The following is a 143,133-nucleotide window of genomic DNA, read 5'->3' as shown; positions in this document are numbered from 1 at the left end:
AGACTTTTGACTTCCTGCTTCCTTTCAGATTAATTTCAAAGATATGGCCAGAATTTTAGTTTAAAACACAAAAAAAGACTTCTTTGCACCGTGGTGCAAAGTTGTCAACTGTCCTGTCTCATTATACTATTTTGTACTGCAAGAGGCGAAAGCTGGCAGTTCGCTACTTGATCGGGCTAAGAGGCTGTGTTTACACTCAGTCTAGGCTCCAGCTTGGTTCAATGAGTAGGCGGCCAAGGCCAGTTGACATCCTCCGAGGTTGCAGTGCAGTTCATGGGGCCAACAGCTCCACAGCTACCAGAACTACAGCCAAAGACAGCTATAACAAGAGTATATCCTGCAGCAGTGAGTGGATACACTGCTCCCTGTGATTTTGGAGTGATCTTCGAATTCTGTCTATTTCACGAAAACTGGCATAGTACGTTCCTGCAAAAACTGCAGACATGTTGAATATGTACGTTTCAGTTTCAAGTTGTGAGAAGGCTCTAGTTCAAGTCTGGCTATGCATCAGCACAAAATCCAATCAACTGGGTTGTTCTTTCTTCATATACCCAGTTCTGTAAATCGAAAGACGGCTGCAAAATGTACAGACGTCTCACTTAAAAAAACCCAGCGTTGTCGATTGCTCTGCTCCTAGACAGCCATCTTGCTAACTATCTCACCACAACCCAGACCTGGGCTTGGAGGAAAATGGTCTCATTGTGGCAGAAAATGTTGTGCAATTTCTAATTTGTCTTGAACTGAAATTTATAGATGCTGCAGGTATGGTGTACAATAGAAACTGTTAGCTGTCATTGGATGTTTCCACCACTGTAAGTCTATCAGTCATATCAGTCGTGCAGATATTATGAATGCTCAATGAGTACAAACAGCTTGTGCAATTTCTAATTTGCTCTATACATAATCCATCCTAGGTTGTACAAAACCGAAAAGGAATTGGATGCTGTCACAAGTGTGGGTAAGTGAGTATAATGACATCTTGTGTGAATAAGACCGAAGCGGGACACTGTCATCTCAGCTCACATGTTGCTTTAACCTCTTTCATGTCTCAAGTGCTCGGACACTGGCAAAATCTATTAGTGCCCTTTTCAGAATTACAATGCAATGAATATCATCCCATCTAGTGTTTTGTTCAGGTAATTCATAGAGCACTTCGAACAATACTGAAGCATCAAGATGAAAACCATTGTGCCTTGTGTACAAATGGACACTTGTTTATTTCATTGCACACTTTTCATCTATATGGAAATGAAATGATGCGCTCTCAAGCCTTGTTTGCTTGTTTGTCTTGTCCAGCAGGGACAATGAAAGGAAAATAAGAATTGCATGTGCGCTGGGAACTTTTGCAGGGGAAGCTCTCATGGCATTATTTCAGGGCAAGAGGAAGGAGGGCTGGATGAAAGAGATGTCCAGTGTCACGGGCAGCCTAAATTCTCATTTTGGTGAACAGTACACGGTTGTTTGAGAGCATGATTGCACTATTTGTGCTCATATGCACATGCTACCTTAAAGATAAAATAATAATGTGGCTGTACGACCTCCCACGGTTGTAACAATATTGATTTTGCTTGTGTAAATTCTCTTCAGGAGAAAATAAACTGATCTAATCAGTATTTCTACAAGGCAATAGAACATTTTAAAATGGGATTTGTTATAATTTTGTGTCCTAACATGGTGCAGACAAAAGACCTGCTGTTTAAGCCAGATATCTTTCAGATTCTTTTAGTATAGTATTGTGATTTCAGTACCAAGGAAACAAAAAAGCATATCAAAGGTCATTATCTTCATTCACGTGTATGTGTGGGATGAAATTGAGCATTGCACAATGACAACAGCAATGACTTGTAAAGGCAGCAGATGTAGAAAATAGCAAGAGGGGACCACATTTTATTGTTCAGAAAAACAGGCAGAGAGGATGGACGTTTGAGGACATGATTGAGATACAGTTATTACCAATAAAGAGCGGAGGTGATGAGTAATCACCAAAGGGAACATCAGAGTTACAACTTAAGTTGAAAAACAAGGTATTTTCAGAGATCATTTCTATATAAATCATCATTATTTAAATTATAGTGTTTTGGTGATTCACAGCAGGTTGAGATGGGCGCAGTAGACAACACGTCCCCTTACCTATTTGAGTCTGACCTAGTTGCCCACTGGGCATCTATTTCAAGCGACTTTCTCCTTCCTTCCATTATTTGTATGTTACTGTTTTTAAAATTCCCTCTGCAAAGAAAACAACAGACCTCAGACCTTTTCTTATGCAGGGATTTAGCCATTTCAAAGCCCGGGCTCACCATTCCACACGAAAAACAAGTTCCCTCCTACATTATTTTCCAGGGGCACTGTTGCTGTATCATGAGTTTAGCACCACCCAAGATGATTGCGGTTGGTTGAGAGAAAAATGAATAAGCCAGTGTGTTTATGTCCTTAATACCAGAATGTGAACTGGTATATGCAATGCACCTTTTACCAAACCGACAGAATATGTTGCTTGCTAATGACTCCCAAATCAACCTGACAATTGGAGCATCAGGAGTAATTTGGCTACATTGTGGTAACAATAATAAGCTCAGCTTGGTTGGTTTTAGGCACCAACACTGCTTGATTAGGTTAAGGAAAAGGGTTAGTGCTAGGGTAAAAGGTAAGGAGGGTGATTCTTGAGAAGGAAAGTTGAATGTTCAGTGTAATTTTCCAGGTCATCAAATACCTGATACTTAGAGTCCCAAAATTCTAACCCAGCGATCGATATTTGACGACCTGTGAATGAGACTCAACAATGAACTCTCCAGAATCACCTTCTCTGCCACACAAGTTCAAATACGTTAACGTTGACATTTGTTTTTGGGATAGTCCTGTGTTTGACTCATCTCTTCAACCCTGACCTACTGGCTATGCAGACCTCGTCACCCTTTATACTATGCCACCTGACTACCTCCCTTGCTCCCGTCATAATTACTACAGCCAGTAGAAGTCACTGCTGAATGATAAACACAAACATGGGTCATGGAAAAACTGCTAGAACATTGCTTTATTCGAAGGAAGGACGGTCTGCAGTAGACTTCATTAACAGAGGTTGTAGCACTTTAATCAAACACACAGTGACACGACAGGGAGACTGACACTTCATGTGGATTTTCAAAATGAAAATATACCATGACAGTCCTTTATGTGAAACATTCTAGGTTGTACTGCTGTATACTGCTGATAGAGGCAGAGAAGCATCTTCAGACCTTTCAGCTACATCTCTTCCATTTCCTGCCTCAAACTGGGGACAAAGACCTCCTTGTCTGCTGGTCATGCCCAGTGTCATTGGGAAGTTAAGGTGGGGAGAATTAGGAAGGGGCAGGAACAGGGCTCCCAACTACAAGGTAACAAGGGAAAACCAATCCCTCCTGGAATTATCCTGATACTGGAGACACAGGGCTCACCAGACAGCGGATCAATGGGTCTCTCTGGGGAGGAGGAGGAAGGAGGAGGGGTCCAGAGCAGGATATTGCACCAAAGAAAGTGTGCCACACCGTGTCCAAATTACCCCCAAAGTTGTGTGGGGATTCTGTTACCTGTTCAGATGTTTTAGTTTGAATGTTCACTTGCTGGTTTTGGCTGCACGCCCATGCCACACCTACCAAGGATTTGGCTTTGGAACTAGTATTACAGATTATAGTGCCACAGAATTATTCAGAAACTATGTTCCATTGAAGTCCTCCACATAACGTAAAGCACAAGCTGAGAACAAGAAATGCATGCATCTACCAGAGAATAGTCTGACATTTTAAACAGTTTGAGCATTGATAGAATAAGAACCCAAACCATGTTCAGGCTGGAATAAATTGCAGTGCACTCATTTATTTTAGTGATAAAGCACATGGTCACCAAACATTCAACCTTGCTCAACTTTTGCCACAATAAAATACATTGTCATCTGACAATCAAACATATGGAAGTGCACACTGATGCCACCTTACCACTGCACTTCACAACAGTCAAGATGGAGGTTAAAATAACCGTTTCTTTGCTGACTTAGCATCATAATTTGATGCTGAGTTAAGTCTGAAAACAGAGATCCAGCAATACTGCCATAAAGAAAACCTGTCATCGTGTCACGGTTTTGCTTTTTTTTACACTGTCCCAAACATCGGTGGTACAATGCTGCCCAAGTAAGTGATTCTGGATAGTATGCCAGCGCTCCGGACAGCGTGCCACAACAGTGCATGTAACAGCGAGTCTCCTGTAGTGGCATTTCACTTTTTCATTCTGCTCTTTTGCCATGTCTGTTGCCTGCTCAACGACGTAACAACCCACTCCCCATTCCGTGTTCATATTGTTTATACAGAACAGCAAGATGGTATAACGGCTGATCATTCGCAGCCATGAACAGGCTGTGTAAAAAAGGACTACTGATACCTGTTTTTTTATTTCTAAGGAGGCATTTTCTGTAGTCCATTAACAAGTATCTCCATACAGCATTTATGAATACGCTGCAGCTTATGAAAAAATGGTGAATCTGCTCCTAACCCTCGCTAACAAAGTTTACTTCAACAGTTTTTCCACCACTTTCCTCTCCAGAGACTACCTGTTAACCTTCCAGTACAACCAGTTTCAATAAGACCCAGACTCTCTTGTTTTCCTTTATTCACCAGCACACATTGCTCTTCCCCTCGCCTGTTGTCTGCCTTTATGAAAGCATTAGGTATCCTCTTTGAGCCAACGCGCATTGGAAATGAAAGAGCCGAACACTCTTGGTCCTCGCCCTCCCCTGCCTCTCCCCCACCCACCCAACACCATCCCACCCCCTACAATGCACTCTTGTCTAGTGCCATGTTTCGAGCGAATGTCATCATCCAACATCTATGAATGAGTGGAGCACGCCACGTCACATATTGATCCACTCCCTTTGTGAGGCCTTCCAAGCTTGCGATAATTAGCATCGTCCATTAGCGACTTTGCTGAGCTAACGCGCCCATTAAGAGTCAAAGCTTCTGTTCTTTTCTGTGAACATTCATTTGGCCCGGATTCTCGTCTTTAAAGAGCATAATAAGGGAATGGTAAAAATATGTTGTGGACAGATGAAAAGTGGAAAAATATAAAGTGGGTGTTTAAATGCATTAAAGGCATCTAGTTTTAATTAACACCGAAGATAGCTGGCAGCTTTGTTCGTGTGCTGTAAATGATCATCTTAAAAAAGGACAGTGCTATAATTTTGAGTATGTTTTTAAAAGGTACTTTGCAGAGGCCCTTTTTTCTTTTCACACCCCAACTTCTTTTCACCCTCTTTGATACCAAAAGTAACCTTTCTTTCCATCCTGTTCTCTTTTTTTGTAATTTGCCTTCATTTGTAGAATATGTGGTCATCTAGGGTTTGTTTGCAACAGGCACGCAACTTCCTGACTCCAGCTGAAGATATTTCACAAAGGTACAACAACAAATAGAACAGGAGATAGAAAAGTTTACCACTATGGCAGGACGAATGTGTTTGGACATCCGGCTATGCAGAATGTGGAAAAATGGGCGTCGAACTGAATATGTTGACACTTCATGGAATTGTTCCTTCGCCGGTCCAGACCTGAGTATTGATTGCAACACAAGAGGTTCACATCCACCTGTTTACTTTCTCTGTTTACTGTTTGCATTCCTCTGGCAGGCAAAGATATTATTTCTCCGTCGAGGACCCTAGAAAAGCAGCCACCCTGCGCTCAGTGTTCGACCCCGGCACCCGCTGCAGCACTACTGATATAATGAGAGACTGTGGAGAGAAACTAGCGGCGCCAGTAGAGGCTCTTGGTGCGGCGTGCGAACAGCGGCTTCCACTCTCGCCCCTTCTGTGGATGCCGTTTTGGGATGCATGCGTGTCACGTTGACCTCACTGACCATCGGCTGGCTAAGAGGGGAAATGAGCGCAGGGTATGAGAAGGAGGGAGCACCAAAGTAAAGTGCTCACCCCGAGCCATTATGATTAACCATCAGCAGTTTTTGTGTAATCATCGGCAACGCGCACACAGCAGCAGAGTCCCGTATGGAAAGGGCTGCAGAGAAAAATCAATCACATTATATTACTGTGGACATGCTTTATTGACCTCTGTTGGTGTTCACACATTTCATACTTGATTTGTATCTACTGGCGGGCGTTTAGAACAATGTGGGCAATTTGGGCAATGAGGAAAAACAGGGCAGCATTTTCGAGCCTGAAGCCCATGCTTATGGATTGAGTGCTACTTTACGAAAAAGAGCAACCTATTTAGATGCACTTCCTGCATACATTTTATGAAATACCCAGGAGCGTTGGATGGAGCTGTGCCCTCATTCAGGCCTATCAGAGAATATTTGTAGCTTGGACTGACTTGCAGTGTGTGTGTGTGTGTGTGCGTGTGTGTGCATATATATATATATATATATATATATATATATATATATATAGATATATAGATATAGATATAGATATAGATATATAGATATAGATATAGATAGATATATAGATATATAGATATATAGATATAGATATAGATATATATAGATATATAGATAGATAGATATAGATATAGATATATATATGGCTGCATAGGAGCCAGACTCACTGTGCAATGTTTGAAATCTCCTGTAACTCGGGCAGACAACAGTAAATAAGAGTTGGATGTCTCATTATCTGATCACCAAGCCGTGACAGCTGCATTCATCCAAAATGCATTGTATTTAAAGGTTAAGAGTAGTTATGAGAAAAAAGTAATGTATTATTAAAATACCTTTCGGAGTGAAGTACCTCCAGATATATTTTCCTTGGTAATGAAAGCAGGATTCGGTGGAAATGTAGTAATTTGGAGGCCCATTTCTTCGAGCCTTTATTCCCCCTCTCCCTCTTCAACGATTTATCTGGGGAGAGTGAAGAGCTCACAGCTAGCGAACAGACAGTAAACATTTTGTTATAGTCAGAACCATCTCTTATTACTGGTTTTTCATTAAAAAAGAAAGCCTTTCGAAGCATTCAAAGCATTTCGGCGGATGAAGATGCTTCACAATTTTCTCCCTCTCACCCTCTTTTCTCTCCTCACTATACCTGAATCCTTTCTCTTTTTGATGCTGTTAAGGGAGTAATTGAGTGCAGAAAATGGCTTGGCTTATTTGGACTGAGCCTGATCCTGAAATGATTAAAGCTAAAGGGGTTTGAGGTATTCAAAGAGAGAGAACGGCAGAAAGAATATGGTTAATGCCTTTTTTTTTTTTTTTCTTTTTCCATTTTGTGAGGCGAGAAGGAGACGGGAGGGGTGGTCAGGCTGAGCAGCCAGACGGGTTGGTGTTCGAGGGGACGGAGGAGGGGGGGGGGTGTGCGCACAGAATAGCCCCTACTCATACCCCTATTAAAAGCATCAGGATTGTCAGAGACGGTAAAAAGACAGGAAATCACTGTAAGAAATGAAGCTTCTTTTACCAATTACTGAATACCGAGTGCACACCTTGGAGCTCTTTGTCCTCTGTAGCACCAGTTCCCTCTCTCTCTCCCTTTTTCTTTTCCTTTTTCTTTCTTTCCGCCTTTCTCTCTCTCTCTCTCGCTGGCTTTACAGCCTTTGAGTCAGATGCATTAGCACCAAGGCCCGGAGAAGAGGCAGCGTTTTTCAAAGCCCCAGTTGGATTCACTTCTAGCCTGTCGTTGTGGCTCCTTTTCAGGCTTTTATTCGCAGACAGTAGGGGCAGGTCTGAAAAGAGACGCCCTCAACCTCTCCACTCAAACATTTATCTCTCCCTTTTTCCCTTGCTACAGCAGAGATGATTAGCAAAGGGAGCCATTTACTGATCCGCGGCGCCTTTCCGTGCAGCGCGTTGAAAAATAAAAAGGGAGCGCATTCAGCTTGTCTGATTAACACACACCTACACGGTTGCGCACATTCATGCGCGAACTCTCAAACAAACATGTGGCACAGTGTGAAACGGGCACAAATCTGTATCTCTCAAATTGTGCCGCGGCTCTATCTGTTGTATTTTACTTTTTTTGAATAAAGTCTCTTTTTTTTCCTTATCAATAATTGATACGAGTGTGAGCCTTCAGTGGGGAGGGTCTGTCAGGTCATTGAGGTTGGATAGATGAGCTCTGCCGTGCCTTCTTTCAGCAGCCATGACTCCCGGGACCTATAAACACCTCTCAGACTGGCTCTCCATCGCACCTATTGACCATGTCAGTTAATTACTTCCCAGTTAAAACAATACCAAATAGCTAATGTAGTCAGTGGAGACAATTTAATGCCTGTGGTTGTGTGGGTTAGTAGCCTGTTCATGTGTGTAACAGCACAGCAGCACTCCCATATGAGTCCACGGGAGCCCTCTCGATGTGGTTTCACATTATGGGTTTTGTGAGGATTGTTGCTGTGGATGCGGTTATGGTGATAGCCACTGGTAATGGTGTCGTTAAAGAAGATATAGCTGCCAAATTAGAGGTTCACAGAGCATATTTGCTGGGGCAATAGCTGCCTTCAGGATCCATAACGTTGTTAGTGAGTTTTCATAGACCGTGCTGACGGATGCTGTCGGCTTGTTCGGGGTTTGCTCTTATCAAGACACATGAGGATATTATTATGTAAGATTACTCATTTTCAAGGATTTAACTCGGGGTCTGTTCCTTCTGTTCCCCCCGTCTCTCTCTCCTCTCCCCCCCACCCAGCTCCACACCAATCCCTTTACATCGTCCTCACCTCATCTGTCTTCCCCACTCGCAGACAGCAGGGACACTTTTCAAATCACCCAGTATTTTGCCATGAGCGCTGTTGTGATGCTAATAAGATTTTCATTTATCTGGAAATATATGACTTCATTTTAGCTCCCTGCGTGAGTACAGGTATTTTTAATGGTTTGAGATTTTTGGCTTGGTGTTAATGTCAACCATCAGGAAGTTGCCAGAGTTGACAGCGACTGTGTGTGTCTGTGTATATGTGTGTGTGCGTGTGTGTGTGTGTGTGTGTGTGTGTGTGTGTGTGTGTGTGTGGCGTGAGGCGTCATTGCTCTCTGGCAGCCATTTGCAAGGTTAATGTTGTAGAAAACAACATCCATCTCTCCGCTCTCCCCCATCTCAAAACAGTTTCATTAGTCCTGGCGCTCTGACCCCTCTTCTTATAGTGTTGTCAAATGTGACACGCGTCATATTATCGGCGAGTGATGCAATCAATAAAGTTTTTTAAGTCCGCGCTGCTGCCATGCTAGCCGGCTTGGTGTTCGCAGCGTGCATATTTTAAAAACACGGGGTCAAATTGGCATCGTACGTGCCGTCTGGCCTTCTCCCATTCATCCCCAGCTGGCTAATAAATAAGACAGGCTGAAGGCACTGACTATCAATAATAATAACAGAGTGAGTTTAGTTTGGGACCCTATGATGAATGAAGCCTGCGCGCTTTTGTACAGCTTTGTTTGGCAATAATGCATTGGTGTTATGAGCAAGTGAGTCTCAGACAAACACTCTGATTCAGGGGATTACATTTGTTAAACAAATACACAACTGAATCATCGCTCTCTTACTCCATCTGTACTACTCAGTTTGTTGTTCGTATTAAAACCTTGTTAAAGTAATACGGACATACATCTTTAGCGCATGTATACCATTAGATTTCAAAACTGTATTCAGGCTGTATCTCCCCTGAACTGAAGGGAAATGACAGATATGTAATGGGTGTATTGCTGGCAGCGAGGGAAAACAGGCTCTGACCAAAAGATGGATTTTGGACCTCTGATAAATAATTGGATAGATGTGATAAAGGATATGTATATTATGGAGAAGGTCACTTTTTCCCTTTACTTGAATGGCCACTTTTCATAAAACACTGGGCACAGCTCGTCAGACCTTTGAGAACAGATTTTGTGAAGATAACACTTAGAAGAAACATCCGTTTATTATGGATTTCTTGCTCAGTGTTTCCTTTTGAGTTCCCAGTTATGTCATTATAAAACGTGTGCAACCAAATGAGGCCAAACTGCTGAGACATATCTGTTTATTTATTTTCATTTCTTTAATTTTCTCCTCTTCCTCTCTGGAGGTAGATAGTTCATGCTCTCTTAAATACCTTCTTTTTAATTTATACACCATTATTCTTTGCTTTGTAAAGTTTTTTTTTTTTTTTTTACAGTCCTATTCATCCACCCTTTGTGGAATAAAACAATCTCTCATTATGCATAGAAAATCCAAATTAAAAGGTTATAAACTCAAGGAAGAGCAAATGAAAATAGTCATCTGTGATCAGGACACTCTATTGTTTAACTACCTAAATAATGTTGTGGCACAATATTTAACGATATCTTGCACAAATGTATATCGATCACAGCAAAGATTTGGAAAAGACTGTTTATTTTCTCAACAATAATGAAAAAAAACGCTGAGCACCCATCATTTTATGTAATTAAATGTGTCACGATTTATTTTGTGAGTTAATATTAATAGAAATGCAAAAGCACATCAGAACAGATCAAAGAGCCCACAGCCACACAAACAGGCTCTGACAAACTTGCCTTGCGCCAACAGCAAACCAATGAAGTTATTAAGTCATAAAAATAAAATCTTAAATCGTTAAAAACACATTTTATCTTTTTTAAGAAACAGTGCAAACTGTGTCAGTGGTTGTCATAAATTCAAGGAAAGCAAGTAAGTATCTCGTTGTCATTATTAGAAAATGTAGATAAATGCACATTAATTCGTTAAACATACTCTAACCAGAGTTTTTTATAATATTAATCTCTTTAACTATTTGAGCAAGAATACTGCCACCTGGTCTCTGTTGTTTTCCTGCGTGGACGCTGTCAAAATATTGATGCTGCTGTTCTCCGTCTGTGTCAAATGTGGGTTTTTAGATGGACAAAACAATGTAGCGAAGGTCCCAACCAAAGTTACAGTCTGACACATTTACAAAATGACCCGCGGGTAATCAGTAAGTAAAATATGCTTAAGCCCCGAGACAACAGAAATGGACAAAAAAGCACTGATAGATTGCTGTGCTCATTGTGAATTCCATCCTCAATTGTGGCATTTTCCAGGGTAAATGGAATTGTACATTAAAGTCTGAATATGCCTGACTTTAGGGGAGTGATACATTTTATTTTCCCTCTTTCTCCCACAGATGTGGCCCGTGGAAGCCACAGTATTGCGGTGCTTTCAGGGAAAAGGCCATCTTTAGGACCTCTTGATCAATCTGTGACCTTTAAGTACATAGCCATCTCGTAAATAGGAGGGTGCGCTTACAGAGACTTCAAAAGCAAGGGGACCCGATAATTTCAAAATGGAGCGGTGTGGAGTGGCGCTGGTGGGGAGTCCATAAAAGCCTGCCTTGTTCTCTACACACCTCCTCTTTGCTCCACAACAGCCAGTTAGGGTAATAGCTCAAGGGAGAAAGGGGAAGAGAGAAAGAGAGGGAGAGAGGGAGGAGGAGGAGGGATGGATGGATGGATGGAGAGAAAAACAGGTAATTACTGGTAATCATTGGTCGAGGAAGAGCTGATGATCACTACAGTATAACAGATTGTACTGTTCCCTGTTGAAAAACACTGAGGAGACCGGATGTGGCGTTGTCGGCAGGTAACGACTGGGAAATTAGTCGGTAACCTTAAACCCCCCTCGCAATCATAGAGAAACTCTCTTTCCCTCTTTCTCTCCTTTTCTCTCTTTCTCTCTCATTGAGAGGAGTTACATAAATCTCAATGTCCCACTCAATAAGTACTGCATAAGTAGGGACTATGGGTCCTTTATTATATTACAATCTTTTTTATTTAGATTGGACATCAAGTAGAGGCAAGTAGCTGTGGTTCAACAAGGAGGCAGGGTGATACAAACAGAAATATTAGAGGGAGATACAGAAGCACTTGGAGTTGTACCTCAGTCTTGATTTAAAACCGAAATATATTCATGAAATACTCAGTGTCTAATGCCTGTCAAAACGTCTGTTAAGCTAAGATAATTCACAGCTCTGATTTAAACTAAAGTCAAATTCAAACTGTGTCCACCGGGCAATAAAAGCCCTGCAGCGAAATGTGAATTTTTTCACCCGTACGCTGCCATGAGCTTCTCCTGTAATTCCCCCGCAAATAGCTTCAGTTTTCTGAGCCCGGCTGTCCAGCCACATTATCAATTTTCTGCTAAAACCATGTACGTTAAACACAGACATACAACATTAATTAAATGAGAGTGCCCCTAGCCATTTGGTAGAATGTGCCTCAATCTTTTCCAGAAATTACAGTGCATTGATTGCAGGCATTATTACTTTTTTTTTTTTTTTTTTGTAAACCTGAACAGCAAATTTCAGCCCTTTACAATAATCGATGGGAGAATTCAGTGTAGGCCGAGCAGTAGACGTGTTTGTGATTAAGTGTGACCTTTGTTTGGTCACAAAAAGATAAATGTTTCATGCAAAGTCGTGAAAAAAAACAAGTATATATCCAGATCGTTTCCACAAGGTCAGAATAAATCCTGTTTGTATTTGCAGCAGTTAGGTTTCAAATCTCACAACTTATGCGATTAAAATCATCAATGCTGCTGTGTTGTTGCGCAGAGTATCACTGCTGTTTCAATGATTTCTCACGCTGCCTCCCACATTCACAGCGACGAGCTACCAGAAGTGTAGACTTCAGCGGAGCCAGTGTCACCGGGAGACTTATTGATTTTGAGCAGTGTCCTCCTCAGGCTCCGTATGACTAGACAGTGTCCTCATCACGGTGGGAGTCTTTAGTGGATCAATTGGGATCACTTGCGCCACTTGTACCTGTTTTGTAACTGATAAGACAACACTTCAGAGAACTGTTAGTGATTAGCCGAGGATAAACACCACTAATCAACATAGTGGGGCAGAGAAAAGGAAGAAAAATATGGAAACCCAATTGCCAGAGTGTTTTAGGTTAAATTTTCAATTTTATGCTTTGACAGCACAGTGCTTAGGGTCTGGTTAGTTTTAGGCACAAAAATTCACTTGTTAGGTTTAGGAGAAAGATCGTGTTTTGGCATACCTGGTTCTGTCGCCAAAAATACAGCTGGAAATTGTCACGTCGCCTCATCAAACATTTCCTGTGTTGTTGCCCCTGGCGCATCTTGAAAATGTCCCAGCGTTCTGTCAAAAATATGCAGTTTTGTTGTCATTAACATGGCTTGAAAATGTCTGAACATCTCACCAAGATTTTTGTTGTTACAAACACAGACAAAAAATCGTCCCGACATTTCACCAGAAATATCTGGTTTTGTTGCCACTAACACCGCTGGAAAATGTCCTCATGTGTTGTCAAAAATACAAGGTTTTGTTGCCATTAGCATGACTTGAAAATGTCCCAAGGTTCTGTCAAAAATATCCATTTTGGTTGCCTCCAACACCGCAGCGAAAATGTCCCGCCATTTTGAAAATATCCACTTGCGTTGTGCTTGCAGAAATGTGAAAAGCCAACATTTCATTCTTATGATTGGGCTGAAATACGGAAGAGAACTGGTCTGACACATCGATCAAACATAAAATTCACTATTTCACTGCTCTTCATAATTATTAATCCTATTAAATATTGATATATTTAACTAAAGAAAAATAATCACCAGCGAGAACCTTAATCCTGTCGCTAAAAACTGCACTGTGGGATTTTCTTGTGACTGCATGACAAAGTCCACTGAGAGGCCATGTTGTTGTGTCACTTAAGACTCATGAGATCATTGCCGTTTCATCTACAGGCCATAATGGTGACACGGTGAGCCCATATCCTGATCCTGCCTCGCATGAAAAGGGACTCATGAGATCATCCAGTCTTGACCTAGATGCTTAAGAACATGCCGGAGATGACCCTCCCAGACACAAAAGTTATACATAGAACGGATGCACAGAACATTTGAATGAGGACGAGCTTTTATTGGCTGTGGAGGAAGCGACCATGAAATATAAATGAAGTCAACGAGGGAGTGACATCTGAGGGCAGATGCCTCTCGTGTTGACGCGTGACAGCGCTGACTGGCGTCACTATCACTTAAAACGGGTCGGATCAAAATGTGCCGCTGGGACTTAAACCTTCTGTCAGCGCTCCCAAACAATACCACCGCCAATGGAGGCGTAATTCTCACTCTCAGTTTGTTTTCATAATTACAGTATCAGTAGCACAATATCCACACCCATGCAGTATCCTGTTTTTTTGAAGTCCACCTTAGCCAATGCGTAGTTTTTGTCATGGCCATTCAAAGGGAATTACCAATAACACTGCTCGTAATAAAAGGCTTGTAACAGATACATCGAGGGTTTGTCATCTCGCTACAGTTGAATCTGGCCTGCAGGTACTCCGGCACTGGAGGACAGGTAACGTGAGACTCAGAGATTCGCTGCATTAGTTCTGCTTAGCTAACCGTGAATGCTAATTGCAGGAAGCGCAAACTACTAGTCTCCCCTCCTTTTCCTCTCTCCTCCCCCTTGGCCGGCAGCAGAGCCGGCTGAGAAGCACAGAGAGTGTCATACAGCGCTGCTCAGAGCGCGAACAAAGGAGGTCGTTCTGCCAGCGAGATTCAATATGTAGAGGGAAAACACAGTCCAACATACAGCTGTTGATTTCCCCCCCGGCCATGTTGTCTCACAGCAGTCTAACGGTACACTTACACTTGATCAGCAGAAATCTTCCTTTTTTTTTACGCTAAGGCATCAGTTTAAACTCGACCATATCAGGTGAGATACTGGTAATGGTCCTTTCTGCAAACCACAAATACGGTAAATTTGCAAGTTTCACATATATCAGATCAACATTTCTACAATTTGGTCATATCACTGTCACACTGTGCTGACTTTCTCATTGGGAGATGTTAGCTTCCTGTTGTAACCAGTCATTTTAGCAACCATCGGGACATTTTGCAGCCGTCGTTGTGCCAACAAAGTCATGTACTTTAAGTGAAAACAAGACCTTTTCCCCACAGTTACCAGGTGGGTTCTGCGCCAACACTTAATTTTAAGAAACGTTGAAACATAAAGGAAAATAAAGTTTCAGTGGCTCTGCATTTATGAAAACATACAATGCAGACAAACATATTCTGGTGGTTTGATTGAAATACTGTATATTTATTTATGTTTGTTGTCATTTCACATTAAGTACTTATTTCTATGCAGATGAGATCGATGAAACTCAGAGGTAGTACTCTGTGATCAACTCTCACACACAAAAATCTCTTTGAAATAATCAAAGTATTGCATTATGACCAAAGAGATCAGTGGTCAAAACAATACCAGTCCACTAAATTTCATAAAAGAGAGGCTAAAATAACTATTTAAAGAGTGTGCTCCATTCAGAGGAACCCAACCGTGAAATGCCTATGCGAGAAAACAAGACAATGAAAGAAAGAGGGCGAACAATGGAGGAGTTAAAGCCAGTACTAATAGTGATATTGATACTAATCTGTGGGCAAGGTCAAAGACCCGGTTACAGACCAGAGGCTATGAAGGCTCAGAGGTGCTGGTCAGCCTCAGCCGCCAAAGCTGTGATCACTCTCTGAGGTTCTGACCTGGGCAAATGAGAGGCCACCACCCTAGTGGCAACCACTATCTCCTATCAGTCTTCTCTCCAGACATCTATAGGCTACCTGCAGGCCCTCGGGACAGAGCTATCATATAGCCACTGTACCCAGCTCTCCTGTCTTTACCTTGCAGTGGAGATTTATTGTAATTAGAAGATTCCTTTACAAAAGCATGGGATCAGCGTTTCTTCAAGGATCTCTGTGCGGTCCCATGGGGGACACCCTTTGATCCCGACCTTCGAACCCTAAGGGTTAAGCCTTCCCTTTGCAAATGAGTTTGACATGATGGACCACTTCCTAATTGGCCAATTGCTCAGTGCCTCATTTCTGGGTCCTGCTGGTTTAACAAGTGTATGTTTTCCTTCCCGCTCTCCAGTGTCTTACCACATCAGTACTGATGGCTTTGAAGTGACTCTTCCCCCCCTTCAATATAGACTCATACACGCTGCTGAGGAAGTCTACAAGGTCATCATGCATAGAAAAAGTTCTTTACAGGTTATAAGTAAAAGCTTCCCTGAAGTCTCAGGAACACGTCCAATCTTTGAAATCTGTTCAAATCAGTGTTGTTTGTGTATGCCGTTGGGATTCCCGCATGTTCTCTCTCTTTTCTCTCTTTCACTCTACCTCCCACTGTGTGTTAGCCTGATATTGCTGAAGGCTATAGTAGCTCTTAAACCATCAGAGACAGTGGAAGAGAGGGCTGGTGGTGTCGAGTCCCACCCTGCAGCATGTGGTTTGTAAGTTTCTGCCCCTCCCCACCTCCATCTTTTTCCCAATCAGATTAGTTTGTCTAATAGTGAGAGGAAAGGTTGTTGCCAGTGGGCCCTGCAGGCTTGGAAGAACAGGTGGCCGAGTGCTGAAATGGTTCCTCTGCATTGAGCTGCAAAAACAGTGTGGCGGTCTGCATCCGTGTTTGATCCTGGATTGCAAACATCCGAGGAAATATATGAGGACATAGTATTTCTAACTTTAAGGCAATTCTTTTCCTACAATACTTTTTCTTCTTTATTGAAACAGTCGTCACAGATGAATTGAGTTTGGTAACTGTAATTCTGCAACTGAATCCTGATGGCGTGATTACAGTTCTACCTGTATCTGAGACATTTTTCAAATCTACCTGCAGACCGTTACACAGATGGATTACCCAGTAACCTTTCCCGATGACCTCTGTAGGGTTTGTTCACCTGCAGGACCATGGGAATCTCCCCAGTGCAAATACCTCCTCCTCAGTACGCCGAGAACGTGCCTGACCAGCCGCCTCGCACCAAGACGGATTGTTTAGGGGTGCAGAATTAGTCAGGTCAGGGAATCCTCGGCCTCGGGCCGGGCTAATTACTTTCTAATGTGACGACAATTCTTTTGAAGAGCTGTTTTCTTGCTGACCAAATCCCTTTAAAAGCATCTTGGGGGTGCAAAGAGGGCCGAGAGGGAGTGCACTGTGGCAGGCCACACCAGGGCCAGAGGGGGGGCTCAGGTTACACCCTGCCTGCCGTGATGCATTGTTGGTGGGACGCCTAGGCTCCAGTGCTCTCCCCCCCGCCCCCCTCCTCCTCCTCCTCAACCACCGCCACCTCCATCCTCCTCCTCCTCCTGCTCTCAGCACTGTCCCTCCAAGAGAAGCTGCCGCAGAGCCTCGCAGAAACCCTGACACCAGTCCAGAGGATGCACTCTGCACATGAAACCTTACACTCAACTAATGGTTACAAATGTGTTTTCAAAGAAGTCCCAAGTCTCCCGTAAAAAAACATAGACTCACACTGCTGGACGAGCATATACTGTATGTGCACACACACACACACACACACAGCTGGGGAGAATTATTGTTGCTGAACTGGGAGATTTAAAAGGAGTGGATGAATATGAAGATATTCTTATTTTAGTCCGGTCCTGTGGGAGAAAAGACAGAAAGAGAAAAAACACTTTGTATTTGAAATGATGTCAAGTCATTAGAAACAACAGTATATTAACAATTTACTGCAATGATAATCTAACCTATCAGCAAGTCGACTCTTGGAGGAATCGCCTTTAGAAACTGCAGATGGCTTGTGGCTTTGACTGACACATCACACGGATTTCAGCGACCTCTTGCTTTCTTTCTCTCATTCCCTCAAAGAGAATGTATTCCCTTCCAGGGGAGTGATCCCTAATTAGCTGTCAGGTGATAGTGTGCTGCTTTCATTGTGCTCCCCGCTGCTGCGCTGCAGGCTATGTGGTCAGCAGTCAGTCTCAGACTGAAGTGACAGATCATCTCTCTATACAGCAGACCCCCGCAGCTGAAAGAGACCACTTGGTCCTTACAAAGAGATCCCAACGCTCCATATCAAGAAGAACTCGATATCAAATCTCATAACAAACAGATCGCTGACCCAGAAAAGACAAGAGGATCACTTGAGAGTCCGCCCGCGCTCTCACAAATAAAAACAACAGCCAGTGATACGTTTGTCTGCACCAATAGACGACTGATGACTGGATTTGGATGTGAATTATTTAGTGGCGCTTTGTGTTTGTCAGTTTGTTCAATGTTTGTGATTTTAATGGAGAAAAGATACTTCTTATATCATGTTCCAACATTCAGTGGGACTGACAAAAGCTTTTGGGAAAATCACAATCACATTTTGCCACTTAAATGCGAAAAATAACCATCCTTTCCTGTATTCCCCAATACAAGCCGTATCTTCTAGCTCCACAGGATATGGCAGACAGGTAATTCCTGATATAAAAGATATGATTTCTTCCTGTCTGTCTGTTGGGCTCACTGCAGGTCTCCTCCAGACAGTTCCAGTATCCACCCGGGCAGCAGAGGGACCTTGTTTGAAGGTCATGTCAGCACCGGGGCGTAAACGTTAGACCTTTTTGTGGTCAGGGTAAATGTACAAGGCCGCCCTGCGGGAGCACTCCTTCCCTCTCTTTAATCGGCGTATAACAGGCCCTTGTAGAGCCAAACTGTCTGCGACACATCAGCACTTAGAAATAAAAACCCCTCAGCCAACCCTGCAACGGCTGCGGTTGGAGTACGGCAGCTGGATCATTTCAGATGACACAGACAGCTCTGCCGGTAGACGGGAAACAGGGAAGGGAAAATCCATACGTACATCTGAGTTCTGTATTTGAATTTATTTATCAACTATACAATCAAAAAGAGAGTTTGCAAATCTCTCGATGATATCACAAAGATAAATATCATGGAACTGCTTCACTGACTTTGTTGACACAGCCGCAGTGCAGTTGCATTTTATGGCACTGCCCTGTTGTCTGTTAGGTTCATTTATTGCTGGGCTATGTTTTGTAAAGGATTTTAGATAACAGTTTAAGCTCTCTGCTTATGCACAATCGTGATTTATATAATGTAAGATTAAAGGTGGATTTTATGAGTAAAAACAATTAAAACTGCTCCCTCAACAAATCTCCCCAACACTCAGCTCTCTCTCACATCAACCGCACGCTGTAAATAAACAGCACAAAAGGTAAATAAGGCGAAACGCAGAACCACACGGCCATCTCTCTGTCAGCGAAGCCAATAATTTGAAGGAGCCGAGAAAGCAAACTTAACAGTTCTAATGCTCCAGCCGAGAAACTTAATTTACCAATTTGCAGGAAGACAAGATGGCAGGAAACAAGCCAATTTGCCACGTGTGCAGCGCACAACAAACCCCAGCCTCGGTCCCCCGGCCTCATGAGAGGTAATTATCCCTAAAAAAGAATGCCATGCTGTATTAAGATGTAGCCGCATCAAAACGAGGGAGGCAGCCTCATTACAAGTAATTATGAGGGAATTAGAAACATCATTTAACTAAACGAGCAAATAATGTCCAGGATATTGAAGAAGCTGCCTGCACTTCTGCCGACCGCTGCAAGTCCCATTACAAAAATTGTAGGTCTTTAATAGAATAATGACATGCTTTATCTTCTCTGAGAGGGTCTTGGAGCAGAGGGAGAGAGGAGGGGAGGATGTGAAAACAACTGTTGCAGAGCCCTCTGTCCTCAGTGTGGTCTCACTCTTGAGTGTGTAGCATAAGGCCTTCAAGATAATCCCCCTATTATCCCTACAAATACAAAACGGAGAGCAGAGAATTGTATCTCACATCCACTATTGTGTCAAAGGTAATGCTAATGGACTTATCTCGAGAGTAATAGCCGAGTTCTCTGCTGCAGCCTGTAATAGTTTTGATGCATATTGGACAGCGAATGGCACTTCAGAACAGGCAGTTCAAGAAATGGTCGGTAATTTAACAATGAAGCGTAATGCATTTTGCCATTAAAGCCCTAATCTGGATTTTTTGGTTAAATATTGTTCTCGGGGAGTTCAATTTGGAGATGGAAAGGCTTTTCATTGTGGTTCAAATAGCAGCGCTGTGTTGAGTTTGACCTTTGGTTAGAAACGTCTCAAAATATGTCACGTTGATTCTGTCAGTCACAGAATTACGAGTTAAAACAAATGGATTTTAAGACTAAGCCCATTCTTTGGTTTGGATTTAACCAAACATGAAAGCACTTCTTACCCAAAGCTTGGTGTTTTTATGCCTGTTTCATCACGCAGCTAACTTGGTTGAAATCCTGATGTGACTAAGTATATTTCTGCACAAACACGGATAAGTTCAGACGGATGACTTGTTTATGTTGTATTTTGTTTCCTCTCTTGTCAAAATGCTGTACTTATGCTCTACTTAGGTTTAGGGCCAGGAACACATTATGCTTTGGCTTTAAATACCTATTTTAGTCGGCTCGATCACAGATGGAGACGGTCCAGCTTCCCTTGAAAAATAGCTGCTTTATGTCAGGAAATGTCCCCAGGTGTCTCTCAAAGTATCCACTCGTGTGACTCAAACTGCTGTCGGCCGTTTGGCAGCATTGTTTGTAGCTTGTAGCAGCACCACCACATCCAATATTTTACATCACGACATTGTCCCGCCCAAGTATCGCGATACGCGATAGCATCATTTGTATTTTATCTTGATTAGCCATGTGAATAGTATGACTAAATAAGGGATAGAGAGGTTGATATGCTTTCTTGCTTTTCCCTTTGCAGCAACACACACATCGCTTTAAAATAACAAAATAAAGTTGAGGAAGAACTTTTTAAATTAGAGCTTTAGCGCCAAGAATGACCTGCAGGCATAACAGATCAGGTGCAGCTAGTTTGTCCCTGGTTTCCTTCCCTCTAAACCAGTCAGATTATAAATAACACTGTCATAAAATTCAAATCAAATGTTAAAATACAGTCAAAAGAGAATCACAAAAAAAAAGAATCACACGGCTGTGTGTGAAAAATATCTCACAAGTCACCAAATATTGCAATAACATTGGCCCCAGTGTAAAAACCTCCTCCACCTCCTTATGTGAACATCAGCTGATAAACATATAATGTAAAGGTGTTTTCTACATTTTCTACGGATGTCAACTCTTGGACAAATCTCTGCAGAAACTGCTAACATTATATCCCGGCAACTGGACTGAGTATTCATACAAGAACGCCAGATAATTTCCACATCTTTGACCTCACCGTATCTGACTTATTGTTCTTCATCCATATGTTGCGTTTCCCTTTCTGCAGAAGCATATTCCTCTACTGTTAAGGAGAATGGGTAGGGGGGTTAAGGAGGGTTGAGGAGGAGGAGGAGGAGGAGGAGGAGAAGGAGGAGAGGGACAAACACAATTTCCCTTCAGCTCCTTCATTTCCAGTTGATATAAAACAGAATCATGAAAAATCACTTCTGGTCCGAGCTCTCCTTTTTAACCATTAACCCATAAATACAGAGGCTGGTTAAAGCCGGCGGATGACAGGGCCTGCCTCAAAAACCTTGTTACGCTCCCCTCAAATTCATTTAGGGAGCAAACAGGTCTTGAGAGTTGTCTGGCTTAATGCATCGCGATCGCTTTTAAAACTCTTGTCTTGAGGCAGCAGAGCCCAGGGTCTGTGCATCTGCTCCTTTGCTGGTGTTATACTCCATAACCGTCCCCGCTCTAATACGAAGCCACACATACCCCCTCTTTAAATCAAATGGCTGTAAATATAATAGGAGGTAGTTTGGGGGGGGAAAAAAAGGCCAACATCCAAACACACGACGGAGGGATGGAACACGGGGAGTTCTTCAAATATTAGACGAGAGCGCCAATGTTGTTGCAGCCTGTTTAAATTTAATGGGGTCTCTATTAAGTTGGTTTTCATCTACATCTTTTTATCTGGCGACGTAAAACAGGTGATATCCGCAGGTTTTTTAGTATAATTCATTATGATCCTGTAAATATGCTCTAAAAACTATCCCGAGAATCAATTTGCCCGGCGCTCTCTGTCTTCGCCTCTCCCTCTCCGCACTGTGTGTAGCCCACAGTTTCCATTACTCCCGTCATAAATTATACCACGGAGTGAATTACACTTGCTTTTCACCTTACCAGGCAGGTTTGATGAATCCTAAGGCACAACACATCATCTCAACAAATCTTCATCACCATGCCAGTCGCTGTCTCTTTGCAGTTTAAACCACTTCAAATCATTTTCATTGCCCTGCTATTAAAATTTGTAATTCACACCTGCCATTGCAGTGATACATAGTTACATCCAACCACCCTCCTCTCCTGCCCCCCACCTATCCCTCTCTTTCACTTCCTCTCCTCCTCGCTTCTATCCCCCCCACCACCTCTGTCTTCCTGTAAATCAAACAAACCTCAGGTGACAGGTCATGCAGATTTCCCACAAGTCACTGGGGTGCAAACATCCATCGAAGAGAGCGGCGCGTTGCCGTCACACCTGATGACATAATGACCACTTGGAAACTAATAAACAGCTTCATTCAACCAAAGCTATTGCTCCTTTTCATAAGCGCTGCGCTCCCCCATCCCTCTCTCTATCTCTCTTTCCTCTCCCCTCTCCTATCTGTCACAAATTCATCCTCCCGCACCTCACCTCACCGCTGGTGCTGGTGCCGGAGTTACCCATAAATCACTGCTGTTGTCTGACGCTATCCATTTTCCCAGAAACACAGGGCGGCTGTTGCAGAAATTGGGTCAGGCATAATCTGCAGGGCAGCAGAGCCTGGCTAGTCATGATTCCGCTAGGTAATGTAGCCATTAGCACACAGGGAGAGATTGGTGGGATGGGTGGAAGGGGTTGGGTGGGTGGAGGTGGTGGTGGTGGGGTTTCCTTGTACATGATGTGACACCCAAGAAAAGCTGGCAAATGACACGGTTTTATTGCTTCCCATCAACAACAGGACATCTGTGTGTGTGTCTGTGTCTGTGTGTGTGTGTGTTAAGTGTTTACATGCACTGAATTGTTATGAAAGAGTCAATTCTGACAACGTGAGGTGACTTTCTGTGCTCGACACGCTTTTTGAAATAAAAATCTAAACGTGTGTGTGTGTGTGTGTGTGTGTGTGTGTGTGTGCGTGTGCGTGTGTGAGTGGAGTCCAGAACTCAAAGTGTAACTGATACAGTAATTAATTACGCAGATGGAGAACAGAGAGCGGCTTCGATTAATGAGAGTCTCCAACTTTGACAATATGCCTCTTTATTATGTTTCCCCTCACACGGCCTGATGCTGGGAGGCAGACTTCAGATGAGAGCGGATCCGACCCGGAGGCACGATTAGCTTCTGATAGTGTGCGTCTCTTTTACACCCTGCGATGTGCTTTATCTGCTTCTTAGTTACCTCTCTATGTGTTTCCTTAAAGGCCGCTTGCTCGTTCACCTCTCGAGTCCTAACAGCAGTGTGTTCAGAAATTAAAGGTGCAGTTTTGGAGAGGAAGTTCAGAGAAATTCAATATTTACAATATTAATGAGGGAATAATATAAACTCTAAAATATATATTTTTTTCAGCATAAACAAGCTGTTCTCAGAGGAAAAGGAAGTACACAGAACACTGTTTGAAGCTAGAAAGGTGGCAGGGTCTGCCACTTATAAACAAAGTAAGACGGCGTGAAATTGTCCTTTAAGGTCAGTTTGTTAATTCAGTTTATTCAGTCATGAAAACAAAGAGAGTTTGTTTATTTATTTAGTTTAGGCTTTAAAAAAAAAACTCTTCCACCTCCGATTGAAATATGTAGCGCACCTTTAATCTGAAAGTACAAATTAAAGCTCCTTTAATAATAAAACCAACCTACAGCTTCATATTAAATTCTGCGTGTGAGGGTAACAAATGTGAAAGAATGAGCCTGAGCATTTTTACACACTTGCATTCCTGCAAACGCTTTTTCCTTGCACAGATGTAATTCACCTGTCGAGAAGCTCTCACCCTCATATTTGATGTAATAATAGCAGATGTGGGAGCCAAAAGCAATGTAAGCTACAGTATAAACAGGAATGTCCTGTGTGTTAATCAACGCCAGAGACTTCCAGGTAATGTGTGGTTAAAGCTCAGGTGTTCTTAGTCTTAAAGAAAAGAACATTCAAATGAGAATCACTGCAGCTGTAGGACAAAAATAAAAAAACACTATTCGTTCTGACTTTATCATGAGCCTTGAACAAAACTGGATCATTGTTGCAGCAGCAGAATTTAAAACACGCTTGCAAAAAAAAGCCCCTCTGTGTTAAAATCTTCAAACTCGCAGTGCGTAGAAAATAAAAACCAAACAAGCCCAATTTTCACTGAAATAGAAAATTTATTGAATGAGAAGGTTATTATTGAAGGTCTAAATTACAATAGAAACAATGGTGTTTTCCCTTTTAAATGGAATAATTATGTTGTTGTTGTTGTTTTTCTTTTCCTGTCAGGTGAAATAAAAACGTGGATGCTTTAAATATTTCCAACAAAGCAATCATCAATAATAAAAAAAATAAAAATAAAACAAGGGTGGATGTGATATGAATGCTTGAACTCCATCGTTTCTCTTCAAGGAGGGAGGAAGGGGGAGGAAAATAATAAGTACAAAAAATTATTATAATTAATTATACACATGGTGTATTTTTATACATTTAAGGGAAGCTTGATTGCTTTTCTTGTGAGACGCACAGTTGCTGCATAATAAGAATTTCCTCAACAAATAAAGTGATACAATTAATATACAGCGGTTATGTGGAGACACTTATGAGCATGTTGTATTGTTTTTTTCTTTTCTTTTTTTTTTAAACGTGGACTGCAGGTTGTGGACATACAGCAGAGTCAATCAGTACTCGATCTTGTTGTACAGGTTGTATAAAGGTAACGCTGGCAGGTTGCTCCCGGGGTAATACAGCGGCGTCGGGAAGGCGATAGAGCGGGGCACCGGGACGCGCAGTAAGGAGTTATCTCTGAAAACCAGCGGCATCCCCACTAGAGTCTGTGCGGAGGCGTGAGCCATGTTGGCCGCCTCCAGCTCGGCCGATAGCTGCCGTTTCCATTTGTTCCTCCTGTTCTGAAACCACGTCTTGACCTGAGTCTCCGTCAGCTGCAGGCTGGAGGCTAAGCAGGCCCGCTCCGAGCTGCTCAGGTAGCGCTTCATGTCGAAGGTGGACTCCAGCTGGTACACCTGACTCCGGGAGAAAACCGTGCGCGTCTTCTTCTTGGCCGAGTTGCCCTGCTTGTCCGCACCGTCCGTCTGTCTCTCCTCGGACAGAGGCGACATTTGATGGCACGGTCTCTCCCGCTCCTCCTTGTAATCCTGCAGCAGAGGCTGCGGCAGGTGCGGCCGCCGCGCCAGCGCGTCGCTCCCTGACAGGAGTCCTTTAGCGGGACCTAAAGGCGAGCAGGAGGAGAAGGAAGCAAGCAGGTGAATGTCTGATCCGACACATGCATCTGTGTGTTTTTAGGCTTTCCATTCAAACAGCGCCTGAGAATTTAAATAAATAAATAAATAATAAAAATCCCTTCAGGTTTTCCACATACTCAGTTTGAGAGTTCGTCAAGTGTGAACTCTGACTCTCTAAATCGGCAGCTGAAAGCCGGCGACTTTTTAAATAAACAATTCAGCATGAGTACGCTCGGTGTACAGTAAGCTATTAATTAAATCCAGCTCTATTTAACGCTCAATTGACGACGTGTAGTGCAGCCATTTTAGAAACATGTTTCATCAATTAGCAGGCTCAATTAAATTTGAAACGAGAGGAAAAGACAGAGGGCTAATTATTCGACCTTCCACTCTTCCGCTGCTGCTGCTGCTGCTGCGGTGATGATGATGATGATGATGATGATGGTCTGCACATGACAAACAAGTGGAGCTGGAGGAGCCGCATGTGAGTGTTACAGTCACAAACACGAGCTAATGAAATGTGAGCTGAAGTGCAAACAAAAACAAAAAGCTGGAGGCCAGAAAACAGGAAGTGATCGCGCCAAACAATCCAGAGTAAATTAAAAAAATAAATAAATAAATAAAAATCTGTGTGATAAGATTAAAAAAAAAGATTTCGTCCCATTTTCTGTAACAATAATAATAATAATAATAATAATAATAATAATAATAATAATAATAATAATAATAATAATAATAGTCTTACCTAAACATGAGAAGTTCTGGTGCTGGCTGCACGGCTCGCTGTGACCCGTGTCGGAGCAGAAGCAGTCCGCCGAGTCCTCCCCGCCGCTGCACTCCTCCTCCGATGACACGGACAGTGAGCGCCTCCGCGGCGGCGGCGGCGGCCCCTTGGAGAGCTCTTTGGTCCCGGAGCGCGGCGCATCGGACGGCGTGCCTAGAATCGACTGGATGGTGAAGCTGGAAATCGGGCCCGACGAGCACTTGCTCCCGCTGTCTTCTGCGCTACTCATTCTCGCCTCATACCAGTATTGAAGTATTGACTGAATCTGTCTGCCTCCTTGTATTCCGTTATTGGTTTCTACACGATTGGTGCGTAAAAATTACGGAAGCGGCGGGTTTTTGTCTTCCCCGTGTGTGAGTTGTTGTTCGTTCTTTTCTTTTCTTTTTTTTCCCCCTCTCTCCTCTCGCCCCCTCTCTCTTCCCCCCTCGTGCCTGCTTAATTGTGGAGTTTTAACATTGAGGGAGTTGAAGGTGTTTTTTCTAGAGCTCGGGGAACATGAGTGTATTCCTGGTCCTCCTCCTCACGCTCTGGATCGGAGGCAGCAAGGTTGCGTTGCTTCATTTGCATGTAGGTAAGCCCCTCCTGGACCAATCGCTGCCTCCGACACCAGCCCGGAAATTTCAAACTCCTGTCAAGGTTTTTCTGAGATCAGATTAGAGAGAGAGACGAGGAAGAGGAGCAGGAGGGGTGACTTCTGCCTTTAGTTCCACCCAGGACACTTAAATAAATATGTTACAGGTATGTTATTAATAAGTGTATTAATATAGTCACATGTGGGAAACAGCAGCCTTTACTTTTTATTGTGAGGAGGAAAAAAAGGCAGTGTAGTTTTGAGTAAATTGAAGATAATGATAGATATAATATGCTTCATGTCACATCTTGAAAATTATATCTTTTCTAGTCTTTTTTTTCTATTTTTATTTTTTAAATTCCAAACCAAAAAAAAAAGAAAAAAAAAAGCCAACTTGTTTCTGATCCTTCACACAACCTGTAAGACTCAGTACACTGAGAATGACCTCATGCGAGAACTGTCATGTTCTTGTCATGTTCATCTTTTTTTTTTTCTATTATCCTCTACATGCTAAATCGTCGTCCGGGCTGACGGCAACACGCACGCACGCACGCACGCACGCAGCCTCGGAACTGATACAGAGGCCTCGCTCATTTTTCCTGAAAATAATAAACTCATTCCGCGTCCATTATCTGCGATTAAGAATTAATTTGATCATTACTGAGCTAATCTGCCTCGTGATGACCGCGCGTGGAGTGGAAGGCCGGCTAATTGATTGACTAATTGATTGGAGGTGGTGGGGGCTGCTGTGCGCGCGTGCTTGTGTGTGTGTGTGTGTGTGTGTGTGTGTGTGTGTGTGTGTGTGTGAGAGAGAGAGAGAGAGAGAGAGAGAGAGAGAGAGAGAGAGAGAGAGAGAGAGAGAGAGAGAGGGAGGGGGAGGAGGAGGAGTGGGTGCGCGCTTCCTCCTGCCTCCACCACCCCATGCTCTGTGTGTGTGTGTGTGTGTGTGTGTGTGTGTGTGTGTGTGTGTGTGTGTGTGTGTGTGGCTGCGGGACAGCTGCGGGGCTCGAGCTGGCGGTTCGGGCACATTACCCCTCGTTTTACTGCTTTGTAAGGGAGCCCCAGACACATTACAAATGGTCAGCTTTAATCATCATGTCACCGGTGGAGAGAAGAAGAAGAAGACGGCGGCTCCGGACTCTGCTGCTGCTGCTGATGATGATGATGATGATGGTGGTGGTGGTGATGATGGTGGGAGCTTCTGTCGTCATCGGCCAGACAGAAGCATCTGGATCCGCGCGTAAATATCGTCAACTTGGCAGCGGGGCCAGCAGCTGCTTAACGATCTTAACAAAACGCTTACGCAGGGGAGGCTTCACTGAAGGGGGGCGAATATATGAGGGCAGTCAGGGGCGGATGCTGGATTTATGGTGGTTACACATAAGGCGTGAAATCTGCAATGACAGTTAAATGGGTTTATTTTATACGCCGCTCTTTTCAAACAAAGACCTTTGTCAGTGCGGCCGCCTTCATCACTTTCAGACGACTTTTAGCAAAGTGAGATTAGTTCATCACGGAGATAGTGGACATAACGGGCTGCCATTGTGCCGCGGCCGGGTGAATTACGCATGCTGTTTCTTTTATGTCAGAGCCGGCGTTTATAGGCCAGCGCGCCGTATTAGCATTTGGAAATGTCCATCCCCTCCATGTTTTCTCCCTTGCTTCACCTTCATCCCCGCCGAGCCCCCCCACTCCCCCCAAAACAGCAGCAGCGGGGAGCGGAGGCCCCCCTAAGCCCCGTGCTCTATCACAGTGATAGGTGGCGTGCGCACGGCCGCCCTACCGCAATAACAGAACAAGATCTTTAGCGGCAGAGAAAGGTCTGAGAGAGACAGATGAAGTTATGAGGCGCTTTGATCCGGGAATCAAGCTTCGATAAATATTAAACAAAGACCCTTTACACGTGTGTATTATGATGTATGGCGTGTCCAACTCTAGAATAAGGAAATTACCAGAGAAAATGATATCAATAAATTTTCTAAGTATAAACGTTGATTATGTTTCGATTTTCATTCAGGAAAGAGGGGCCTGCTCTTTTTTCAGGAGGCGTGTGTGTGTGTGTGTGTGTGTGTGTGTGTGTGTGTGTGTGTGTGTGTGTGTGTGTGTGTGTGTGTGTGTGTGTGTGTGTGTGTGTGTGAGAGGGAGAGAGAGAGAGAGAGAGTTGTAAACGCAAGCAGAGCCCGAGCCCTGGAGGTGTACAATTTATGTAATCTGAGTGTGGAAATGAACTGGGTAATTTATTGGAAAACACAAAGTCAGGAAGATTGGATCAGTACAGCCTATCCACAGGCTCCTATCCATCAAGTTCCAATTAACAACCTAACCATTGAGTTTTAATGGCTTTCCAATCTACTGCCCTGATAGACTCATCAATTCCTCGGGGAGAAATTAAGAAAATCGACCGCCCCTCGGCGTTTCACTGTCATTCTTCACAGCAACTATATGTCAAATTAAAAACACAATTAAAATTTAAACTGTTCCAATCAGACGGTGCCCCGCAACCTATGTTTCACTTAATAGAACTTTGATGAAAATCTGATGCTCGCATTCAATCAGCAAAGCAAATGGGATGTGTTTAAAACAAGGCTTCCTCCTCGAGAAGTGTCAAAAAGAGTTGTTCGCACGCGCGCGCACACACACACACACACACACACACACACACACACACACACACACACAGACACAGGGAGGCGATCAGATCATATCCTCTGATCTGAGAGGGTTGGATGATCTGTGACAGGGTGCGTTCAGGGACTGGAGGTGGAAGGAGCTTTTGAGTGGATTTGCTTCAACTTCTATTTATTTATTTATTTATTTATTTTTACCCCGAGGGAAACATCAAGGAGGATGTTGGTTTCACAAGATTTGTAAAAGCTATGGAAAAAAAACTTAAAGGTGCACTTTGTAGTTTTCGGGCAGACATTTTTAACCACAGACTGACTTCTTTTTTTAATGCCCAAACAAACTAAATAAACACACTCTTTGCTGTATCTATGACTGAATAAGAAAAAAAAACTGACTTTAAAGATGTTATTTGCAAGAAAAGCTGATTTCATTCTCAAATTGTGCGGCTGACCTGCAACCAAAAAGTGTCAAAAATCAACATTTCAACAAATAGAACCTTTAAAGGGACGACCCTATTTCACAGGTTTTACTCTGTTTACATGTGGCGGACCCTGCCACCCTTCTAGCTCCAAACTGTGTTGCTGGGGCCTTATTTTCCTCCGAGAGCAGCTTCTTTATTCAGTTGTAGAAGAAATAAATACATGAGTTAGTGTTACTACCTCATTACTATTCTAAGTATTAAAATTCCGAGTTTGAATTTCTACACACTGCTCCTTTAATGCTTGTATTAGAATATCATGCTTCCGGTCCTTCTGCCAAAAACATCACAGAAAAACTCGTCCACCAAATCCCAGGAAGACAAAAAAAAAAAAAAAAAAAAGCTTCCTGTGCCACAACAGGAGCTGCTGCGGTTCTTTGAATAAATGCTTTAATCGCTCCAGCTTTAATCGTCAGACACACGTGTGAGCGGACCAGAGAGGAGGGCTGGCGTTACGCAAGGTGGTCGGGGGCCCACTTGTGTGTTTCCAAACTGGCACTAAAACCCATGATAGGGCTTAAAATTACCCATTCAGCTCTCCATTTTAATGTAATACACTGAGCGCGCTCCCCGGTCACGTCCGTTTGCCCCCGTTCCTGCAAATGTACTTTATCTGATTTTGGCCCCCGCTCGCTTCTCTCCTTTACATAAAGATGTCGCGCAAATGGAAATTATCGAGTGGTAATTTTTTCAATTTATGCGCGCAAATCAAGGTCACACACGCCGAGCCGAAGCGTGAAGTGAACGTTGCTCTTACTTGACGCGATATGATGCAGACGTTTGCGGATCGATATGCGCCAGAGGAATAATGCCATACTAATCTATTAATTTGCGGTAATGGGCCCGTGGTGAGTGTGCGTGGTAGGTGCGCGTCGATACTTCGGGCGATCTGACGATATTTGAATGAACCCTTTGTCTCTGGATGAGGTCATCATATGGAAGTTTATTGCTGACTGATTAATTCCCAATAACTGCAGCAGCCTGCAGATGAACACTGGGAATGACCTTTTAAGGCTGCGAGGCGCGTCATGGATGATTTTTACGCATATTGTCTTCTGTTAAAATCTTTAATTTCACCAACTTTCGAGTGCATTATTGTCTAGTTAGTAAACGCAGTAATGGAGGCAGAGATACTCCTAAAACTGTCCTCCAGCTGTGAAGCTATCGATAGCGTGTCCGTCTCTCTCTGGCTCTGTTGAGTGCAGCAGCAGGTTGGAGGATCTCTGAAGGTGTCCACGTGTCCACCTGGACTCTCTGTCACCTGATCACAGTCTGAAGGGGAATACACCGATTCCAAGGTGTAAAAATAAAATCAAAAATCAAAATAAATTGTCCTTGTGATCGATTATTACTGGTATTAATGACTAATTACTGATAACAGCTGTTTATTTCGCTTGTCACCACCTCAACAGAGGCTGAGAGGAGCGTCCTCCTCCTCCTCATCTGGGATCTGGACGGCACACCTGAACCTTTATGCATCCATTTTTTTTTATTTATTTTAAAAGTAAGATTAAATAAAAAAATAATAATAATAATAATAATACAATGCAGTAACAGTATATGTGGGACAGTAAAGTCAATGGCTCAGTCTTGGCATGATGTCTCATCTGGATCCTGGTATCGAATCTTGTTCTTTCCCTTTAAGTTTAAAAAAATCTTAAATTTTCTCCAGTTTCCTCAATCAAACAGGAAATCTAAATCTCACCACGTGCTTCCTTATTTTAGATAGATTTTAAATTGGCGTAAAAAGAAATGTGTTTCTCATATTATATTCTTTTTAAAATTAATATAGTTTTATACATTTAACTTTAATTTATACTGAACCTACAACAGACGTGTGCACGTTTTCACTGAGAGAGTCGCATCAGGTGTCCGGTGACACCTGTGGGCTCGCATGTGTTACAAAGTGGCAGCTTAATAATTTATCTGTAACTTCTTAAAAGCTCCTATTTTTGAGATGAGCCATTTAATTGGAGCACCGCGGATTAACACGGACTTTAAGTGTGGAGAGGTGTTATTGTAAAGATTTATATTTAAATTTTTTCTTAAAAAAAAAGTACTACATCACCACTTGAATGTAAAGTGACGCTTGTAAGATAAAAAATGCTTTTCCTCCTGAAGTCTTCAAAAACAAAATGAAATTTACGTTTAGAAATTCAAACAAAAATGTGTTGACGATACAAAAATATAATAGATAGAAGAGAAAGTAGAAAGTGAGGCGCTGACACACACACACACACACACACACACACACACACACACACACACACACACACACACACAAACACACACACCATGAGATAGAGATCCACAGAGAGATGTTCAAAGACAGCCGCTCATGCTCAGGGAGTAATGCCCGCCCCTGAATACATTACCCGTGATTTTGGCAAGATGGTGGCAATTACGCATCTAATTGACTGAGCCACTTTTTATGTAAAATAACGATTCTAAAGTGTGTAACACGAAGATGATTACAGAACCCACCTGCCACAGCTACAAGTGTGCATGTGTGTGTGTGTGTGTGTGTGTGTGTGTGTGTGTTGATGGAGAGTTAACGAGATTCATTTGCGTTTTCAACTATTTTTTCTGATTATTTTTCGTTTCTTGTTGCGTAAAATTTTTTTTAAATGCTTTAGTGAGAAAATAAACAATTAAACATGTTAATCCCACATCCTCCTCTGGGGTTTTGTTTTTCCAGTGCACACAGAAGCGATGGCAGGAAAAAAATAAATAAATAAAAAATCCTAAAATGTAAGGAATAGTCTCCATTTATTTCACAACATGGTTCCAGCAATACAATATCAAAACGTGTTTTTTTTTCACTGTACAAACGAGGAGCCGCAGGTGGCAGCTCCTCTCCCCGCGTCTCATTAAATATATACATTTACATAACGTTGTTTTTTTTTCTTGTTTGGGTTTTTTTGTTTGTTTGTTTTTTCATACACCAGTTTGTCGATATTTTCAGAAAAAAAAACACAAAAAGTCGATTCAGAGACGTTTGGAGCTCACACTTGTGCTTGAAGGACGCGTCAATGTGGAGAGCAACGAGATGCGGAGAGTCACTAAAAACTAAAACATACATGAGTTATTTTACAGGTGAGAGTGTCTTGATTGTCCCCCGTCAAAAACAACACAAAACAAAACAAAAACAAATAATAATAACAAAAAAAGTCAATTACAACAAAGCCTCATCCATGTTCCACCGTGAATAGATGACAACATGTTGTACACCGTCAGTGTATTGCACATTATCGTGTGATCGCTTCTGGAAATGTAAATTTAAAAAAAAAATCACATAAGTGGAGTTTTAATGATAACCAGGCCTGCCATCATTTGTTGTAAACAAGGTAGTTTCTTTGTGTTTTTTTTTCTCCTCACACTGTCCAGCAAACTGTCATGGTGTCGTAAGGAAAGAAATGAAAGACACTCATCAGGCAGTGTAAGCAGGCGGACTCCTGAGGTGATCATTACATATAATAATAATAATAATGATCATAATAATTAATAATAACAATATAAAACATGAGTGGAAAATGACACAATAAATAGGTCCATGTCGGCCTGACAGTGTGTCTCTTTTCTCTCTGTTTTCTTTGTTTCTTCATTCAGTCAGTTGTACAAAAATATTCAGTCTTTTTTTTCTTTTCTTTTCTTTTCTGATGAGCTGATTTTTTAAATTTTTTTTTTTTTTGAAAATAAAACAAACACACGCACACTTGCGCTCCGGCTGTGTTTTCTCAGACCGGTCTGAGCAGCGGCACGGACGTGACGATGGGGTGGGAGTAGTAGACGCCCGGGTGCGGGAAGGTGAGCAGCGGCTGGCTCGCCGGCACGTTGGCACCGGCGCCTCCGCCCTCCGAGGCCGAGTTCTCGTGGTAGAGGATGGGCACCCGGACTATCCTCTGCGCCGCGGCGTGGCTCAGGTTGGCGGCCTCCAGCTCCGCCGCCAGCTGCCTTTTCCACTTGTTCCTCCTGTTCTGGAACCAGATCTTCACCTGGGTCTCCGTCAGGTGGAGGGACGCGGCCAGGCCGGCCCGCTCCGAGCTGCTCAGGTAGCGCTTCATGTCGAAGGTGGACTCCAGCTGGAACACCTGGCTGCGGGAGAACACCGTGCGCGTCTTCTTCTTGCGGCACGGCTTCTTGTCGTCGTCCCGCTTCTTCCACTCGTCCAGCTCGTCTTTTTTGGCTTCCTCCGCGTCGCTCTCCTCCAGGATGATCTCGTCGCCGCTCTTGTTGTTGTGCTCATCGTCCTCCTCGTCGTCTTTGGCCCCCGGCTCGGATTTGAGCACCAGGTCCGGAGAGTCTCTGTCTGTGCCCGAGGTGGGAGAGGAGTCTCTGGCTTCTGGTTTCTCGGTGACTGGATGGGGGACAGAGGGAGGGTTTGGTCACAAACACCGCACGAGTTTATCTTTTTATTACAGCCTGTTGATACTGGAGAGTCTGGAACTAAAACGCGTATACAACAGTGCCAAATAACACGACTTGCGACATAAACATCAACCATGTCCTGAGCTCAAACATCAAACTATTATTTCTTATTAAAAAAAAAAAAAAGGAACACTTTTAACAGACTGGGGGGATTTAAAAAGAAGTAAACACAAGTAGTTTTATTCTATCAGCACATTCACTCTCCAAATCCCCCTTCTCGTCTTTGCATGAGCGCCTGATAGCGCCACTCGTATCAGCCTGTTTTGAATCCCACATGAATAAATCACAGGAGCAGGCAGGTGAGAGCCCCGCTGTCACTGCCCGAGCCTCTGGGGGTGAGACGTTCACAGCGAGCGCCGGCAGACAAATCAAAAGCACGCTGCGCATCGTCACCCTCATCCGACGATTTGATGATGTCTACTTCATTTTTATGCTCAGCGTGTCACTTTATTGATCTATTACGGCGCGTCGTGGCATAACAAAACAGGCCTTCGCGGAGGACAAGGCGTCCAAATGTTATTCTGCGTCACCAAAAACGCGTAAAATCTACTTTTTTTTAGCGAGAGACTGTTCTGAGAGGGGGAAGTGTCTGGGTGGTGGCACAATACGCACATGGGGACATGGAACTGAAATAGTGATGTTTTCCTCTCTAGAGGGGAACAACTCCAACAATACAACTGTTACAGTATCTCGTGAATGAGTGATTCATCACGTATCGCTGTTTTCTCGGTCTTACCTTCGGTTCTGTGCAGGTGGGCGGACGAGCTGAGGGCGTAGGGGTACCACCACGCCGAGGTGCGCTCCAGGTAGTGAGCCGGCAGACTGAACCTCTGTGTGGGCAGGTCGAAGCGCGGAAAGTTGAAGTCCCCGACCTGGGAGAGGGAAAATCCTCCCTCCAAGGCGGCCTTGGTGGCAGCCAGCACCGGCTTGGGTTTGGACGGTTTGCTATCACAGTTCAGCAGGTTCTTAATGAAGAAAGGAGAGTCCTTGGCCGGAGCGCACGTCTCTTGCGTTGTCTCTGGCATCGCTGTGGCTGCGGTGTGAACGCAGAGCGCCACGACAAAAAAAAACAACGGGGATCTCTCTCTTTCACACACACACACACACACACCAAAAAAAAAGAAAAAAGAAAAAGAAGAAAGGAAAAAAACGGCGAGAAGCGACGCTGACTTACACACCGTCGATATCCTGGCTGCGAGGACACTGGATTTCACACCCGGAGAGCGCGTCAGAACACACGTCCTTCTTGGCTACAGGAAAAATAATAAAGTAAAATGTTTGAAGGGGTGTGGAAAAACAAAAAAAACAAAACCCAAACATGCGTAAACATGGAGATGTCTCATTCCGGGTTCTTTCGTCAAAACGCAAAGTGTGTCCGTCGTGTCAGTCAGTCTGGCGTCTGATGCTAATGATGAAATAAAAATGTCATCCAAGTTAAATGCGGAAAGTATAGGCGATTGGGCATGTACAATGGCAAATGGGATTAAGGGAGAGACGGTGAGGAGGGAGAGAGAGCGAGAGAGAGAGAGAGGGAGAGGGAGAGGGAGGGAGAGAGAGAGAGCATCCTCCCCTCTCTGTGCGCTCTGGCTGCAGGCTGTGTGTGCTCGCCTGTTATTGGTCTCATATAGTCCAATTAGGCAGCAAATGAACACAGAGCTGTTAGCGCCAAAAAGGAAGCTTTGGGATAACTAACAGCGCAGATCGCCTGCACTGGTTACCCATAATTCAGTAAGGGTAATAAAACACACACACACACACACACACACACACACACACACACACACACACACACACATATATATATATATATATATATATATATATATATATATATATATATATATATATATATATATATATATATATATATATATATATATAGTGAAACATGGCTGCAGGTGTCAGGCAGAGCTGTTAAAATTCGCCTATTTGTGAATAGAGTTTGGTAGATGTTGCATTATATTTCCCCCTTGTGTATTTTAAATATTTCAAATTGTAAACAATGCATGTTTACCCTGCAGGGCATCTTAAAGCTTGTATTATTTACCAGGGCCTAAATGTGATGCTTTAATATCTGACTACACTGAACTTAAATATATATTTTTAAGAGATAAATCTCGAGATGAACAAGTCAGTTGATCCAACAGCTACCAGTGGTGGGAAGTAACTGAGTACATGTGCAAAGGTACTATTTTGAGGTACTACATGTCATGAAATATTGTACTTGTAACTACTACATTTACATAATACGTTTAGTTACTTTGCAGATTCATATTAATAATATAAAACATAATCAGTAAGACTTTATTGATCCCTGGGGGGATTTTAAAGCTACCTGGAAGTACATAAAGTATTTGTAACGTTTAAGAAACAGTTTTATTTTTTTCATCACCTGCAACTTTAAAGTGGTTAACACATTACTCAATTACCATGATCTAATAACAGAATGATAAAGCCGGCATCATGCACGATGAGTACTTTTATTAGTATCTATTTAATGCCAATACTTTTGTTATTTTACTCAGGTAACATTTTTAATGCAGGTAATGGAGTATTTCTCAATCTAAGTACTTGTTCCTCTCTCCCACTGTCAACTAAATTCATAAAACACCAGCAGGTTGATACCAAGTTAAATTTTTGTAGAGTCTCAGAATGAAAACATGGAATTTCCTTTTTATATTAGTGTCAGTAAACGCCTCTTTTCTGGAGGACGACCGTGAAAACGTTTAATTTAATGTAATGAAATAAAAAATAAAAATATGACTCCGGGTGTAAGTTCACTAAGTCCCGACATGTTTGCTCCTCTGTCCCTCTGATCTGAAACAGGCCTGGGATCAGTCTGCAGCTGCTCGACGTGTCACCGATTAGATTCATATTTCTAATTCATTGATTTCCAGCGAGCGCCACTTCCAGCATGTCTGCGGGTCGCACAGTCATTTATCCCTCCCTAATCGATTTGGTTAATTCATCCCTCAGATTGCGCTCTTTGTAAATGTGCTATGTATATTCACTCATTGATATTAATTGACTTGTTAAAAAGCAGTCCATTGGTCGGAGGCTGGTGGAGGAGAGGAAGAACGGGGAGGCAGCGCCCTCTGTGGGCCGTGATGGGGGAATGCAAGTGTGTGTGGAGAAAGATGTGTGTGGCACATTAACTATACTAATTAAAAAATTATATATATATATATATATATATATATATATATATATATATATTTGTACATATGTAGGCTTATGTTTGAATGCATGTAACATTTTTTATTTCACTTTCTATTTTATTCTGAACTTAGTTAGTTTTTCCATTTAGTTGGTATTTTTTGAGTTTCGTGTCACACGTCATGCCAAATGAAGCCTATAAATTTAAAATGGATATGTCCCTATCAGGCAAACCACTGACTTTCAGGATAAAGATGAGGGTTTTGGTGAAGGTTACAGATGCAAGTCAACATGCCGACCATAACAGTTTTCTAACAAGCACAGCATTTTTTAAATTTTTTTTTTTTTTTTGTCCCGTGAAACAGTTCCATTATTTCCTCATCATGTTTCCTGAAGACATCCATTGGCCCTGTGATGCAGCCATGATAAAGGGGGTCAGACATGAGGTACCATGGTGCTTCTTTCCCTCCATCATCTGTAGATTTCTAACATGCATCCAGAGGTGGAAGTCACTTATTACAAAAATACTAATTACTGTAATTAAGTCATTTCTGGGGTGGACTTGTGCTTGTACAAGTTTTTTTTTTTTTAAGTCTGTAATTTTACTTTGAATTAATATTAATATTCAAACCTTTCATCTGCAGTGTTGTAATAGGGCCGTCTCATCACAAATAATTAAAACATCGACATATAGATGAAAACAAAAGCTCTGATTTAGACGTTAGACTTGGAGAAAGATTTCCAGTACTCTTTCCACGTTGGCTTTTTCACGTAATTAACAACCATTATTCATTCAGCGAGCTGGTCAAGTGCAGATATCCTGTAGCTGTGATGTAATTACCACCTTTCCTCACATCATCACAGGTATTTAATGGCCTGACGGAGGTGTAAAATGTGTGTATGAGTAAAAAAGAATCCCAAGAATTCAAGATTAGCTCACGTGATGTTTATATATCTGATAATTTTTCACAGTTGGACACCAGGGCAACAGAGAAAGACAATCCCAGATTTATAGCCAGAATTATTGTTGCGTTTTAAAGATGTAGTATGTAATTTTTTTAGTCATGTTGTTGAATTTTATCACTTCTAGATGGGTGTAATAGAAAAAATGTCCTTTAATTAAGTACATCTAAAACTCATGTAAGCTTGCAGACATTTTTATTCCTCATATCGACACCTGTCTTTGTTTATAGGCCTGTAAAAAAAGAGTTGCATAGTGCACCTTTAAGGTGTAAAAAAAAAACAATATCACACATTTTGTCTATGATATGATAGCTGCCATGTTAAATGAGATATTCTTCTACAAATGATCGACCCACCTGGTACAAAAACAGAAAAAGTGCCATCTGTGTGGACTCCTATCATTTTTAAGCATTTACTATTACTTAATGTAAAAGAAAATAGTAGTATCTATACTAAACAGGGAGGAACATTTGTCAATAAAGCTGCACCACGACTCATCATTATGTGACATCGCATCCTCCATCTTCCTTGAACCCTTCCTGGACAAAACACGTAGTCTTGTTGTGAAAATGAAATACAGTCCTGTTGAAGACTATCATGAATAACTTCATTTAAGTGACTTTATGTTGAAAAACGGTAGAGACATAAGGTCTTCAGCATTTTCAGCGATGTAATGAGGGGATCAGTGTGAGGTCAGAGTAGATAACGTCAACCAGCCAAGTAGCAGTCATTCATATGCATCACATCCACAAATACAGCAGCAGATCGATAGATCAGTGGCCAAATTAAACCTTCTGTAAAAAGCACCAGAGCACATAAGTCAGCTGTTTATAAGTTTATAACATAAAGACTAAAAAAATGAATGTAAAAGAAAAGTGGTGGGGACTTGTTCCCAGTGTTCCCAGTGTTCCCAATGTCTGTTCTTATTTTAACTCAAGGACACAATATCTCTTGTAAGAGTGCATAATTGGTCTGGTTGGGTTTTTCAACAGCTGAATAGCAATTGTGAAAGAGCTCGGGAATATTTCCCCACAAATAATACCAAACTACTATAATGGCAGTTCAACATGCTCGACTTGGGATAAAAAGAACGCAACAGATGCAAACCCTGAAAACAAACAAAGATCCTGCAGTCTGTACTCTTAAAAAAATACAGTTCCCATTCTGCATTGATTAGAAACATGCAGTAGACACTGTCCTGAGGCCATATAGGCCTTCTGAATGCCCCATAAGTCTATTTTTGTTGCTCCTCGGGTAGGTTACTATGACTTTTATATTATTTATTTCTAAGCGCCCAGATATTGATTATTTCACAAGGAAAAATGACAAATGGCAGGAGGGAATGACACGGTCAGCAGGTTCTATTAGAGAAATGATAGTGTTGCTCGTGGTTTGTTAAAAGGCCCAGTTTAGATACTTTATAGGTTTACATCCATCATCGTCTAATGACCTATTTGATGAAAAACACGCGCTCTGGTGACAACGGCCCTGTGCAGCCAACTTCGCTTTGTAATTGCTCCCATATTAAATATAGATTTTTGTTTTGATATCTTGTGAGAATTCCTTTCTGTGGGTCAAAATTGTGATAAAAGACACGGATGCAACGGCAAAAGGCTCGCAGGGAGAAAACTGGAGGGAAAATGGGGGAAAAAAATGGGCGGGTGTGAAACGTTGACGAGGGAACTGCGAGTCTGTGATCTGGAGTTCTGAGCAGCAGTGAAGGAAGTATTCAGATCCTTTACTTAAAGACGCAATACTGTAATATGATACACCAGAGTACATGTATCAGTAAGTGACTGTTACTGAATAAATGTGTATAAGTAAGAAGCAAGGAAGAAAAAATGTTCCCTGTGAGTTACACTATGACAGTCCAGCATATTATGGGATTATTATTTTTATGCATTTGCGTGAAAGTAACATTTACAGTTGTAGGTGGTTGTGATGGACCTTATTTGTACATTATTTTAAATTGTTTAGCAGTGTGACCTCAAGAAATGAATCATGTTTTATAAACTGAGGAGAGATTTTCACTATATATGACAACTTGTACTGCTGCCTGTTAAATAGTGCTGACACCAGCACAAACAACCTTTTACTCTGACCCATGTTTACGCTTTATATTTTTGTACATTTTTTCAAATTTGGTATTTTTTTTAATCCGATATTTTGTTTACAGGTTTGCTTTTTAGAATTTACTGGCACTGTTCACTGAACAGAGTTTGACACAACAGCTGTTAATACTTGTATGTGACAAATGAAATATACTGAACATATTCTGTGAGTAGAAGTTTCACATATCACATCAGGTTCTATCTTATATGTAGCCGAGTTAAACATACAATATTCATCTCTGAAATGTAATGGAGTAGAAAGATAAATTAGCATGGAATGGAAATACTCCACATTGTACAAAGGTATTACACATTTGCAGTAAATGTCTAAAATCTGTCTGGATCCACAGATAAGTTAAGAACTCCAGCACCGTCCCCTCCACCCTCCATATGTTGTGTATACACGTCAATAGCCTGTGACGTGTACGTATGGACGTATCTGTAGTTTGCCGAAACGTTAGCTTGCATTTTATCCTGGTGACTGGGAAACATTCAGCCTCTGTTATGACAGACTCCACATGACAACACCATGGTTAATACAAACCCAGATGATGAAACACTATGTTGTTTTCATCTGGTATGAGGAACTGAAGCGGAGAGAAGCTTTGCACAGCATCCTGTTCGACAACAACAGACAGCAGCACTCATCACCGTGTCCTTCTTGCACTTTTAACTGGACACTTCTGCTGCAACGAGCCATTAAACCAACGAAGGCCACACAGAGATTGCCTGGATTTAAGTATTGCTTTTAACTTGAAAGGGAATTGGTGGCCCTCCACTGACCCGGCAAGCTTTAATTGGGATTGTGCAAGTATTGATTGTAAGTGGCCAGGCGAATCTTGAATTACAGCCTGATTAGCTTTTACTCGGCCCCTTGCACCAGCCAGTCGAAGGAGCTCAATGTCATCCAGGTTGGAACACTTCAGCGGCCACTTGACTAGAGGGGGAGTCTTGTTACTTCCTGTGTAAACAGGAAACAACATGTATTTAAGGAGGCGGATGACAGTTCTTCTGGCAAATGCACTTTAGTCACATGAGGACGTATTATTCCCTTCGTGTGTGATCACTTCCTCTCAGGAATACTCAGAAATATGTCTCCTAGCATGAACCTTATGAGCAGATAGCAGGCGTATTCTGCCTTTTATCTCCCCTGCTCTCATTTTATCCACATTTTATCACTTCTCCTCTTCCTTTATTGTTTCTCGGCAGCGATGATGACCTCTGTAAGGGCTGGATGGAAGCAGTCACAGGAGCGATGTAGCCCTTTTTCTCTATTACGAGCAGCTTCGCCCGAGCCCCTCCAGGCACCCGGCCTCAATATCCACCCCTCCGCACCTCCAAAAACTCTGCCCTCGGATCGTCAGCTTTTACCCGGCCTGCCTGTATGTGTCATTACAACTCGATAATCTGGAGAGGGCAACAGAAAAGTTCTCATCAGTGTCAGCCTGAGATATAGATATGGGCCGGGTAACAAATGGCCAAATGCACAGGCAGCAGAGCAGACCATCAATAAAGCAATTTCTTGTGTCATAACAGCCGCGCTTTTCTTAAAGCCAACCTTTCAAAACTTTTCCCTCTGCAAATCGCTGCAGCCCCACCATTAGAGTCCTGCCTTGTGAATTTAATGGATTCCGTACAAACAATATTCCACCATAATGGAAAAGGTTGAAGTCACTGAAGACAGATGAAGTCATAAACACGTATAATTGAGAATCAAAGACCGATAAATTTTAAACTGCTATCCATTTTCTCTTTTTAGATGATGATCTATGTCAGCGCGGCTGCAGGAAAATGGAGGAGATTATGGGGGAAAATTATAACAATAAATTTTCTAAACATACACCTTGATTATGCTTCGATTTTTTGGAGGGGTGGAGGGCGAGGGAGGGGTGGGGGGGTTAGAAAAGAGAGCTGGGATCGCTGAAAGCTTGCTGGCTAAATGGCACCATAAAATAGGTTCCCTGCTCTTTTGCCTGCAGAGCGTAGGCATGCCTGGAGGTGTGATTTCCCCCCCTCCTCTAAATGGGGGGAAATGAATTGTGTAATTTATTGCAAACGTGCACACAGTGAGATTAGATCAGCATATCCCATCAAAGGAACAACAATCAATCAGCCTCTAGTTAACAGCTTGAAACACATAAACCAGGGCACCTAATGGCTTTCCAATTTAACAGATTGATAGACTTATCCGGTCCTAAGGGATGAATTAAGAAAACCGGGTACTTTCACACAGGCACTGGCACTTTTGACAGGACCTTTTCCCCCCTCTAGCTTACTTACCATCTTTACTCCTGGATATAGAGATAAGGTTAACCTGAAAATAAAGAGAAAGTCAGTTTTTCCACTTTTCTTTCTTTCTTTTTTTTTTTTTTCCTTTTTTGCTCTCGGTTTGAGAAAGCACTCCAGAGCTGATTTGTTATTCAGATGAGGCGGGAGTGGAAGTGTGTCAGATGTGGAGAATGGGCTCATTTTAATGACCTGATTATCGTGGGTCATTTGGAGCTGTGAAATCAAGGGAGCTATTCAAAGCCACTTAACAATATCTAAATGTGACCCGGGCGACCCATTCAAGCAAGAATGTAGATTTTAAAAAAAAGGGACTTGTTTGTTTCATATCTTATTAACCACATCATTGATTCATGTAAACTCATCAGTGATAAAATACACCAAAGGAAAAATGTGACATTTAGGTACTGTTATTCTCATTTTTTCTGACAGTTAGATCAGAGGACTGATACCGCTCTTATATATTGTAAATGTGTGGGCAGCCAGTCTGTTAGCTTAGCTTAGCATAAAGACCGGGAAAAAAAGGATATAGCTAGCCAGATAACAAATCTGCACAAATTAACAGGTTCCATACTAGAAATAGTTTAAACTATACCCCCTTGTAAAATGGCAGCTTTTTCCTGTCTTTATGCTAACAAGCTAACTGGCTATTCACACAGCTGTTCTGAAACTTGGGGAAACAAATAAATAAGCAATTTCAGTTTTTTAAATGTAGTACTCAGACTGCTTACAACTTTATATCTACATGTGTCAGTGAAGCACAAGAAACAGTTCTGACACAGGCTAACTGTGGGTCAGAACAGAACGTACAATCAAACCATAGAATAAAGACTGAAGAGCATCTGAATGGTGAAACGATCCTGCGAGTGGAAGATTTAAACAGAAGGGTTTAGCACGTGATTGGCTGAACAACTATCTGGTACAAATTATGCACTTTACTTTTATGTACTCCCGAGAAAAATGCATCACTATCTCTATTGTTGTTTAGGAGAAAGCTGCAGTGATGTTTTGCCATCAAGGTTTGAAAGGTTTGGTGGCTTACACCCCCATGCAGATGGAAAGTAGAGTAGAGAGTGACTGAATTTTGGGTGAATTTATCCTTTAAATTAACAACTTTCAGTTAGTACAGCCTACTTCCAATTAAGAGCTGGATCCAAGTATGGACAAGGATAGAGATAATTTAGTCTTTGAACAAATGCCCTCACTGATGATCTTTGAACTGGAATAACAAGATTTTAATCAGCAAAGAGCCTCAAAGAAACACATTCAAACAGGGTTAACCGCCTGTTCTATCCTCTAAAGAGCTTGGCTTCAAACCCAGAGCCTTGACCCAGAGAAGTAGCGTAATGAACACTCGGTGTCACCATATTATCTTGTCCACATCCACAGAGACAGCTGATCTCTCTGTGTCACTGCATAATTGAGGAGCTGTTGCTATCAAGGATGTGGCCCTGAGAGGGATGAGAAAGTGTCACCCTAGACCCCTGCAAGCGGACCTGGGGAACCGAGTCGAGTGAGACCAGAACCACAGACAGTCTCCCCTCAGCTTCTGAAACCAGCCGCCCATAACATATAGACGTGACGCATGTGTGCGCTCCACTGTAATGTGACAGACCTCCACATTAGAGAGGAACCAGATCTTCTCCTCAAAATGAAGTATGTGAGGGGTCAGGGGTCAATTCTCTCTTGTCTCAGACACTTCAGGAAATGGATTGAGATTCAGCTCATGGGTTGATAATGAGCCAAAATTGATTACTGATGGATCAGTAGATCTAATGAATAAAAGCCCATTAGTAACCATTCAAAACTAATAGCACTCTAGCCGCCTCGTTGTTTCTTCTTTTTTAGAAAAACCTGCAGCGATCTTACACACAGGGGTAACAGATGCTGCTAAACCGAAGAGGACGGCAGAGGAAATACAAAACAGGAACAAGACTATCAAACTCCACGAGAGTCTCACTCTCCAGGTCAGAGAACAAAATCTGTTTTCCTACTTGACACTAATGCTCGTATCCTCCCTGTGGACACAACTCCGCTGACCCTCTTCTGCGCTCTGTGAGTACAGCAAGAAGCACATGATCACAAAGAGTGCCCAAACATGATTGCCTCCTCCTTCTCCTCCTGACGGACAGTAATTGGTGTTTGTTTGCTCTCTTTTTCTCCCTCTCTTGTGTCGCGGGGTGGTAAAGGGTGCTATTACTGTCAGCTGATTAGTATGGCTCCTCTGCCTCCTCCAGCAGCTGTCAGGACCGCCTAATAAGAGGAAACTTGAGTAGAGACGAGAGAGGCCTGCACACACACACACACACACACACACACACGTGTACATGAATTATAACATACAGAGTGAGCGTCAGATAGAAAGAGACGCCGCTGTCTTTTGGTACAAAACCAACTTTGTTACAGCAGTTTGAGGAAAGTCCTTTTCTCTCTCAACATGACAACAACGCCTGCGCAAAGCCAGTCGACCGGCACGATATGAGGAACATCTGGTGCGATAACACCGTTCAGTGTGACAATAAAAATGTGACTTACAAAAAAAAAAGCAAATACTGAAGTGGCACTAATTAATCTGATGGGTAGCTAGGGCATCATCTGATGGCAAACCGTGTGAATACATGGCCCGTGTATCCAGAGCTCCGTCTGATCATGCTGAGAGAGTACAAGAGCATGCAGCGTGTAAATACATGATTTGGATTATCACTTTTCACGTAGTCTTTTGTTTTTATTATGTTTATTCAGGTTGCAATATCAAAGAAATCCATCCAAAACCTTTGGGTTGAACAGAAACACCCACTGCAAGTGAGACCTTATCGGCAGATACCAGTGCCAGACCTCATTAATGATCTTTTTTAATGAATGGGATTAAAAAAAAACAAAAAAAAAAACCTGCAGAATTCTTGCGCAAAGCCTGGAGGCTGTAACTGTATAGACGCAGATGAATGGTTTCAGAATGAATTGTTAAGGAATCAGATATGATCAGATATGAGAGTCCAAACTGAAAAAAGCTCCCAAGAATTTCACTTAAGTTTGCCAACTTCGTAAGTAAAACGTATGAGGAAAAGACAAAGTTACTGAGCAACTTATTACAGAGAAGTCAGCCTGAACACCTCTTTGTCCTGTTGTTTGTTCTTGAAAATGATCCTTTCTGCTGCATTTTTGTCAGTGATACATTATTCCACAAAACATGAGTAAGACATGGCATTTCAGATGTCATTAAGGCATCAAATACACAATAACCCAATAGCCTTTGTTTATAAAAGAGATAAAGATGATAGGAAATAGGCCAGAATGGTGAAATGTAAAACTAGGAGAGTTAGAAAAACAAAAGAACAAGAATTGCTTATGCTGGTAGATGGGATCAATCACAGAAAACAATAGAATAATAAAAAATGTGTTAAAACTACCACGTGCTGAATGTATCACTCATCTTAACCGATGATGTGCACCCAGTCCAGAGCATGTCTCAGGATTTACTCTTAACCAACTTCATACACTGGAGCTTTTTAAAGTATCTTTATGTCATATGAATTTTGATCTTAGTAAAGTAAAGCAGTAAAGAAGTAAAGGACTCTTTTTTTTCCCAAAAAATGGGAATCATATAAGGGACCAATACCAATCGCTAATGGATCTTTGTAAACCGCTCTCCTAATATATCAAGCATTCGGGCCGACCCTTTGACAACTCCATCTTCCTCACATCTTAATGCGCCCCAAAGTCCTCAGGGCACCCAGGAAAATTAACCATTTAATAGCAATAAATAACAGATTCTGACTCAAGGGGCCCTCAAATCAGCCTCTCTCACTCACACTCACTCACACACACAAAGACTAGTCTCACCAGCTGGATTAATTCCAAAGAGCCCAATCAAAAGCTTTATGACTCAGATAGCTTGCCGTAACACCCTTTTTTTTTTTTTTTTCATTCACGTCCACAGCAGCTTTATAGGAACTGACAGCTTTATAGAAACTAACACAGTCTATGGTTGACAAAAGTAAAGTCGAAGTACATTCACTCTGTACTGGCACTCTGCTCAAGTATTCCAATTTCATGTCCACAACACAAAGAGTATATAAACCGTTTAAATCAGCCCCATCTCCACCACCTTACCCAGCAAAATACTTAGACATTGATGGATTAGTGATAATAATCACATGATATAATATGTGCAAGTATAACACTCACAGGAACTATTTATTTTACAAAAAGGCCCTTTACAATTTATTCCTTAAAACACATTTTTCTAATAATTAGGGCTAAAAAGATGATTTGATGAAACTGAAATATAATAAACATAAATAACTGTGGTGGTACAGAGATGCCCGAGCCTACAAATCTTATTAAACATGCTCGTTTGGTAAAGACACCAGCAAACATCACATCACCTTTTACATGTAATACATTTTTTCCACATGGAACAGAAGGTGGAGTGTTATCTGCTTCCTCATATTTACCTTTCCTGCAAAAAAGTTTATAAAACTTTACGTACAGTAGTAGTTAAGTTGTGGCCCCGCAAATCAGCCCGCTTCAGCTGCATGTTTCTGGCATAAAATCTGTGCCACTCGCTCATCGGTTAAAGTGAAAGATTTATTGATGGTGATTGACATGATATTATTGGTTGTAAATTAATGCAATAAGCACATGTGGAAATTTTGTTTCACTGGAAGAAGATATGACTGGATTTTGATATAAAAATTCAAAGACATCTTTTTTTTTTCTTTTTAATGTTGCCATATATTCTTAAAAAGCTGCACAACAAGACGTGGATGTGATGTAAAATGATGTGATGTCTCATATCACAATAGACGAAAAACATTCAACTCCTGCTAATTAGTCTGACGTGACATTTTACAGTCAGGATTCTTTTTTTCTTGTAACTTCCTCCACTGATAACAATTAAGGATTTGTAGTACAACTAAGATGATTGGGTTTCTCTTCGACTAAAAACCACACGGCACTGTTGTATCTCGGCATTTATCCTTTCTGTCAATAGCTTTCCCATTAATGACTTCTTTCCATGTTTCTCCCCTTTTCCCTCTTTGACGACGTTACGCCGTTAGAGGCCCTTTGTATTAGTCAAAATGGAGCATTGATTATTTGTAAAAACATAAGTGCAAATCAAATCAACACCGTGCGGGGACAGATGAGAGCTGCCTACCTGCGCACACGCAGGGAAAGAGGGCAGTTATTGACCAATTGATTTGATGTGAAGGAGGGGCATTCTTTTTCCCCGCAGTGGAAAGACCTCGACTGTACGGCTAGCAATCACTCCACCACCTCGCCCCCGACTACAACTGCCTCTAACGCCCAACTGTGTCCTCAATCTCCCACTCCAACGGGCCCAGGTATGCAACTTTTCCGTCAGCACCGTTGTGTATTTGGCTTTCTATTTCACTTTAATAGGGGAGAAATTGGCAACATATTCTTTTACAGCCCCCTGGCACCATTAGAAAGCCTGCTGTCATTTGGATTATTTATGAAAAACTATTTCATGCTTACTTACATTTGCCGCTTATTTTCCCCCAGTGTGACCTGCAGCAGATTTAGTTCCATTTCCAAAGCCTTAAAGCCAATTCTTTATGTGTGCAGGTCAGCCTTCTCGATTGAGTCGAGATTGAAATACCAGTGTGTAGTGGGAAAGGTATGGCAAGAGGAAACCAATGATCTTTTATTGTGTAGAGGGCCATAGTCAAGAGGAAAGGAAAGGGGGGGGATGCTGAATGAGGAGAGGCGACAGAAGGGTGACGGCGAGGGGAAAGGGGGTGATTTTAAGGTGGATGCAGAATGGGAGACACCCGCAGAAATAAGAGGCAATGCAAAGGCAGCGGCAGCGGAAGTTGAGGAATGAATGGGCCACAAACATCCAGCGAAGCCTACAAAGGCCGGCCAAGAACTGAGTCAGCACAGTGGCATAGAAAAGCAAGCACACAAACATAAAAGGAAACCGGTCTTAAATCTGCAAGATTCTTAAATTTCGTCCAAAAACATGTCAAATGCCATCGCCCGCGAGGTGTTTTACAAGGACTACAATGATAAACTCAGCTGAGGGGTTTTGTTTGTGATTTTTTTTCCCCACCCTGTGTTTGTGGAATCTATACTCATATTCTTGTCTGTACAAGAAAATTGGCAATCTTTGTCTTTCAACATATCAAATAAATCAAAATAAACCTCCCCACTGAGCAGCGCGACAGACCAGGACAAAGCAGTCACACTCATGCATCTATACTCATAATCCCATACTGTATGAGATGGGGTCTTTCACTCCCCATTGCACACACACACACACACACACACACACACACACACACACACAAACACACACTTTTGATCTGGGTTTGGCCTGGGCTTTATACAGTGACCCTAATAAACTGCGGCGTGGCCGGGCATGTTTGTCACTGTCACAGGTAAATGATGTAATTAATGACTGCGTAGCGGGGTGGATGGGAGCCGGGGTGTTAGCTTTTAAACACCTCTCCAGCTGACTGGGTTTGGGGAGGCCCAGCTGGACACAGCCAGCGGATCGATACGGGGTCAGGGGTCAGTCAACCCTCCCATTATGGCCGAGGTGGCTCCCATCATCGTCTGGCTAACGATGCCTGCAGGAGGGCCGGAGAGGGAGCCGCTGCTCCTGGGGCTCAGACTGGGGCTGAGATGGATTCAGAGACTGAAGCCTTAAACTAGTCTAGATATATGAGTATATCTGGACTATCCAACAGGCTTTAATATGGCTAGAGACTCTGCATATTCTGTAATTAAGAAATGTGTGTAACCCTGTCGGGTCACACATGGCTGATAATGTTCACAGTTCCAACACAGTGCAAAGGACGTCTTTATATTTTTACACATTGATTTCATCACAAAGTTCACACGACTTGAGAATGTTTTTGAAATAGATTTGGATTGAATATCTGAAATAATCTCAAACGAGTGGCAGATTATTTAACCCATTAGTAATTTGTCATTTTAGAGCCAAAGAACTAGGGGTTTCTTGTTGTGTACTAAAAAAAATAAAATAAACAGAGCTGTCGGCTGTCAAGATCCAGATAATAGACCAAAGATGTGTGTGTTGCCGTCAACAAACTAAAATAACCCATAACCCATACAACATAAAAACCCAGCAGCACCTGCAGTGACGGCCTCTGGCTAATCTATAGTCACTGACTAGAAAAGGACAACAGCAGGGGAGCATGAGAAATTATTCCTGGTCACAGTGGTTTAATCAATAACTTGTAGTCTATTTATAGACCGCTTTTTGTTTGGAAAAACAAAACTCATTATGTCACACATTTTGTGTGATAATGATGAATACTGTCAGATCTTGTGACCTTCACTTCCCTCAATCGAAACTTTAAAATAAACTGCCTGATTTGCTGTTGAACTATAGTATTTTTCGCCCAATGTGGTCGCAGTGAACTTTCATCCCTTCTAGTGTTTCCAAGTCGTATTATTGTCGGTGCTGCAGCAACAACACAGGACGAAACATGCGTTGATCCAATCATTTAGTTAAAAGAACAGAAATGTGCAACCAGACAGAGATGATGCCAGGCTGCCAACCTGACTGGATCACCACTGAATCTTTCTTTTTTCAAGGAGATTTTGCAAAACATTATTTGCAGAAAATAAGTTTGTCAAGAACTGTCGCTCTTACTTATGTTTTTATGCCGTTGGCTGCTGCTGTCATTTATTAAGCTGTTCTCTGGTGAGATTTCTTCAGATTTAGTGGGTGTAACTTTAAATGACTGTAGTACAATGATTTTCTATGTGAATCAAAACAAAAGAAAAATGTCATCATAGCAAACATTTTATCATCTTAGTAAACATTTATTGAACTTTTTAAATTGGATATAAGTGAGGAGCTTTTTTTCCTCCTGTATGAAGCAAAGTCTTTTTTTTTTTTTTACTCTGAATTGATGGTGTAACTGTATAATTTGTATAATTTTATTTACAGCAACAGGAATTAATATTTCAAAGAATTGCAGTGTGGCCTCTAAAGGGCCGAAGCCTCATTAATCTAAAACTTCCCTCACATTAGTGACCCTGTCCACTTCAGACCCCTCTTTACTCTGACTCAATAGCCATTCCAGTGGATCCATACAGAGATCAAAACTCACCAGCTAATTCTAAGTGTGCCTCACATTTCTTTCTTTTTTTTTTTATTCCTCTAGGCGCCCCAAGGAATACTGTGACCAGTTCTGTTCGTGATGTTGATACATTATTAATGTAACAGCAGAGGAGCAAGGGAAATCATTCCTGGCCAGATTGGGCGTGATCAATATCCTCAAAGGGCAGAACTCTAATCTAAAACTTCCTCCACATTAGCAGAACTGTCCAATTCGGACCCCTCTTTACTCAACAGCCACTTCAGCAGATCCATACAGAGATCAACACTCAACAGCTAATTTAGAGTGTGTTAGAGTTTTTTTTTTTTTTTAATGTTGTGAGCTCCCAGAGGAATACTGGGACCAGTTTTGCTCATGATGTTGATACATTATTAATATTACAGCAGTGGGGAGCAAATCGTTCGCGGCCAGATTGGGTTTGATCAATACCCTCAAAGGGCAGAAGCCTCATTAATCTAAAACTTCCTTCACATTAGCGGGACTGTCCAGTTCAGACCAGTCTTTACTCCAGCAGATCCATACACACCTCGAAACTCAACAGCTAATTTAGACTGTGCAAGAGTTTTAATGATGTCAACTCCCAAAGGAAGACAGTTTTGTTCATGATATTAATGTTGGTGCATTCTGATTGTTATAGGAATCTTAATTTGTATTTTAAAAAATGGTAGAACTTCCATGTGAACATGATTCACCTATCAGGAATCAACAGCATTAAGTTTCCTCAGTACTTTTAGAAAGATTTTCATGATCATTAAGAGAGGAGCATGTTTTATTACACTCAAAGCTCTTTTATGTATCCATTTAAATTAGTGAGAAAGCATTTTTAAAACTAGGTTTCTCCTCATTATCATTAATTAAAATGGAAATCAGGTTAAATTCACCCAAAAATAAAATTTTAGTCATTACCTACTCACCCCAATCATTTCTGGAGCTTCACAGGAAAACAACGTCCCAGCATTCTCCTAACCAACTGATGCAGAAAACATGAAAAACAACCAAGGAAAAAAATCATTAAAAGGCTCAGAGCAGCTCGTCCAGTGTAATCCAAGTCTCTGGAAGGCCTGAGATCCAACACTGATTCTAAAAGTTACTAAAGACCCTTTATAGAACCAAAATCTTCAATAGAGCGAAAAGCTATCGCGTACACCGTGTCTGAAGTGGGTGCGCGAGCTCGGCCAGGTATCATGAGTGTAAATAATGTCTTTTCAAATAAATTTAGGATTCTGTTGTTTTTCTACATTTATAAACAAGTCTCCATCCACTTCAGTTGTTTAGGAGAATGCTACAACACCGTTTTTACTGTGAAAAGAACTTCACCAGACTTTCCATCAGCATGTGAATGAGTAGATAACGACTGAACTTTCACTTTTTGGTACATTTATCCTTTAAGTGTATTTGTATATTGAAAAAATAAAATAGGTAAAACACAAAAGCCATTAAGCCAAAATACAATGAAAGTCAAGTCAATAAAAATGAACATAAATGGTTAAAAAATAAATGGGAAGATAAAAATAGCTAAAATAAAATAAAATAATTCAGGAATTTACTTGACATTGATCATATTTTAGGTGACCGTCTGCAGAATTAAAAGAGATGATTAAATAGAGTACAGCTGAAACCATCAGTCAATTAATGAATTAGCCGATCAACAGAAGATTAATCATATTTTATGCATAAATGGCAAACGTGAAGGATTTGCCCCCGTCTCAAGTTGAAAAAAAAAAGAAATGAAACAGAGGATAAAAATAGGCTTAAATGGAATCAGACATTACAAGTTTAACTTATTATCTTTTGTTGTGGATTGTTAGTCGATTTTAAATTTTTCTTTGGACTCTGAGATTTAAGGTCATGTTCAATGTTTTAGTTTTTGAACCAAAGAATTAATTGATGAACCAATTGATGAACCAATTAATGAAAAAAAAAATGAGTAGCAGACTGATCCCTACATATAACCATAAGACGTAGCCCTAAAAAATATATATATATATATTTGTTTTGTTTCGGTCGAAACTACAAAGACGACGGCTAAGATTTGTACTAAATGTGAGCAGAGACGTGCTGAGAGTTTATTCTCTACCTGTGACCCACTGGTGTTTAAAGATGTGCCTGTGGACGCACTATATTATCTTCCTATGGACAGGCTAATCCATTACCAGCCTCCTTGCGGTGCGAGTGAAATACTCGTATTAGGGCAACTGTGCGTTCAGAGGCATCATTCAGGACAATGAGCTATAGCCAGAGAGTGACAAGCTAGAAAAATGTCCCCACTTTTCAGGCTGTACAAATGACGTTTGGCCACGATAACTCACAACTGGACACTTCATTTCAAGTCAGGAGCTAGCTGGCCAGTCAAAAGCTATTATACCATCTTCTTTATTTGTGGCCCATGGTTTTGGTAGTGGGACCATCAAATAAATACTGCTAAAATGCCACTTCAGTCAAAAATATTGGCCAATTCTTTCTCTGTCGTGACTGGGTCCGGATGGCAACCTGTTTCTGATGGTATAAACCTTTTGAGAGTCAGGTGGTCGGAGCTGCCGGCATCCATCAGCTCCAGCAGCGCCCTGAGTTAGTGTTGGATATATATGCAAGTGAATAAGAGTGACCAATGCTGCTGATCCCTCGGAGCCATTCTCAAAGCATAATAGTCAAATGAATTGATTACCAATTTATCACTCAGGAATTGCTTGCTTAGAGGAATAATCATTCACCGATAAAGAAGAAATGGCTATGAATACATTTCAAGGATGACAATCTTTGAGGAGTAATAGTATAATCTGTCACTTGTGACAGTCTATTTGATTGTTCTCGATATTTCAGCCTGCTGGAATATTGGACAGAATCACGCCGGGTTGTCAGAGCCGGGCTGAGGTGTGTGTGAATTTGTCGAGTGGTGCTTTAATACGGTAATAAGGCAGTCAGAAGAACACTTAGACTTCCTAAGGTGACAGCAGCTTTATCGCGCATCGCCTCATAAAATCCCATCATATCTGTTTGCCACTATCATCAAATGCCTGTTTAGTGTGCGGCTGTGTGTGTGTGTGTGTGTATGTGAAGGAGACAGAAGGAGTGAACGCTCCGTGTTTTTGTGTGCATGAGAGCACAAAAAGATCAGCATGAAGAGTGAGTTGATCCCAGCTGAGGGCAGAAAAATACAGTCAGGGCCACAAAAGATTCTGAGCTTTTTATAAGAAAAATAAGCCCATCCTCTCACACTGAAGTGAAACATTTCTCTTTTTGCTCCTATTCCCTCCTGAAGCCCGGGCAGCTGTGGTCAAACCTGGGTCAATAAAATGTCTGTCTGTCCATTGAGTTGCCACATCTATCAAAAGATGAAAGTTTGTCTTTAAAGGAGAGATAGAATTCAGTGGAGAGAGAGTGGGCCCTTTCTGCGAGGCATGCAGGAAATTAATCAAGGAAATGGGGTTTTTGGTGTGCCTATATCACATCTAATCTATCCTTTGTCCACACGGAGCCGGCTCCAAGCCTCACCAATCAAGAGCGACACGCTGGCTTTATGAAAAGCCACTTGTTCCCTGCATAATTGGGGGGTCTCATTGCTGAGTTAAATGGGAGGTGGAGGCAGAGGGAGGGGCAGTCTTGTTTGCCCATGTAAAGTGTGATCCAGATAATAGCATTCTCATCAAAGGCGGCAATTACATTCATTACAACGGCGCAAGGCGCGCCTGCAAGGAAATTAAGTGGTGAGAGGAAAGAAAAGCTTAATATATACCTCCTTTATCCTTTCCCCCACCTCTCAGTTCTTTTTCAAATGCTCCTCGTGGAGCGGGGGACCTCAAGAAAGAAACAGTCTCAGTAAGAGAAGAATAAATCTTGTCAAAGTCCCCCTTCACCTTTCTGCCTCCAAGAGGCTCCCGTCTACCGTTACTATGGCTGCACTTGTCTAGGATTAAAAAGCTTTTCCAGGAGGGTAATCTCTAATGCAGCCCAACAAATGACACCAAGTCTTTAAAAACTGCTTAAGACCTTCTCTAAATTAAATTCCAATTTCTTTCAGGGAAGGAGGAGCGAATCAATTGTCTTGTGTGGCGTTAAACCACAAACAGCCTGTAAATCAAGCGCTTAAGAGGAGAAGGGAACCTTTTCATTCAGGCCTTTTAAATGTGAATCAGAGCAAGTGGATAACACTGCAACCTTCTCAAAGACAGGTGTTGTCGCAGAGCCCATTCTGCATGTGCCAGTGTGTATATTCAAGCGCGCTCGTGTAATTTTGATTAGTCTTGTAAAGGTTTCAAGTTCAAGTCAGGCCTTTACAAAATGTTAAGTATATGAGTCATTGTATCAGAATAGACGGACATTTTGGATCAGTATGTTTGATTTATACTATATCAGATATTAGCAACATCCAACACAGTTTGAACTCAAGCACACTGTAGGAAGTCATTTCTATGCAGGCTTCCACCAGCGTGACTACAGCATTATTGGGTGTAAATGCCAGCCCTAGTAAGCCCTATTAGAGTATTACCTGCTCTCAGTCTCATTAATACATGCTCGCTGCCCTTTAAAGGAACAGCTTAATATATTGTGCAGTGGGCATGTCATTAATGCAAAATTAAGTTTGACCAATTGTTCCCCCCTTCAGTATTTTTGGGCTTAATAAATCTGTCCTTCAACCCAAAGGCCGCGTAACAGCGGGAAATGCTCGGTTGAAAACACAACACAAGATTATTGTTTGAACGATTTATATCAAACATACCTATTGAAACAAATGAGAGCACAGAGAAGTGCGCACGACAAATCATCGTGGCTGTGTGTAAATTATTCAACAGGATCTGGCCCCGGTGGAAACCTGAGCATAATTAAATTGCAATAAAATAACATTAGTGTGGACAGGCTGTTAGAAGGTGATGTAATTGGCTGCTCCGGCGGTCATGGTTCAACTGGTGAGGTCGACTGTCACGTCTTCCACCGGTCCTGTGTGTACATGCTGTCCCCTGGGACTGGCAGCTGACAGGACTCGCTACCTGACTGTACACTGAGCTTACATGGTCTGTACAGCGATAGCCATGAGCTGTGCAATCTTGATGAGTCAGGCCTCTTATGTAAGGTTAGGACTTATAAACAATGCTAGCCTGCGTGTGCTAGCTTTGTATCTTGTGTCATGTGGAGGGCTTGTGTCTCAGAACAGTGTGTGGTCAGAAATGGGATTTCACCACTGAGGCTTGTGCGCCCTCTAGTGTCCAGATGCTGAACTGTACTCACATGTGGAGCAGCAAGGTGCACATGCAGGGCCAAATGCACCTGTCAAGAAATGTCAGAATATGTTGAAATCACACCTATAATTCAGTAAAGTGACACAAAAGTACATCATACACAAGCACAGTTACTATACAGAATAAAGCGTAGATACCTTGATGCATTTTAAAAGGGTGTTACTCACGTTACAAGGTAAAGAATTCACTGGCAGCAGGTTTACATTACTGCTGTAACTCTAATGCTTGACAGTTGCAGTTGTAATGTGGTAAAAGGATACAGCAGCCTCACTCGGCGTGGTCGTTTATCTTCTTACCCTCAGTGGTTTTCCTACAACTTTGACACAAATGGGGCAACGCGATCTTCGCCAAGCGCTTACTGGTAAATTATTGATTGTGATAAAACATGAATGAGACAATAGCTTTTGAAAGTAATGCAATTGTTGTGCCTCATTTGCCACTTGCTCATAATTGCACGCTGTACGGCCCAAAGTGTGTCACGTCATGGATGAGAGTGGATGCGCTATCAGTTAACTTCATTAGCTGGTGGCAACAGATGGGTGTTCTAAGTCCAAAAAGGCCACTGTGCCTGGGTGTCAAAGTGTATTGTTGGAGGTGTGTATGATGATCAGTTTCACTACTGATACAATCTTTTTTTTTATTATGAAATAATGACTTTGAGTCTAGAGGGTTTTTTTTAATAACAAAGATTGTTTCTAAAAAGAGTTGGCAGGCAACCAGCTCCTTCAAGTCCTCCTTCAACTGCACTAATCACAATTTAAAGGAGCATTATGTAGATTTAAAGAAGAAATTCAAACTCTCAATTTAATATAATTAAAATCTAATGTTTCAGATATATTTACCTTTTCCACAACTGAATAAACAAGCGGTTTTCAGAGGAAAATAAGGTCCCTAGAACACTGTGTGAAGCTTATAAAGAAAACCTTTGAGGTCAGTTTGTTTATTTAGTTTATGCTGTCTTGAAAACAAAGAGTTTGTTCATTGTTGTTTTTCTTGTTATCTTATGTTGGCTACTGCCGAAGATATAATTCTACTCTTAAAAACACTTTATAACATCATGTTTAAGGCTACTAAATCACCTCATCTGTCAGGTGTTTTTTAGCTAGCAGTCTTTTTAGATGTTAGCACTCCTTCACAAGTTTATTTTGAAAACAGGCATGTTAAATGAGACCTAACCCTCTCCTATGCCTAACGTCATATCAAAAACTGCAGTGAGCCAGTGTATTTGTGAATAATATATTATTTATGCTAAACTATATCTTACCCATCCCTCTGTAGCAAGCTCTTAGGTCGTTTAGTTAGCTAACTTCGGTCTTCAAGCACGGAAATATGGCACGCGGCTCTTTGTCGATTCATACTGTACTTCAGTAGTGATGGTTATATATTTTTTCATACTATATGAGACACTGTTTTGCTTTGTATTTGGCCAAAGTTACCGCTTGAGTGGAGGGAACCTTTCTTCGCGGGCGCAAAGAGCTAATGGCCGGACGGTTTTCACCGGTGCACACTCAGCGAACTTTCACCCCTCAACCGCTTTATTGTTTTGATTTAGCAGGTAGTCTTTTAGTGTGACTTGTAACAGGCGATTTGGCTGAAAGGCAATTTTTAAACTATCATTGCTGTTGCGGGTTTACTCAAGCGTGTACGGACGATGTGAATAATGACCGTGTCAGACAGATACACAACGTTTCTGTTGACAAAGATGTTTTCCCCGAGATAAGCTAACGTTAGCTGTCTGGCTAACGTAGCGTACGTAGCTTTGGTAACAACATGACGACGATGAGCGGTGTGTAGGAGCGACCGACCAGACATCGGATCGCGCCGATTTCCTGCTTGTCAATCACGGATCCAGGATTATCCTGTCTTTGTGTCTGGATAGCCTCGATCCGGTTTATACAACCAAACAAACAAAAACTGGCCACATTTAACCAACAACAACTTATATTCAAAGAGGTATGTGTGCGCCTGTAAAAATCAAATGAGCTAGCTAACGTAGATGACAGCGCTACTTTGAGTTTTTGATTTTGATTTTGTTGGTCGCATGTTTATTCCATTTAAGTGATGTGCTTAATTCCCTGACCTCACGCTGATCCACCTTTGCTCTTCAGTAATTGTGCTCGGCTGGACATTCGCATCTCTTTCTTTCAATGGGTGAGGAAAAACCAGACACGCTTGACTTTGTGAAGGATTTCCAAGAGTATCTGAGCCAGCAGACTCAACATGTGAATATGATATCAGGCTCCGTCAGCGGCGTCAAGGAGGCGGACGAGCTGCCTCCAGGTAACCAACTGTGGCATCTATTGTCTTCAATCCAACCTACTATGCATGTTCAGCAGTTTTTTTTGTTTTTTTTTAAGGCGTCTGGCTTTTTCTGCAGTTTGGGCAAACAGCTGACAATTTCACCTATAAACCTAGTCTGATGTTTGATTTCAGGTACTTTACACAGTTTGCAATTTCATGAATGTCATAGCTGCTCAAGTAATCAGACAGTCATCCTTGTCGATATACTTGAATAAGTGTGATTAAAGCTGTTGTAGTCACTTGAATCCGAATGTAGTGTTTGACTGCATGTTATTTTGTAATCAACTGTAGAAATGCGTGAAGAGCAGCTACAGTGTTTCCCTGAAGTATAATCAGTGTGTCATCCCAATTTTTGTGATGATTAAATGATAAGTTCTGCTGATGTTATTGTGCGCAGACTGCAGTCAGAATGGACTGGATCACCCCTCAGTGGACATGTCCCTGGAGGACAGCTCAGGGATCCTCGTCGATGGTTTTGAACGGACCTATGACGGGAAGCTCAAGTGCCGCTACTGCAACTACGCAACCAGAGGCACAGCGAGACTCATTGAGCACATCCGCATTCACACAGGTGAGTGCTGCTAGTTTAATTCAGGGGATAACATTCCCAAGATTTTGTTACTCAGCCTGTTTTCCACTTTTAAACAGGAGAGAAACCTCATCGCTGCCACCTGTGCCCGTTTGCTTCGGCCTATGAGCGTCACCTGGAGGCCCACATGCGATCGCACACTGGTGAGAAGCCTTATAAATGTGAGCTGTGCTCCTTCCGCTGCAGTGATCGCAGCAACTTGTCACACCATCGCCGCCGACGCCACAAACTCCTGCCGATGAAAGGTGCTCGCTCGCTTTCCCATAAGAAGATGCTGAGTGTTTTACAGAAGAAGGCCAGCTCATTAGGCTACGGCCGCCGACTCCTCATCAACTTCAGCCCCCCTTCAATGGTGGTGCACAAGGCTGATAATGTGAACGACTTCTCCCATGAGCTGCCCCACTTACGCCAGGAGACCTATGATGGTCAGAGTCGAGCAGTCGAGGACGGGCACTCGGCCAATCAAAATCACCATCACCACCATGACATGGTGATGGATAATCCCCTGAACCAGCTGTCCACCCTGGCGGGCCAGTTGGCCAGCCTCCCTTCAGAGTCTCAGGCACAGAGTCAACCTCCCATGTCTCCAGGAGCAGAGTCCATCGTTGATGAGAAGCCCTTCCTCATCCAGCAGCCCCACCCTGCCACAGCTCCTGTGGCTGTCACAGCCAGCATGGCCCATGCCTCCTCCTCTTCCCCAATCACCCCAGAGCCCCGGGCACCGCCCCACAGCAATTGCAGTCCTGGAGGGGGACCCTGCAGCGAGCACAGTGGGCGCACCAGTACCCCTAGTATCTCCAACAGCCAACCCAGCACGCCGGCCCCAGGCCTGTCTGCCCCACTCCAGGACCCCCATGTGCTGCATCACTGCCAGCACTGTGACATCTACTTCCCTGACAACATCCTTTACACCATCCACATGGGCTGCCATGGCTACGAGAACCCATTCCAGTGCAACATCTGTGGCCACAAGTGCAAAAGCAAGTATGACTTTGCCTGCCACTTTGCCCGGGGGCAGCACAAGTAATGGCTGAACGAGGAAGTCTTTGAAAGATCTTTTAACGGACAGCTTTGTTTTATTGATTCCATAGTAATTTTATTTATTGGTCTTTTACTTGGCCTTGATGTAGCCTAGCCTTTGAAGTTGTACTTATACAGGAAAATGTCAACATTCAGATGGTTTCATTTTGTATGGTGCCCATTCAAGTGTATTATAAAGGGATGATCAGTGTTTTTTCAACAGGTTGAGAATTCATTTGTGGGGGTGGAGTTGCACTAAACTGCTGTCATAAATCAGAAAACGGCTGCCCTACTAGCCAAACTGATGACTCTCGTTTAGCGTAGTAGCTTACCAGCTGCCTTGGGATTTACCTTAAGTACACAAACTTAACTGATTGGCAAGTGCATCAGATACTGTGACAGAAAAGGCTTTCAATGCACCTCTCTAAAGCAAATTAAGATGGGTGCCATTTTACACAAGTTGTATGGCACCCTGTCACACCAAGGTGAATGAAAATATCTGGTGGCTGGAAGGACTTTGTCCAGCATTCTGAACGCAACCTATAAATAAATACAGTTCTAACACTCTGATGCTTAGAGCAGAGTACACATTATCAGATCATATACGTGCAGTTGTCAAATGTACTGTTTTGTATTGTCTGTGGAACCTGCCAAGAGAGTTAAGGCAGGAGGACCTACTAACACAGCAAGTTGGCTCTCACTCTCAAAACATGGAAACAAAAAGAAGAAACTCTAAAGCAGTTTTCCCAAATAAATTCTCAACACTCCTGAAGGTATATCTAAAGATTGCTCTGATGATAGGAGCAAAACTGTTGGCCTGGAGAGATCTTAAGCCTTGTTGAAATTATTTCAGTGCTTGGTGCATTACTATTTCTTTGCAGTGCCTGACATAGTCACTTTCTTGTGTGTCGAAAATAGAGAGGACTGTTATTTTGAAGATTAATTATTATTATTGATTATTACAATAACTTACTGTAACAGATAGGCCCAAACCTTAAAAAAAAGTGGCCATTGTAGTTTTCTATGGTAGCAATTTCCTTTTTTTCTGCCAAAATTCTGCTCCATGAATGCTGCTAAGAAACTTTGGGATCAAAAATATATGGATGGCATCCACAGTAAAAACCTGACCAAACTTTGTATCAGTGGTTTCTGGTCAGCAAGTTGTTCGACTAGATTTTATAGGGAGTCGTGTTGTTTGGACACACAGTGCCCTTCTTTAACCAGCATCATGGTAATTTCACTCAGTTTGTTAAAAGGGTTTTACATATCCTTTTTGATTACATAATGTCACATTCTGATGTTTTGATATTGTATGTAGTCCCTTTGATATCCAGTGTCTACATGTTTAGGACAGGATCACCAAGTCTCGTGTCTCATAAGAACACTTTCAGAATTGCCACGTAGCACTGGGGATGCCACGTTTTAGCCTTTGTGATAACAAACACTGAGATTCCCCTTTTACCTTACGGATTCCAGTGCTTTTCTGAATATTTACTGAGTATTGTATTCTGAGTGGTTGGATAGATGTTCAGTGTCAAAAAAGCAAAATCATGTTGCAGTGAGACTGCTACTTTAGCAAGATTGTTGTTTGTCTTGGGTACTGTTGTCTGTTGCATAGCAACATGCGTGGAGAACATAGGCACTGTTTTTAGGACCACCTCTTTGTCACCATGCTTACCAGTAACTGGGGCATCCAGTAATGACTGCCTTGTGTTCTCGCAGTGTGTCGTAGGTTCATAGGTAACAGTGAATGTCAAAGCCTTTTGGCGATCACTCTCTCCCTCTGGGATGGCAAATCATTTTACTGTGACATGGATTAATCTAACTAATTTATAAGTAAAGTGTTTTCTAACTGAGCTGTGCTTTGTCTTTTCTTTTCCTCCACATCTTCTTTTCTATCACTAACAGTAGTGTTGTTTTTATTATTATGGGATGTTAACATTTGACGTTCATAATGAAATACACAAACACAGATTGTCTTTTGATGCTGTCTTTTTAATCAGGTAATGATGAAGAGAGAAGAGAGGTTTATTATAGTTAGGTGTGACAGTGAACAGAATGGTAGTGATGATTGGTAAATATGATGCAGCTCATTGCTGTGTCTGCTTAAGCCTCGTCCTGCTCCTTAGCCCCTTCTTCCTTTTTCTCAGAGGCTAGAGAAGAGAAGTGGTGAAATGTTTTTTTATTAGAATGTTTTCTTGAGATCATGAGAACACAGTTGCTTTTCTTACTGATATCATCCTTCAATTGATCCGTTAACGGTTTCAAAACTAGGCACAAGTGGATACAGACCTCTGAGTTGGATGGGACCCAGGACCAGAGTTTGGCTGTCGTGTTCTGTCCCCAGGTCTCTGGCCACACGCGTTCTGCAGTTAGGCGGATTGTGGCAGCGGGAATTGCTGTCAGAGGCTGGGCATATCAGGACCTTGCACTGGATGTACACCGACTCTGCGGCTCGCAGGAACTGGAAGGCCCTAAATGTGAAACGGGCATAGGGACGGAGGCCAGTGTAGTAGGGCCTGAAGGTGCTGTCCACGGGACATCTGGAGGTGAAACGAGAAACTGTTACTGGACAGTACTGATACTGTAAATATGCAAAGTTATCAGAAGAGTAAGGACGAGGTAAACTTCCTTTTCGGCGTGTCTGGTGGCAGACAAAATTGTGTAGATTTTGAGAGGTTTATAGGAAACCAACGTAAACACTTCTTTATTTGTTACATTGTGTATATCAGCATTTACAAAGCCATCCTGTTGAATTTGAAAACAAATAGAGGGCAGCACATCACCAGAACAACTGCTGCTACATAACTATAGTTACCGTTAGCTAACTAGCTCAGATAGCCATACAGCTAGCAGGCCAAGCTAAGGGCAGACTGAGTACTGGGGGTGTTTCCACCACTAGCACAGGAGCTTTGAACACAGTAGGCTGGGTCTAGTTGATTAGCATGCTTACTTCAGTTAGTATCTCCACCACACAAAACATCAACGTTATAATCTCCAAACTGTTATTTCTTCCTTCAGTTAAAATTCTGAGGTACATGAGGTACGTTCTCATCTTACCCGTTACGGACCAGGTAGTACGATCTGGTCTCGAAGTCATGGGGTGATGGTGATGTCACGCAGGTGTCAAGGAAGATGACCAGATTGCTCGATTGCCTGCTCAGATCCACTTGGACATACAAGTTCTGGTTGAGCGTCACCTTGTATGGCACTTGAGTCACCTAAGAATATAAATTCAAAGTGTCAGCGTGTATTCACCAATGGAAATTTCTGCACAGTCTCCCCTCTACCACCCGAATGCACCTGGTAGTAGAAGCTGCTGGATGTGTAGAAGTTCATGCTGGTGTTGAATTTGCCTGTGCCCACAATGCTGCTGTTACCAAGATGTTCAACAAGGTACATGATCTGGGACACTGAGTCCTGATCCATTTGACAGGCCACGTTCAGCTTCAAGTGAACCTGGCGTGTGATCTCTCCGTAGCTGGAGGTGTCGGCCCGGAGAGTGTTGGTGTACACGACTCTGCCATTCTCAATCTGTTCAACGTAGAAGATAGTGGAACATAGTAACACACAAGATCCCACCGACATGTAATTGTCCCATAATTTGTGGGAAGCGCTGTATATTGTTCATGTTTTCCAGCCGGTCATGGGTTTGCTACCTTTTTATCGTTGCCACAACTTTCGATCGGGAACCTGAAGACAACCTGAGAACTGGAAATCTGGGGTCTGCAGCGTTCGTCATTCAGGTAAAGATTGTCGCCGTCGTAGCCGAGAGAGTTCAGGTAAGACCTCTGAACCACAATGTTCATGTTGTCTGAGGAACAGCTAACCTGACCTGCCGAAGGACCGTGTTCACAAGACATTTTCAACAGCTGTAGTCACTTTAAAGATCTAACACCACAGACTCCAAACTACAAGTGTTTAGTGTCCAAATAACGTTCTAACCATTATAAAGTCAGGTCTTCTCAAAATGAATTCACTAGTAGTTCAACACTGATTAACCACCAAAATGAAACTTCAGTCATTTTCTGCACACTCCCATGCCAGTGGAGAGTCAGGTGACATTTCTGGAGCTTAACAGCAAAACAGCATTGTAAGCATTTGTAAGGTAAAAATACAAAAGACATATAGTTTGAAGAGTGTAATCCAAGTCTCCCAGTTGAAGCCCAGAGACAGAGTTATTTACACCCTTTTTTCAAGCTCAACAATGCACTGAGGGACTTTTTACACTGCAGCTGTGTTTTTCAGTGAAGCCCCGTAAATGTTTTGCAAACAGAGAAACTCCTTTTGATTTTTCATCAGCATGCGAGTGAGCAGATAATGACAGTATTTTCATTTTCTCATCTTCCTTTAGTGGCTTAGGAGTTGTAGAATATGTAGAACAAGGCATTTATAACTTTAAAATAGCTAATATGCATGCTAATAAGCAACTACCATTTAATGTGTTCCCTGATCTAAAGTGTTATCTGAGGTTGACATTTGGTTGATTGAATGAAATGACGTGGGTATGCTAATGCTACAATTAGAAAGGAGATTGTTTTACACTTGAGTAAAACTGGAGGAATCAAGAGACGGGTTTAAAAAGAAAAGCAGGAGAGGCCACTTTTAGTCCCCCCAAAAAGCATCTTTTATCAGACCATCCCTTTACAATTCCCATTGGACATCACAGAGTTCATCACATTTACTAACCAAATCAAAACTAGATACTCTTATACCTACAATTAGATATACAATGACTGTACCTGAGCTCGCTGGCAGAGAGCTTATGAACTCTGCTTTGAAGCCTCGGGCAACCACACCTCTATTACTCCGGAAGACCACATTCATGGAGTTGGAAGAAGAGTGGAAAGTAGCCAAGCTGTTGTTGCACACTGTCCCCATATACGACGATCCATCATAGACTTTAATGTAGTCACAATCACAGCAGTTCTCCAATCTGTTTTTTATGAGGATGATAAGAAATGATTGACTTACTCACTTTAGAGCCTAACTTGATTCTATTTGCAGGTTGTTGTTTTTTTACTTTTCAAGTTATGCTAATCTAGAGATCTGTATGTATTTCCATCATCACATCATTTCTCCATTTGTAGTTCACATAATAAAGCTGCTCATTTATATGATGATTATGATCCCCAGAAAGCAGTCCATTCTTCACTCACTGCATGTACGTGAATGCCAGGAAGATTCTTTGGTCACTTGAAGCTCTAAGACGCCAGATGCAGTAGGCGTTGTCTGGGTAGAAGGAGGGGTGGCTCGGGCTGGTGAAATTGCCAGAGCCAAACAGATCTCCTCCACAGGGGGGTGCTTAAAAGTGGACAAGATAACATGAGGGTCATTTCAGTGAAGTGTGTTTGCAGCAGGATCATTTTGCACACTGAAGATCCTGCAAAAATGTAATTGATATTTTTATTATTTCACAAATAGGTTGTTGGGAGGTTTTCATACCTGTGACAGGGCTTTCAGTGCTGAAGTAATCTTCATGACAGAGAAAAAAAAGGTGTTACTGTTATACTGTGTAACTAAACATTCAGATAAACCAGCAACTGTGACCAAAAAATATCATTACAGGAAACTTGAGCTGCAGAACAAAACATTTCCCATCACTGAAATCACTCTCTACACTCTCTGTATTGAGACTTCTTAGACTTTATGGATTTCATTACAGTTTAGATGCTGCATATTGTTTGAAATTAAACATTTTAATTAAATTTTTTTTTAATTAAATTAATAAACAACAGTAATCATTGTGACGTACCCACAACTTCGTAGAAAGCCCGAAATCCTGAGGAGCTAACACTATTGTCAGTCCTGAAATGCACAGTCAGGTAAGGACCGGTGGAGTAGAAAGTGGCAGTGTTCCTGCCACACACCTTCCCCAGAAGACTGCTGCTGATGCTGGAGCCATCGTAGATGGAAACCGAATCACAAACACAATTTGAACAAACCTCCATGCTGTGAAAGAAGAGCAGGTGTTTAAATTTAAAGCTAAAAAGAGAATTCAACACAATAGTTGTTAGTGTTCACAAATGGCCTCCTGTGAACTTACTTGACATAAGAGAACTGCAGCCGAATGACTGAGTATCCTGGTCTGATGTACCAGATACAGTCTGTATTGTGTGGGTATGCAGACGGATAGTTTGGGCTGGTAAAACTTCCACTGTAGCCATACAGGTAACCACCACATGATGTGCGATCTTAGGATCATGAAAATTAAGAAAATGAATCACTCATCAATGTGAATTTTCTTTTCTTAAACACCAGTGAGAGCACGGGAAACCACAGATAAAAACCCTATCATGAAGACTATAAAAACACAAAGATGATCTTTCCAACTACTGCTCAGTCTGATGTTGCTCAGACACAAAAGCCAGAGAGTATGTTATCAGAAGAATCAGAAATGTTTGGTCATGAAGACAGTTAAATACCTGTGGTGCTGGGTGTTTCCGTAGTCGTTGTGTAGTAACACTCATCTGAAGCAAATAAGCAAAAAGCAAACCAGACCATCAGCAAGAAGATCGGCTTTTTATGTACAATTAATATTCTAGTGCCTGTGACCAGGTTGAGTTCAGACCTGATAAGTCATAAAATTATAACTATTTTTATGATGGCAAGATTTGGATTGTGTTTAATTGGAAAAGATCAGAGCTTCTCTTGTGTTTGTTGAAACCAGGATGACTTGGCCTCAATTTGCGTTGTTTTGCCATGTTAAAAAATGTTCTTCCTTGCTGTTGCCGTCGAGAAGCAAATATTGCTTCAGGAAACACGGCCGTATCTGGTCAAAAGTCTCTTATTGTCAAGCTTGTCTGACCCTTTTGCTTCCTACAAAAAAGGATAAAACAAAGAAACTGGAGTGACATCTAAGACCCCATAACATGACTTCAAATGTAACTAACCGCCACGGTGTTTCCAGTCGCAACATCCTGTGTCAGCACTAAATACATCATATTAAGCAGAAAAGATGCCAGTTCATATCACTTTACAGTCAGTTTTCTGTGAAATCTTTGGATAATAATTCCTGAAATTGTCTTATGAGGAATGGTATTGAAGTAGTATATTTCAGTGTGATGCAAGATGCTTTTCAGTTAAAATCATGACCATAGTTTTAAGCGACATGATACCTACAGTAGTAATCAGGACAACAGTTTCCATAGTATTGACAGGAGCTTCTGCAGGAGCAGCTTCCCATGTGATTGCCACAGTTGTAACGACATGAGGGCTGTTCTGAGAGAGGACACAGTCTTAACCAAAGTATTCAGAGTTCTCTGTGAGGACAAATGAATATGATGGAGCTATGGCCTTAGGAATGTTTGGTCATGAAGACAGTTAAATACCTGTGGTGACTTCTGGTGTCATAGATGATGCCGGGCACTCATCTGAAGCAAATAAGCAAAAAGTCTGTAATCGGGCTGGATTCAGACTTGACAAGTAATAACATTATAACTATTTTAATGATGGCGTGCTGAGGATAAATTTGGTGAGACAGAATGACACTAAATCATAGTTCACTTTGTTTCACCCCCCTCATCTGCTGCCTCCAGGGTCAACCAAAAGGGAAAATTAAAGATACTACGTCTTCATAGTCCTAGTAAAGTAATAGTACTCTAAGTTTTCAGAGTAAATTTACTCATTCCACAGAAAACTGGACAGTACATCGGCACATATGACATTATTGTTAACACTAAATAGATCAGCACTGTTTCACTGTTGTACTAGGTCCAGATGGAGCTAGTGTTAACCAGTTTATTTACAGTTGTGTAATTTAGTCTGTTGGTTTCCAACCTAGAGGTCGGGCTCCCTCCAGAGGGTCAGAGGGATAATTAATGGGGCACGAAGAAGAAATTTCTGCTGAGTAAACTTTTATTCATATTGTGGCCATGCTTGCTTTTTTGTAAAGTAATAATTATCTAAACCTCTTAGTTACTCTTTATCTCTTTGTGTGAACAGTCACCGTATGTAAATCACACTGTGTAAAACGTTGGGAGAACTGATAACAACTCATCAACATCTGATACATGATGAGAGGCAGCGACCACACTGCTTTTGAGTTCACTCATATGATCTTCAACTATTCACTGTATTTTATAAACTCAGCATATGTTGTTTGTTTGAAAAATGTATATCTGAAGAGGAACTAATGGCTATAGCTGCCAAATGAGTTAAATGGGGGTAAAACATTTGATGTTTTCCTCTGAAACGTAGAGGAGTTGAGAACTCTGGACAACAGTTTCAAACATTATGATGCACCTGCTGTTTATACAGCAACTGTGAACAAAATAATATGAACACATCATATCCATGTAAGTGCTGAGTAATCTGACAGATTGACTGGCTCCTCAGAAATGTAGAGGAGGTGATAAACACAAAGAATTATAGATTGGAAATACAGATGTAACGGACCTCAAAACTCACTGAAGTTAATGTTTTTAGTGACTTTCCATCACTACTTACCATAATAGTCTCGACAACAGTCTCAAAGACAGGGATGGATACAGAACCTGTTCATACTGTTGATTTGTTAGACATGGCACTTACAGTAGTAGTCATGGCAACAGTTGCCATAGTATTGACAGGAGCTTGAACAGGAGCAGCTTCCCATGTGACTGCCACAGTTGTAACGACATGAGGGTTGATCTGAGAGACACAGGAGGACACAGTCTTAACCAACGTATGTACAGCTCTCTGTGAGGAGAAATAAATATGATGGAGCTGTGGCCTTAGAAATGTTTGGTCATGAAGACAGTTAAATACCTGTGACGACGTCATCTACAGTCCACCAGTTATCACCTGATGGATTATAAGAAAAAACAAATGAGACAAAATGTCAGAGTATCGGCCACATAAAGACCAGTGAGAGCACGGGAAACCACAGATAAAAACCCTGTCATGAAGACTATAAAAACACAAAGATGATTTTTCCAACGACTGCTCAGTCTGATGTTGCTCAGACACAAAAGCCAGAGAGTATGTTATCAGAAGAAGACAGTTAAATACCTGTGGTGCTGGGTGTTTCCGTAGTCGTCGTGTAGTAACACTCATCTGAAGCAAATAAGCAAAAAGCAAACCAGACCATCAGCAAGAAGATCGGCTTTTTATGTACAATTAATATTCTAGTGCCTGTGACCAGGTTGAGTTCAGACAAGTCATAAAATTATAACTATTTTAATGATGGCGTGCTGAGGATAAATTTGGTGAGACAGAATGACAAACATTATGATGCACCTGCTGTTTATACAGCAACTGTGAAAAAAATAATATGAACACATCATATCCATGTAAGTGCTGAGTAATCTGACACACTGACTGGCTCAGGTGAGGTAGCCTAATGTCAGATCACAAACATCAGCCAAGATTGCTTCCTTCTTATTTACTTGGTAAAGTTTGAAAGATTTGGAAACCGACAGACTGATTGATGCTGATGTATTTTTAAGATGGCATTAATTGTGTTTAATTGGAAAAGATCAGGGCTTCTCTTGTGTTTGTTGAAACCAGGATGACTTGGCCTCAATTTGCGTTGTTTTGCCATGTTAAAAAATGTTCTTCCTTGCTGTTGCCGTCGAGAAGCAAATATTGCTTCAGGAAACACGGCCGTATCTGGTCAAAAGTCTCTTATTGTCAAGCTTGTCTGACCCTTTTGCTTCCTACAAAAAAGGATAAAACAAAGAAACTGGAGTGACATCTAAGACCCCATAACATGACTTCAAATGCAACTAACCGCCACGGTGTTTCCAGTCCCAACATCCTGTGTCAGCACTAAATACATCATATTAAGCAGAAAAGATGCCAGTTCATATCAGTTTACAGTCAGTTTTCTGTGAAATCTTTGGATAATAATTCCTGAAATTGTCTTATGAGGAATGGTATTGAAGTAGTATATTTCAGTGTGATGCAAGATGCTTTTCAGTTAAAATTGTGACCATAGTTTTAAGCAACATGATACCTACCGTAGTAATCAGGACAACAGTTTCCATAGTATTGACAGGAGCTTCTGCAGGAGCAGCTTCCCATGTGATTGCCACAGTTGTAACGACATGAGGGCTGTTCTGAGAGAGGACACAGTCTTAACCAAAGTATTCAGAGTTCTCTGTGAGGACAAATGAATATGATGGAGCTATGGCCTTAGGAATGTTTGGTCATGAAGACAGTTAAATACCTGTGGTGACTTCTGGTGTCATAGATGATGCCGGGCACTCATCTGAAGCAAATAAGCAAAAAGTCTGTAATCGGGCTGGATTCAGACTTGACAAGTAATAACATTATAACTATTTTAATGATGGCGTGCTGAGGATAAATTTGGTGAGACAGAATGACAAACATTATGATGCACCTGCTGTTTATACAGCAACTGTGAACAAAATAATATGAACACATCATATCCATGTAAATGCTGAGTAATCTGACACACTGACTGGCTCAGGTGAGGTAGCCTAATGTCAGATCACAAACATCAGCCAAGATTGCTTCCTTCTTATTTACTTGGTAAAGTTTGAAAGATTTGGAAACCGACAGACTGATTGATGCTGATGTATTTTTAAGATGGCATTAATTGTGTTTAATTGGAAAAGATCAGGGCTTCTCTTGTGTTTGCTGAAACCAGGATGACTTGGCCTCAATTTGCGTTGTTTTGCCATATTAAAAAATGTTCTTCCTTGCTGTTGCCGTCGAGAAGCAAATATTGCTTCAGGAAACACGGCCGTATCTGGTCATCTATGACACACTTCTGGTGTCATAGATGATGCCGGGCACTCATCTGAAGCAAATAAGCAAAAAGTCTGTAATCAGGCTGGATTCAGACTTGACAAGTAATAACATTATAACTATTTTAATGATGGCGTGCTGAGGATAAATTTGGTGAGACAGAATGACACTAAATCATAGTTCACTTTGTTTCACCCCCCTCATCTGCTGCCTCCAGGGTCAACCAAAAGGGAAAATTAAAGATACTACGTCTTCATAGTCCTAGTAAAGTAATAGTACTCTAAGTTTTCAGAGTAAATTTACTCATTCCACAGAAAACTGGACAGTACATCGGCACATATGACATTATTGTTAACACTAAATAGATCGGCACTGTTTCACTGTTGTACTAGGTCCAGATGGAGCTAGTGTTAACCAGTTTATTTACAGTTGTGTAATTTAGTCTGCTGGTTTCCAACCTAGAGGTCGGGCTCCCTCCAGAGCGTCAGAGGGATAATTAATGGGGCACGAAGAAGAAATTTCTGCTGAGTAAACTTTTATTCATATTGTGGCCATCCTTGCTTTTTTGTAAAGTAATAATTATCTAAACCTCTTAGTTACTCTTTATCTCTTTGTGTGAACAGTCACCGTATGTAAATCACACTGTGTAAAACGTTGGGAGAACTGATAACAACTCATCAACATCTGATACATGATGAGAGGCAGCGACCACACTGCTTTTGAGTTCACTCATATGATCTTCAACTATTCACTGTATTTTATAAACTCAGCATATATTGTTGTATGAAAAATGTATATCTGAAGAGGAACTAGTAGCTATAGGTGAGTAATGAGTTAAATGGGGGGTAAAACATTTGATGTTTTCCTCTGAAACGTAGAGGAGTTGAGAACTCTGGACAACAGTTTCAAACATTATGATGCACCTGCTGTTTATACAGCAACTGTGAACAAAATAATATGAACACATCATATCCATGTAAGTGCTGAGTAATCTGACAGACTGACTGGCTCAGGAAGAGAAGGATGGATGCAGAACCTGTTCATACTGTTGATTTGTTGGATGTGGCACTTACAGTAGTAGTCATGGCAACAGGTGGCATAGTATTGACAGGAGCTTGAACAGGAGCAGAGACCCATGTGATTGCCACAGTTGTAACGACATGAGGGATAAAAATCTGAGAGACACAGGAGGACACAGTCTTAACCAAAGTATTTACAATTTTCTGTAAGGAGAAATTAATATGATGGAGCTATGGCCTTAGAAATGTTTGGTCATGAGGAGAGTTAAATACCTGTGAAGTAGTCATGTGTAGGCTCCCGGTTATCAGCTGATGGAACAAATGAGACAAAATGTCAGAGTATCGGCCACATAAAGACCAGTGAGAGCACGGGAAACCACAGATAAAAACCCTGTCATGAAGACTATAAAAACACAAAGATGATCTTTCCAACTACATCAGTCTAATGTTGCTCAGACACAAAAGCCAGAGAGTATGTTATCAGAAGAAGACAGTTAAATACCTGTGGTGCTGGGTGTTTCCGTAGTCGTCGTGTAGTAACACTCATCTGAAGCAAATAAGCAAAAAGCAAACCAGACCATCAGCAAGAAGATTGGCTTTTTATGTACAATTAATATTCTAATGCCTGTGACCAGGTTGAGTTCAGACTTGATAAGTCATAAAATTATAATCATTTTAATGATGGTGTGCTGAGGATAAATTTGGTGAGACAGAATGACACTAAATCATGGTTTACTCTGCTTCACCCTCCTCATCTGTTGCCTCCAGAGTCAACCAAAGGGGAAAGTTAAAGATACTACGTCTCCATAGTCTTAGTAAAGTAATAGTATTCTAAGTATTCAAAGGAAATTTACTCATTCCACAGAAAACTGGACAGTACATTGGCACATATTACATTATTCTTAACACTAAATACATGAGCACCATTTCATTGTTGTAGTAGGTCCAGATGGAGCTAGTGTTAACCAGTTGCAATCTTCAACTATTCATTGTATTTTATAAACTCAGCATATGTTGTTGTGTGAAATATATATACCTGAAAATAAACTAGTAGCTATAGCTGCCAAATGCATTAAATGGGGGGTAAAAAATGTAACATTTTCCTCAGAAATGTAGTGGAGTTAAAGCACAAAGAATTATAGATTGGAAATACAGATGTAAAGGACCTCAAAACTCACTTGAGCTAATGTTCTTAGTTACTTTCCATTACTGCTCACCATAAGAGTCTGGACAACAGTATCAAAGAGAGGGATGGATGCAGAACCTGTTCATACTGTTGATTTGTTGGATGTGGCACTTACAGTAGTAGTCATGGCAACAGTTGCCATAGTATTGACAGGAGCTTGAACAGGAGCAGCTTCCCATGTGACTGCCACAGTTGTAACGACATGAGGGTTGATCTGAGAGACACAGGAGGACACAGTCTTAACCAACGTATGTACAGTTCTCTGTGAGGACAAATGAATATGATGGAGCTGTGGCCTTAGAAATGTTTGGTCATGAAGACAGTTAAATACCTGTGACGACGTCATCTACAGTCCACCAGTTATCACCTGATGGATTATAAGAAAAAACAAATGAGACAAAATAAGTACTGGCCACTTACAACAACCCTACGATGAAGACTATAAAAAAAACAAAGATGATCTTTTCAACTACTGCTCAGTTTAATGTTGCTCAGACACAAAAGCAAGAGAGTCATGAAGACAGTTAAATACCTGTGGTGGCGTCTGGTTCCATAGTCGATGCCGGGCAGTAATCTGAAGCAAATAAGCAACAAGCAAACAAGACCATCAGTTATTTCTGTGTTATCATCATTATAATACCTGTAACCAGGTGGGATTCAGACTTCACCTACCAGAATCAATAAAAAGTAAAGTTAGAGATACTGCATCTTCATGGTCCTATTAAAGTAATAGTTCAGAGGAAATTACAGTGAAATATATTCAAAGTATCAACAGTAAAGTATTATTGACATGCTTTTTGTGACTCTGTCATACCTCTTAGTTACTCTTTACCTCTTTGTATGAACAGTTATGTAAATCAAACTGTGTAAAAACAACACACTGCTCTTGAGTTCACCAGAAGCCGAGAACACAAAGAACTGAAGACTGGAAAGAACCTCAAAAACTCACTTGACTAAATGTTCTTTGTTACTTTCCATCAGTGCTTACCATAATAGTCTGAACAACAGTTTCCTCTGTATTCACAGCCTGAAGAGCAAGAGCAGGTTCCAACCTGGTAGCCACAGTTGTACCTGCAGGAACCTTGAGCTGCAGAGAGTTCAGACGAAAAACAGTTCCCACCACTGAAATCACTTTCTACATATTTGATGGGTTATAAAGAGTCTCTTTTTTTTTTAGAAAGAGACTACTATATACAGAACTCAAACGGAGACACATATTGTTTAAAATACACAAACATCTTGATCACAATCATTGCAACGCACCCACAACTCGGTAGTCAGCACGAAATCCTGAGGAGCTAATGCTACTGTCACTCTTGAAACGCACGGTCATGTAAACACCGGTGGAGTGGAAGGTGGCGGTGGTGTTGCCGCACACCGTCCCCAGAAGCCTGTAAGCGGTGTTGAAGCCATCATAGACGTAAATGGCATCATATATGCAGCTAGGATGATCCTCAATGCTGTGAAAGAAAAACAGAAGTTTGAACTTAAAGCCAGAGATAGTATCAAGTTTGTGATAACAGGTGCCTCCGGGGTATACAGAGTGTTGCTTACGATATGAAGGGGAAGTTCAGCTGCACAATTCCACTTCCAAATCTGAGGTACCATATGCACTCTGAATTATCCGGGTAATTGTCTGGATAGCCAGGGCTGTAGAAAGTGCCACTGCTCGAATGCAGGTAGCCACCACATGATGGATCTGAAGTTACTGGGGAGTTTGGAAGTTGAAAGAGACATTAATCACCAATAATGGACAAATTACAAATGAATGACAAATCGAAAAAAAAAAGCAATCAAATAACTAATAATCAGTCAATAAATAACAATGTTTTTGTGTGATACAGAACATTTGATTATCTGACAATATGCATCTTATTAAGGTGGCACTAATCTTGTCTGCTTCAAGTGGCGTTGCATCGCATTATGTATAATCTGGTGACTTCAGAAAAAAAAAAAAACAAGCGAGAAGAGAGGCCAAGAGATATAACACTTAAAGACAAGCTTTAACAGATCACACACAGATCCTTACACTCTTAATACACTCAGCCAATTGCTCTGACTTAGCTGAAACTGTTAAAACTGAGGAAATCATCTGAAAGCAACAACAAATCGAGTCATTCAGATAGACAAGCAACAATTTGGATGTGTGCTGAAAAATTAAAACAAGGACAATTCGGTACACCACTATTTGTATTTTGTACCTGTTTCCTCAGGTTGAGCAAGTGTCGTCCACCAGTTATCACCTGAAGGATTATGAGAAAAACAAACAAGACAAAATGTCAGATTACTGGCCACTCAAAGACAAGTGAGAAAACAGGAAACCACAGACAAAAACTCTATCCTGAAGAGTATAAAAACACAAAGACGATCTTTCCAACTACTGCTCAGTCTAAAGTCGCTCAAAACACAAAAGCAAGGGTAGCGGACGATACCTTGCACGCCATATGAGGCGATCACGCTGCAAAGAACCACAAGAGTCCACATGGTGAGTCCGTTCACCTTGCAACATGCTTGAGATGCTGAACGTGGCAGCTTATATAGCCGGCAGCCAGATGAGACACTGTGATGTGGCAGCCATAAAGTTTCTGATGCAGCGATCATTGCGCGTGAGAAACACACACTTGGTTGACTATCATAAAGCATGCGCAAAGATTGTTCATCAGCAGCTTCAGGATGTGTTTTTAAGGTGTTTGCTTAAGACATCCGAGCAGAAGATCATGAGGGTTTTTGGGAACGTGAAAATGTGCAGATAATAAAATCCGCTGGAGTATGTCGCTGAAGGAATGCTGCTCAACAGTTGCACCTTTTAACAGTAGAAGCAAGTGAACATTAAGCAGTTGTATGACTTTATTTTCAAACTACAGTAAGTAGGAGAAACAAGAACAGCAAAAGATACTAAATTTAAAATACGATATAAGTGATTTGAATCCAAATTTACTTTAATCTTTTATTAAAACTGCCATCTTGGATTGTAAATTTCATTGTGCAACCCTGAGATGTGTTGCCAGATTCTGCCGAAATCTACTTTTCAGTGAACTGTATTTTACTTTTGACCATTTACTTTTCCGAGAGCTTTTTACTTTTAGTCCCTTCATTTTCACACAGGCTGGTCGCATTTGAGGGGAATTATCGATTTGCACTCCGCCTTCCCAACATCACAAGACTGATTTCACCTGTTGTAGACGTAGTGAGACAAAATGGCCTTGGAGACGTAACAAGATGGAAAAAGACAGAGAGGGAGACTGGTATGGGGAGAGAAGCTGTGTCAGTGTCTTGTATCTGCAGAGACCCAGGAGCTCTCTGCCTGGATTTTCTTATTTCTTATTTTCTTGTTTGTTGCTGTGCTCGGGACACTTCACCAGTATAAAGTGTTGGTAATTGACGTCCTGGGTATCAGACTCAACAATAAACTTTCTTTGTGGCTTGTTTTAGGAACAGCACTGACAAATCCTACTGATTCTACCTTTAAATGTAACAGTCCAAATTATATCAACACGACATGAAGTTCACTTAGCTTTGAAACAGAAAATGGCTGGTAGAAATGCTCAACAGATTTTATACTTTGAGTACATTTCAGAGCCGTACTTTCTCAATTTTACTTGAGCAAAGAGTTAAAATCAGAAGTTAAAAGTATCTGTATCTCTACTTGAGTAAAGAATGTACTTTTGCCACTTGTGTACGCTGATATTTATAAAATAGCTCTAGACTTACAATAATAGGGTACAAATGTGTGTGTTAACAGTAGATCAGTGATATATATTCCAGTTTATTTCTACAAGTATCTCTACATAAGACCTACAAACTTCACCTTGTAACTCTCCTTTTTCAATTACTGCTACCGTAACAGTGTTTATAGATGATAAAGGGCTGTAAAAGACTTAACAGTGACGTGACGTGATGTTTCTGTTTGTGGTGAGAAAGTCTTGTGTACCTGCCCTGTTGGATCAGGTGTGCATCATTATATTCGAGGATGTCGCCCAATGAAAATGAATAGAAACTACACTGCTTTATAAACTTTATACCTGCCAATGAAGACCGTCTGAAAGGTGTTTGCTCCTTTCCCAGGACACGTTAGTCCAGGCATAACATCCTTTAACAGTGTGATAGTGACATGAAAGAAATACACTCTATAATAAGGATACAAACCATATACTAAAGTAATGATTAACTCATGGATTATCAGTGCTGATGTATCATGAATTCCCTGTTGCTCACCATCAACAAATGATCCAGTTATTAAGATAACGTCTCATCAGTAAAGGATAAGTTCACCCAAAAATTTAAATCCAGTCATTATCTACTCGTCCCCATGTCGATGCAAAGTCTTGTCAACAATTCTGGTGCATGGGGACTTGTTTTTAACACAAGAAAAAAAAAATAAGATTGAAAACCCCCAAGTCTCCAGGAAAGTGATTTTCACCCTTTAAGCCGAAATCTTCACTGTCTCTTCGTCAATAGAACTTAGTTAGACAGATCTTAGGGCTTTCAGAGACTTGGATTGTGCCAGACAAGCTGTCTGAAGCCATTTTATTTTATTTCTTCGATTTATCTTCTTCAGTTGTTTAGGAGAATGCTACGAAACTTTATCCTAATTTATGGGGGGTAAGCAGATCATGACCGAAGTTTCATTCTTGGGTGAACTTTCCTTTCACTGACATGTGACCAGCTTGATTGTAGCTACATAAAACATTACTGCAGACCTGTGTTTTTGCTCAACCTCTCCTAAGTAAGCAGAATAGTTTCTGTTCTCATAGAAATATCAAACTACCTTTTTAATCAAACATTTACATATCAAACATCAGTTACTTTTATGTAACTGAAATCCAGCTAATGAATTTACATCCCTTAACTGATGATCTATCAGGAGAAAACTCATCACATGAAGTCAATGTATCATGATATTATATATTTATATTGGATTTGGCTTGACTGAATTAAAGGGGACTGTTGGGCCATTCTAGTTAGTTCTTGCTTTAAGGTTTAATGAGCATCACTGTAAATGTATATTAAACTGTGCATTTTTATAGACAACATGGAATTGATGGCGTGAGTAATGATTGATTGTATCAGGAAGAGAGAGCAAAAGGAAGACATGACGACATCTTATATTTATTTAAGTCATTCAGGTTTGAAATATGTTTACTAGGCACTCGTTTGACTTCTGTGTTCGAGCAAAATATTTGAGGAACATGAGTAATTAGTCACAAATAAACATCTCTACAATGTGGTGACATTTCAGTGAGTCACTTCCAAACACAAACAAGCCCGGCTGAGCTCTCTGTTCACCCCCCTCCATGATGCGGCTTGCATCATCCTCCTCTTAAAGTCAACATGTAGAGGGACATTGGGAGGTCTCTTTCTTCTCCCTGTCAGACCTATTTATCTATGGCCATAGCACGTCAGTACAAAGCGGGCTGTGAGTCATGGCAGCAGAGCCCCTGACTCAATGCTGCTTTGGTTAATCAGTAACCAGAGTGGGAGCACCGCGGACAGCCGACTGGGTTAAATTAAGGGAGCTGAGGAGTCAGGACCTCAGTCAGCCCTTCACTCAGCAGCAGCAGACACACACGGTGAGAGCAAACTTTGACTTTATCTCAGTGATTGTCTTTAGAATGAATGTACAAGCTTGTCAGAAGTGAGAGGGTTTGAGCTTAGGTTTGATCAGTTCTAGCACTCTATCTGTTGTATTATCATAAAACTAAAAAAAAAGTGTGTTTTAAATGTCTGCAAGTGGTGTGCAAGAAAGCAGCTCAGTCAAACTGTCTTGTTGACCTTTTAGGTTTGATTCAAGGGTGAACGATCTTAATCAAAACAAAACAGTATAAATGTTTGGGATGGATTAGATCAAATCAGATCATTTTGTCTGCATCTCAGCAGAAAGCATCAGTTATCATGAATCAATCATGCTTTTTGGCCTCTGTCATGGAGTCATCCGGTACACAGGTGGGCTGGTTGCATGTAAGAACATTTGAGAGGAAAGGACCAAGGCCATGTCCTGTGGTACGTGTCCAAACAGAGGAAAAACCAGTATTTGCTCACCTCTTCCAAGAGTCCATCAGTCCACATTTCTGCACGTTCAACTCAGAGGATAAAGTCCTTCGTTTGCATAAGTGCACTCGCTCAGAAATCTAGGTTAATAACAATAACTTATAATTAATCAAGCAAAATATAAATTCTTACTTTTATTATCAACTCAATGCATGTGTAAAAGTTATACTGACTCATTCGTTTTAGACATGGATTTATTTGTACAGTTATTACAACATTAATACAGCCAAACAGTGAGTGAACGCTTTTGTCTTCTTGTATTTTGACAATTTGTGCATGCAAATTTGCTTTACCGCCTGAGCACACAACCAGAGAGCTGCTTTTTTTTAAACGATATCCATCTTATTTTAGTCCGTGAGCACAAACAAATTCGCACACAGACGCACATAGATGTGTCTTCATTATCTATGCGACCCCTGTCGCGGAGGGTAATGCCTGCTCTCATTCACTAGCCAGCACGAGAGAGGTAACACAAAGAGCAATCAATCCATCACTGACATGCCGCTCTGTGTCCAAGGATGGTTCCTGGTTCCTGCCAGGATTGGCTGGCAGGAACCAGATCCAGCCAGATTTCTGTCGAAAGCCACACTAATACTAACGAACCATTCACAACCCAATACTCAGACTCAAGAGCCTGTTGATCACTTGGCATGAACTAAAGATATCCGTCTCTCTCCTCAGAAGGAATCATTTTAAGGTGACTATCAACAGAAGGTAAAATGCGGATCCTGCAGTCGCCTCTTCTTGCCCTCCTACTCTGCTGCTACCTCTCAGCGAGCCAAGCCAACCGCGTCTACATTCACCCCTTCCATCTCTTTGCCGCTGAGAATGTCAGCTGTGAGACCCTGCAGGCCCAGACGTCCAAGCCTCTCGAGACACTTCCTGTGGCCGCCCTTGATATTGAAGTCCTGACGCCAGACAGCAGGGACCCGTCGAAGCTGGACGCACAGAAGCAGAACGTCACAGAGAGGACGGCGGTTCTGGCAGAGCTGTTGAACTCTCTGGGCCTCAGGATGTACCAGGCACTCAGCAGCAAGCAGCAAAGCAGCAACACCCTCCTGTCCCCGGTCAACACCTACGGATCCCTCTTCACCTTCTACCTGGGAGCCTCCAAGAAGACAGCAAGCTTGTTCCAGGTCTTTGATTTTCAGTGTCGACTTGTGCTGAGTGAGGGGATGATTGATATGGTCCCATGTGATCATCGGGTCTTGTACTAATGAATTCCTTTCCTTTCAGCAACTGCTGGGCCTGAGCAGCGGCACCGACCGAGAGGACTGTGTGTCCTTAGTGGATGGACACAAGGTTCTCAAGACCCTGCAGAGCATTAACTCTCTGGTGGACGACGGACCGAAAGATGAAATCACTACCCAGGTGTGGACCTTCGCTCGTCACGGTGCACAGCTATCAGAGGATTTTATTCAAGGCACGCAAGACTTTTCGGACACATCGTTCATCCGCGGCGTGGACTTCTCCAAGCCTCAGGAGGCCGAGCAGCTGGTGAACAGCTTCGTGGAAAAGACGTCGGAAGGGAAGGTGAAGAGCGTCTTCAGGGATCTGAACTCCAGCAGCGACCTTCTCTTTCTTACCTCCTTTAACTTCCAAGGTTTGTCTCTCCCTCTTGTTTGATTACAACTTGGCCAATAAGGACACTTGTTAAAACCACTACTCAAGCATGTGTGTCGCACCAAAGATTGTATCTGGAGTGGACAACATTTTTCAGATCTGTGTTGTATTCAACAACAATGTCTCTTTTACAAGAAATAATGACCCAATTACTCAAGATGATCCCCAGTTTCATGGAGGAACTTTCTACAGCTCATATCGGCTGATATATACAATTTTGGCAAATGAAAAACTGAAGCAACTAAAGCAAGATATTATATACATTCTCAGGATTTCTACCACACTGTAAACCCGTGCCAGTTGACCCAGACACTTATATACTAAATTAAAATCCTACAGTTTTCAAGGTTTAGAATTGTGTAAACTGCTGCACAACCTTGCAGTGCCTGATTGGGGTTCTTTACTTGTGTCTCTTTAGGTAGCTGGAGGACAGCTTTCCAGCCAGAGGAGACCTCCACGCAAGAATTTCATGTGGACGAAGCAACCACAGTGATGGCTCCACTGATGACCCACACGGGTCGGTACCACTACCTGAATGATAAGGTAAATAAAAAAAAAAATGTTTTTGCCTAACGTTAGCTTATTTGTGCATTTCTCTTCAACACGTGCTTGCAGCTGTAGTCCATGAACTGTTCTTTGGTGACGAGCGGGTAGTTTGAGGTTGCTCACATCATGATGTCATATCTTTTTCTCATCATGAAGTTACGGCGGTGCACAGTTGTGAAGCTGTCTCTGAGTAAACGCTCCTACATGCTGCTGGTCCTGCCTCATGAAGGGGCTAACCTCCATGACATAGAGTCAAAGCTGGGTACTGTTGTCATGTCTGACTGGCACCAGAACCTCCAGGAAGGGTGAGTACTGAGCTTTTAAAAAACCCTAAATCCAGACTATGTCCCTGTTGTTGATAAAACATGATAACGTTCCCTCTTGGGTGTCCTTCCAGCTGAACGAATTCAATAAAGTGCCCTTTAATTGCCCTCTCAGTGCCCTTTTTGCGCGCTGATGCCCTTTTAGTTTTTGTCGCCCCTGCCCTTCAAACATCCTGAGTACACCACTGATCTCTAACTACATTCATCAAAATAACCTGTCAACAAGTTACAAATATTCTGGATCTTTATCTCTTTCTAAATATTTTTCCAGGACTGTAGAAACACAACTGGTTATTAGAGTATGTCATGTCACTGCAGAACAAATGAGGCTGTAGATTTTAATGGAATCACTTCAAATATTTTTCATCTTAATATTAAATCCCTGTCTTCTGTTTGTCCGCCCAGTCTGTTGGAGCTGTCCCTCCCGAAGTTCTCCATGTCTTCCACGACTGACATGCGCGACCTGCTGACCAACATCAGTCCAGAACTCGAGGCCAAACTGTTGGGCTCCGAGGCTGAGTTCAGCCAACTCAGCAACACCCAGCCCTTCGCTATAGATAAGGTGAAATAGAGGAGTGGTCAGATTATACACTCACTGTGTACGTGTCCATCACTAACATATCTCTTTGTCTGATCTCAAGGCGGTCAACAAGGTGATGTTTGAGATGTCAGAGGAAGGAGCAGAACCTCAGGACAAGATCCAGGAAGCAGGCATCCCCCTGAAACTCTCCATCAACCGGCCGTTCTTCTTCTCTGTCATAGAGGGAGATTCAAACGCCATCCTCATGCTGGGAAAGATCACCAACCCTACACTCTGAAGTTATACAGTGCCCGAAAAATCCAACAAAAACCTCTGACGTGAAAAACAGCCGACATAACCAGACCCATTTCTTTACAGTGTTCCTCATCGCCTACAGCTCCTGCAGGTGCCGAAATCAATCATTCGACAGACGCCTCATTTAGATCCTTCCCTTGTTTTTCAGCTGAAATATTGGCCACATGCAGTATTTGAGGAATGAAGCACAACCTCGCACACAGAGGATCTATCGATATCACGCAGAGTTGCAGAAACAGTATTTATGAAAAACCTGTTACTTCAAGCCGAGTTGTTTTCAAGCAGCCTCTTAAAAATTTGTTTGTTTTTTTTCCCTCCTGTAAAATTTATTATAGCAGAGTTCTGTACAGTATTTTTAAGTAGAGTAGGTACAGTAACCACGATTCTCTACGATCAATGACTGATGACGTTGTATATTGTAACTAAGAGTTTATTTTTGTTTTGTTGCGATTTGTGATTTCTGTAATAAAACATGTGTAACCCAAACCACTTGAAATGTCTTTTTTTTAAAATAAGGATTTCAAGTTTTTTATCATTTCAATGATTCAAATGATCGTAGTGTATCGATACTGATAATCTAGACAGGTCAGGAGACAGAAGCCTACAGACTGCACGGCAGGGAAGCGCTGCACTAGAGGTCATTCAACTTTCCAGTCAGGAATTATGGTACCATTTTTGGAAATTAGGACGAGACTCAGGATAACAAGTTAGACTATTGTTTATTTTGAGAACCATCTCATCAGCTACTGTCAGTCAACTAGGTTTTTGCTATTTGAAAGTGTAACATTTTGATTTTTCAGATAAATCTCAAACATATTTTTTATCCCATTTCCAAAAATGGTTCCTAATTTCATTTACAGAATTTATTTGTAAAATGCCTGATTGAAAATGTGGTTACTATACCAGCACTTTATACTGTATAATACATATTACTAATTAATATTAGAAGAAATATGAATTAAAACATACTTTATGTGTGGAATAATATAGAAATAGGCATCTCATCTTCTACTCTACAACTTGTAACAATATTTTTACAGTGTAATATTATAACATCTACTTGAGTTATAATCTGATTTTTTTGTCCACCAGTGCCAACACTCGGAGCTGGTGAGTGAGAGTGATCTTTCCATTAAAACAGACAAATTCAACTCTGTTTCCAAAATTCTTTGTTTTATTCCCAAGTTACATTATGTTAAACATATTATAATATACAACTTTGATTTTAACAAAAATGTACATTTTACACACAAAAAGACTTCTCTATGTCAGATAAATCCTTCACCAAGCAGCAGAAATTAAACAAATATCATTTGACTGACATTCTCTCTTTACGAATTAGACTTCAGACTCTTGTTATGTGACATTCTGGCCCAACATATAGAGCCGTTCATATGACCAGCATCAGTCATTTTCTGTCAGTTCTTGTCCTTCAGTCTTCCTCTTCTCGTCATCATTAACTCTTACCAGACCATGACTCTGAACTTCTGACTTTTATCCTTCACAAGTCTTGCAGGGGTCGGGATGAGTGCAGTATGTCAGACCTTACTGGTTCTGTTCGGCGAGCTCTCGGGCCTCTTTCACAAGGTCCATCAGAGAGGAGAACATGGAGATGTCACTTTGCTGAAGACCCATCTTCTGGATCTGAGACACACAACAGCACAGAGCAGTGTAAGAGAAAATAATCAGAAGTCAGATGATGCTGTTTGTAACAGAACCTGGAAGCAGTTTGTCTGCATGTTTCAACGCCACCTACCTGCTCTCCCAGGTATTCCACATCCAGTGCCAGTTGTAGTCGGATCTTGCTGTCATCTGTGGGTCCTCCATTTGCTCCTGCCGAAGAAGTCGTGGTCGCGCCCTTTCTGGCTTGCTTCAGTCGCTTCAGACTCTCCTCCATCTTTCTCACTGAGCTCAGCACCTCAGATATTGTCTCATAGTACCTGAAAACATGACAGGCAAAAGGTGACGCAAGCCATATTTTATAAATCTTCAGCCCTGGTTCTTTATTGATGCGCTGGCTGACCTCTGTGTGCATTCAGACAGTGTGACTCGCAGCCACTCTTGCGCTGTAGAGGGAGTGACCAACCCCGTCGAGTCAGTCAGCAGCTGATGTAGCGGGCGTAAGGCGTTGTCCATGTAGGCTGATGCACGCACCGGCAGTTCCTGTTCAAAAAGGAAGTAGAATGTTTCTGCACGGCGAGGCGGGAAAATAAACATTTGCTTGTGTTGAGGGTCAATAGAAAACTGAATTTGAAGTTTGTTCATGTTGAGGGTGGAGACTTATATTTATCTCTATTAACTGTCTTAATGTAGAGCTATGCCGCTGTGGATCATATGAAAATGTTGACGTTTGCATTGTGCAGCTCTATTATGCAGGCAAATGTCAATAAAGACTCATTATTTTTTTCCTTATTGGGCAATGTAAGATGAGAGAATAATAATGCGGAAATCAAATGCTATTCACGAACCAACATGCCTCATTAATCTGAGCGGTCAGTGAATTTCAAAATGTAAAATTCTGACCTTTAATTTCAGCATTTCAACCAGAAAAAAAAATGTATGTCACACCACAGTTCCAAGTGCATAAGGCCCCCAGGTTTTGTCTAAATTAGAGAAACTCCCAGTGTTTGCTCCAAGATAGACTATATGATGAAATATAGGAGAGACACATATACGTGCCTGTTTGCAACTTCACTGACCTTATTCGTCCTGCGGTAGAGTCGTGGGACCTCAGAGGCACTCTTCAGGAAGCGGCAGCTGCGTTCAGTCAGATGCTGTGTCATCCTGGTGTTCAGAGTGGGAATGCTACTCGACAGGCAAGCCTTGGCGTCTGACAGAGCATCTGACATAGACCAGAACACTGGTGAATACTAAAGTACACACTGTAACAGTCTGAGGTACCTTGGTGCTGAAGCATGATACAATGAGAAAGGAATCATTTTGTGACAGAGATATTGTCTTTGAAGATGTCACGCTCAAAAAGCCTTTTGGGGATTTGTTGGTTTCATTTTAAAATGTCAGTGAACATTTACGCCTTGTTGCACTGACATGTGTCTCTTGGCATGTTTTCACAAAAATTAGCGCACAGCAGAAATAAGGCACTGCTCCCTTCCACTTACAAAAGAAGGCAAAAATAATCCTCCAAAAAGAGATGGCATGCCACTCGTATTACAGGTTCTACTTGACAACAGAACAATGCTTTAGAACCGTTCTTATGTAAGTGTATACTAATCCGACTGGACAATTCTTCCTCATTTCCTGACAAAACACTGCAGAATAAGATCAACCAAACACAAGACAAAGGATGTGGAAAGTCAAAATGACTTCTCTGTGTACCGTATGGGCAGCTCACCTTCCACAATAGCAAAGTTCTTGAATCCGATGGCTTCTAACCGCTGTCTGACAATCTCGGACACCTCTGGTATCTAAAAGAAAAACAAGAAGCTATCAGTTGTCATCTTTCCATCTAACTGTCAAGGGAATTTAAATCTGGAAAGGTTGAAAGAAAGACAGAAACATATCTAAATGCTTTTACTATTAACTTAATGTTTCTTTTCACTTTGTCATTTATGTAAAATGTGTAAAGCTTAACCCCTGTAAATTTAACATGTAATATAATGTAAGTAAACTGGAGCTACAAATGTAGGTGCATGTATTTAGTTTGTGTCTGTGCACCTGTTCCTGCAGTTTCTGGATGTCGGCTGCGATGTAGACGAGCTGTTTGGTGGACAGAGAGGCAGGATTCCCACTCTCACTGCCGCCTTCATCCATCGACGTTCGGCTGGAGGTGGAGGAGGCCGAGCTCGGCAAGGGTCTGGTTGGCTCTTTGGTCGCCTCAGGGGATGGAGTCTTAGTCATCACCTGTGTGGACATTGATCAAGCTGATAAGAGCAGGTAACAGCCACATGGATATCCATTAGCACTGAGCTTTTGTTGTCGAAAATTTACTCTTAAAAATAAGTATTCTGGTTTATTTAAGTTTACCTCGTCAAGAAACTTTGCATATCGTGCGTAGAGCTGCAGCGTGAGCTTCCAGAGACGATGGGCCAGAGGAGACAGGTAGACTTTGTCTGACCAACATCTCACTAGACAGGACCACAACACCTCAGATACCTGCAGGTGGTACGCACTGCCAGCTGGACAGAGACAGACACAGACACATAGTTACTGCAGGTGAAGTGTTAGTTACACACCAGTGTTCCTGATAGAGAATAAATTCCTACCTGGTGCTGCAACTAGTCCTTCACTTATGGCGTTCTCCAGACACCCTGCTATTTCCTTGTACCTGAGAGGGGAAAGACAAAACAATCAATGCGTTATCAGCTTATTTCTTGCATCAGCTCTGATATACACAGACTCATGACGTGAAACAACACTGTGTGACTAAGAAATAATGGACTTTCCAGAGAAAGCTGAACTGTGCAGGTTTGCATTGAGAAATTAGGACACAAGGCCTAATCTTTACAGTGTGTGCGTGTTTGTGGGGGTGGGAGGAGGTTGACAAACACTAGACAGGTTTTTCCACAGATCGATGGTCATTCAGTCAAGGTCCAGTGTCATGTTTACGGGCTATGTTTAGTAATGCGCTGACACACATCTTCAGTTTTCATTTTGCTTCTTGTCATCACTCTGCGTGAAACTCACACCCACGAGCAATCTTCCAGATTCCTATAAAAAAGGGCTTTGTTCAACTTGTGAACGTCTGCCAACTTGTCTTTTTCCCCTAAAAAAAATGCTGACAGCCTGCAATTTTAACCAAAGCTTGTCTCTTGAGTCATTAAAGAAGCGGACAATCCTTCAAAATACATAATGCGCAGAAACCCCACCTTCTTCGACGTCGCAACATGTTCGTTTTAGCTGAGAGGTTTAAATTCAAGGTTAAAACACACCTATTATATTCACTGCATGCAAGTAAAAACGATGTAATATGAGGTTGTGCACATGTGTGATTTTCCAGGAAGTCTTGTCATCACAGTGCAAGTTAAACTGCCAATAACCCGATCAGTAGTGCTTGTTGGACAGTTGTATAGCTTCCTCCACCCACAGCTTTTCTGGAATCCATTTTTCTTCGGGGGGTGGGGGCCTGCGTCTAACATTTCAGCAACTTTCCAAAACTTACAATCTAACTTTGACACACTTTACATAAGGAAGTGAGAAAGGTGGCGTTGAACTCTCTCTAGCTCTCTTTTACCGGCACTTTTCATGTGAGCAACTGAGCACAAAACTGTAAAAGCCTTCCAGGGGAGAGTATGTGCACCATTCCACTCATATTTAAAAGATGTCGCATCTCCCTCCTCTCTGGATGCCAGCTTTTCATTCTGCCTTCGAGGGTAGCTATTCAAAACAGCACTTTTTCAACACAGGGGTCTGAAATAAGATTTTCTCCTGGCATAATGCAGACATTAAAGAACACTACTGCCTGCACAAGAAAACATAAAACTTCAACCGATCAGATTTCAAGCACTAGCTGTTCCACCATTATGAATATGAAAATAGCTAAAGTTGTTCTGAGCACACACAATCAAGGGCAGAGTGAAACGCTGTCTCACAAAGAGAAGGTAGACATGATGTTGTTTGAATATGTGGAAAAAAAGACACATTTCCAAACCATCTCTTCCAGAATTAATTTGTAATATTGCACGTGTTGTGTGATAAATAGAGAGAAGTGAGAACCTTGGCACATATCTCACCTCCACACAGCTGGACAATCATGGCGTGAAATGTGTACGAAAGAGATGTCAGGGAGGTATGCTGCACATAGTGTAATATATGCTGGTTTTAGTATGCAGAGTATAGATCGTATCGAGGTAAAACACACCGTAGTTGAAAGTAGACAGGCAGGTTCCATTTGTTGTGGAAGCTGGTATATGAGGGGTGTACTCTCAGTCTCTTCACGCTGGCCTGCGAGCTGCACTGACGCTCAAACTTACGCACAAACTCCATACTCGCGCTGTAGCGCTAGAGAAGAAACAGAGTGGTGGTGAAACTACTCAGTCAAACACTGAGCAATGTGACTGCACACAATCAATAAATCTTTTACAAAGAAGTTAATCCATTGTGGCTGTACCTCATAGAATATATCAGGGTTTCCAGGGTTGAAGAGGTAGGCCAACCTCTCCTCGATCCCTTTGATCATCTCCGGCCACACAGAGTTTACCAGGAAATCATAACCCGGCACGGTGTCAGCTTTGTCACTGAGGGGAGAAGAAACACTAGCATGTTAAAAATAAGCTATTGATTCATTTTATCAAGTTTTATCAAGGGCAAGTTGTTACTATTAGATAACAAAACCTTTGAGGGCGACCAAAGAGAAACGTTCATGTAGTAAGTAGGAGTAAATGATGCATGGTTATTCCATTAATAAATAAATAAACACATATATATCGAAAGTGAGTTGTCAATATACTGAATGTAATAGATGACAACAGACAACTTGCTTTTCTAGTAGAGACAGGAGCTCTTAAATCACAACAAAGAACTACTCGATCTATGAATGCTTTGAATGAATTTGGATCATTACCTGGATATGGCTCCTCCAGTCACCTCTCTGAGCTGTTGACAGTGATGAGGAACAAACTCCAACAGTCTAGAGTACATTAGCTGGAGACCATTCGGACAGGACTTCACCACCTCTTCTACTATCACCTATGGGAAGGACAAGAAAGAAAAGTTATCAATTAATGTCTTCAGAAGGGCAGAAAGGCCTGGGGATTAACAGTGTATCAAACCATGTGTGTCTTTTACCTGGTCCATGTAAGGTTTAACCAGCACCTGTCCTACCAGGGCCTCAGCATCTCGGGTCTTGTCTATGGTGGCATATGTCCTCAGGCAGTGACGTACCATGTCCACATTGGATGTTTGCAGACCCTCAATCAGCAGTCCCTCCAGAGACTGCTGCAGCATGGAGGTGATCCCTGCGATACGCTAACAGAGGACAGAACCTTTTCAAATACGCAGTAAAAACCATAAAAAAATTAATTAAAAATTTAATTAAAGGTTTTCCATAAAAGCAGATGGCTGCATTGCTTACTGAAACCAATTATCTTTGTCATATAATTACATCGCTGATGGACTGACAGATGACCAGCCAGATAAACTAACAGACTAATTGAGCGATTGGTTTATCAGCTGTCTGACTGATTGGCTGGTCAACACTTACAGGTCTGACTTTGTCCAGTAGGGGCATGCCTTTGCTCTGCACAGCGTGGAACTGCAGCTGGTTGAATTCTGTAGCAATTCTCTCCAGGATCTGACCTGCTAACAAGGGACTGTACGCAGAAAGACAGACAAACAGACATCAAGTCAGATATTAAAGCTTACAACAATATCCCTGCAGTGATCAAGTTTAAACTACCTGAAGATCTGGTTTGCTCAAGTAATGTTTACAAAGATTGTGCAGTGCTTTGTGTCTGCTATTTGGATGTATGTTGAAAAATGGAATACAAGGCACAAGATTACAAAATAGAAATCAAATTTTTCATGTAAAAAAAGATAGATGTGTTAGAAACTTTTCTATCGTACTTAATCTGACTTTTCAATAACATCCTATTTGTCACTTCTGGTTAGGCTGCATACTGAAATGCAGATATGCAGAAATAAACATTGGGGTTTGTAAGCTTGTCAGTTTCCCACCTGCTTATTTCCAGAGAGTTGGATTCCTTGGAGTTCTGTGAGTGGAGGATCTTCTCAATCTTCTCAACTGAGCGCACCACTTGAATTAGCCTCAGTACACACACCTGATGGATAGCGTAATAAATGGGAGATGATAATGAATTGATATTGTCCCACAGAGTAGACTACAGGATAACTGTTCAATACCATCTTCTAAACTAGTTCCTCTAAAAATAATTTAAGAACACAGTAATAGACTGTGTGACACCAAACATATCTATTGAAAACAGCATTATGTTCACAGCGTCTCAGGGATTTGCCATACTAGACTATCACAGAGTTTTGTAAAGGTAATCAAATAATATATTTAGTGATGAAAACAAATTATGATCAAATGACGAGGTCAGACAGAAGGACAAGAAGCCAAACCTTTTTTTTCTGCAGATCGTCCTGTTTGGACAGCTGACTGTCTATCGCCTGAATCACCTCACTCACACAGGACCGTAGACTCTGTAACAGACAACAGCCAGAAACATGAATAAAACATTCTGTGGCAGTAATTCCTCAAAGCTTACAGTTTACTTAATCACAACACATACCATGACCTCCTCTCGCAACTGTCCCAGGGGCACAGAGAGCTGATTGAGGGCTTTGTCCATCCCCACCTGAAATAAAAGAGAGGACATCTGAGATTAAAGACTGTCTTGACTTGGTCGGATTTACTTTAAAAAATGAAAACTGTGTGGTGTGCTCGCAATCATTTTTTAAGAGCCCCAAGGTACTGAACTTTTGAGGCTGATCCTGTTACTTGACAATACAAGTTAGATAACAATAAACACATACTTTTTAATTTCTTTACATGATACATAAAATAGTTTGTGACAAAGGACAATAGAGCAAAAAAAAAAACTGTTATCAAAAATAACAGTAACAGTAAATGTGAAAGAACTGTTCATTTCTAACAACAAAATTTAACCCCATTTTTTAATACTTGTACATTCAAACATAAAAACACTTTATTTAATATAAATTCAAACAATAAAATAATTAGTATTGTTGCAAATTATTGCTGATAGTTCAAAGTACACACCAATGCCAGTATGTTAAAATCTTATCCCCTCCCTGTCTCCAGTGGATTATAAACTGCTGGCAACATTAAGGACTGACCAGGTTGGTGGAGAGATTAACAAAGTCTGCATAATCCTTATTGATGAGCTCCACCATGGCTGTTTTCAGCAGCTTGTAGTAAAGCTCCAGGTCCTCTCTCATCTCCTCCAACTGGACCTGCTTCCGACATTCTGCCACAAACTGGTCCACGTCAAAGTCATCCTGCAGACAGTAGAGCGAGGATACAGACACATTTGCAGACAGAGATACAGCAGAGGGAGGATACCGACACATACATATGAGATAATAACACTTGTCAATCAGCCACGTATACAGTAACATCCAGCATTACTAAAACATGGCGACAGGACAATTTATATCAGAGATTGGAGAGTAAATCGACGTTGCTACAGACTGACAGACCAAAAAGTGGATTTCAGCCACATCATACAGAATGAACACATCTTAATCATTGCTAACGTCGTTTGCTGTTAAGGATTACAAGCAACGTCACTGTTTGACATGTTCGATATTATCAACATTAACCATCACGGTGATGTAAATGTAACAGCTTATTAGTATTTTAATTCAATAACAATCAATACAGGCTTGAAGAAACAGGATCTTCCAGTGGCAACAGTCGACTAGCTAATGCTAGCTTGTTCAACACCATAAGCTATCGTTAGCGCGCTACTAAACGTGACTTTGACGGCATTTTACCTTCATAAAAACATCCTTGTCGAAGCACAAAGAATCGGGTCCTTTCGGTAGATTCATGTTGGGTTATAAAACACCGCTAAAACATAACACAAACAGAAAAAGTCACACGACGGCTTCCGCAAACATGGCAAGAGCACCAACGAAGAAGAAGAGTCAGTGGGAGGACTAGTGGATAGGTGACGTCAGCGGCCCCTAGAGGCGGTCAGAGGTATTAACTATGGCAGAGAGCCTGAGGCTGTGTAAATGTCAAATACAGTGTTTCCACAGGTTGATGGGAGGCTTAGGTGCACATATTTGGAAGTGGGGGTTCGATATTATCAAGCCAAACTCAAAAATATCCCCAACTAACTCCTTTTGAGTGGTGCATAATATTCTAGACTATTATTATTCCCCTTATGTGTGTGCTGAAGGTTGGAAAAGCAAGAGCAAATAATAGAAAAATCAACAACCCTGAAGCTTAATGACAAAACTAGCTAAAGAAGTCTGCTTGAGTGTTAGGGTAGGGTTAACCCTAACCCTAACTCAACCATTAGATCTGTCATTTAGTTAGTTTTGATGTACTCCACATTGATTTTATATTAATTTAGCTTAGGTTGTGCCTAAATTGCCTTGTAGGGGAGATGGGGTAAGATAAGCAACATTTTACACTGTGGCTGACATTTACATTACATTTTACTGCAGAATAAAAATGTATGTATATATGTATGTATGTAATAGTTACTATACCTCAGGTTGTTCAAATTAAAACACTCCACCCTCATCACCACCACTCAGGTGCCCTTGACCGAGGCCCTCAACCCTGACTACTCCCACATTGCTCTCAGTGAGCCCTCCAGTGACTGAATACAGGTTGAAAACAAGGTATCTTGTTGTGATGGTTTCAGCAATGACCCTGATGATGGCACAACTTGCCCCAAGGTGGGGGTAGAATGCGTATGGGGTTAAAAGCCTCCCAATGTATGCTGATCGTTCTCCAGGTCTAATAAAAAAGAAGAGAATGCAATATGGACAGTAGAAATCAAAGGTTTATTGGGATCTGTACTGTACATTGGGTCACTGATAAAACAATCTCACCACGAGGTCAATTCAGTCGCTCTTCTGGAACTTTAGATCGCACCACATGGATTTAAAGGTGCATTATGAAGTTTAGGGGACAACATTTTAATCAGAAGAGAAAGATCCTCATCAACCTATTTTAAATAAACAAACTTTTCTTGTTTTCATGACTGAATAAACAAACTGACCTGAAAGGACAACATAATTTAACACGGTTTTACCTTGTTTGTGGCGGACCCTGCCACCTTTCTAGCTTCAAATTCAATTAGGAACAAAATAAATATTTCTCTGTTGTATTATCACCTCAATAATGTTGTAAATAATACAATTCTGAGTTTGAATTTCCTCTCCAAAAGGACATAGTGCCCCTCTAATCACCAGACTGGGTTTGTGCAGCTGTCAAATTCATATTTTTAAGGACACCTCCACCTTGTCCTCTCAGGAATTGAGCTGTAAGTTAACTATTGACCTTGTAAAATGTGGTCGACAAGCCTCTCTGTCATAAAAAAAAATATATACCTTAAAACTATAAACATGTGCAATCCTGTGATGACTGAGCAGATTCCCTTTGATAAGGAAGAGCTTGTGATGCTGTGGGATCAAACAGCTCTGAGTTAACGAGCCTCTTGGTGAGGTTATTTTGTGAAACACGTAGGGTGTTTATGAAGATTCACTGTGCCAAAGTTATTTTTTCATTATTTCTCAGGAGAGGTGGTGTGTGCAGATAAACAAAACCACATTTTTTTTATTGCCTCTGTGAAGTTTCCCATTAGATGACATTTTCATTAGCTGTTATCCTTTATTGTCCAACATTTTATTCTAATTATATTACCATTAATCATCATATTTTATTTCATTTCATTTTTTTTTCTCTTCCCCACCCCACACATGAGCCTCCAGCAGCCGCTCGTCTCTGAGTTTGGATGGGAAGACGCGTCTCATTGGACGGCAGGGCAGGGCTCTGGGTGTCAGGTGATGCGGCTGCAGCCACTACTCTCTCTATTCTCTCCCCGTGTGGAGAAATCACTGGTCTCTCAACCCGGATGCTGAAGCCACAACTATCGACAATCTCGCCCAGTGCGCATCGCTGTAGACGGAGCCAAAGGAAGGCGGTGAGGGGGAAATATTTCAGTACCCTTGAGGCGGACAGCTCTCCCCGGATCCACGCGCGTCTGACCGCCGGGCTCCGCATCCGAGCCTGGAGGAGGGCAGAGGGACCGTCTCACGCTGTACCTACCGGGGAGGGTGTAGCCGCCACATTAACGGCAAAACACATCGTGACCACTCGCACGCTGCTGAGGGGTGAGAAAGAAAGAGAGAAGAGGGGGAGCAGAGTAGCATCAGTGCAGAGAGAGAGAGAGAGATGGCGGAGTGCGGGCGGAAGGCGCTGTCTCTCCTGGAAGCGGCCCGCTCCCGGTACGAGAGCCTGCAGATATCCGACGACGTGTTCGGCGAGTCCGGGGACGACAGCAGCGACAACCCCTTCTACAGCACCTCCGGAGACTCCGACTCCGACAACTACATAGCCGAGGTAGGCGAGGAGGAGCAGCAGCAGCAGCCGAAGCACCACCACCAAAAGCGGAGCGACAAGGAGAGCGGGCACAGCTGGGGGGCAGGAGGTGGCAGCGGCGGCGGGAGCAGCGGGGCCGGTCCCCCGGGCGCCCTGTCCCGCAGCCAGGCGGAGGAGGAGGGCTGGACGGAGGCTCTGCAGGATGTCACCGTGCCGCTGTACAAAGAGACATATGGTGAGACGTCGTAAGGTCGTTTGCGCAACGGGGGAGAATATGAGTGTGTGTGTGTGTGTGTGTGTGTGTGTGTGTGTGTGTGTGTGTGTGTGTGTGGCAGACAAGTTGGTGTTTTCAGGTCAGCCTGTGTGGCTCTCAATGTTGTGCCAAAGCGCCACACAAAAGGCTATTGCTCTGAGACAACTGGACGCTTGTTCGTATTCCTGTGTGTGTGTGTGTGTGTGTGTGTGTGTGTGTGTGTGTGTGTGTGTGTGTGCAGCGGAGGCAAGAAGCATGACAGTGCATCGTTAATTGGTGTATTAATGGCAAACGCTTAGCCTTTGATACTTCACCCCTTGGTGCTCTGGTGCTACACATGCTGTCCTGTGTATGTGTCTGTGTGCATGTGTGTGTGTGCTCATGTTTCAAGGAGACATGCTGTTCAATTTAGAGAAACAGCATGCCAGCCCTCCTGGAGACACACACGAATACACACACTTACATGCATGCATTGCATTGTGCGTGTATTCTGGATACAGTCCTATGTAGGCTACATGCACGCTGCACACACACGCTGGCCTCCTGTCCTCCTGCACCAAGTTAATTATCAGGACTAATAACTGTATTCACAGGAGACACAAGCTCAAGGCTCCCTGATATTTGGCTGTACACTTTCTCCTCTAGTGTGTGTGTGTGTGTGGGAATCGTGACAGTCAAACAGCACAGTGCACCCACACTGTTCCGTCTCTCTTGTCTTTCTTTGCCTCAGTCTGTCTTTGTGGTAAGTGCCCAAAAGCAGCAGCTCACACTTATTGTTCTCACGCTGCTACAGCACCGTCTCTGCTCCCTAACAGCTTTTATCCATTTAACCATCGCTACACTACAGGATGGATCGAGGAGAAGGGTGTTTGGGTTTTACAGTGCAGCGCCTCCTGTCAGGCTTCAGCTTGAACCAAAGGCAATCGGTGGAAACTGCCATCCTGTATCCGCCGTGACATGTTGCACTGTGGCACCCTCGGAGGTGAACGGGCATATGGCTGTAGCAGATATGGACCGAGCCCCGGTCAGCTGCTCACGCACTGGAAACAAGCACGAAACACACACACTGAATAAAATGCTCAATATCGAGTGCATGCAAAGTGCCAGGAAACCGCTGGAAATGAGTGGAAACTGCTGTGGTTGTGTGCAAAGATGATTTGTTTTGCACATCGTTCTAGCAGCAGAAAGATGAACTGCTTTAAGAATTCAGAATAAAAGACCAGATATGATCGTGAGATGAACATTTCTGACAACTGTGTGTCTGCTGCTTTATGTTGTAGCATTGTAATGATTCTGGAATTTCTAACTTTGACATCATACTTGAAAAATATTGACATTCAATAAAGCTTTTTCGTTCCGTGGAAACAGTTTGTCTCAAGATTAGGGGCATAAAATCATGGATTTTTAGATGTAGATGTTTCTAGGTTGTTGGTCCGTCCTATTCTTGGGAAGGAAGAGGATGAAATGATTTCACATCATAATATTCTGCATAAAAAGTTCTGGCCATTATTCAACTCCAGGGAAGGGATTATGAAAGATAGGACCGTGGATGGCTGGTAAAAATACTTGGTGAATTTTCATGAACATCCTGACATGGATGATTTGAAAAAGCAGTTTAGCTTGTTGAAGTTTTGTCATTTATAGATTTACTGATTATTTTGGATTGCCACAAGGGATGAGCATGCACGTTTCAAACCTGTCCTCATGGCTGACCGCTCAGCTTCTCCACCACAAGAAATAATACTTTGGGTGTGTGGAAATCAGTTTGCACAACACTCTCTCTTAACAAAATGTGACGTCAAGTGATTTGTATGTTTTAGTGCTATCTTAAGAGTTTTGAGTGATGATGGTTGTTGGGATAATATTGTGAATTGCAGTTTTTTTTGTCCAGGATAATCATGACAGGAAATTTTCATATCATACTATCAGCTCATGAACAGCAACTTAACTGGTGCACGGCAGCATGCAACCATCAGGCGGCTGTATTTTGACATGTTGGACAACACTAGCATGGTGCCCATATTGAAGCCGGTTGCATTGGCCTGCATCAGCGAGCGGGTCACCAAACTAAACCCTGAACAGCTGTTTACTTGTATCCATGTTCCAGATTTGATTTCCACTCAGCTCAGTCATCCAGCTAACTTCAGTAATCCTGCTCTGTGAGACGAGGCCCAGATATGGAAAATAGCAACGGAGCCTGATTCACTTATCCCAAATAATCTGAACCGCGCCGAGCCGAGCTGCACCAGGAGAGCTTCTCTGGTGAGAGAAAGGTTTCAGGATGTTCTTTACTGCCATGCACATCCTGCTCTGTCCTGCTCTGTTTGACTGTTTTTTTGTGTTGCTCTGTTGACTTAAGCTCACGAGGCAGCAGGTGTGTCTGTCTGCCTTGTGTAGTCGGGTCTGGGTGTGCACAGATACAGTTATAGAGATTGTTTGTGCATGCACAGTTGGCGTGGGTGTGGCGCCGCCATCCTGCACCAGGGTCGAGATGATTAACTGACTGGTTGGATGCAGGACTCCCGGGGCGCATAATCACACTTCAGACATCAAGTAGCCAAGAGCGCAGTCTTGGTTGATCAACATAAATATGTATCTCCACAGATGTTAAGGGCACGGGATGGGAAGCCGTTTTTAGCTTGATGAGGATTCTGATAAGTCATCCAGTTCTGGAAATATCAGCAATATTTAATCAAGTGTCTAGCTGTCCGCTCACCTGTCTGTCTGGCTGTACACTTCTCTCTCTCTCTCTGTCTGTCTGTCTGTGCTTCTTACTGTCTGTCGGCGACAGTGCTGACACAGACCCAGTTTTGATGTGACGGCTCGACTCCTCGGAGACTGTGCACCACGTACATAAATCATCAGCCACCGTCATAAAGCATCGACTCAGCCTCACACAAACTCCCTCCAACCAATTTGTGTGTTTGTTTTTTTTTCCTCCTCGCTTTGGAACAGGTAGCAGATGTTTTAAAACCACGCTGAGTTCGCTGGCTTGCATTAAAAATGCGGTTTACCCAAGGTCAAGTTCATAGGTGATGTGGGTTGCCTTCACTTGAGTGTGAGAGTATTTCCCCGTGCGGTGTGTGAGAGGTGGTGAAGGACCGAGCGGAGGATTGTGAAGCATACATCCACATCTCCGATTATGTAACCACCTTATCGTGAAGTCGGAGGGAATTAAAAAGCTATTTATTCATTTGCTCTGCTCAGTGCGTCCGACAGATTACTGGCCATCTCCATATGTCAGTTTGTCTGCCTGACCCAGTATTCTGTCTGTCATGTCTGTGTTTCTGTTTCCTCTTTGCAAATCCATTATGGAAAAAAACAACATGCACAGACACATGAAAGGAAATTTGATAGTGCTGTCGTTTTATGCATGCATAATTTAGAGGGCAACTCTTATCGCTGCAATAAAAAGAAAACCAGAATTAGAATACTTGGATATGCAGAGACAAAAAACTAAACTACTACTAAAAATCCAGAGTCCAACTTGAGTAACACTAAACATATTGTAGAGTTCTGGTGAAAAAGTCACAAAGTTTCAGGTATTAAATACATTCAAGTATCAAGGTGTAAAAGTACATTCTACATGTAAATGCTTGTACACCGTATGCGTACTGTGCATACTTATTATCCACTGGGAAATTTATCTGATCGGATATTCACTTTCCTGATTAGCAGAATTTTTTTTTTTTTTTTCAATTGCTGAAAGGTAATCTGCAATGCAACTAGTAACTAAAGTTATCAATTAAATGTGTTTTACTGGAGTATGAAATACAATATTTACCTGCAGTGGAAGTATAAATTAGCAGAAATTGAAAATACTTAAGTAAACACCAAATTGTACTTAGGTAGAGAAGTTGAGCGAATGTGCTCAGTTGATAAGTAATCCTTTTTTTTTTTGCTGTGTTCTGCTGTCGAAAGAAATTAATCCGAGCAAATAATCATCTAAATACGAACAAAGTGTGTTGTTAGCGTCTTAGCTCTAAGCACAGCGTAACGTAATGCTTAGCAGAAGAACACGGATGATTTTAGATGTGCTTTGGCCCACATTCAAAATCTGACATACTCTATTTAAATTGACATCAGATGATTATTAAATTATTAATATTGCGGTATTAATTTAAGTATATTGCTTGACCATAGATATAAATAAACCACGCACAAGTTCATGTGCTCTTTATGTGATTTCCACTAAAACCTGAGCTCTAAGCGCGTTTCGTCGACATGGAGGGTTTATCCCCCTCGTCTACATGTTAATCTCTCATTCTCAAATCCACGGCTATAAAAGCTCGACCAGGCAGATGTTTGTCCCCCGACAATAGAAAATACTACAACAGCTCCCAATCAGGAGGGATTATATGTCTGTCTGCAACGTAGGTGGAGTTTCGTAATGAGCGCTGTGGGAAATACATTTCAGAGCTTCCCCTTGTAGACAAACATCAGCTGATATTAGAAATATGTAAATAGGTAAACGTCTGATCCAGTTTCATCAGAGTGATGTAGGCAGGACTGAGGTTCAGCTGGCAGCCATGTGTAAAGAAAAATCTATGGAGGAAATTCCATTATACATAAAAATGATGAGCTCTTCCTCCGACTGTATTTTTGGCTCGCTCCCCAGATGAGCTGAGGTGAGTCATTTCTCCTCGGCGGACCTTCCATCTGAATGTCTGATGTTTTTTTATCGTGGAGTGTCTCGCTCTGAGGAAGCTACGCTGGATTTTACATTCAGCTTTCAAGTCTAATGGAATGCAAATGAGTAGATTTTGAGCCGTGGCCCCGCTGCTGCTGCCGTCTTGGCTGAGAGCAGCAGCGTTTGTGGGCGTGCTTGTGCTCTGCTCTGTGGTTTTCCTCTTCTTGTCCTCCTCCACATGTTGCTTAAACAGTCTGGGTTCAAGTCTTGTACACATTATCTTAGACTTGACATTAAGAGACTGAAAGACCTTCGTTATTTTGTTTGCATCCAACTACTCAGGACTCGAGAATGGATGTAGAGAGTGAAAACCGTGTTCCACGCTGCTCAGAGATAATGAGATTGTGCTGTTCAATTGAGCCCGAAGTTGTTCCGCTCAACATCTGAAATTCCCTCTCACAGATCCAACAGCCTTTTAAAAAATCTTTAATTTACTGGAGTAAACACATCAAGCCAATAGCTAAAAGCTCACAGAGATTTTAAATGGGAGGTAAATATCAGTGTCCTCTACGTAAACTAGTGAATAACATGTGCAAGAGGGAAAACTGCTTCTTAGGAAGTGCAGCGAAGTCATTCTCGCTATCTGGAGAGACAGACTGACAGTCACTATAATATTACATTACTGATATCACATGTGTGAAAGATCGCTGCTGAGTAGCTTCAAAAGAACCTATTATATGATAAAAATCATTTATGAATATTTTTAAGTGATATTTGAGGTTACAAGCAAGAATGTGCACCAGGCAGGCTGAGCCTGACCAACAGATGAATATTTTTGTAACACTATACAGGGTTTAAAAAGATAAACTGTATAGTCTTCTGTTTCTATACAGTGTTTATGAACAGATTATTTTATTCAGTCACTGGGGAAAACGGCCTCTAAACAAAGCTTTACCAAACAGCAGGCATGTCTCACCTGTTTTAAGCTAACTATTTTAACTGTTTGAAACTTAAGTAACTATATCAGCTATTTTAAATGTTAATTGCTGTAAGCTAACTAATTGCATTTTCGATTAGCGTACTTCAAGATTACAATTTGAACTATTATTTAACTACTTTAAGCTAACTGGTCTGTTTTGAACTTTGAAATAATTTAGGCGAGTTATTTTAATTGTTAATTACTTTACAATAACTATTTGATCTTTATTTATTTAGGCTATCTAGTATCTGAAGTTGGCCACCTTGAAGATAATATTTCTCTTTTGCTAAATATGCCAACTGTTAGCCTACTTGAAGCTAACTATTTTAACTGTTAACCACTTATTACTCTAAGCTAACAATTTTAATGGTTAATTGTTTAAGCTAACTGTCTAAATGTACTGAGCCTACTAGGTCTAACATTAACTAATGACCAATTATCCCTTTTAACAAACAGGTTAGCTCACTGAGGAACACTATTTCAAGGCTACAACTGTTTCAGCTGACTTGAAATCAGGACATTTTTTAATCAAGTTTTTCAATCAGTGAAGATACTGCACACTTAATTTTCCAGTGTTTCCCATGGGTACGCAACTTGTACCCCTGGAGGGACGTAGTCACTTGGTGTGTATAGTTTTGGTTAACACAGACACAGGTCCGTTGTTACCAGCATACACTATCCATGCTCGAACGGGTGCATCCAGTTTTTGGTTAAACATGTAAATGTAGCTGTTAAAACAACACCATCTTCCATCACAATGCTTCACTGTCAGTATGATATCAGACATCTTTCATTCATGGCTCCCCCTGGACGCGACTCACAGATCAAAACATGTTTTTGACTCGTAGCCTGCCATATCACTAAAGCAACGAGACACTGAAATTTTCCGCGAGCAGAGAAAGACCGCGCTGTGACGAGGATCACAGTATGGTGGCTGTCATGTTGTGTAAACTTTCTAACTGCTGCCCTGGGCTTGTGACATACTCACCAAACACTGCTGCGGCTGATTCAAGAGAAAGTACAGTGATTCTATGAATGCGATGTGCACTTCTGACCTCAGCTGAAGGTTTCTCTTTCTTTTTCTCACAGCTTCCCTTTTTCCTTTATGAGATGACAATAGAGTTTACGTAAGCAAGAAACAGTTAGTATGCATCCCACTCAGCCTTGGCAGTTACAGCTCAATACAATCTAACTTCATCCCGTCTTACAGTGAAAAAGAGAAATCTTCCTTTTGGTCAAGTCAATCAAATTGCAGGCGTGGTGCCAGACTTTAAAAACTTGGATTAAGTGATGGTTGTGTCTGGGAGTTAGCCCATATGGGACTCTCAATCTGTCAATCTGTCCATTTTCCTCCATCACAATTTTTCACACTTTTTTTTTCCCCTCGATTCAGGCCCGGCTCAGAAGATGTCAGCCACCGCCACAGCCTTGGACTTCTTCCAGCTCTTCGTCCCGGACAATTGCATCCAAAACATGGTCGTCCAGACTAACATGTATGCCAAGAAGTTCCAGGAGCGCTTTGGCTCTGACGAAGGCTGGCGTCCGGTCACAGCCCAGGAGATCAAGGCCTTTCTGGGCTTTGTCACCTCGACCAGTGTGCACCGCTGCGAGTCGGTGCTCAGCATCTGGAGCTCGGGCTTCTTCAGCAACCGGAGCATCGCCCTCAAAATGAGCCAGTCACGCTTCGAGAAGATCCTCAAGTACTTCCACATCGTGGCTTTCCGGCCGTCACAGGGGAGCAACCAGGGCCTGTACAAGATCCAGCCCTTCCTGGACTCGCTGCAGCAGTCGTTCAGCTGCACTTTCAGACCTTCACAGACGCAGGTGAGGGCACTCATCTTTCCCTAAAGTTACATGGGACACTCTTCATATAGACAGAGAGTATATACACTGTACGTATCTCATTCTCATACTGATTCTCCATTCAAGTTCACAGTTCACAGTTGCAGCAGCATCTTTGAACTCAGCAAACAGCAAGTTTTGCACGAAAATTGTGCAATTTGTTAAACAGTAGCTAACTGTTAACTATTTGCTAGAGAATAAGGGCAAACATACTCAATAGCTCCCACAAGGTGTCTTAGTTTGAAAACTGTCTACACAGCATGTATTTTTGTGCACTTTTTTTTAACAGACTCCCTCCAGAGTACTTACTTCAACTTGTGTTCAGTCACACTGTATGCATTAGATCTACATTTATGCAACTGGGGCAGTGGAGCGCCAGCCTTGCTGCTCTATTTTAGGTGGGCTGGAGTTTTTTTCTCAACTCCTACTTCAGTTTCCTTTCCAGATGAGCAGCAGCACAGCAGACTATAAAGCACCAGCAATTGAAAAACCTGACTGAAGTAGGACCTGTTAAATCTATTTGACACTTGAGATCGTTCTCATGCTCGTGTCCAACTTGATTACAGTATTGTCAGTATGTTATGGCAAAAAACAGGAAATTAAATGAATACATTTGCTCTGCTTGAGCAAGGAGAGACAGAAACTGAAAATAAAGCATAAAACGTGTCAAACAGCAGTGTGAAAAGTAACCATAGCAGGGTCTTTCATCCTGATGTCAACACAAAAATGACATTTCACTTCATACAGTATCAATTGTTATGTGAGGAGGGACCATAAGGTAGATTTTGAAAGTATCCCAATACAAAAAAAATCCAACTCCCTCCAAAAAACACATTTGTGTTGAGAAATTTTAGCGGCACTTTCTCTGCTCGCTAACAGAGCTAACAGAGGCTAACGGGCTAATAGAGCTAACAGAGGCTAACAGGCTGATAGAGCTAGCAGAGGCTAACGACACACACAGACACCAGATTTTCTGGTTTCTTATTTGACCTTAAGAACCAGAATAATACTGAATACTTATACAGAAAAATACTCCTAAACTAACCTAACCTAACCTACCAATCCTAGCCTCTTTCATTCGACTACAAATTCATGTACATATTCAGAGTCTGGTTAGAAGGGGAGCACCGGGGGTGGCTAATCATATTCCGGTGGGATCTGGGGGCCACCCCTGGAGCCGTGGTTGAGCTCTTAAAAATTAATGAATTTCTGGGAAGTAGTTGATTAAATTTCTTTTCGGCCTTTCTGCAGTGTGAGTGCTATAACATCATCTTCACTGTGAAAGATGATCTCAGCGCTGCGATGCATTTGGGGATACAGGCTCTTAACGACGACCCCCCCTCCTCACAACCACATCTCATGCACTATGTAATATTACCATCAGAATGGCTTAAATGTAAATGTTGATGAGTTAATCTAATTGTGAAGTAGTAAAGGGTTTGTTGAACTACAGTTTCACATTAGTGCGCTCCCTCTAAAAACAACTTGGCGACAACAACGAGGGCAGGCCGGCTCTCCGACGAGCATGTGTGTGTGCCATTAGCAGTGACATGTGTATCTAGGCCAGTTTGTTTTATCTGCTAGTTTTCTGTGCCAGGGGCAGAGAGTGGGCCCAGATAGTGAGAGTGGCACAGACAGAAACTGTTGCTCCACGATGGAAGAGTAATCTACCCGTTTAATGACTGAGGCAAGTGTAAGGGAAGCAGTTGATGTACTGATTCAGGTTTGAGCTCCAATTAGGGCCGATCAATATATAAAAAAAACTACGACTTTCACTGGAATGGTATTGTTTGCATTTCAGTGTTACCGAAACTGAAGTGTGTCTCTGTAGAACCACAGTGCTTCATTTCTATTATGGTGTGACACATTTATCCAGAAACAATTCCTAGGAAAAAGTCCAAATCCCGCAATACTAGGTTTGATATTTTTGAAGAAAATAAGCTAACATTTTCATTTGAGAGGCTGTGATGAGAGAATTTCCGTTATTTTTTGCTTTAAAAATGACTATTTTGATGATCAGTTTAGTGGCTGATTTAATTTCTTCTTGCTTCGATCAACTCATCAAATGATCGGCAAACAACTTCAGCTCTGCTGTTGATTGGGAGGGATCTTGGTGGTCAGATGTTTTGTTCTGACACAGGATGTATCTCGACATGTGAGTCTGTGTGACCTGGCTTTATCTGCCACTTTAGCATTATTCAACATGATGAGTGTGTGCGTCTGCACGTCTGAATATTTTTGCTAACATGTGAATAACATCGGTGCCGAACATTAACATGTTATGTCAGCTCCCACTGACAGCGACACATATTCCGCGTCAGCCTTGCAGTCTCGCAGCGGCGTCGGTGATCTGTTAACACAGCTTTGTATCGATTTGCAAGTGTAAAATCCTTGAGAGCGTTTGTCAGTCGTCACAGGACATCCACTGCGAGACGAGCAAGTGAGTGGACGGATGGATTTTCCTCCCTTCCTCTGTCCGACGGAGCATAAGTAGACCCATGCAAATGATTTACAGTCATGGTGCAAATGTGACCACCTTATTTTCAGCTGTTGGGATGAGGTGTGGAGAAATATCTGCTGCAGGAGCACACAGCTGCGCTAACGTGGCAGCTACAAAGATGAGATATTTCTTAAAAGGCCATTGTGGTTTGGGTGATGTCATCCATCCAAGGGCTAGATAGCCTCATTAATTTTCCATTCGCTCAGTCCATAACTCACATTTGACTTGGAAATGACTTGTTGCACTCACTCGTAGGGGCAGGAGAGAGCTGTTGGTCACTTCTCAATTCAGCTTTAGTCAAATCAAGATGGAGCATGAGGAGGCGGCGAGGGAGGATACCGGAGGAAGGGAGAGACGAGAGAAATTTGAAATGCAAATATTTGTTGTGTGGTTAAAAGCGTCTCGTGGAGATATTTGGCCGGGTTTCCAGTGTGTTGTTTAATCGTCCTGGAAAGGGCCAGAAAATATTTGTGCTCTGCTAATGCCTCTGTTTGTGTGTTTGTAAGCCGGTTTGAATCTCTTCTTTAATCCATCCACAGTATCTGATTTGACCTGAGCAATAATGAATATACAAGAGGGGGGTGGCACAGTTCATAATATATCCTAAAGCCTATGTTCACCCAAGATCCAACTCAAAAAATTACTTCACTGTAACAACAATGCAATATAACGTATAATTAGCAGCATGATGAGGATCTCATTCCAAAAAATAACTCTTCAATGTCATATTGTGCTTTAGTGACGCAAATGGAGGAATTCATTGGGTATTTCAAGCCTGATTATCTTCTACAGGCTAATTCAGAATTGAGATACTTGTGAAATGTTCCAGCTCTGAGTCGTCTGAGGCAAAATCATAAAGCGTGCGCCAAATTTGAAATCGTGTATTAATCGATTTGCACGACGGCAGCAGACAGCAGAACCACTGTGTCTTTGTCATTCTTCTTTTGTTGTTTTGTGATGAACTCGTTTTGTCACAAAGCCTTTTTTTGCCAAATTCACACTCAGATTGAAGCAATGTCTAGAAAGGAGCCTGTTTTTCTTCTCTCTTTTTACATCTCTTAGATGTATTTTTCATTTTGTCTATTTTTCATGGATTCAGTCCGTCGTTATGATAGTCGAGCACAGAACATGAAAGCACCGTCTTTACTTTGTTCATTTTGTTTTTCTAGTGGTTGTGAGACGAAAGTAGCAGACAGCCAGAAAAGAAATCCTGAAGGGGAAAACACATACATGCTAAAGTGAAGGATAAAGCAACAGCTGAGCCAATGAGGAAAGAGTGAAACTGACAAGGGAGAAGGCATTTTCTCTGAATTTGCAGTCAGCTGCACAGTCGAGAGCGTGTTCCTGCTGAGAATTGTGTTTTGTGTTCCTCCCCCTACAGTATCACACTCAAACACATACAAAACTTGTGAGGATCTTCGATTGGCTCTAACCCCTTAGCTGTAATGTTACATCACACACAACCTCGCTCCTGTTCCTCACAGAAGAACACTTTTTTCTTCTCCCTTGTTAAGGCCAGCTACTTCTCCCAGTAACACATTTTGTACTTGTGACATGGTTACATAAAAATCCCTCGAAGACCGAACTCACGTGTAGCAGTAACGCCGCTCTGTGTGCTTTGCAGGTTCTCCACGAGCCGCTGATCGACGAGGATCCAGTGTTCATCACCACCTGTACGGAGAGAGAGCTGAGGAAGAGGAAGAAGAGGAAGTTCAGCCTCTGGGTTCGACAGTGCACCTCCACGGGATTCATCTGCCAGGTAGAAGAAGCAACGCAAAACTCATCAAACGGCAGCGGCGATCAGAATCACAATTTTCAGGAGAATATAAGTTTGTTTATTTGCTGTAAGGGGTATTTTAATATGCTGCTGTCAAACTTCATGGCAGAAATCTAATTCAATTCAGAAAGTCTCCCTGAAGTCAAAAAGCACTTTTGTACATCTTTGATCTTATTATTACTAACTTCAGATCTTATTCTCAGGTTGATGCCTCATTTTGCATTCAGCCAATTACTCGTCAGCACAGCAGAGAATAAATTCACTTGCAGAAAACGAGATGAGATCAAACTCATCTTGACAAAATGACAAAACAGATTTCTTTTTGTCAGATTTCTCTATTGATGTGGTTTCCGAGCTGAACAGCTACTGGCTCAGACCGAGATCTCAGGCAGGCAGACCTGCTCTGCTCGCTAACAGCCTTGCCCTTACCGCAACCTTCCACTCCTACGTCGTTTGCTTATGTAACACCACCGTTTAACTAGGGCCTGGCACCGCAGGAGGACTGACAGACCTGTCCCACTCTGACATTATTTTCCTCTGTCCTCATTACAAAGGGCAGAGGAGAAAACCTGGAAACAGCAACAGCAAGATGATGCCATTTTTATTTTGTCTCGTTAAATGAGTGAAAGGTGACAGCCTGACTGCTTCTGCCCAGTGTCTGTGAGAGAGGATGCCCCGACAAGCTGTCTGTGAAAGTACGCTATTTTCCTCCTGAATGTGGATTGTTAAGTGATTTTTTTTTTACCGCAGTATAAACATTGTTCAGCCACACACAACATATCAGTGAACAACACACAATTGTTTGCAGTGATATACTGAGGAGGACTCTCACTGACATAATGCATTTACCTTCAGGTATCTTGCTTTACAAGATGCAAGGTACAAGGTAATTTAATTGTCATAATACAACACAGGCTTGCCTTACGAAATGAAACTTTAATGCAACATAAATTACAGAACGTGTGTACAGTTATTTCTATACAAATGCACATAGACAAATAGTGCACGAGTTGAATTTGCATCGGGGGAATTGTAAGCAGCAGCAGAATGATGGTGATGGAATATGGTTGTCATCTTCACATCAGAAGTCGGAGTCCGCCTCTCCTCGTCCAGCTGTAGTCCTGCGCTCTGTCTGCACTCACGATCCGCCCGTCGGGTACAACAGCTCGATCTGAGATGGTGTGATGAAGACGGGTCTCTGGGAGCACAACACTCTCTGATCTCACGTTGTTTGGCAGCCTGAGTCTCATTTGTCCCGTTCCTTTACCTGTGATCGGACATCAGCCAGGAGCAGCCTTAAAACAAGCTGGATTCGCATGGCTCTTACTCCGAGTCTCTTCCTCCCTCAGGTGGTCCGGCCCGTCAGGCTGGATTGTCGAAAAGACTTTCTCCTCAAATTCTGATCACAGTATTTCTGCCATAGGAAGAACAAAAAAATGTAGCGTGATTTTGAGGCGCTAGCGGCCACTGCATAGACTAGACTGTTGCAACAATCTCAATTTCTTTATCAACTTTTGTCAAATGCATCTCTGAGATTTTACCATAATGAAAAAAAAAAAAAATCTTTCTAGTCTCCATCACAGAGACACACCACTGATTTCACAGTAACTTTTCCATTGGTTGAAGATTTTCCAAGTGTTCAAGTGAGAACAGATGTTTGTATTTTTTGTACTGACTAAACCAACTCTTTAAATCATGATAACTACACCTGTAACCCTGACCTTTAAGGACATGTTGACAACTTTTTGATTCTGTCTTAAAAATAGCCTGGCGCTCCTGTGAGCATGGCAACAGGTTTTGTTTGCTGTAATCAATTCCTGTGTTCATACTGGAAACAAGATGCATCACAGCAGTGCTTTTACTGTAACTGGGGCATAGAATTTGATCCTTTTCACTGTGTTTTGGGATATTTTATGCCTTTATGAGAACATCTTGAGGACAGAACGGGAGAGAGTGACATCCATCGAATGTCCCCGTCTGGACGATTGTCAAATATTAAGATGGATGACATGACAGCCCATCAAAAGTGAAGCCAGAAGAACTCGATTGATCAAATAATCTCTCTCTAAAGAACATTTCTGTCATTTTTGTAGTTCATATCAGGCTGATTTATGTTCGAGCAAACTTTATCTTATAAATTTGGTTTTAATTAATTATTTGAAGCTTTAAAAATGGGGTGAAACGTCATGATTGACAGCTCAGCACTACCTGTGATTAATTGGGCGGGCGCTTGGGCATGAAACTTCACTGGCTCCTCCGATCGGAGTCTGGCTCCAAATGACGTCACCGGTGCTCAAATCTGGGATGTCTTAGCTTCGTCTTTGAACTATATGAGAAAGTGGAGCCGTGACATTTATCTTTATATCTGTCAGTGGACGGGACTCAAACTGGGTGCCTTTAAGGTAAAGCTTTCTACAGAGCAGCATTGTTAAGAAAGGGCTTTCCACTGCACAGAACCATAAATAGATGGATCTCGTTCGTAAGACTACCCCGCAGGCGAGTGCTTCCTTCTTTAGCCTGGATGTAGTCCAGAATTACATTAGTGGAGGGAGGACAAATCATGATCAGAATTTTAATCTGCCATATATTCCTTTGGGTTCATATCAAATAGAATAACTGAATACTCAAAGTCATTTTTACTTGTCTTCTCAGAACGACATATGCGTAAGAAACATCACCCTGTCATTAAAAGCCATATCCCATCATCCCGTCCATTTAACAAATAAGCATTATCATTCACACTGACTGTGGCCGTTTGGCAGTCACTCTGTCTTTACCAGTCCGCTGTACCCGGACGTGTGTCTGCACTGAGATCTTCTCCCTCTAAATGAATTGTGTCGAGGGAGAGAAAGAAACTCTTAGAAATAAAAACGAGTTAATGGAGTGAATCAATGAGATTCCATTAGCCAGTGCTGCGACACACACACACACACACACACACACACACACACGGAGGCACGGACCGACCACTTAGTGTAATAGCTAAAGGCCTTGCGTAGATGCAGGCTAATCAGGCTAATGCCGTTCAGCTTGTGAACATCAACATAAATGTGAGTGCAACAGGGACACTGAACTGTTTGTGAGTGTACATTTCTACATTTGATGATGGCTTTTCTTTGGAGACACAGCTCCTCTTCGTATTTCTTCTGTGACTCGTACTTTCAAGGGCATCATGTACGAGTGTGTTCAGCTGAGGAGCACCGCTCAGTTTGCCTTGATCCAGGGCATCGTGCCGCTGCAACAACCAGCCAGATGGTCACGTTATCAATATTCACAACCCCCCATCGGTGCACTTGAATAATTTCTGTGATCCCTAAAAGTTTGAAGATAACACATATTTTAAGAAGATTTAAAAAGTTGGGGCCTGATGAAAGTATGAAAACTTAATGGGCAGATATTTGTGAAATCGACCAAGCACATTCATGTCTTTCAGAGGATGAACGCTTTTGTTTGGTGACACCTGGTGAGCTTCCTGCCTTCTGCCACAACATCTGGCCAAAATTGTATTTCTTACCGTATGTTTTGTGCGTTGTGTGCCTTAATGAGAGAATCAACAGAAGAGTGATCACACGAAATGTCAGCTTGCAGGCAGAGGAGTGTTTTAATCTGTACAACATTGGTGGATTGGTGAATGCAAAGTCACCATGACCCACCAGTCACAATGGTCACATTAATAGAAAATATGCCAGGTGAAAGATTACATAACTTGCTCTTAGCAGCCACAAGGACGCCCCAAAATGTTCTCCTCACCCACCAGAGATTTCATGCTCTAATTGGCAGAGTTACCAACCGCACATGTTGGCAGTGTCCATGACAAAAAGATCATGTTTTAGCTAAATGTACCTGTTTTTGTTGCCATAGACACTGCTGGAGAGATTCCAACATCTCATCTACTATATATACACTTACAAATGTTGAAACAAATGAACGACACATATCATTAATTAATCACCGATCACCACAAAGACTTTAACTGATGAAAGTGTATTAACCAACAGAGTTTAGCACAAATAACCAATACTGGCTCATCAAACATATCAAAAATACAATGAAGAAAAAAAAATTAACAGTATTTTCAAAACAGAAATAGAGATTTCTTCTATATCTGTTTTATCTACATGTCCTGTCACTTTCCTCCCACTCTGCAGATCTCCGTCCATCTGAAGGAGGGTCAGGGCACAGACGGTCTGGCCACCCTGAAGAACAAGCCTCAGCTCCACAGCCTCGTGGCCAAGCAGCTCTGCCAGAACATCTCTGGCAAGAACACCATCATCTTCACCGGGCCGTCCATCACGAGCCTCAGCCTCTTCTCCGAATTCAGCAAACAAGGTACGCAGACAAAATGTCAGCAGCAGATATTAGTTCTTCCTTAAAAACAAACACCTTCTGTTCTTCAGTTCGCCTTCATCTCCATCATCTCTTGTCCTCGTTTTCTGTTACGATGTACAGATTGTAATCTGTATGCATTTTTAATTTCTTTATTTATCTTTTATCGCGGAGCGATGATAGCGTCCCCAGGCTGGAAGACAGTCTGTTGCCTGCTTCACCTCCAAATGAGACATCGCAGCCCTGCAGTGTGCCGTTGCAGTGATTCATTTTCTTCACCTGGTTTAACACCAAAGTGAAAAATTCTTTTTACTACATCGGAATGTGTAGAAACACGAGCATGCCTCATTTGTTTGACACGTAGTAACATCCTACATGCTTTTTTCAAACATTATGTGACATTTCTGCCTCAAACTATCAGCTTCAAAACCATTTTGATGGCACAGTGTCTCGTAATAGGGCGACTGGTGTCTCTGTCTTCCCCCATCATTTGTTTCTTCACTATGTTACTTCACTGAGAGGTTTAGATCACAGTGTTATAAACATGTTTACTTTGAAATGTACTATGAATTTGTTATGATGTAATGAGTTTTCTTTGCAGTTAGCACCCGACAAATTGATACAGACCCGGGATTCGAATTTACAAAAGTGGTGTGGCTGCACAAAATACTAATGTTCTACGTAATGTTGCTGAAAAATATTCTTGGAACAATTGAAAGCTATTGTACAATACATAATATGTACCTTAACATTTTAAAATTCTCCTCAAAAGCACTTCATAAATGGAAGAAATCAAATATCACAACATTTTTTTGACCATTTATCTTGATCGATATTGTAGGAATGACTATTGGTTCTTTGAAAAGTTCTTAACACGATGAGATTTCTGAAAAATAATCACCAGTAATGTGGACAATGGACAACAACATAACAAAAATGAAAATCTAAGATGATATATAGTCTCAGATCCCGATACCATTATAATATCGATCCATTGCCATTGTAGGCTAATTCACAAAGCTAAGTTATTCTGTCATGTTTGGAAATATTCACATTCATAAGTAGAAAATTACTTAACATAAGTGGAATTAAATCACATACTGTTTTTTCTCCATTCAAGGCATCATTACGTATAAACTGGCATTTTGTCAGATGTGACGTAGGTGGTAACTACAAACAAAACTCATGACGTCACAACAGTGTTATGTGTTGACGTGAACATGTGTGTAACGCTGTGACACAGAGACACCATTCACCCTGTTACGAGACACTGAACCATCAACATGATTGTGATGCTTTTTTATTTTAGGTAAAAAGAAGTTACATGAAGTTCTGACCCAATTTTACACTGAGTGACTTTTTTGCACTTCAGACAGCATCAACAATAACACGCCCACGATGCATTGCTATTGACTGTTGCATGCTGAATCACGGAAGATTCAGCAGGGAGCGTTTAGCCTTGTCACCGCTCTAAAAATCAATAGGTAAAGTGAACACTTTAGCTGACACTTAAGTGAAACACCACTGAACATCCATCAGTTTGCCTGTCTGATCCCAGTCTAACTGTTTAAGGCTTGACTTCTTGCAGTTATTCTGGGGAAAATTGTGATTTTGTCATGCTGATAATCGGCCTTTGAAGCAGTTTTCCATGCTCATTATACCAAAGACGTCTTTTATTATGAAAGTATAATCCCATTGTGTTGGGCTGAGTCACATTAAAATTCTCCTCAGTGACCTATTTTTCCTCTTTCGTAATAATAATGATAGCGAATGTGGGACAATGCTGTAAAGGGCCAAAGATGAGTCGGTGAAGGCAGGGGGCGTACGTTCAGCCCAGCAGGCTCCTTGAAAAGACGCCTTCAAAAGAAACAAATTGAAAAGTTTTCCATCGCAAATGTTCTTTCACTAAACGATAACAGAGGAGCAATTTTAAACTCAATCAGGCAGAGCTGTTGTGCGCCAAGTAGAGAAAAAGTTGCAAGATTAAATCAATATCATGTATTTAGGCAGTAATTGGACAAAGCTACCACGAGTCATTCAGCCGAAACACAATCAGCCACAAGTTAGCTTGCAAACACATTGTGCAATATTTTCTTTCAAATTTATCGTGCTGCATTAATTAACAGAGTTAATTACCCGGCGCGACCGCGGTACTTACTGTGGACAGACACACACACACACACACACACACACACACACATCTACAACACAGATAGAAATCAGTGTCCAAATTGAGAACTTAAATCAGCAGCAGTCAGCCAAATGATTGTTTTCACTGCAGCTCATCCATGTGAGAAGTAAAGAAATGAAATGGGTGGAAAGTCAAAAAAAAAAAAGCAAAACGGCAGAGACGACACACGAGAGACGAGAAGAGCTGAAGTGGTTTCGGCTGTGAGAGATAAACACTCGACAGCAGTTTGTTCTGTGAGTTCACATCAGAAAGCAGGATGCATGAAAAAACCTCAATAAATGCACAGAAGTTGCAGCAATGTAACATTTCTGTTAGATTAAAAAGTCAAAACAGAAATAAAGATGCCCGTCACAGCTTCATGAAGCCCGATGTGATGTGTTCAAAGTGCTTTTTGTTCAACTGACCAACCAATCGTATTAAATTTACAGTCACAGATTTACATTGTTTGGTCGATTAATGTACTCAACACTTTATTTTTGCATTAGTACCATTCTGGATTCTATCTCTCAAATGTTAACGTGTCTTTGTATTTGTCTCTCTTCAGATATCTACTGTTGCGGCCTGCTGAGCACCAGGAAGAGCGACTGTACAGGCCTGCCTCAGAACATGCTGGTCTGCGGCTCCACGCCGGCGCAGCGCGGCCAGTCGCGAGTAATGATGAAAGGCAGCATGTCGCTGATCAGCTGGTACAACAAGGGACACTTCAGGTTCCTCAGCAACGCTTACTCCCCGACAAAACAAGGTAAAAGCTGCTCTGATACACCCAGAAATAAAACTCTAAAATTACATCTGTCTCGTTGAATTGTAGATATTGACGGGAGACTGTTCACACATGTGTGATGTAATATTTGAAATGTCTTCTGGCTGCCATTTACCTGACGGTCTTTCAGGGAAAACAAGATTATATGTGCTGTTGTTTCTGGTTGCAGATTACCATAGTTAAGCATTCATGTCAGGGAAAATCAATGAGAGCTTGTAATCCATGATAATCCATTTCCAGGAGGCGACAGGTTCATGATACTCCCCTCCTCCCGTAGCGTAATCCACTCCGATTAAACCATTTTGTTAGGTGTTAAACCTGGTTGAAAGGGGGCTGCGGTGTGGTGTGTGTGTGTGCGAGTGTTTTGAATGAAGAGTGTGGAAGCGAAGCCCCAGATCGGTTCAAACTGTTACTATCTAATATTGATGTTCTTTTCCCTCGGTGTGTGTGCGTGGGTATGTGAGCTGGAAGTGTTTTTCACTCTGTGCAAAAACAAGAGGAAACGTAATTGTAATTCCAAGCAATAATCTAGATAACACAGAGAAAAGCATATCGAGGTTAGTGGTTGTTATGTGAATAGTGTCACATGATTACACATGGTGAGTTGTGTACGTCTTTACTCAGTATTAAAGACATTTAACGATGTTTTTCTCTGTTTAAAATCTGAATCAAAAACCAGTGACAGCCCAGAAAGTGGAGCGTTCAACCAGCAGTAAAGGTTAATAATGGCTGCACACCATTTTCAGATCCCAGTTTAAGGACTGCGATGTCGTGCATTCATGGCTGACTGCGACAAACTCTAACGGAGCCGTTGTTAACATTATTAGTAACACCTCCTGCTGTTACAGTCTGAATCCCTGCTTTGAAAATGGCCCATTAAACAAAGCAGCCCTCCAGGGACCGAGCAACAAAGAAGCCAAAAAAACATCAATAAGAAGGAGCGCTCGCTTTTCCTCTCCCTCGTCTCCCCTGTTGTTGGCCAGGTGAAAACTGAGTCGGGGGGGAAAACAAGAATCTCTTTTCTCTGCTGTCTCTTAGTTTGTGCTATGTGTTTTTTTTCCTTCACGGCAGGTATGATCATTAAGAGGAAAAGTGGGGAGATCCCGTGTCCCTTGGCCGTCGAGGCTTTTGCGGCGCACCTCAGCTACATCTGCAAATACGACGACAAGTACAGCAAGTATGTACGACAGCTTACAACAGTCTCCTGCAGTGGATTCATGGTGACTAGAGGGTTGAATGTCAGACACAACACATATTCTGTGTCATGACTCATAGCAAATATGCACTCTTTCTCTAACAAATGAAAATAGTTATCATAGGAAATCTAAAACAGAAATGTTTCATTGATCAACAGAAAAACTGGAAATGTTTCACCTCTCATCCAAGAGGCTTTTAAACCCTGTGTGGGTATGAAACTCAAAGTTAATGCCGTACATCCTGAGGTGTTGTTGTTGGTGTTGTTGTTTCCCGTTTGTGGTCCAATTTCAGCTTTCAGGAAGTGGGGAATGAGGTGAAACAGTGTGCCGTTAACCTGTTTTTAACACCTGCTGATCCTTAAAAGTTACAGTCTTGCTTGTAGACATATTATTTGTAGTGGAGTGTGAACTTTATTAATTAATTTAATCTATAAAAAGAAGCTCAGGTGTAAGAAGCTTCTTTTTTTTTTCTCCCACAGGTACTTTATTTTCCACAAGCCCAACAAGACCTGGCAGCAGGTGTTCTGGTTGAGCATCAGCATCGCCATCAATAACGCGTACATCCTCTACAAGATGTCTGACGCCTACACGGTTAAACGCTACAGCCGAGCGCAGTTCGGAGAAAGACTGGTCAGAGAGCTGCTGGATTTAGACGACTGCTCTCCCACACAGTGAGGAGGAGGAGGAGGACAGCAGGAGCGCACAGAAGAAGAAAAAACACACACAAACACAAACACAAACACAATCCCCCACACGTACATTCACACTCTTCATTACGGTTGTACAGACTCCGCGGTCTGTGTCGATGTGATGATACTGAAGCAATGCCAAGCCTGTGTCTCTCTTCCTCTGGTTGTTTTCTGTGGTACTGTAAATATTCCCTCACATATGACTGCACACTACACAGTAGAGAATCATGAGCCATGGGACAGTCCACTCGCCTAACTTTTAACCACGCAGATTTACTAAGGATTTTGTCAGCAGGACCGATTTCACAAGCAGAGCCGAAAAACAAACCCGGGACGAGTTCACCTTTTAAATGATGTCAGCTACAAGTTCAGACTCTTGTCAGAGAGTCTAACGTGAGCCTGAATCTCCCGCGTGACTGTTCAAACGTGTGCCTGCAGGCTGAAAGGCTACATGTAGCTCGATATTTACACTCTGCGAAAAAAAGAAGAAAAAACACCTGTGACCCTGTAACAAAAAGCTTAGTAAACCAGGACTACGGTGTGTTCACCCGCTGCATGCATAAAGAATCTGGATTGTGATGTTCTCTTGTTTAGTGTGAAACGAGCTCCAGGTGGGATTTGAAACTTTTTATTTCGTACGCGCGTGTGTGTATGTATTTTAGCAAGTGGAACTGCCATTTGTGTGCGCCAAGCTGAGCCTGAGGATGTAAACGTTCGGCCGTCGTGATCCAGACGAGTCATGTTGCTGCATAGAGGAAGACGTAAAGCAACAAGCAGCGGTGTGGCACAGAGACAAGGGTAGCATTCATCAATGAAAAGGCAAAAACTCAAAACTCAGCTTCATCAGGATTGTTGGTTTTAAACTCTAATATTGTTCAGTGACCTCATGTTCTTCTAAAAGACCCACAAAGACGCATCCATTTCTCATGTGAAATCACGGAAATTGTTCCATATCTGGCAGAGGAGTGCTCGTTGGATCGCCTCCCTCAAACTAGGAGGTGGATTCAGAGAAGAAATTAACGGCATCAAATCTGCAGCCTGCTTTTATCCACACTGTTCATCTAATTTGTCTTCTTTTATTACCCGTGTATTTAACTGTACTTCGGCATTTGCGGTGCAGGACACGTTCAAAATGTCCTTCACTAAGTCAGTGTTGCCAAGCAACAAGTACAATCCTGGCCAGTGGGCAGGGGTTTGGATAATATTTCCTGGCAAGATTTAAGTCAGGGAAGTAAAAACTGAGTCACTGGAAAAAAAACAAATGTCGCCTCAAATCTTAATGTAGATTTTAAAAAAAGCTTCCGGGACTGTGACTTGTTTTCTCATCAGAGGTGAACTGACATCAATCAGCTGTGAAATTATTTGGCAATTTAAAAACACGATTTTTTAAGTGCATAGTGACTTTTCTGTGTGAATGTTGAAGTGGAGAAATGATTCACTGTCTGCGATTTATCTTTAGAAAAATCAATTTCACCCAAGACATTCTCATCTAAAATGGAAGCATTGGAAACAATTTGGACTCTTAATGTGCACGCTGTTTTCTTCCAGTGGAACTTTTCTTGCCAAGTCACTGATTTAGATGCCATCTTATGTGCAGCCAATGCAAGCGTGAGTGGAATGAATTACACTCAGACCATTATACCACAGCAGAGTTTTTATAGGTGCCTAAAACTAAACAAAACACAAACCCTTCATGCCAAAAACAATATTTAGTTACTGAAATAAGACCTGGACTTTGGGTAAACATAGCATTACTGAAACAGTACTGCGTTGTTACAAACCAACTTAAAATTAAATAAGAATGTAAAAGTTTGTCAATGTGTTCAAAATTTATCAGCAAAACCAGCACGAGGAGATGTTGGCTAGGATTAGCTAAGATAAAAACTATAAACTAAACATTTCTAAGTGGAAAGGGAGACTCCACCCTTAGTGTTCCAGGTGGTTTTTGTTTTTTGGCACCACTGTCGCAGAAACAACCAGATCGCCTCCCGTTCCCCTCGGAGCAGCAGCAGCTACCAACAACACTAACAACATCCCCCAGTCGGCCTTCATATTCCCGGGAGATTTCACGTCTGGTGGCTGAAAAAAAAAAAAACACCACAGTGAAAGTGAGATTTAAAGGGAAACATTTAATGATTCATTAAAACAGAAATCTTCAAAACATAAAATAGCTTAAACAATAAAAAAATAAAAAAAACTGGTAAAGCAACTGGTAAACCCTAAAACACAGAACTGAAAAACAAACTAATGAAAACTAGAAGCCTTTAAGCTCTGTGCCGCGCGGCTGCACTTTTGCTTTGCTTTGTGATGCAGTCAACATGTTAACGTCACGCTGGAATCACGGAGACTCTTAAGTGAAAGGTTTTCGATGCGTGTGCTTGCTCAGTCAGCATGGTTTGATGTGTGAATACATATTACAGTGAGGTGACAGTCTTTTTACGCTGGTGGAGCAGAGCTGTGCACTTTCCCTCCCCCCCCACATTACGTCTTGCACTTTGAGGAGAACTGTAAAGTTAGCGACATGTTTATTAGATCCTCCTTTTTAGTTTTTTGAACCCGATGATAGTATACAGCGCACTCAGAAAAATATGGAAAATACGAATAGATACTTATAAGTTCTGTAAATATACATAGCTAAATGAAATGGAATTTATGATTAAAAAAAAAACACCAATGAAATAAGACTGAAAATTTAACGAGTATAAACCAAAACAGAAAAAGATTTCCACTGTAGATTAGTACAAGGTACAGTACGTATGTGTATATTTTGTTTACGGATTACTGTGAGTGTACGTCCATAATCACTCTGTCACTGAGACTCAAGATTGTGATTTTTTTAACTTTTTCACTAATCCAAAGCATCGTTGTTGTCATTGTTGCTCTTGTGTGTGTCTGTGTGTGTGTGTGTGTGTGTGTGTGTGTGTGTGTGTGTGTGTGTGTGTGTGTGTGTGACCCACTGAATGTCCTCGTCTCATGTCTAATCACTGTTCACCTTGAAGTAACACCTGTAATCTTCAGAGCCTCCCTTTATCACTTGTCAGCTCATGATTTTTAATACATTTGATATCAACCAATCCCACGCACGTGTAGTTTGAGAAGCGATGGGGTCGTGTTATTGGAATGAAGTACAGCTGGAGCCATTTGAGAAACCCATCCTGCCCGTTTGACTGCGTACATCCCGTCGTGTTGGTGTTGTTGGCACATCATAACTAATGTCGCTCCAGGATCGTCACTGCAGCTGACCACAAAACAACAGAATCATTGTTGGGCTGTGGTGGACGCGTGAGTCAAGTGTAGGACTTTCAACCTGGACACCACAGGTCAGCGTGTTGTTACATAGTGATTTTGTTCAGGTTTTGGCACAAAAACTAAAAACAGACCCTGTCAATCTCTTGACTAAGAAAAGCTAAATTCCCATGTAGATATTTTTCTGGACTTTTTCCCGGGTTGCAAAGCTGTAACATTACAAGAATGTGTTCAGTGGCACATTAGTTATGTTGTTGTAAGGACAACACCAACATGGCGATATCAGATTGTGCACACACGTTTCTTGTGTTGGTCATTAAAGGAAAAATCCACACTGCTGACCAACAGTTTCAAATGTTTCTACCCTCTGTGGCTGAAGTGGTGCCTGCAGACGTCAGCCCACTAGAGGTCAGAAAACACAAAGGTTTCAGACGGTGTAAGGTTGCTCTTCACAGCAAAATGGGTTACTTATCCCACAGTGCTGGTCTGACGGGGTTATTCTTTTGTTCCCATTAAAAATGTCGTATAATAATCTTTTATCTCTGTAAAAAAAACCTTTCTGTTCAATCCCTAAATCAGAAAAAGCCATCAATTTACATCATGCAAAGGGAGAGAAAACCATCCCTAAAAAGGCAAAGAAACCAATTTCTCCAGCCTCTGAAGGCTTTAATCCATAGATGTGTACCTGCCAGGCATGTACAGTAGTAGTCTGAGTCAGGAGCATGGCTGCAGAAAAAGAAAATCATCCTCCTTCAAAGCTGAATAACCGCTGGACTGCGTCACAAAAGGGTGAAGGACATCTGTTAAGAGTATATCCGAGTGTGAATTTTTCCTTTACAGTGCGACACTGGCATATAAAAATGAGCCTCTGTGATGGCTGCATTTGTGAACGGGCATTTAATCTGCAGCTCACGGTGGACTGAAGCCAGTTACCTTAAGATGACACTCTCAAAAGGATGCATGTGACATCCGCTGAGGCTTTTTCTGTAGTGCTCACATCGCTCGGCTCAAACCACAAATGAGAAGAAATTATGCACCAGAGACTCTCTGAGGCCACGGTTACCTGGCAACAAATCACATATAAGTGAGAGGAAGAAGAAAACGGGTAGTTATTTGAAGTTTCCCTGCCCATGTGGTAATATCGTTATCACCCCGAGTGCAGATTGGGAGCTGAGCGGCTTCGTGTCGGTCTCTTCTTCCTCTTTGAGGGGCCGAGGATCCCTTCTGTGCGCTTCAGCCCACGCGGATCAAAAACACGGCTTCATTTTAAATTCTCAGGTTGATCTATCACAATTATTCTGTCCAGACGGCTCTATTGATCGCCCCGTGAATCAAGATGTTTCTATAGTGCCTTTTTCCAGCTCATTTTTTTTCCCCCCTCTCATCAGTGGTTTAGTGCTGTTGATGTCTCGAGGTGGAGTTGATGCGAATGACTGGAGCAGATTAGATTTTAGGTCCTGACAAAAAGGAGCGTGGTAAAAATCCCGTCCTGCATGGTGTGAATAATAGAAAATTAGTGAACTTCTACTGTAGAGTTTTAGATGCAGAGTCCCACAGCTGAAATATTTCCCAGGTTTCCTGCTACGTCCTTTAATATTTACACTCCTTTTCCTTGTACATAAAATACATGTTCATAAAAAAAAAACTCAGATCCCAGTGATGGCTGTTAGTCCTTATCTTGTTTAAATGGGTAAACTACTATGTAGGAGCCTAGATTGTATGTTGGAGGAACGGGTTAAAATATATGAGCCCCACTGTAGTCAGAGAGTTTGACACCCCATCGCCAAATGTAGTTCTTAAAGGGACAGTTCAACTGGATCGCACTCGGCCTCGAAGTGCTCAAAGCGAGAGAAAAAAAAACCCATTTGACCCCATCGGCAGCGTCTCTTTTGAGAAATCCTGACTCATGATGATCCACAGACCTTGTTGTAGACTACATGTATCACTGTGTATCAACGCATGCGTGCATCTACTCGCGAGCAAGAGGCTGTAGGGTGGATGTAAACATTGATGGTGTCCTCTGTGGCTGAGCTGTAACATTCAGCCTGTTCTTACTCCCAGTGCTTCAGATACAGCAGCCTGGTCAGCGGCCCTGCATGCTTCTAAGTTTGACGCACCTCTCGTGCAGTATTATGAAAGTCCACGTCAGGGGATGGTCGCAGAGGTTGGATGAGTCATATCCTGGATTTTACTTAAGAAATTTCCCTGTATTACGTCAGTGTGTTACAAGACTGAATGTAGTTATTTAACCGAAGTATGATCTTTTCCTAAACCTATCCAAGTGCTTTTTGTGCCTAAACTTAGCCAAAGAGCAACCGCTCGACAGCGTTATCGTATAACACTAAGCTGCTGATAGTTAGCTTGTCTCTCGTCAGTGAGCACATGCACACTTCCATCTACAAGGCGACACAGTTGGTAGTTATATTTAAAGTTATAGTTACATGGTTATAAGTCAATACTTGCTACATGATCTGCAACAAGATGTGGGAATTATCTTGACTAACCAGGTCATGATTTCCAGCGAGAGACACATCGCCGTTCACTTTTTCAAATTCAATTTCAGTGGCACCACAAGCCAAGTGCCAGCTTGTTCCATTATTCCAGATGGATAAATGACACCACTGGCAAGAGGAGACACTCATTTTTTGATTTGGGTGTGAAGTGTCCCTTTAAAAAAACAAATTGTTACCACAACTGCAAAAGAGCAAAAAACACCAGAGGAGGAATGTCACTCTGATGGGTCTTTTGTCTCCATTTGTCTCCTTTCACAAACAGCAGAGATGTCTGTTTTTCTTACATTCGTATATGTCAGATGTGCAAATCGGGGGTGAAAAACAAGACGGTGGGAAAACGCTGAAATATTTGTCCTTCATCCAGTTTTGTCAGACAAATAATTGTCCCTAAATCGTTTGTCTCTTTAAACTTGCCGTGAAATAAATCCCCCCCTCCCTCGCTGTCGGTTGTTTAGTGGTGATGAAACGCAGTGCTGTGTGTGAGATGATGTCCATGTGCGTGGTGTGCTGTGTGTGCCAGTGTGCCATCCCTGTACAGAAGTCGTCTGTGTTCGTATCCAGGGGAGCGAGACGGATGTCGTAAAAGGTGTTTAAGCGATTAGCTGTGTGGATGTGATACAGAATTAATATGGCTGACCTCAGGGCTTCATAACTAACTGCTGTACAAATATATTCACCTACTGAAATAATAAACACTAAATGGACTTCTATTAACCATCAGGTGCTATCAAACCACTGTAAGAGTAATAGTAGAGTTAGATTCGATGTTGTCAAACACCAGGGCCGCGTATTGCAGGAGTCGTACCACTGAGGAGCACCAAAAGTTCACTTTTCTGGATAAAAATGTGAGGAATATTAACGTCACCAGGCACCAAAAGCAAACTTTTAACTGTGCAAGTGGTAGAACTGTCTCACGCTTGTAACGGAGGCCGCAGGATGTCGAGGAAAAGAAACCGAGTACTTTGGGCTAAAGTGTTATCTAGTTTCACAGACGGGGGGCCGGGAGGACGCGTGTATGTGCATGTACTGTTGAATAATGTGTGTAAAATAACTGGTGTTTATTTTTTGTTTTTATTTTGTTTTTTGCTGGACCAAATATATTTCTAAAAATGTGTGTTGGTGATGAGTTGTACAAGGTTGTCATGTAAATGTGTCTTCATTAAAACTCCCATCGAAGCTTATTTTGTTCTGCGGCGAGTGATTGGACATCAGGAGGAGGGAGGCCAGTCCGTGCCGGACGTGCATCAGGGGTCATTTTCGTGATTTGAGTGCCTCTCCTCTCCTCACTGATCCTCTCTGATTAGAAGAAGGTCCTTTGCAATGCGTGATCTTTTCCACATTCACTTTTTTCACTTTCAGCAGAGACACATTCAGAGATAAGATACTGCTTTTATGTAACACTTAGAGTCCCTCCCCTCGAGCCAAAACTGCAGTTTTTCTTTCCGCTCCTACAGTTGAATGTTTCAGCTTCACTGTCGAACGATGCAGGAGACACGCCAACAAGCATGATTTGTGACATCACAAATAGTTTGGATGCCAAAGAAGAAAGTGCATGAAGTCACATCCTTCACAAAGAAATCCAGAGTCCAGCAGCCATCGAAAGAGACGAGGAAGGTGTCATTGCTCACCAATCTGCTCACATATGGCCTATAAAAAAATGATTAATACATTGAAATTGTTGCAAATTGTTACACAGAGCCTCTTTAGAGAAAAAGAGATTAAGTATTAAGTATCCTTTGATCTGATGTGCTGAGGGGGTCTTTAACTTTTCATTATCAAACCTCTCAGAGAAGAAGAGTGTAAACCAAGAAACAAACACACAATTATTCTGGTTGTGCAGTTTTATAGTTTTTTTTATTTCATGTTTTAAGGCCCTCCCAGGAATTATTGATATTTCCTTTGTACACTCCTGCTGACTTGGAGGCATCGACAACATCCTCCCCCCTAAAAATCTCGAGGTAACATAACAGTGTTTTTATCTGCGTATGGAAAAAAAAAAACACACTTTCATGATCCATGAATGCAACCAGTTTATGTGATAACTCTTCACTGAAAAGCTGAAATCTGACACACTGTACAGTTTAAACATCAGGAAGCAGATCGTTGCTCCCAAACTGTCCACTTGTACACATCGTATACACACATTAAATATAAAACCACTGTGTCAAATTTATATTTCTTATGTCATGAAAACGTTATCAGCGCGTCACATGTTCTCAGCCGTGGGTCTGTTTGTGTTGTCGTGTCCTCGAGGATCTCTGCACTGCAAAGAATGTTAAACTCGGACAGCAGTTTTTATGACGATCTGTCAAACGGCCTGGCTGATATTTTCCAAGCTGCTGGATGTGCTCAGACTTATTTGCCGTCAGCGCCTGTAAGTTAACACAAACAGCCAGCCTGCCTCACTGTTGCTAATTTATGAAGGCCTCTGTGCCATTTCTCTGTTCCTCTGTTTGACCTGTGAACTTAATTACAGAGCAGCGACTCACTCTGCTGTTCCCTCTGTCACATGTGCACCCTGCTTCTACTCTCCCTGCCAAGGACGGCTGCTGTTGTGAAATATGTGTGTACACTCTGTTTCCCACTGAGTGCTGTTTTTTTTGTTTTTTTTGGTTTGTTTTGAAAAGCTATGAAGACGTCAGCTGGAGAACATGTGGCTGAAAATTAAGATAATGTGTAAATCTTCGACTTTTCACCAGCTAACACTGGCTGGGTTCCTGTCTGGCCTCGCACTCGCCTCTTACATTACCATTTTGCACACGCGGTATCTAATAAATGTTCCTGGTTTGATACATCGGCACAGTCAGAGATGTATTTTTTCATTATGAAAAGTATTCCATGTGTTGGACTGGCTTTGCGTGGGAAAATCCTCTGTTGAAGCCATCTCGGGTGGTTCTATATCAAACTGAGCTAAAGAACCACACAGATCAGCCTCACACATCACGCCAGTGGTTTTATTCCTTCTTTTATTCTCTTCTCTTTAATAAGATGAGTATTTCACTGAAGATAATGTCATTAAAATGCCATGACATGTAAATAGAATCATAAAGAAGGGAAGGAGAATGAGATAAAACTAGATATGTGATAATCCGGTCGGGTCTTGGTGATCAGTGATGTCAGAAATGAAATGTGATGACTCTGTAAAGTCGTTCAAACTTACCAGATGCTTTGAGAAAAGTTTGGATAAAACAGAATGAAGCTGTAGTTTTTTTTCCAATAAATTCAGCGTTCGCTGTCAGCAGTGAGGCTCTCAAGCATACTTGAGAACACTCAGGCTTTTTTTCTCCTTGCAAGACTTGATGACAAAACCTGACATGAAATTTGTTTTTATTTTTTATTCAAAGGCTCATTAGTTGATGCCAAGGCAGTCGGCCACACATGACATACAGCTTATAACACAAATACATAATAGCATTAGTTACCATACATAAATGACACTGATACATGTGAATATCAAAGAGCAGAATTCATGCGTAAAGTCTCAGAAAGATTTGTGGAGCAGTACAAGCTCATAAACCAGCCACAGCAACATTTAACTCAAGTATTGATTGTACTGAAAAGATAAACGGAAGCGGCAGGAAGTGACAAACTGGTCTCCACGTCGGCCTCAGATCATTTGTAGAGTCTGCTATGAATTCTAAGACGAAGAAACTGAAAAAAAAAAAAAAAAAAAATTATTTTATGATGATAACAATAGAAAAAAAAAATACTTTGAACATCAATTTCATGGGCGAAAGTTCCAAACTCCAGGATACAAAAATACATTTATTTCCCTTCATCAGGCAAACAGTTTGTCAAAAAGAGAATCCATCTGTAACAGGGAGTGCCTGCAGGCCCGCGATCAATCACGTTCCCCAGATTAAATATATATAAAGATAGATAACAAACCTCAATTTGATGTCTGAAAGTTTCACATAATTATATGGAAAAGAAACAAAATACTATGCATTGGAACAAGGATAAATGGTGCACACTATCCATATTTAGTAGACCCCGAACAAGAAGACTTAATCTAAAAGTGAAATTACAACAAGGAAAAACTTTTTTAATAAGCTGCTGCTTTACAAGAAAGCGTAAATCAAAGAAACATAGCTTTAAAAATTAAAGACTGCTGTTGTGGTAAAAGGAAATCATCTTGTGTGATTCACAGTTAGCGGTGATGATCATTTTTGCATCACAGTTTTCCATTTGTACTAACAAAACTATTAAAATCACAGTGATTTGTTGGCGTCTGTTCAAAACAAACACGTTTCCTTACATCTGGAGAACAAGATTTGTAGGTGAGAGGATCTCTGCAGCACCACGGAACTTCATTATGATCCTGTTAAATAAAATATGAATGACATGATTTTTAAAAGTGCAATTTGACGGACAAAAAAAGGGAGAAGAACATGCACACTAGAGTGCATTAGAATGTGATTTAACAAAGACAAGGAGGCGTTTGCTGATGCTTTCCCAACTTGTTTTTTCCAGAATCGAGCCGTGCAGCTCTTACTATCGTCCTCCAGATGACGGCAAGGCTCGCTAATGACTGTCTGAGTGAAGATTATACGATCAGTTAGGGAAATTATTACAGCAGTCAGAGCCATTAGTGAGGGCAATAATGTTGAAACTGATGGCCCTGTAGTGTAACCACAGAGAGAAGGCTCCTCTGTGCAGATCGCTGTCAGATACAGATGTAATGTGAGACAAAAGCAGTAGAGGGCAGCAAATCACAGTTTCTCTCCCGACACATTAAAAGTCACTCCCACCATCAGATTATTGATCATCCACTGAGGGTAAATAGATTATTATTGGTCGGAGCACCAAAGTGAGACTGGGTAATTGAGTTATCGTTGCGCCCTTATTGATGATGTGCTCCACAACAGACTGACTGACCGACCCTCCTGAAACTGGAGGGAACCCAAACACAGCAACCTGCAGGAAGACGTGGAACACATAGTGGCATGTTTTCCCCTCCATCTGCAGAGCTCAAGAAGCCCTCAGTGAAAATATTATCTCTGCTTCCGACTGTGTGTGTGTGAGTGTGTGTGGGTGTGTGTGTGTATGTGTGTGTGTGACAAGAGAGGGAGTGAAAGTGATGGGGAGAAAGAAGCAGGCCTGACAAAGATCTGTTCACTCCTATGCCTCAAGGTAAAACTTGTAATGATTTTCCTTTCTCTCTTTCTCTTTCTTTTTTTTTTTTTTTCTTCTTTCCACAGAACACAACAGAACAGAGAGACCCGTGGAGAAGTTACACAATCGAAAAAGATCAGTCGAAGTGGGCGCTGAGCTGTAGCTTCTCCTCCTCTGGGCTCACACTGCCACCGGCAGCAGCAGCAGCAGGAGGACGAGGAGGAAGAGGAGCAGGGGGAGGAGGAGGAGGAAGAGGAGCAGGAGGAGGAGGAGGAGGAAGAGGAGCAGGAGGAGGAGGAGGAGGAAGAGGAGCAGGAGGAGGAGGAGGAGGAGGAAGAGGAGCAGGAGGAGGAGGAGGAGGAGGAGGAGAAGGCCTGATCAATGGAGACACAGGCAGATCGAGTGTCACAGGGAGAAAGTGGGGCAGCGATACTGGCTGACATCGTAAAGATTTAATTAGTTGTGATTTGATTGCTATAGTCTGTAGTGAGGGGGGATTGATTTTGTCACCTCCTGCCTTCAGACAAGACTGCGTTCTGTCAATAAAGCAGCAGCTGAGCTTGAACAAAGAAAAGCAACAGACACAGAGATGAACTGCAGATAAACTTCTTGTCGGGTCATCAGGAGTCCCAGAGTGGAGCTTACTTTTACTTTTCTTTCTTTTTTTTATTTGTAAAACAAGCAGAACATCTTTGATGGTTTTGTCATCTGTTCATCATGAACTGTGGAGGGAAAATATTCTGATGTTTTACTTAGTAGAGGAAGTAAAAAAAAACAACTTTACTTTTACTTTGTTACATGTACAAGGCAGGCACTCAAAGTGAAAGTGTAAGTGTAGTGACCATTATGTAGAGTGCCCCACAAAATCATACACAATATATTATGTTACTGGATAACTACTATAACTGTAATGTTGAAGCTCTAATTGATTCAAGATGTCATGAGATAACGTTTGTTGTGAATTGGCACTAAACTGATGGTTGCCACTTTCCATTTTGTTTTCTGGGGGCAGAAGTGTATTTATAGCAAAGCAGCAAGTCCTGACTTTGTACATGTGGATGATCGAGGACAAAGATTACGCCGGCTGTTTACATGTGAAACATTCTGACCTGCAGATAGAGATGGAGATAAGAGGAAAACGCTCTTTATCAAGATCAACTGTATATTTGTAAAACACAAATGTCTGATTCATTTGTGTTGTTTTCTTTCCCTCTTTTCACTACAAGAAGTTGGGGAGACAGTTTGTTTTTAATGTATTTAATGTATTTATATATTTTAGATCTAGTTATTGGCACAGAAAGCAAAAGAATGACCAACTAACTACTTTATATACTGATGGGAGCTCAGAGTGATATGATTACATCATCATTCACTAGTTGATTATATTGTATTTTGTATCAGAGCTGTCACAATGTCAGATTTAGATATAGATATCATCATAGGTGTATTATTAATGTGACATCAATTTATGTTTCAATATTGCAACTATCATGTTCATCAAAATATGTTTTATTAAAAATAACTTTGAACTAAAGGTGTAAGTACAGTAAAAAGAAGAATATTTGTCTTCAACATGTCGTGGAGAAGAAGTATAAAAAGGAAATCAAGTATCAAGTATTGTACAAGTACATCAAAAGTGTACTTAAGTACAGAGTTTGAGTAAATGTACTCGATTACTTTTCACCACTGTAAATTTAAGGAATTGCTTTTTTTGGTCTTGTTTCAAGATCCTGACACTCATTTCTAGAAAAATCCTCAATCTGCGCCGTAAGCAAGTGAAACTACAATGGCACTCAGTAGAGTGTAAACCTCCGCCAAGGCCCAACAGTCCTACTCATATATCAGCCACATACATCTTGCATCTGGATCTGCACCTAAAGTTTCATGGAAATCTTGTTTTTCCCCGTTTTTTTATGTGATCCTGCTGATAAACCAACAAATTCTGGTGAAAACGTAACTACCATGGCGGAGATTGTTATTTCAACCAACTAGCAGTCTTAAAAAGTCGTCCTTTAAAGAGAAAAGGTTAGTTACTACATGTGGGATTTCTGGCGCAGGCGCCTGGAGAGGGGACATTTTTTTGTAAAAGGTCAAAACTCTTTAAAAACTTGTCATATAAAGATGATCCTTGCTGTTGTTAGAGCAACACGTTTGAGCTTGCAGCTTATAAAGGTCAGGAATCATCCCAATAAGAAGACAGGAGAAAAACTTGGGGTGGCAGTTGAGTCAAACCACTCAACTTGAATATTCAAATAAATCTGAGGTGGTCTTCTTGTGTGAGCTCTTATCGCCACCTCGTACGCTCGACCGTGCAAACAACACCGAGACGTACAGTTTGTTTTGTTTTTTTCGAGGCGATATCATAAAAGCATTACTCATCTGAGATGTTCTGTACTGTAAAAGCAGACTAACAATGGTGTTGTGTGAGAAATGTCTTTCCCTCGTTTATAACCTCTGTCTCCACAATGTCTGGAGCCTCCACCCATCCTATGTGTGCAAGGTTATGACATTCTTAGCCCACACTCTTTCAATCAAGTTCTGCACACACACACACACACACACACACACACACCTCCACTGTATGTCATTATGTTGTAATCAGAGGTTTAAGCGACACTGGGGTACTGATTATATTTATGGGTTTCTTTTGATATCTCAGCCCTGGAGTTCAGTATCGTGTCATGAGGCGTCACCTGCGGGAAGATGCACCGTTGCGCTTCTACCATCCGCCTTGGGAACGAGCGAAATCCAATAAAAGACACTTTCATCAACGTGAGTTTTTTTTGTTTGTTTGTTTGGGCGGTTCCATATGTATTTGCCTGAGAAAGGCGCTGGTTCTGGATGATGTGCAATGATTAACCAAGTCTCTGCCTTTCTATGCAGAGGCTGCTGCCCTGTTGCGACACGGCTGCACGTGCCTCCGGGATGAATTGTTTGGAAAATGTCAGCCACTCGTTTTGACATGAAATATGATTTCACAAACAGCCTTTGAGCTTTAAGAAACCGGTCCAGATAAGGCCGTGGGTGGACTTTTGACACAGGCATGGTTAATGCTAATTAGTCCACCACAGAGTTCCTCTTTACACAAAGGTGTTGAGAAGCTCTCTGCAGGCCACATGTGGCCTTTTCCAGTCAGGTGGCGTGTGTGTGTGCTGGTGCATGTGTGTGTGTGTGTGTGTGTGTGTGTGTGTGTGTGAAGGGATGTCACGTCTTTCTGTCATGTTTCCTGGAGGTTGCTCATCCATGACTCACCGTCCTTTCTCTGCTGGTTAGCATAGCTTAGCAATAATAGGAACACGGGGAAACACCAGGCCAAGTCAAGCGTTAAATAGAATGAAATCTGCCTGCCAGCACAGAAAATCTAATTTGTTAGTTTTGCATGAAAACAGAAGAGTAAAGAATGTAAAAATGACAAAGTGTGGGTTTTTAGGAGGGCTTAAAGGATAAATTCACCCAAAATTAAGATTCGGTTATCATCTACTCATCCACGTGGCGATGGGAGGCTTGGTGAGGAGCGCTTCGCGGTCCACGAAATGTTTCTGGAGCTTCGCAACAGAACAGCGTTGAAGCATTCTCCTAAACAACTGTTGAAGTGGAAAACAGCTGGAAAAAAAAACTCATAAAATCGCTTCATGACGCGAAAATGACCGCGTGTTTTAAATAATGTCAATGTGTACCAGCACCTCACAGCTGCTGGACATGGTGCTGATTTTTACTTCTTTGCTGTACTTCCTTTACTACGGAGACACAGGAAATGAGTGAATGAGCGTATTAACCAAAATGGCGATACATTGCTTTACAGTATCCAACTTAGAAAATACTGCATAGATAGATAGATAGATAGATAGATAGATAGATAGATAGATAGATAGATAGATAGATAGATAGATAGATAGATAGATAGAACATTAAGTCAAGCTGACCATTGCTTTCTCATGGAGACAATGGCTCCCAGCTGTAGCGTGCCTGCGTGTGTGTGTGTGTGTGTGTGTGTGTGCGTGCCGAGGGAGCCTCTTTCTCCCACTCAGGTCACATCTAAACAACGGGACGGGGTCACGACCATGCAGATTAAACTATTACCATCATGATGTTCGCAGGGCTCGGGGGTGGAATCATGACCAGCAGTTATGAATACCAGGTTTTCATAGAAGACAGTTAAAATGACGCGCAGCTGCCAAAGAAGAGAAAGGAAAAAAAAGAGAGAGGGAGGAGGAGGGGGGGCTGAGAGGTAATTTCTTAGCCTCCTTAACACGAGTGTGTGTGCGGCTCCAGCATGTGTTCGGTGACTGTGTGTAGGTGTTAGGGGAGATTTTGGCTGCAGCAGGGGGATTCAGGCCCTGAGACGGAGAGAGGCCCTCGTCATATAATGGGATAATGTTTTATCTCATCGGAAGAAAGGAGGAGGGAAGAGGGCGGTGGGGGGGTGGGGGGAGTAATGAGAAGGGGAAGAGAGAAAGGCTGATTATTTTCATAAAAGCAGATCTGGCACGGTTGTCCACCCACAAAAACTTTACAACCTGTCTTACATGTGCAGCGCGCACACACAAACACAGAGACACACACATCAGTTTTGTGTACATAGGTCAGACAGGTTGGGACAAGCAAAAGGAGTCTCTTTTCATTATATAACTTCTATTCACAAGAAGAATTATGAGCTTACCCTTGACAAGAGACTGCATGTCTGTCAGTGTCTGTGTGTGTTTATATATGGTTCTTCTTCCCATAGTCTTAATGTGATTTCAGCCTCCACATGTAACAACGAATTCAACTGAATTTCCCACCAAACTGTCCCAAACATGGCGTGTCAGTGGACAAACTGGCATGGCGGTGGTTTTAAACTGGACGTGTCCCGGATATCATGGTGCGATTGTGAGCATCTCCCTCCAGCTCTGACTACCAGGGCTGAAAATAACTGTGCGCTCTTACAGCCAGTCAGCGTTTTTTTAAATGGTATGAGGTTTATGTAACAGGAATGTCACAGGTTCTTTTGTAAGTGGAGAAACTTTTTTTTCCCAACATTGGTGGTCACGTCCCTTAAAAAGAATCCAGGCTCACAGTGCGTCTGCTGGTGAGTCAGTGATGTGGTCACCAGTTCAACCAAAGGGTCAATACTCACAGAAAATACACAATACAAGATCACAAAAAACAATAATCTCTGTTATCATCTTATCACTGCGATCACTAAACATAATGTGGTAAGGCTTTTTATCTCAAACAGCATTCCTTATAAAAGCTTATACAAAGTTTATTATACCCTAATATAAAAAAACATGCCTTAAAGGGCTGCACGCGTAATAAAACCAGCAAATAAGCAGCATTTTGCAAAAGTATTAAAGAAAACAGAATGAAAAGCAGCATATTTGTTTCCTACCATGGGAATGATAAAACAGTAATGAGAAGCAGAAGTCAGACAGCACATGTACCGGAACACGTATCTACTGTATGCAGAAGGAAGTGTAGCACAAGTTCAAGATGGATAGCAGAAATTAAGTATTTAGGGATAAAAACAACTTTGTATTGATTTGACCCTTGTTCACAGACGCATTAATAGATAAATGAGATGGCAAAACTGGTAATCACCACGATGACTTCATCGGTACAGATAACTCTGGAGACTTGCAGCAGGAGAACTACTTGCATCTGCTGACGTGGTTTTGTGAGAAAAGTGTGAGAAATGAAAACAGAGTTCTTGTTCTGCTCTGTATGGAAGACCATTTCTACCAGTTGAAGAGAAAGAAAAAATGAAAACATAATTGTGAGATAAAACCTCAACATTCAGGACATTATTATGGCTTTCACCTCACAGTTCAAACCTTTCATCTTGTAGTTTTAAGTTTTTATCTCATGAGTCTGACTTTTTATTTCATGTTCATCTTGCATCTCATAATTTTAACATTGCATCTATTAATTTTGGATTTTAATCTCACAGTTTTTACTTTTTATCACATGGTTTTTGAAAATGAAGATGATTCGAAAACACTTTGAAAGAAATTTTTGGAAGAAAATTTGGTTAAAAAATCTGAATTCTTAAAAAAGTGATAAGATCGTTTGAAAAAAAATGTGTTTGAAAAATCAGAAAAATGTAAAATTTTGAAAATATTTGATTTTTTAAAGAAATAATACATTTGTGGGAAGAAAAACATATTTTAAAGGGTTTTTATATACATTGTTGGAAATGGAAAAATTAAAGAAGATTAAAACAGTAGAAGCAATTTTTGAAAAATATTTCAGGTTTTTTTAATGATCTAATGAAAAAAATTCATTATTTGAAAAACATTTGTAAACATTTGACTTTTGAAAAAAAAATACAGTCAAAGATCAGGATACTGTAAATGGAGTCTATTCATTTTGGAGGTGAGATTTCTCCACATTGCTGCAGATCACTGAAAAATGTTACATTGTTTGAAGACATTTGACTTTTCAAAAAAAAGAGAGCGTTTTTTAAACAAAAAAGATAATTGGAAAAAAAGTATTTTTGAAAAAAATAGAAGGGTTTTCTACGGAAGCTGAGATCAGCCGTTATCTGAAATAACAGAAGCCCCTAAACTCGTTATCACAAGAAAACAATCTTTGTTATATCGAGATAACGAAATAAATTAATTCGTTATCATGAGAAAACAACCTTTGTTATATCGAGATAACGAGATAATAAGTTGTTATCACGAGAAAACAGCCTTTGTTATTTCGAGATAACGAGATAATAAGTTGTTATGACGAGAAAACAACCTTTGTTATGTCGAGATAACGAGATAATAAGTTGTTATGACGAGAAAACAACCTTTGTTATGTCGAGATAACGAGATAATAAGTCGTTATCACGAGAAAACAGCCTTTGTTATTTCGAGATAACAAGATAAGTTCTTATGACAAGAAAAATAACCTTTATTATGTTGAGATAACAAGATAATAAGTCATTATCATGAAGTCACAGTTTCAACTTTTTATCTCATAATTCTGACTTTTTAACGTATTTTTCACCTTTTATCTCAATGATGATGATGATGATGATGATGATGAAGACCTCCCACCATCTGGGTTCAAAATACGGATACAAAAAGCAAAACAAACATATCTATTCAGCTGCTAAACCATCATTGGCCCATATCATTGCCATAATGGCCTTTTGTTCAAAGCTGACATGATTGCCGATGTGGCCACTTCCAAGACATTGAAGAAACGACTCTGCCTGTTTCATGATAATGAATCAAAAGTATCTTTCAGTCATCTGTCTGTGTTCAAACAAATACATTTCCTCACCTTCCAATTAATAAGTTCTATGTTTTTTCACTGACAGAATCCAGGTCAAGTGTTGCAATCTCAGTGTTTTATGATTGTTAACTTTGGCTACACACACCTGGTATTACTTTTATTAGACGCCTGGATTCAACAGAGCAAACCCTCTCACATTTCACTTATCTTACTTACACACAGATAAACACTTTAACTCCGACATGCGGTTACGTTTTTAACGCACATGTGTTTAAATTGTGGGATGAAACTGGAGGAAAGAGCCTCAGAAACTGGGTGAGCAAGCACGAACTTGATAAGACGTGTGTTTCTTGAAATCACGTCGGATCGTCATCGGTGCATTTATGTTTCCCAGAGGTGTTTGATTCTTGGCTGCAAACCACATTTTCTTCAGAATGGCAAGTCAGTTCAAACGTTTGATGAAAGCTGACCAAGGACAGTTGTGAGTAAGTGTATTTTAGCAAATTTATTTATTGATAAATACCTCAAAACCTTTTATTTCTTTGCATTTTTCACATTCAAACTTCATTACATTTTACTTCATGGAGAACAATGAATCATTTCAGCTGAGGATTAAAAACTCCCAGCAATAAAACCATAACATTTTTAAAGCTTTGACCCTCCACGTCGTCCATAACATAAATCCACATCACCACATTTCCCACTGATAACTCCTTGGTGCATATTGATGAAAAATGTCTGCCTGAGCCTAATGTTTCTCCAGAAATACATCAAATTACTGTCAGATAGTCTCAACAGTACTCTCTCTCTGTGGAACTTTAAATGATGGTATCCAAAGAATGAGCGATCAGTATTTAAAAAAAAATAATAAAACTTAACAATGACTCTATTGTACTTTGTCCACACTGTGGGGTTTTTGTTATGAGAGGAACTAAAGGGTTCCCTCATGAATTCACATTAAAACAGAACAGCAACAATAACACCAGGCAGCCAGATCAGGTGCTTAAGCTCCAGGTTTAAGTCATCACAGTGACAGGATTGCCACATATCGTTTCCCTCAGTCAACAGAAAGCCTTTTTGACCCTCACACCCTCCCGTTCATCAATATTCGATGCTTCACGTGTCGTGATATCGGATGCCGTGTTCCTGATTAATCAGATGAGAAGCTGGAGTGGGGATAATGGTGCATTCCGGGGAGGGAAGAAAACATTTTAAGATTAAGATTTAGCGGAGCCACATGCGGCGCTGTGCCTGAAAAGGTCGAGATCAGTTCTGATGAACACTTTTAAATCAAGGAACAAATTACAAGCACGTGTGTGATTCTCAGAAGAAGCAGAACGGATGGTTCCAAGACAAATCTGAACTGTGGTTTAACATTTTGTGTCATAATGCGGTGGTATAGGGTACTTTATAGGACGATAGCATGCTGGAGATGGATTATAATGTAAAATGATGAGCCTGGTCGGTTACTTTTTTATCTGTTCATACTCAACAGCATCAATTAAAGTGGAACATGGTTGAAGTAAGGAATGGAGAATATCATTTATTATAATCAAAACGACTGTTCATTATAGATCAAGCTGAAAAAAATGATTATAAAGACTGTGGTTCCTAAATTATACTTACTAAAGATATTGAATCAGTATATAAATGAACAGTTAACCGTATGTATATGTTCTAAGACTATTTTTTCCCAAGGCTTTTTTTCTGTTTGGTTTCATAATCAGAAGTCCTAAAACTCCCCCCACCCAAAAAAAAAAAACCCAAATCCATTTCCCAGATGACTTGTTTATATTTCTGCAAACCACAGACATGTTGCAACTTCACAGGGTTTTTTTTTTTTTTTAACACATTTTCAGCTCTGTGTTGTGACAAAGCTGAACTTCTCGTCTAGTTAGTTGTTGGCTGAAGTCAGGAAAAAAGTGACACGTCTCGTCACAAATGTCCGGTTTGGTTCCCACAAACATAGCTGGACAATGTCCCAACATTTCGTTAAAGATATAAAGTGGTTTCAAAATTACAAATGCTGTAACGCCACAACCACCTCCTCCAACTGCTGACGGGAAAGTCATCCCATAAACATGTAATGTGGATGTGAAATGTGACTCGTTCAGATGTAAACATATGCGGTGGTTTTGCAGAAATGTGTAATAATGCCAGACTAGTATTTTGGCGACCTTTGCCGACACATTTTATTCATTTTAAAATGCATTTTTTTAGACTTAATTACCTTTTGGGCCACAGACTTGTGACAAATGACAAATGACTGCTTGAGTTATTGAAACTCACAGTAGTGGTGCGATGTCGCTGTTGGGTAGATTTGGTTTGATAAAGACACAAGCCTAAAATATACCCATAAAATAAGCAGAGGAGAAATTTCAAATAGGTTTATATATCTGTAAACATTGCAGAGAACATAAATGAACAGGTTTTCTGATTTCAGATATCTCTTTGATGTAAAAAAAAACAGGAAGTGACTGTTTGTTTTTAGCACGGTGTCACTGCACTGTGACTCGGACTATACATGGCAGGACATCACTATACGTCTAACATTTCTGTGGTTTGAGGAAACATACGATGCCAACATTTTATTCGGGCGACTAAGCTGAAAAACATCATTCGCGCTTTACAGTCCAGATTCTTTTCTGATTGGAGTGATTGAGTGACTGAGTCTCACACATCCGGCTGGTCGTCATGTTGGAACTGAACCTGCGAGCTTCCAGTTATGAGCCCGTATGACTAACCGAAATGCAACCACATGTGCTCCATCACCTCTAAGCTATCAAACCATAAAGCATGTGAGACGACAGGAGGAAACTGTTAGCTGTTTGGTCAGGGAGGCGTTCAGCCCAGTCCAAAAGTCGAGGAGTTAACGGTGAGCAAACAGCTGTGATTAAGTGCCTGTATGTGGGCGATATATATATATATATATTTATATATATGTGTGTATGACCTGGAGACCCTTTTCTCTTTTCAAAAATCATGATAAGAAGTCACAAAAAGGCTTCAAGCGTGAAAGCAAAAGGGTTTTGTTGTATCCTCGGAGGGTGTCGCCCTGAGTGTTTAGCAGGTGCAAAGATATTTGCCTGATATGGAGGGGAGCCTAATGGGTTTGTCCTTTGAACTCATTTCACATTCAAAGGGGGGGTGAGTGTGCTGGAGCTGTGGGTGGCTCGAGGCTGTCGTAAAAAGGACTCCACGAGAGGAGGACCAAATAGCTCAGTTATTATCAGAATGTTTCTGTGATTAGAGCTTTATCAGGAACGGTGCTGATCTGAGATCATTACGCTGGTTTATGGTCATCATCTTTCCCTCATTAGTCATGCAGAGAGATGTTTAAAAACTCCCTGACAGCTGATATGACGTTATGATGTAACACACGGCGAGGCGGTCGGGAAGAATTTAAACTAAATTACTAAAAACAACTTGTGACTATGACTAAAACAGGACTTCACCCTCAAGAGCAACAAGCAGCCGAAACTACTTCAGGATGTTTGGCCGGACAGATTCTGTGTGGACAAGTGTGTGATTTCAGAATGTGAGATAATGAAATCAGTACAGCCGTGGAAAAAAAACAAACAAAAGAAAACAACCTACATCACCGAGAGTATTTCAGTGCTGCCTGCTGACCTCTCTGATGGACTGTACGATCAGTGAAGCAGCGCTGACACACGATGATGTCGGGTTAATTAAGGGTCTTTTGTAATTCCTCTCTCTACAAAACTGATAATCACACTGGATAACTCACTGTTGATCTGAAAAAAAGATGCATATTGGATCATCTTTATTTCTGTAAATTTTACGTACACTATATACTGCATGGTTCAGGGCTGCCTAAAGTGGGGCCTCCGGGCCAAAGTTCATGAAATAAAGAGAAATTATAATATGAATCGCTGTTTATGCTTTTTTTTGTTTGTTTGTTTGTTTGTTTGTTTGTTTTAGTTTCTGTTTTATAACCAAAAAACTAATTTTACTTCATGCAGCTTCAGGGAGAATGAGGTGTGCGCTTTACTAGATGAGCTATTTATCAGCTCTATTCCAAATCAATGTTTGGTCATCCAACCTTAGACTACAAGCCTACCTGATGAAGGTTGGATGACTAAAACATAGTATGTAATAAAGCTGATAAAACAGCTCACCTGGTAAAGTGCACAGCTCATGCAGCTCAGAGGTTCCAGGTTCAAATTCACCCTGTAACTTTTGCTACATGAGGTAAAATGTGACATAAAAACCTTGATTTTGAACCAAACGCAGTTCTTTAGACATCTGCAGCTGAAGTAAAAACTTTAATCATGAACCTTGTAAGGACGTCACATGGAAGAATATGTGTATATATGTGTACATATACGGCTAAAAAAAAGCTTTCGTTCTGGCCCAAAGATGTTGAAAAGACACCTGTTCGACTTGTTTTTGCTCAGTGGGTCAGGACAGGGTGACATGGCTTAAAATCATATCTCAATATTTTAGGGCATACAAAACATATTTGGCCATCTTTTGAAATCTCCTCAAAATCAAATATCGTATTTTTCTTTATACCTCAGTTTTGATCTTGCAACAATACTGAGGGAATGACTTTTGAAACTTGGATAAAACATTAACATAACGAAATGTTTGATCAAAAATCATCAGTAATGAGCAGAACAGTCAAGTTAAAACCAGGAGAAGACTGTTACAATATGAGAATATCTGGTCTCTTATCATGATAGCGATATCATATCGTCATGTTATCGGACGAACCAATCCAAACGCTGAGCCGCGGCCGCCCAAAACACGCTTCAGATGGTGCTCAGGGTGCACCTCCAGCGTGAAGGGCATGATGGGTAGGCGACCGCTGCTGGGAGCAGCTACCAAACAACCCTGAGAACTTCAAATGCAACTTTTGTATTTTCTCTACCCTCCGGGGCTCGTGTTTGTCCTCACAGCGACGCCCCTACAGCAGCTCTCTGTAGAAGAGTTGAAGGTACAGTCCCCCGCAGAGAGCCGCTGCAGTCCAGATCAACAGCCGCTGATATTTGATTTCAAACCTCGAATGTTTTCTAACTACCGAGCGGTTCACCTGAGGCAACATTTTTACAACCGAACGTAGCGTCTCGGCATCAAAACCCTCCTCGATATTATCTTTAACTCGGTGACAGCATGTCAGCTGTGCTGGTATCTCTCCGAATCTCTGATAACAACATGTTCTATTCTGAGAAGATTTGGGAAGGGTTGACTTTGGAGGGAGTTGTGTGTAAGTGCGTCTGCGTCTATCCGGGCTCCCCGTGGTCCTTCTATTGGTCTTCCGAGTGGGTGGTCTGTTCCAAGAGAGGAGCACTGGAAACATTATACCTACACGCACACACACACGCGCGCGCGCGTACACACACACACACTCACGGACACACAAAAAGGAAACTGGGAATCACACCAACGCAGCACAGCAGAGGGTGGAGCAGGCAGGAGCCTTCTTCCAGATGTGTGACATTAATTTAGTTGATCCAAAACATGAACCGGTAGCTCCCACTCACTCATCACCACAGTATGTGTGTGTGTGTGTGTGTGTGTGTGTGTGTGTGTGTGTGTGTGTGTGTGAAACATTCGTCCTAACTTTCTTAATATTTACACACTCAGACGTACACCTGCACATCCACATTTTCTTGGCGAGCGAGGTCTGAAAGATAAGAGAGAGACAGAAAGAAATGAAAAGTTCTCCTCTGGAGTTTAAGGTGGAGGAAGAGACGGAGCAGAGAGGAGACTGGAGGGAGACGAGGTGGATGATTAAAGAAGGGGAAAGAGATGAGGAGCGGACGAAGCAGGTTATGAGAACAGTGTCCACTCTGACCCGCGGAGCAGCGCCCCTGGACTTTCATACAATACTTTTCCACCGGGGAGGAGAAGTGGGGTGGTGGTGGGGGGACACGGTGCATGGAAAGACAAAGAGACAGAGAAAAAAATGAAATCAAATAAGAAGAGCGGAGGAGGAGAGCAAGAGGAGATGTAGGAGGACGGAAGTGGTTGATTGGGTCCCCCAAGAGATCCTTTTGTTTAGATTGTTCTGCATTTCACTTCTTTCACTCTCTCCCCTCCACCTCCCTCTCTTCTGACATCTGAGGTAGATTACAACTGAGACCCCGGGTCACATTTATGACTTAAATCAAGAACATATGGTGTGTGTGTGTGTGTGTGTGTGTGTGTGTGTGTGCGTGCGTGTGTTTGTAGGTCCATTTCAATGCAGTGGGATTCCCCTCAGGTCCCCGAGCGGTGGTCAGATTTATTTTCTTGTCCATTGTCTCTCGCTGGGACTTCAAAGGACGACTGTTTGTTGATCAGCGAGGGTGCTGCAGGTTCCTCGCAGGCTTCTCCGCCACATCTTTCCCCGTCTTATCTTCCTTTCGCTGTGACTGAACTCTCAAGTACGTCGGATCTCCGCGGGAAAAACCCGCAGGATCAGCACTTTCGCAGGACCCATGTTTGGATTTTTTAACAGATTAAGTGTGGTTATGCCTTGTTTGCTCCACGCAGGCCTTGACGAGGCTGGTTTCTAATGTCTCGCAGACATCGCAGCATGGCTCTCTCTTCAAAAAAAAAAAAAAAGACTGCTTTAATATAAACCTCATGGACAAAAACGCAAAATGAAGCTAACGCGCTTTGATCGCTGCAACACCTCGGTCCCGGAACATTGAAAAAAAAAAAAAAAGGTACGAGAAAAAAAATCTCCCCAATAATGTCAGCACAAGAGCACATCTGTAAAAGTGTCAGTTGACTTTATTAGGATCGGCTTCACTCAGTTGAAGAAAAAACAACTTTTGTCTTTGGAACATTTACCTAGGAAGGAAACAAATCTACAAAATAAGTCATTGGAAGGACAATATATAAAACAATGGCATTAAAATATCTTTGACAAGGAAACAAAAGTTAAAGAAAATAAACAAAGGCTCAAATATTTTTTGGATGCGGGGCGTTTTTTTTTTTTTCCTCTCATCTTTTCGCCCTCTCGTTTACAAAACAATAACAAAAAAAAGGGAAAAATAAACCAAAAAAAAAAAAAAATCAAGTTATTTACAGTGCATATATTTACATTAAGGCATTTTTGCTGGGGAGAAAGACGGTTGATCTGATACAACCCCCACTTCTACACAATCAAATAAATAGTCAGATTTACCATGATACATTACAGTGCTATATTATCTTTATGCTACCTGCAGTGAATGAACAAATACAGTTAGAGGCGCAGGCTACATCACACCATCAACATGGACATTCAAGTGTGTATGAGAGCACAGGTTCACATTTTCCCTCAAGTCTGTCTTAAAGGAGCAATATGTAAGATTTTAGTTGGAGGAAGAAAAGGTGATATTATGACGTTTATATATTTTGTTGCAGAGATATCTACTGAAGTTAGCATGCTAACCAGCTAACGGTTGTAAACACTTCCCTGGTGCCACTAGCTCTCAGCCCAGGCCGCTAGCTGTACGGCTAACCGAGCTAACTAGCTAATGACAGCTACAGTTAGCAGCCATTAGCGGTAACTCTGGCGATATCCTGCCTTCTATTTGTTTTCAGCGTGGCCTATTCTTACATAGTGCGCCTTTAAAACAATCCTAATGTGTAGATTAAGAGTTTTTGGCTGCAGGTTCCTCTCCATACTGACTGACTGAGGCGAGATCTTCAACCAAATTGATTTCAGAGGAGGAGATGAGGGAATGAAGGAAATGCTTGAAGCTCAGTAGTTGCTCAAATCTAATCATAAAATCTTCCAAACTTAGTGTTTTTTTTTTCCCCCTCTCGATGTCATTCCTCGCCGCGGCTCAACAAGGGAACACTGTCTGCTGCCGGAGCACAAAGAGGCTCAGATAAGACTCATCTTTTGAAATACGCCGCATTATCTTGAGCCAAACTTCACAATGCATTATTTTTTATTACACTGTTGATTCTGTCGCTTATCATTCATACTAAAAATGTTCTGAGCAGGGATCTCTTTATTGCCAGTATGCAGAGGGAAGAAGCAGCAACCATTAACACTTGCAACACACACACACAAGTTTCATGAGAGAAAAAAAATGTGAACTTCTCCTTTATCAAAACATGCATCTGTGTTTGATTGGCTGATATAGCCGAGCTGCATGTTAGTTGTGCATGGAGTGAGAGAAACGGTTGACTTTTTTTTTTTTTTTAAATCATGTCAGGTTGTCCGTGAGGTGGCCTGAGCCGAGCTGTTAAATCACAATGAATGATGGGTAACGTTGTCTTTTTTAAAATGAATTCCACTCTTTTTTGGAGCTCTGATAGATTAAGAAATTAAAAAAAGACAAAAAAACAAAACAGCACCATGTGTTTTTAAATGGACTGTCCACATTGACCACAGCTCTGCTACCACTGAACGAACACACATAAAACCAGAGAAAGAGGCACTTGATAAGGTGTCGGCGACGACGATGACGATGATGCTTTGGTTAAAAACGCTGGATGAGACCGCGGACAGTAAGTTGTATCAATTCAAGCTTGTGCGTCAAACACAACGTGAGTGAATTCTAGGATATATCTAAAGGTTCTGTTACATTTCTCTGGTTGGAAATCCGTCAAAAGACAACATGAATAATTCATCGCCTAATTGCTGCTCTTTAGCAAACCATCCACCTCGCTCTGCTCCTCAGTCGTCCTCTGATCTCCTCTCCTCTCTCTCGTTTCTAAAATCAAAAATCTTTCCCTCTCTCCATCTCCACCGCGCCCTTGTCTTTTTTTTTTTTTTCCCGCCTTGCACTATCTTCCCTCTCTCCAGAGTATAAATGCCTTCAATTTTTAATATCTGAACAGCGATGATTTGTGTGGCGTTCGTGGAGATTCAGTCCGGCCGTGATAATGATCGTTCCAATGGTGGATGAGACGCACGCGGCCCCCCCCCCCCCACCCGCCCCGAGGAAAGGCTCAGACTTAGATTACCAATTCTAGTGCAAACCGAAGGATTTGGTATAAAAAATTAAATCTGGATATTCCAGTTCTACAAACAAACTAACAAACCGAGGAGTAAACAAAGATTTGGCTTGACTAGTCTTGCAAACAAAAACATGATCCAGTTCTATGTTGGAACACAAGATGTACAGGTTTTGATTGGTAAGTGCTTTCTTTCCAGTCAGTTTTGCAGCTACCATTTTTTCTTTCTGCTATCACTTTTTCCTCCTTTGTATTTGTCCACAGAAATCTTTACCAAGTGTATCTGGAGGCCAAGGGACCAGCAGCTTCACCTGGCCCCTTGCTTGTTCTATTATACAACCTCCGCAGTGTCCCGCTCTGGGTTAGGAGCAACACGTGTGTTAGGCCATCGTACCGTTTTCTAGCACACGACAGCAGCGCCAGGAGGAGCTGCGTTGTCAGTGAGAGTCGCTCTGCGTCAGGCAGCTTGTAGCAATGTAGTTGTTGTAGAGTAAGTGCTTTGTGTGTGTCAAGACAGTGCTTGTGTGTTTCTTTTCTTTTTTTTTTTTTTTTTTTTGTGTGTTTTTTGTCGCCGCGTCTGAAAACGCTGCTAGTTCTGGTGTCTCTTCATGTGCAGGGCCAGGTGGTCGGATCGGGAGAAGGAGCGCGAGCAGACGGCGCACTGGAAGGGTTTGGCGCCCGTGTGCTTCCGGTAGTGACGTGTCAGCTCGTCCGAACGGGCGAAGCGCCAGTCGCAGCTGTCCCACGTGCACCTGTACGGCTTCTCACCTGCAGGAGGAGGGGGAAAAGAGAAAGACTGGGTTAAAAAAAAAACAAAAGAAAAACCCAGAGCTTGAGTTTTCTCGCTCACATGATCTCCGGCACTCCAACGTGTCAGCGTGTGATCGTGAGCGTTCATGATGATGAAACTCATTATC

The 143,133-nt window shown here is 41.7% G+C and overlaps 8 protein-coding genes across 16 annotated transcripts in view; 3 read left to right on the top strand and 5 right to left on the bottom strand.

The window, feature by feature from the left end:
• Positions 1-24,050: 24,050 nt before the first annotated feature.
• hmx2 (H6 family homeobox 2) lies at positions 24,051-26,414 on the bottom strand. Its single transcript, XM_037124145.1, has 2 exons — positions 25,881-26,414; positions 24,051-25,122 (listed from the first exon to the last, which is right to left on the bottom strand). The coding sequence occupies exons 1-2, from the start codon at positions 26,146-26,148 to the stop codon at positions 24,575-24,577; spliced, it is 816 nt and encodes a 271-aa protein (XP_036980040.1). The 5' UTR covers positions 26,149-26,414; the 3' UTR covers positions 24,051-24,574.
• A 5,929-nt stretch (positions 26,415-32,343) lies between these two features.
• On the bottom strand, positions 32,344-35,572 carry hmx3a (H6 family homeobox 3a). Its single transcript, XM_037122663.1, has 2 exons — positions 34,758-35,572; positions 32,344-33,950 (listed from the first exon to the last, which is right to left on the bottom strand). The coding sequence occupies exons 1-2, from the start codon at positions 35,044-35,046 to the stop codon at positions 33,331-33,333; spliced, it is 909 nt and encodes a 302-aa protein (XP_036978558.1). The 5' UTR covers positions 35,047-35,572; the 3' UTR covers positions 32,344-33,330.
• A 21,831-nt stretch (positions 35,573-57,403) lies between these two features.
• Positions 57,404-61,657, top strand: ikzf5 (IKAROS family zinc finger 5). 2 transcript variants are annotated; one of them, XM_037124017.1, is made up of 4 exons: positions 57,404-57,844; positions 58,000-58,171; positions 58,590-58,763; positions 58,841-61,657. In XM_037124017.1, the coding sequence occupies exons 2-4, from the start codon at positions 58,039-58,041 to the stop codon at positions 59,806-59,808; spliced, it is 1,275 nt and encodes a 424-aa protein (XP_036979912.1). In that variant the 5' UTR covers positions 57,404-57,844; positions 58,000-58,038; the 3' UTR covers positions 59,809-61,657. The 2 variants fall into 2 exon arrangements, with proteins under 2 accessions (XP_036979912.1, XP_036979913.1); XM_037124018.1 differs by lacking the exon at positions 57,404-57,844 and adding an exon at positions 58,249-58,324 and having other exon boundaries at positions 58,039-58,171.
• A 118-nt stretch (positions 61,658-61,775) lies between these two features.
• Positions 61,776-75,212, bottom strand: LOC119033645 (CUB and zona pellucida-like domain-containing protein 1). 4 transcript variants are annotated; one of them, XM_037124013.1, is made up of 29 exons: positions 75,134-75,212; positions 74,903-74,944; positions 74,256-74,409; positions 73,965-74,161; positions 73,690-73,788; positions 73,234-73,275; positions 73,033-73,068; positions 72,817-72,915; positions 72,018-72,062; positions 71,789-71,824; positions 71,570-71,671; positions 69,952-69,993; positions 69,743-69,841; positions 68,793-68,837; positions 68,550-68,585; positions 68,334-68,432; positions 67,133-67,174; positions 66,924-67,022; positions 66,227-66,271; positions 65,848-65,995; positions 65,557-65,753; positions 65,247-65,276; positions 64,961-65,105; positions 64,544-64,737; positions 63,461-63,636; positions 63,105-63,335; positions 62,862-63,022; positions 62,094-62,344; positions 61,776-61,954 (listed from the first exon to the last, which is right to left on the bottom strand). In XM_037124013.1, the coding sequence occupies exons 1-29, from the start codon at positions 75,183-75,185 to the stop codon at positions 61,908-61,910; spliced, it is 2,991 nt and encodes a 996-aa protein (XP_036979908.1). In that variant the 5' UTR covers positions 75,186-75,212; the 3' UTR covers positions 61,776-61,907. The 4 variants fall into 4 exon arrangements, with proteins under 4 accessions (XP_036979908.1, XP_036979909.1, XP_036979910.1 ...); XM_037124014.1 differs by lacking the exons at positions 68,334-68,432; positions 68,550-68,585; positions 68,793-68,837; XM_037124015.1 differs by lacking the exons at positions 71,570-71,671; positions 71,789-71,824; positions 72,018-72,062.
• A 2,909-nt stretch (positions 75,213-78,121) lies between these two features.
• On the top strand, positions 78,122-82,562 carry agt (angiotensinogen). Of its 2 annotated transcripts, none has more exons than XM_037124742.1 (7): positions 78,122-78,271; positions 79,431-79,885; positions 79,986-80,352; positions 80,791-80,915; positions 81,075-81,223; positions 81,647-81,803; positions 81,883-82,562. In XM_037124742.1, the coding sequence occupies exons 2-7, from the start codon at positions 79,469-79,471 to the stop codon at positions 82,057-82,059; spliced, it is 1,392 nt and encodes a 463-aa protein (XP_036980637.1). In that variant the 5' UTR covers positions 78,122-78,271; positions 79,431-79,468; the 3' UTR covers positions 82,060-82,562. The 2 variants fall into 2 exon arrangements, with proteins under 2 accessions (XP_036980637.1, XP_036980638.1); XM_037124743.1 differs by having other exon boundaries at positions 78,139-78,271; positions 79,434-79,885.
• A 666-nt stretch (positions 82,563-83,228) lies between these two features.
• cog2 (component of oligomeric golgi complex 2) lies at positions 83,229-91,671 on the bottom strand. Its single transcript, XM_037124740.1, has 18 exons — positions 91,515-91,671; positions 90,855-91,016; positions 90,287-90,352; positions 90,117-90,197; positions 89,709-89,812; positions 89,236-89,344; positions 88,821-89,000; positions 88,597-88,721; positions 88,144-88,270; positions 87,895-88,034; positions 86,300-86,361; positions 86,061-86,212; positions 85,752-85,937; positions 85,429-85,501; positions 84,776-84,918; positions 84,100-84,239; positions 83,833-84,016; positions 83,229-83,720 (listed from the first exon to the last, which is right to left on the bottom strand). Exons 1-18 carry the CDS (start codon positions 91,569-91,571, stop codon positions 83,622-83,624), a joined length of 2,190 nt encoding a protein of 729 aa, XP_036980635.1. The 5' UTR covers positions 91,572-91,671; the 3' UTR covers positions 83,229-83,621.
• Positions 91,672-93,933: 2,262 nt separating this feature from the next.
• Positions 93,934-122,163, top strand: pgbd5 (piggyBac transposable element derived 5). The gene is made up of 7 exons (XM_037124304.1): positions 93,934-94,315; positions 101,336-101,766; positions 105,909-106,043; positions 110,210-110,390; positions 113,123-113,320; positions 114,410-114,515; positions 115,014-122,163. The coding sequence occupies exons 1-7, from the start codon at positions 93,934-93,936 to the stop codon at positions 115,207-115,209; spliced, it is 1,629 nt and encodes a 542-aa protein (XP_036980199.1). The 3' UTR covers positions 115,210-122,163.
• A 17,869-nt stretch (positions 122,164-140,032) lies between these two features.
• Positions 140,033-143,133, bottom strand: part of klf5a (Kruppel-like factor 5a) — an 11,225-nt gene continuing 8,124 nt past the window's right edge. For all 4 annotated transcript variants that reach the window (XM_037124643.1, XM_037124645.1, XM_037124642.1 and 1 more), the window contains one exon: positions 140,033-142,984. In XM_037124643.1, the coding sequence (XP_036980538.1) occupies positions 142,806-142,984 (179 nt within the window). In that variant the 3' untranslated portion in view covers positions 140,033-142,805. The remainder of the gene's footprint in view (positions 142,985-143,133) is intronic.

Source organism: Acanthopagrus latus, chromosome 15, assembly GCF_904848185.1.
Source record: "Acanthopagrus latus isolate v.2019 chromosome 15, fAcaLat1.1, whole genome shotgun sequence".
NCBI classification, from domain to species: Eukaryota; Metazoa; Chordata; class Actinopteri; order Spariformes; family Sparidae; genus Acanthopagrus; species Acanthopagrus latus.
Note: the sequence above shows the minus strand (reverse complement) of the source record. Positions and strands in the feature narration are given on the sequence as shown.

Bases quoted from the DNA above. Each gene is read 5' to 3' on its own strand.
- hmx2 (XM_037124145.1), bottom strand. From the start codon at position 26,148: ATGAGTAGCGCAGAAGACAGCGGGAGCAAGTGCTCGTCGGGCCCGATT. The intron at 25,123-25,880 runs GTAAGACTATTA...GCTCGCCTTTAG, and splicing joins CCAGAACTTCTCATGTTTAG to GTCCCGCTAAAGGACTCCTG.
- hmx3a (XM_037122663.1), bottom strand. From the start codon at position 35,046: ATGCCAGAGACAACGCAAGAGACGTGCGCTCCGGCCAAGGACTCTCCT. The intron at 33,951-34,757 runs GTAAGACCGAGA...TCCCCCATCCAG, and splicing joins CCACCTGCACAGAACCGAAG to TCACCGAGAAACCAGAAGCC.
- ikzf5 (XM_037124017.1), top strand. From the start codon at position 58,039: ATGGGTGAGGAAAAACCAGACACGCTTGACTTTGTGAAGGATTTCCAA. The intron at 58,172-58,589 runs GTAACCAACTGT...TATTGTGCGCAG, and splicing joins GGCGGACGAGCTGCCTCCAG to ACTGCAGTCAGAATGGACTG. The intron at 58,764-58,840 runs GTGAGTGCTGCT...ACTTTTAAACAG, and splicing joins GCACATCCGCATTCACACAG to GAGAGAAACCTCATCGCTGC.
- LOC119033645 (XM_037124013.1), bottom strand. From the start codon at position 75,185: ATGTGGACTCTTGTGGTTCTTTGCAGCGTGATCGCCTCATATGGCGTG. The intron at 68,433-68,549 runs GTATTTAACTGT...TGTGTCTCTCAG, and splicing joins TGTAGATGACGTCGTCACAG to ATCAACCCTCATGTCGTTAC. The intron at 61,955-62,093 runs GTCTGTATCCAC...TCTCTTCTCTAG, and splicing joins GGGTCCCATCCAACTCAGAG to CCTCTGAGAAAAAGGAAGAA.
- agt (XM_037124742.1), top strand. From the start codon at position 79,469: ATGCGGATCCTGCAGTCGCCTCTTCTTGCCCTCCTACTCTGCTGCTAC. The intron at 79,886-79,985 runs GTCTTTGATTTT...CTTTCCTTTCAG, and splicing joins AGACAGCAAGCTTGTTCCAG to CAACTGCTGGGCCTGAGCAG. The intron at 80,353-80,790 runs GTTTGTCTCTCC...GTGTCTCTTTAG, and splicing joins TACCTCCTTTAACTTCCAAG to GTAGCTGGAGGACAGCTTTC.
- cog2 (XM_037124740.1), bottom strand. From the start codon at position 91,571: ATGAATCTACCGAAAGGACCCGATTCTTTGTGCTTCGACAAGGATGTT. The intron at 89,345-89,708 runs GTGGGAAACTGA...TTCTGCGTACAG, and splicing joins AACTCTCTGGAAATAAGCAG to TCCCTTGTTAGCAGGTCAGA. The intron at 88,035-88,143 runs GTACAGCCACAA...TTTCTTCTCTAG, and splicing joins ACCCTGATATATTCTATGAG to CGCTACAGCGCGAGTATGGA.
- pgbd5 (XM_037124304.1), top strand. From the start codon at position 93,934: ATGGCGGAGTGCGGGCGGAAGGCGCTGTCTCTCCTGGAAGCGGCCCGC. The intron at 110,391-113,122 runs GTACGCAGACAA...GTCTCTCTTCAG, and splicing joins CTCCGAATTCAGCAAACAAG to ATATCTACTGTTGCGGCCTG. The intron at 114,516-115,013 runs GTATGTACGACA...TTTCTCCCACAG, and splicing joins TACGACGACAAGTACAGCAA to GTACTTTATTTTCCACAAGC.